Source organism: Dipodomys merriami, unplaced genomic scaffold (assembly GCF_024711535.1).
Source record: "Dipodomys merriami isolate MVZ:Mamm:240054 unplaced genomic scaffold, mDipMer1.0.p SCAF_9, whole genome shotgun sequence".
Classification (NCBI taxonomy): domain Eukaryota; kingdom Metazoa; phylum Chordata; class Mammalia; order Rodentia; family Heteromyidae; genus Dipodomys; species Dipodomys merriami.
This window is the reverse complement of record NW_027206512.1, coordinates 25,865,354-25,987,249: the sequence shown is the minus strand read 5'-3', so window position 1 is coordinate 25,987,249 and position 121,896 is coordinate 25,865,354. Positions and strand designations below refer to the sequence as shown.

Below are 121,896 nucleotides of genomic sequence, written 5' to 3'. Positions count from 1 at the left end.
ATTACATTTAATCATGGTTTGGCACAAAACCATGACAGTTCACATTTTTACCTTAGGTAAGTGATCTTTTAATAGTAAATAGAAAGATTTCAGAAATTGATGGTCAGGTGTTATAATTCTCTTACAATAACCTATAAAAATTCTAATGTATGAGTCTAAACATTTTGTGTTATTTTATCATTAAACTTTGATAATATTTGTGATACATACAACATCTTCAGTATTTTTGCAATGGAAAGGAAGCAATGACATGACAGGGGAGATTTTGGTGATTCTTAATTGACTGTAATATCATTAAAATTGTATTATCAATATTTGTATAAATGTAATATCATTTTAATAGTAACCTCATACTTCACCTGAAAAACATTCTTTCTGAACATACAAAGTTATCGTAACACTTACAAACCAGAAATACCTTTTGTACTATTTTGTCTTCTGTGCTTTTCAATTATCTGTGCTTTTCAATTATCTGAAATAGTTATCATAACAGGTTACTTTTCACACAGAAAATTCCTTTTTTAAAATATATATTTTTATTGTAAAGATACTGTACAGAGGGGTTACAGTTACATGAGCAAGGTAATGAGTCCATTTCCTATCGAGCATTGTTACCTCCTCCTTTGTTTTCCCCCTACCATCCCTTTCCTCCCCACCTCCCCAACACCTCCCCCCCAAAGTTGTAAAGTTCACTTTCAACAAAGTAATTTCCATCACTGCTGATTATAGTGAGTTATAGTGTCAAGTTTGAAATTTAGAACAATTGTCATCATTCAAATATTCCAAACACTAATTGAATTTATGATATACTTGTGAAGAAGCTGCTACTGTGTCTTGTTTTATAAAATGTGGGCATAGATGTGTATGCATTTATTTGGAGTGAGGAAATCTTGAACAATTGAGGCCAGGTATCTACTCTCAGAAGCTCACATAAGAATGGGAACAACCAATTCAACAGTTCTACATGTCTAAGAGAAAAAAAACCCCCCAAAACCAAAGAATTTTCAAAGTATTTTAATTTTATAGTGGAAAGTTGATAGAAAATAGAAAAAACTTGAATTCCATTAAGAATGACTTTATTTGTAGTGTGAGAAGCATCTTGTCAGGTGCTTAAGAAAGGAGGGATACTAAGGATGGAGATGCATGGAAACACAAAGAGTACTACTGATCCCAAATAGGAAAAGTGAGTCCTATGTGCACAAATTACACAATAGAGTGCTTTAGAAATAGTAAAAAAGTAAGATATTTTGCACAAATATGGAGTTAAAACAGAATGAACACTTGAAAATCCTATTGATACTGTGAATAGCTTTCCAATGATCTTGTATAAAACTTGGGAACTAAGTCAGATGCTGGTGGCTCATGCCTGTAATCCTAGCTACTCAGGAGGCTGAGATCTGAGGATTGTGGTTCTAAGCCAGCCCAGGCAGCAAAATCCATGAGACTCTTATCTCCAATAAACCACCAGAAAACCGGAAGTGGCACCTTGAGCTGAAGAGCTGAGGGACAGTGCCCAAGCCCAGAGTTCAAGCCCCATGACCACAAAAAAAAAAAAGAAAGCTGAGGGCTAAGAACCATGGTTCAAAGCCAGTCTGTGAGGCTCTTATCTATAATTAACTATCAAAAAGTCAAAAGTGGAGCTGTAGCCCATGTGATGCAGCACTAGCCTTGAGCGAAAAAGCTATGGGACAGCTTCTAGGCCCTAAGGTCAAGTCCCAAGTAATGGCACAAAAAGCAAAAATAAAATTGGGAACTTCATTGTACTTAAACTATCTTGTGATAATTCACTTAGGAGTTTCATCCACAAATTTTACAGTAAGTATATTTGGACTCATTTTGGTTTTCTTAGCACTTTTCACTTGGACTGAAATAGTCAGGTCTTAAACAAAAAGTGAATAATTGAAAGCAACAGTTGAGGTGGCAAAGGAAGTTGTAATCATCTAGAAAAGGCAACTTCTTCTTGCTGGCATTCACAGGACTTCTGGCTTCAGGAGTAGGCACAATTAGTCCTCTTTCTTCTTTCTTCCACTTTTAGTAAACTTCCGGCAACAAAAGAGGCAACATCTTGTGAAGATGAAGATGGCAGTTGCCACACAGGCCAGCAGGAAGCCAATCACATCCAGAGAGTGGTACTGGAACCAGTTGAGGTCATGGACAGCCGGGCGAAGGTGTTTGGCTCCTTTGTGGCGCATGACAAACTCAATCCAGAAGACAGCTAGATCCAGAGGCTTCACTGGCTGATCATGGTGAATTCTTGATAACTTCATTACATTCTGCTTATAGCTAAAAGAGAAACATAGATGCAATTGCATAAACATATTAAGCCAAGTAACACTTTCTAAAAGTACCATGCAAATCTTTTCAGTTAACTCTTATGGACATGCTACCCTAATGTTTTATTTTTGCTCACCAATATACAATGTTTGTTTCTTAACTGGATATTCTGACTGACTAATATTTGTGAAGTGAAGTGAAATGTCATGAAAGAAAGTTATTATTTTTTTCATGAAAGGAAATGATAAAGAGATTCTATGTCCAGAAAATGCAAGTAGAAATTCAACTGGAGATCTCTTGTTTTCAAGCTTTTGAAGAGGGATCACATCCTGATGAGGGGAAACCCTGATTACAATGCTCTCTTTTGCCCTTGATTTTCTACCTAGGCTCAAGAATATTTTACCAGCATTGCTCAAATTATATTACCTTTTCAGGTACTTATCCTATTTCTTCTTAGAAACAACTCTAGATACTCACACACAGTGAGATGAGGATAATCTTAGGAACACACAGGTGCAATGCCTATGTGCAGCTAATCATGTAAAATACGATTTATTGAAATGAACTCCAGGAAATGGAAACAAGAGGGTTTTTTTTTCATTGTTGTCTTTCTTTTCTTGGTCTTGTTTGTTTATTTGGAGGGTTATAGGGGGGCACAGAAATCGAAGGACAAAGGGCGAACAAATGCAGCAGTGGGCATGGGAGGGGAAAACCTGGGAAAGAGTGAGATAGGAGTGACATTGTCCAAATAGAAATGTAGTCATTATCTGACTTATATAACTGCAGCTTACCTCTATACCACCTCTACCCTAACAATAAAAGTTAAAAATACATTTAAAAAAAGAGCTAGCAAAGATTCCCAAGGGATTAGAATGCAGCAAAATGGAAGACACGAATCATTTACCTCAGATCTTTATGAACTACCACATTGTTACAAATTATGTGTATGGGTTTTTTTTTCCAGTCCTGGGGCTTGAACTTAGGGCCTGTGCACTGTCCCTGAGCTTCTTTTGCTCAAGGCTTGCACTCTACCATTTGAGCCACAGAACCATTTCAGACATTTTCTGTTTATATGATGCTGAGGAATCGAACCAAAGGCTCCATGCATGCTAGGCAAGCACTCTACCATTAAGCCACATTCCCAGCCCCTATAAATTTTTTTTTTTTTTTTTTGGGTCCGGTCGTGGGGCCTGAACTCTGGGCCTGGGCGCTGTCCCTCAGCTCTTCAGCTCAAGGCTAGCACTCTACCACTTGAGCCACAGCGCCACTTCCGGCTTTTTTCTTTTTGCTTATGTGGTGCTGAGGAATCGAACCCAGGGCCTTGAGCATGCAAGGCAAGCGCTCTACCACTGAGCCACCTTCCCAGCCCCCCTATAAATTTTTTTAAAGAAAAAAAGTCAACTTTCTTCTTGGATTTGATGAATCCAAATGGCTAGAATTGCTCATTTTCTCTTGTCACTCTATCTTTGCTCATGCATTTTTTTTTTTCTTTCCAGTTCTAGGGCTTGGACTCAGGGCCTGGGCACTGTCCCTGAGCTTCTTTTACTCAAGGCTAACACTCTACCACTTGAGTCATAATGCCACTTCTGGCCTTTTTTGTTTATGTGGTACTCCTGAGGAATTGAACCCAGGGCTTCATGCATGCTAGGCACTCTACCACTAAGCCGCATTCCTAGCCCTCTGCTCACTCTTTACTTCCATTACATGCATTTTCTAGCTGTACCTTGAGGTTAATAGTGTTTTTGAGACACCTTTATAAAAATTGAATGTCCTCTCCCTTTTTACTTACACATTATTCCCTACTGTACCACAAGGCTCGCTTATGTTTCATTATTGAGGTCTTAGTTTAAAGGTCATATGTCAGAAGGTATTTTCCAGACTGTATTAACATAGCAACCCAAGCATGTGGAATGATTAGAATATCATGTTGCATATTTTACTGGTGTGATAAAAAAATGCTTCAATTATATAATATAAAAGTTTCAGTGACGCTGTAGCTCAAGCGGTAGAGCGCTCGCCTTGAGCTGAAGAGCTGAGGGACAGCGCCCAAGCCCAGACTTCAAGTCCCATGATGGACAAAAAAAAAAAAAATCATGTTGATCTGGGAAGGTGGCTCAGTGGTAGAGTGCTTGCCTTTCATGCATGAGGCCCTGGGTTCAATTCCTCAGCACCATATAAGCAGAAAAAGTCAGAAGTGGTGCTACGGCTCAAGTGGTAGAGCACTAGCTTTGAGCTGAAGAGCTGAGGGACAGTGCTCAGGCCCAGAGTTCAGGCCCCACCACAGACAAAAAAAAAAAAAAGTTTCAGGAGCAGGGTTCTGATGGCTCATACTGTAATCCTAGCTAGTCAGGTTTATATCTGAGAATCACTGTTCAAAACCAGCCAGGACAAGAAAGTCCATGAGACTCATCTCCAATTAACCATCAGAAAACTGGAAGTGGCACTATGGGTCAAAGTAATAGAGTGCTAGCAGTGAGCAATAGAGCTCAGGGCCTAATCCAGGCCCCGAATTCAAGCTCCATGACTGACCAAAAAAAAGAAAGAAAGAAAGAAAAATGTTTCATGGGACTGCAATGTAGGTCCAGTGATAGAGTACTTGTCTATTAAGTGCAAGGCGGTGGTAGTTTAATCTCTGGCACTGCCAGAAAACGTCAAATCATACAATTGAAACAGCATTTCCATCAAGCTATAGAGCATTTGTCTAGTATTGACAAGGTTCAGAATTCAAATTCCAATATTGCTAAAAGAAGTTTCATGACTGTAAAAATAGTTTATACATTTGAATTTTATAAATTAACTACAGTTTGATATTTATGTAAATTTTATATGTATTATGTCATCAGTTAAATCTGTGAACAATGGAACTTAAAATTACACCAAAAGCTGAAGAGCTGAAGGACAGCGCCCAGGCCCAGAGTTCAAGCCCCACGACCGACAAAAAAAAAAAAAAAAAAAAAAAAAAAAAAATTACACCAAAAGTGACAATTTTGAGAAATTTCAGGTCTACAATTAAAAAAATTTGTACTTTACCTTCAATTTCATCATTTCTTTTTCTGTGTAGATTCAGTCATATTTTAAGAATTGTATTCTTATTAAAAATAGTTATATATAACCAATATTATTTGTGTATTTTGAAATTATTTCATTAACTTATTATAGAATGTCTAAAGAAGATCAAATGTAACTTTAACTTTCTTGTTCAATATAAAAACAGATTTATTTTGATTAAAAAATCATTTAGCTGGGTGCCAGTGTCTCATACCTGTTACTTTACCTACTTGGGAGGCTAAGATCTGAGTATTGTGGTTCAAAGCCAGCCTAGGAAGGAAAGTCTGTGACATACTTATCTCTGATTAATCACCAGAGAAATGTAGAGCTCAAGTGTCTCAAGTGGTAGCTTGCCATCCTTGAGCAACAAAGCTCAGGGATAGTACTCAGGCTCTGACTTCAAGCCAAGACCAGCAGACACACACACACACACACACACACACACACACACACACACACACACAGACACACACACACACACAACTTTTTTCAATAAAATCCTCCTACAAATAGGAATGAAATACATACTCATCTATAATACTATCTCATGAAAAAATAGTTATACTCACACAGGGTCATTAATGACTGTCTTCAAGGCATCAAGAAGATCTTTACTTGACAATGTGATAAAGTTCAATCCTATGGCTGCTCCCTTGGCTTTCATTTGATCAATGTTATGAGGTTGATCGGCAAACAAAGGGATGCCCACCATTGGGACTCCATGGTAGATGGCCTCATAGACACCATTGGTTCCACCATGAGTTATGAAAGCCTTGGTTTTGGGATGACCTGTAATTGGATGAATTTTCACAAAATTATCCATTTAAAATTTCAGGAACAAAATGAGGAAAGTATAACAGAATGTTTTAAAAGGGCTTTTTCTAGATAGTAGAGAGCATAGTAATGAAGCTCCACTGAATTGGTTTTGCTATTCAGAGCAACAGCCCTCTAGATATACTGGAGAGCCAATTCAAGGCTCCCTTAAAGAGGTAATGTGTGACTTCATATTGGAAAATGAAAACAGGATTGACAAGAGGAGCACCAAAGCAACATTTTTGTAAAAGGTGCAACATATGCCAAATAAAAATCTAGGTAATATATCGAACTTGTTCTCAGAAAGAAATAGCAAATTCAACAAATTTGCTATGTAGGGTAACATGAAGTGTGGTGGGTGTCATGCCAGAATCACAAGAAATATAGGCCACAGTTCATGGAGAAGTGTGTTACCACTTCATGAGAAAGTTTGTTGACTTAGCTTCATGGAATATGCAGAATCCCTGGTAATACCAGAGAGGATGTCATTGACAGTGACCTTCAAAATTCTTCTGCAGTAGGGAAATAAGGAAAGTGTCTGAAACAAACAATAAAGGGCCAGTCCACAAAGTGACTGAAAAAATGCTTGGAGAAGAAATTCTATCTGAAATAAAGACACTTTGTTTTTGCCCAGAAAGAAGTGAGTGTGTACACTAAAGTGACAATTTTACAATTGATTTATTTACTTTAATATTAGAAAAATGTGAAGACAAGTTAGTGGTATTTCTGAGGTTTGAAATAATAAATATTCAAGAAATGTGTTTTCTGTTGAGCCATTATGTTCACAACTGGCTATTTTTTGTGTTTTCACTGTTTACTCCTTTGAATTTTACCAAGAAGGTCATTCTGGGGGAGCCACTTATACAACCGAGTGTTGGATCCTAGGGTATCTGGTTTCTTGCCCTCATATCTCCATAGAACCTGTTAGGTAGAGAAAATATTATTCAATATCTCAAATGTCAACTTATAGCATGATTGAATTCTACAGAACTGATTTGTAAGTTAAATATTTTCCACATGAATAGATAAGGACTCTTGATAGGATATTTTAAAGTTATATGAACTACCAAAGGTCTGAAGGAAATAGAATACCTCTACATTTCTCATCATTTATTATCAACTAATGGTAATTGAGTTATGATATTCATAAAAGTGTATTAAGTGACAAATTCAATCATTTATGAAATTTTGGGACAGTCATTATGATTCTGACATAAAAAGTGTACTAAATTAGAAAGAATTGGCCATACATTAATTTTACTTTGAGTAGTTTAGCTTTTTAAAAATGTATGTATATATATACATTTTTAAAAATGAATATTGATGATGCCATATATATATATATATATATATATATATATATATATATATATATATATATATGGCATCATCAAGAATCTTGAAAGGAACAGCAGTGCAGAATTTGATGACTTTGGTGTATCTGTCTACAGTTCCACTCTAATCACTCTAAAATATCTACTACTTCTTATTGTATATTTGGTATTATCTTTCTGGTTACAGTGATGATGCTAAAATTACTATCAAGAAAAACATCTGGCATATATCTCTAAAAGCAATTTATAAGATGAATTAGAGATACTGTAACTCTTTTGTTGTTGTTGTATTAGCTATACAGGCATTTGAACTCATGGCCTTGTGCTTGCCAGGCAAGCACACTACTGTTTGAGGCATTCTCCCCCTCCAAATTTACTATTGACACAAGAAGTTTCTGGACTCAAATCTTTTTCAGAGTTTTTTTTTTCAGAGTTTTTTTTTAAGCTGCTATGTTTTGTTGTTGTTGTTGTTTTGTTATTTTACAATGGAGGAATAATTCAGAATGGTTAAAGAAGACATGGACTTTAATCTTACCTTTTGTGGAATCTGTGCAATAGCTGATGCAATTGTATTGGCTCTTTCTTCTGTCATGTTACTGACCATTGACCCCAGAGAAAACACCACCACACCATCCTCTCCAGAACTCTGGACAAAATCTTCCATTTCCTGTGAAGAAAGGTTTTCCCTTACAAAAGAGCAACAACACAGCAAACATACTAGAAAACATTGTTATAAAAATCTGAGGGAAATTCAAGTATTATTAGGTTTTATTAGAGTAATGGCTATTTTCAGTTACTCAATAGCTCATTTGTTTATTGCAAAGGTGATTCACAGAGGGGTTATAGTAACATCAGTAAGGTAATGAGTTCATTTCCTTTTTTATTTATTTATTTTTTGGTCAGTAGTGGGGCTTGAACTCTGGGCCTGGGCACTGTCCCTCTGCTCTCCAGCTCAAGGCGAGCACTCTACCACTTGAGCCACAGCGCTACTTCTGGTTTTCTGGTAGTTAATTGGAGATAAGAGTCTCTTGGACTTTCCTTCCCCGACTAGCTTTGAACCATGATCCTCACATCTCAGTCTCCTAAGTAGCTAGGAAAACAGGCATGAGCCACCAGTGCCTGGCTATGCATACATTTCTTTTTGAACTATGTTAATCTCTTCCTCATTTTCTCTCTCTCTCCCCACTCTCCTACTCCCCAAGTTGTAAAGTTCATTTCCAACCTAGTGACTACTATCTCTGTTGCATCAGTTCTCTTTGTCACATTTCTGTGATTCCCCTTCCCTTCCCCAAATCAGATAAACTTATATACAAGACAAAGGGTATAAATGTAAAAAACAGTAACAATGAGGAAACATCAAAGAAAAAAATAGAAAGAAAAAAGAAATAACCGCAAATAGTACAATAAAAAAAACACTTTTGCTTCCATTTCTTGGAATTCATGTTGATAAGCATAATTTTATATGGTCACATCCAGATTGCTATTGAGCTATTGTGATCCTCTCCTAAAAATATCCTAGACATATTCTAATTACTACAAATGGGGGAAACCATTCAGCCTATGTTTCTTTTGATCTGGTTTGCCTTGCTTAATATAGATTTTTCCAAGTCTTTCCATTTCCTTATGAATGGGACAATGCCATTCTTTTTGGTGGAGGCACAGAATTCCATTGTGTGTATAGACCACATTTTTTTGATCCATTCATCTACTGAGGCCATCTGGGTTGGTTCTATATCTTAGCTATGGTAAATAATGCTGCAAGGATCATAGTTGTGCTGGTAGCTTTATTGTGGACTTATTTGTGGTCATTTGGGTAAATGCCCAGGAATGGGATTTCTGGGTTATAGGGAAACTCTATGTTTAGCCTTTTGAGAAGCCTCCATATTGCTTTCTAGAGTGGTTGAACAAGTTTACATTCCTGCCTACAGTATAGTAGCATTCTCTTTTGGCCACATCCCTGTTATTATTTGTTATCTTGATAATGAGCTGGAATCTCAAAGTTGCTTTGATTTGCATTTCTTTCTTTCTTTCTTCTTTTTTTTTTTTTTTGAGTTCAAACACACTTTTTAGACAACCTACATAACTTTTTTTTTTCTTAAAAAACAATGTCTCCACTCCAAATAAACCATGGTCAAAAGAAATGAAGAGTTCCAAATGACATCAGTCCCATTTGTCTTACGTCCTGTTGTTGTGTGGATGACAAGCAGCAGCCAGTTATGGTTGCCCAATTTGTTAACATTTTTCCATTTCTAAACCATCCTCAAAGAAAATGAGAAATGGGGGTCACACCATCCTCACAGTAGTCCAGGAGAGCAACCATGTCATCTGGATTCATGTTTTCACCAATAAAAAACTAGTAGTTATTGAAATTAGCAAGGATGTGCTTGATTTGCTCTGCAGCTTTGGTCATAAAAGGCTTTATTTACTCTTTCAGGTTTCTGTTCTTCAAGTTCTCCTTAAGTGATTTCATATAATCTTTGATGTACTTTTTGTAGGCTTCCTTTGTGAAACTGGTCTCCTGCAAGTGATGGTTCATGATGATGTCCACACCAGTGACTACTGTGCATTTGGTACCTTCGCCCTCGGGGCCTTCGGCGGAGGCATTTCCACCAATGAGCGAATCATCAATGGTACCCTCTGTCCTACTGACCATCTTGCCCTCCACCCCCAGGCACAGCCCGTCCGCGATCTCCGGGATCTTGTAGATGTCAGAGAACAGCTCATCGTGGCTGATGAGGTCCCTGTAGATGATCATGATGGCGGCCAGGGGGAGCCGGCAGCGCTGGCTTCAGCAGGAGCTCCGAGCGGTGCTGGAGGGAGGGTGGAGCAGGCAGAAGAGCTGATTTGCATTTCTTTTGTGGCCAGAGCTGCTGAACTTTTCTTCATGCGTCTATTAACCTTTCTTTCTTTCTTTCTTTCTTTCTTTCTTTCTTTCCTTCTTTCCTTCTTTCCTTCTTTCCTTCTTTCCTTCTTTCTTTCTTTCTTTCTTTCTTTCTTTCTTTCTTTCTTTCTTTCTTTCTTTCTTTCTTTCTTTCTTTCTTTCTTTCTTTCTTTCTTTCTTTCTTTCTTTCTTTCTTTCTTTCTTTCTTTTTGGTCAGTCATGGGGCCTGAATTCTGGGCCTGGGCGCTGTCCCTCAGCTCTTCAGCTCAAGGCTAGTGCTCTACCACTCGAGCCACAGTGCCACTTCTTGCTTTTTCTGCTTATGTGGTGCTGAGGAATCGAACCCAGGGCCTCATGCATGCAAAACAAGCGCTCTACCACTGAACCACCTTCCCAGCCCCTATTATCCATTATTATTTTTTTCTTTGGAGAAGTCTGGCTTTTAAACTTTAGCACACTTATTGATGGGATTGCTTTTCTTGGAGGATTTGTTTTCGGGGGGCTTACTTTTTGGTGGGGAGTTTAATTTTTTGAATTCGAAGTATATTTTAGATATGAGGCCATTGTCTGACCTATAGCTAGTGATGAGCTTCCCACAATCTGTGTGTTTTCTATTTATCTTGCTATCTATGTCCTTTACCATGCAGAAACTCTTCATTTTGACATCAATCCTATTTGTCCAGTCTTTCTTTGATTTGTTGTGCTTCTGTATCTTTAGGAAGTTTCAACCTGTGCCAAGGAGCTCTAGTGTTTCCCCCATCCCTTCCTGTAATATTTTCAGGGTATCTGGTCTTATATTGAGGTCTTTGATCAGTTTGGACTTGATATTGGTGCAGGGTGACATATAAGGATCTAACTTCATCTTTCTACATGTTTATCTCCAATTCTGCTGGCCCCATTTCTTGAAGATGCTGTCTTTCTTCCATGCTGTTTTTTCAACTCCCTTATCAAAGATTAGTGACCATAAGTCAATTTTTCATTTCTGGGTCTTCTATTCCATTCCACTCAGACCTGTTCTTGTGCCATTACCAAGCTGTTTTTGTTACTACAGCTTTGTAGTAGACTTTGAAGTTTGGTATTGATATTCTTCCAGCACTGCTATGGATTGTTTTTGCTATTCTGGGTCTTCTATTGTTCCATATGAATTTTTACATTCCTTCTTCTATATTATTGAAGAATGTTGTTGCAATATTGTTGAGTATTACATTGAATTTGTAGATAGCTTTGACCAGTATTCCATTTTCAGGATGTTAATCCTCTCAACCCAGGAGCAAGGGAGGTTTTCCCACTTCCTTAAATATGCTTTAATTTCTTTTTTCAGGTTTTAAAATTTTTGATCATACAGCTCCTTCACATCTTGGGTTAAGTTAATTTCAAGGGTTTTTGGCTTGTGCTATTACAAAAGGAGTATTTTACTGATTTCAGCCTCACTCTTCTCATTGTTGGAGTATAGAAAAGGTTCAATAGCTCATTTTGTTTGGGAAGGAATACATACTATGACATAAATAGAGTCATATTATCATTTTGGGGGGTACCAGAATCTGAACTTGGGGCCTTTACTCATGCTTGACTTACTTGTTCCATTGGCATGTTAAGTTGCACATTATTAATGTGTTAGGATCATATGAAAACAGTACTATTAAAATGTTTGCTTTCTACTTATTTCTTAAAAGTAAGATGACAATTTAAAATACCAGATCTTATGTGCCACTTTATGAAATATCATGTTATTTGCTGACCAAATTCCTAAGTAATTGCAAATTAAAAAGTCTCTTTTCAGTAACCAAAGGTAAGAACATATATGTCTATACTACACATGCAGTATATATTTTCTCTGTGTTCCTTCTGTCAGGCTCCTATTATTCTGAAACCCAAATAACCCAAGGCAGTGTCAATGAGGCATTCTGAGTGATTAATATTTGGAAGAAATAGAAATATCATTCTGCTAAGGCAAAACAACCCTATCATGTTCTAAGCTGTACTAGTTTAGGATCCCAAGGCATAATTTAAATGCTGGAGTAAAAGCAAGGAAACAATGAGTTTGCCTGAAAATAATATGAATGTCATGTTTTATATTTCTGAGAAAGATTACATGTTAAGCTGACAAGGGTATAGAAAATTACAATAAAATGTTAGCATTTCTTTTCTTTTCTTTTTTTTTGGGGGGGGGTCCGGTCGTGGGACCTGAACTCTGGGCCTGGACACTGTCCCTCAGCTCTTCAGCTCAAGGCTAGCGCTCTACCACCTGAGCCACAGTGCCATTTCTGGCTTTTTTCTTTTTGCTTATGTGGTGCTGAGGAATCGAACCCAGGGCCTCATGCATGCAAGGCAAGCGCTCTGCCACTGAGCCACATTCCCAGCCCCAGCATTTCTTTTCTTGAATTCAGGCAAAACTCATATATTTTCTTGTAACTTAAGCTGCAGAATATCTATTTCTAGGATTTTCCTTGAGAATACATCCTTGATCAGTTGTATGAGTAGTTCCTATTAAAAGTGGAATCCTTGCTAAAATGTCTGGCCCAACATATTAGCAAATGAATCATCATTTGTAACAGAAGGCATTGCCCTGCCAGCTCTGGACTGCTGTGTCCCAAGATAAAATCATTGGTAGATTCTTTTCAGCGATATGACTTCCTCCTCTTCAAGCTCAAACATAATTCAAATTATTCTGCACAGGAATATTCAGTTGCCACAAAATGCTAAATAAGAAACTTAAGTTGACTTTTAAAACCCCACCTGTAAAGGGTATGGATAGACAATGTACATGGTAAAGTTTAGTCATTTATGAGATAATTTGCAAAGCAAACAAAAGCATAAAATGATTACAACAGCCCCATATCCCTAGATAATTCTAAACTGGATGTTTTATCTGTATTGATTATTTTCTACATAACACAGCATGAAGATGGACTATTAACCTATGAGTGGGCGTAATCATCTCTATGAACTTTCTGCTCTAGTTTCTATTACTTGCTGTCTTTATTCATGCAATTAAATGTTTTCCATTTTCATCATCTTCTGCCTCTGCAATCTAACATGGTAAATGCATTTTGAGGTATTCTTTTAAAAAAATCTCATATCTTTCCATGGTTAACATTTTTGTGTGCACTACGAGAGTTTGAACTCAAGTTCACGTTTCACTTGCTTGTTCTGTTGACACTCTGCCACTTGAGCCTTGCCTCTCCCCCTGCTTCCACACTCAACACTTTTCCCTCTTTCTTTCCTTCTTCCTTCCTTCCTTCCTCTCTCTCTCTCTCTTCCTCTCTCTCTCTCTTCCTCTCTCTTTCTTTCTTCTTTCTTTCTTTCTTTCTTTCTTTCTTTCTTTCTTTCTTTCTTTCTTTCTTTCTTTCTTCCTTCCTTCCTTCCTTTCTTTCTTTCTTTCTTTCTTTCTTTCTTTCTTTCTTTCTTTCTTTCTTTCTTTCTTTCTTTCTTTCTTTCTTTCTTTCTTTTCTTTCTTTTTGTGCTGGTGCTGGTGCTTGAACCCAAGGTCTGGGAGCCATCTTTGAGCTTTTCTGCTCAAGGCTAGTGCTCTAACACTTGAGCCACTGCTCCACTTTTGTCCTATTGGTGGTTAATCAGATATGAGTCTCACAGATTTTCCTGCCTAGGCTGGCTTTGAACTACAACCTCAGATTTTAGTCAACTGAGCAACTAGGATTACAGGTGTACCACCCTGCCTGCTTGCTCTAACGGCATTAATAAGTGTTTCAAACCAATACTCCTCTGGCTCCCACTTACCTCTCCAGAATCATCTACATTTTTTTTTTTTGGTCAGTCACGGGGCTTGAGCTCAGGGCCTGAGTTCTGTCCCTGAGCTCTTTTGCTCAAGGCTAGTGTTCTACCACTTTGAGCCACAGTGCCACTTCTGGTTTTTGAGTGGTTAATTGGAGATAAGAATCTCATGGGGACTTTTCTCCCTGGGTTGACTTTGAACCATGATTGTCATATCTCAGCCTTCTGAGTAGTTAGGATTATAAGCATGAGCCTGGCTCATTTGCATTTTTATTATCCTCCTCCTGCTAAACTAAGCTTGGAGCTCTTCAGTACTATCCTTATGATTCTGTTCTTCGCTCTTCCCTCCCCCCCATCCCTTCATCTATTTCAGCACATTATCCAGTTAAGCTTTAAATTTATGAACTACATCTAAGATGTTATCTGTAATGTCTTCTTTATGTTTCCTTAATATTGATGTGTTTCCCTAGAGTAACACTTTCATATAATTGCTTATTACTTTCCATAGGTCTTAAATGAAGTGAATATAAAATAGGTGTTTTTTCAGAATCGTGTATTTTTTCTGAATATATTCAGCATTTATTTGACATGTTGTAAACACTTTATAAATATTCCTTGAATGAATGATTTATTCTTTCTTAAGAATTCCATAGGTGCTGGGAAGGTGGCTCAGTGGTAGAGCACTTGCCTTGCATGCCTGAGGCCCTGGGTTTGATTCCTCAGCACCACATAAGCAAAAAAGAAAAAAGCCGCAAGTGGTGCTGTGGCTCAAGTGGTAGAGCGCTAGCCTTGAGCTGAAGAGCTGAGGGACAGCGCCCAGGCCCAGAGTTCAGGCCCCACGACCGCCCCCCCCCCCAAAAAAAAAGAATTCCATAATGAGAGCTTACACTGACTGACCATAGTCACAAATGAAACTGGTTCTCCTACTTTTGTTTCTTGGTGGTAATGAAACACAGTCAGCTGTGATGGGATAGAAATTCAAGTCCATATTCAACAGGATACTTTATCACAATTCTTATCTCTCTCCTTGAATAAGGAAGGCAGAGTCATTTCCAACAGATACCCAGTACAAACCAGTAATAAGGCAGGTTTAACAAACAGGTTTACCTTAGGCAGAGGTTTGGCAGGTTTGCAGTGGAATCCTCCAATAAATTCAAAATTTGGTAAGAGTGGGCGAGGAAATTCAATATCCCAATAGGTTCGAATGAGCCAGATGTCAGCTTTCCTCATTGCTTCAAATATTGTAGTGGGTCTGCCTGAATACAATAGAAAATACAACACGTGGGATAATCGGGAAATTTATGGTATATGATTCCCTGAAATGACTTAGAATTCTGCAGGCAAGATGTATATTCTGTTTTGCTAAAAGATAAATGTCTACATACATTATATTATATAAATGATACTATCTCAAAGCTATGAAAGTAGCAAATATGAATTTAAAGCCATTTTATCACTAGACTCACTTAGTAACACTATTACAGTGTCAGATGCAGCTTTTCAAGAAGACTACAATGTAGTTTTTATAGTTTGGCCAGGAATTTTCTTGATCCTGGGTTCTCCAAGTCAAGTCTGAGGTTTCAAAATGTACAACAGAATTCCTAGTGATGTCATTCCTACTAAGAGATTGATAAGATTAACTGACTACACACACATACACACGTACACATGTACATATGCACAAGTGTGTATATACATATATATATATATGTACTTGTTGAAAGTCATAACTTAGATACTGAAAAACAATTGCAAAAAATTTTTCCTCTTAGATAAATATTGTAATGGATAGTGAGACATTTGCTAAAGGTTTTCATTACAGTTCTCTAACATGAAAGAAAGGTATAGTAAAATGGGTAAGCAATTTCTCTGACCAAAAAATTAGTGGTATTCTGAACAGGGATGGCCACAAGCTTCTAACAGGCTTCCATAAAGCAATCCTTCCATAGTCCTCTGAGATGAATGGGCCGTTTTCCATTCTTACATCATCAGATTCTACTTTCAGTCCATCTTCTGATTTTATTACACTTCTCATTTTATTATACACAAACTCATAGACAAAGGGGCAGAAAAGTTCAGATTTCAAAGTAACAGTTGATGATGTAGCTTACCCAGAACTTCACTATAAAACTGATTCCACTTCTTCTCATTAAATATTTCTAATCCAAAGTCAAAAAATATCACCAATATCATGTTTTTTACTCTCTCCATGAATGTCATTTGATCAGTGAGTCCTGATATAGGAACGGGCACATAGGAAGGAGGGACTGGAATCCCTCCACAGTATTTCTCGTATGTGTAGCCAGGGAAGAAGTGGAGAGTGTACACAAAAGGAATATTGAGTAGCTCAGCCAGCAGTTCTCCACAGGGAACCACAGGGTCTGCCAGAAGGGCATCAAACTTTGATTCTTGTAGTTTTGTCATAAGTTTCTTGTTGAACACTACATCTTTGCAGAGCATTTCGTTAACATCTGAAAAATGCATGAATGTTTTTTGCATTTCTGAATAGGCTTTCCAAAATGAATATTTTGGAAGTTCATATGTCCATTCATTGATCCAATATTTAAAAACATTTTCATGGTCACTTTTATCCAAAGATGAAGAATAAACCTCAAATTTAAAAGCAGATGCCTTGCCAGAATCCACATGAATGGAAGCAGATGATGCTAGGACAGTCACCTCATGACCTCTCTGCACGATCTCTTCCAGGATTACTTTGACATTGATCCAATGGCTGTATTCCATAGGCAACATTAGCAGCTTCCCACAATTTCCAGGAGCAAGAAAACATATTAGTTGTATCAGAAGAACAAGTGAAGTCCATTTCAAAGACATCTTGGAGCAATGGGGTTTTATTTTTTCTGTTGTCATTTCTTATTCCTCTCTGGATTTTTTTTTATCACATATGAGTAAATCAAACAAGAAATTAAAGTACAACACTACAGTTCAAGGTGCACATATAGTGGGGATGATCTGCAAAAGAATAAACAGAACTTTGTGACTTCAAGATTGTAAAAGTTGAGATGTACAAGTCGTTATGTCAAAAACGAACTTTACAACTTTGGTGGGGGGGGGGAAGAGGGCAGGGAAGATGGGAAGGGATGGGAAGGGGAAACAAAGGAGGAGGCTACAATGCTTGATAAGAAATGTACTCATTATCTTGCCCATGTAATTGTAACCCCTCTGTACAGTATTTTTGCAATTAAAAAAAAGATTGTAAAAGTTATGTACTATCACTTTTATATTTATTTGTGCAATGATCTGTCTGAGACTGAATTACTGTGTATCTATATGTTAACGTGTTTGGTATTATATTATATTACTTTACCTGCTGCTTTAGGATGTAGTTAGAGGACTTGAAATAAGGTATTATATAAGATTTTAACTCATTTTTGGTTACTTATCGTTATAGTTTTACTAAGATTGTATTAAGTTCAGCTTGTTTGAAGATTTAAGTTTATCACTTCATTGATAAAGATGAGTTATTTATGGTTAAAATTACTTTATATCTCTGTCTTAATTCTGTATTCCTTTATGGCTTGTCTTAAACTTTGTCAGAATTTCCCAGTCTTTCTCCAAACACTCTTTTGAAAGCAATAGGTTAGACATGATGGTATTTGAGTTTAGACTTTCAGTAAACTATCCTTTGAGTCCTCTTTATAAACCATCAATTACTTACTCAATAAAGCTACGCCAAGTTCTCTTATCATTGTGACTTGTCCAGAAATTATTATTCTGTGATTGAAGTCAAGGACTCTAAGTGAAGAGTCTACATTTTTGAGGGAAACTTCACAAACCTTCACCTGCATCCGCTGACACTATCACCATTCTACCCTCTCCTACCGACCCTGACGCTTCCTGTTAATATGAATAACAAACTTTTTAAAGAATAGTTTCAGAATGTACATAAAGTTCACAAACCTTCCTTTCAGCCCTTGGTCCTTACGCAAGTCTTGATATTGTTTATGGGTGGTCTCAGAGATGAAAGATCGCAAGATTCCTGGAATGGCAAACAAGCAACTGAAGAACACATACGCAGAAGCAAGAATTTTAAGACGAAAAATGAAAGCTCAGAGCGCAGGGAAACAGTTGGCTCCAGCGCAAGCGCATTACAGCTTCAGCCTTCAAAGGCTCGAGTGTGGGAAGAGTCTTAACAACAGCCCCCTAACGACAGGGGGCTGGTTGTGGGGAAATGCAGGATTAAGTTTTCTGGACGGGATCTGCGCAGGTGCAAGGTTATCACCCCTGGGTCCCCAATCCCTTCAATAAGAATATGTATGAGTGCAACCCTCATAGACAAAGCCTTAAATTGGCGTTTTCCTGAGAAGGTAAAGCTAAGAACATACATATTTGCACCGCCTTTGTTCCTTCATCGAGTTAGAACTGGTCTGCAGCTTTTCTGTTCCTAGGAAGAAGTATTAACCCCAGATGGCACAGATTAACCACGGGGAGGAGCGGCCATGGGAGGTAATAGGAGGGGACAGACCTGTTTTCCAGGGCGTGACTAGAAAGTGCAGTATTTTCAGCTTTCTTTCCCGGTGGCGAAGCTTCCTCAATTAGACAAAGCCCCCGAATGGGCCATTCAATATAGATTTCATTACTGAGATAAGATCTCGGTTTTATATTATGTCCATCAAGGAGAGAAGAAAAGATGATCTTTTGTGGATTAAGAAATAAGTATCAAAAATTAATATATATTATAAAAATGCTTATCTTCTGTGTATTTAAAAAGTTGATATTAAGATATATTAGATCTATTTCGTAAGAAATAACATCCTATTTGCTGATGAAACTCTGGTTGTTATTAATGACAAATGAGGATTTTTTTTTAATTACAGTATTTTTTTTTCCTGGTTCTTGGGCTTGAACTCAGGGCCTGGGCCATTGTCCCTTGTAAGGTTCAGCCGAAAGGCGACTGCCACATCATTCAGGCAGAAAAGAGTTTATTGGGGGACAAATCCTGTCGACCTGCACAAGATGGAGGGGCATGCAGGGGAAGGGAGAGGGGAGGGAGCTGGAGAAAGGGGCAAGAGGCCAGGGAAAGGCTGCAAGGGTGCCAGGGGGTAAATGATGATGATGGACAGGACAGGAAGGAGGTGGGCTGGAAGGAAGACTGTAGAACCTAGGGACCTCCCACTGTCCCCAGGTGTGTCAGTTACCTGGAATAGGAATGCTGGGCTGGGGCTTCTAGGGAAGGGGCCACGTGGGCACTGAGGAAAGACAGCTGGGAAGGGGTCATTTTCTCAGGGTAGACTGAACATCCATGATCTTTTTTTACTCAAGACTAACACTCTTCCACTTGAGCCACAACTCTAGTTTCAGCTTTTTGATGGTTCATTGGAAAGAAGAGTCTTCTAGAACCGATCTTCCCTGGGCTGGCTTTGAACTATGATCTGAGCCTCCTCAGTAGCTAACATTACAGACATGAGCCACCAGCACCCAGCAGTTTTTAGGTTATTAAAATCAGTATTTTTTTTTAGGCAGAGGTGCTAGGAAATACTAGGTCTTTATTAAACACGCAGGACACATTCTATCAGGTGGCTGTGTTGTTGAGACTCATGTTGTCCAAGTTGTGTAGGTGTACTCAGAATTTTCCCTCACCCATAATTTTAGCTCTTATTAATTTCATTTGCCTTGATGATAGAACATTTCATTTCCTTGTATTAAAAATGAGTGGAATGTTTTTGACATCTTGCAAAATTCAATATTTTAAATCCTGTGGAAACACTCCTGCAACCCCTCTGTACATCACCTTTACAATAACAATAAATAAATATGTATCTTATATTAAAGATGATTCATTACCTTAATTTCTCCCTCTCTCCCTCCCTCCCTTCCTCCCTTGTTTCCTTCCTCCCTCCCTCCCTTCTTTCCTTCCTTCTCCCTCTTTCCACTCCCTCTCTTTTTCTTTGTTTCTCTTTCTCTCTTTCTTCTTATGTGTAGTTCCTGGGGCTTGAACTCCAGGCCTGGGCACTCTCCCTGAGCTTTTTGTTTTTTTGGGTCCGGTTGTGGGCCTGAACTCTGGGTCTGGGAGCTGTCCCTCAGCTCTTCAGCTCAAGGCTAGTGCTCTACCACTTGAGCCACAGCGCCACTTCTGGCTTTTTTTTTCTGCTTATGTGGTGCTGAGGAATCAAACCCAGGGCCTCATGCATGCAAGGCAAGCGCTCTACCACTGAGCCACCTTCCCAGCCCTCCCTGAGCCTTTTTTGCCCAAGGCTAACTCTTACCACTTGAGCCAAAGCTCTACTTCCACTGTGTGTGTGTGTGTGTGTGTGTGTGTGTGTGTTCAGATGTCAGCCTCCTAAGTAGTAAGAGCCACCAGCACCTCGCAGTTCACTTAATTTCTATTTATTATCTTTCTATATTTTATTTGTTTATATTTATTTAATGTAAATGTATATATTTATGAAATATACATTTATGAAATATATTTTTTGAATTTATTGTTCATGTATTTGATTCTAATACTTCCAAGTTTTACATGATTGATGAAAATTAGTAAGCATTACACAATAGGTTTGGAAAAATTTAATCCAGGCTTAAGTAATTTCTTTCTTTCTTTCTTTCTTTCTTTCTTTCTTTCTTTCTTTCTTTCTTTCTTTCTTTCTTTCTTTCTTTCTTTTCTTTCATTTTCTCTCTCTCTTTCTTTTTTTCTGGGGGGTGGCAATACTAGGGATTGAACTCAGGCTTTTTTCCAATTCAGTTATCTTGTTTCCTGGGCTATCAATATGACATTTTAATCAAGACTTCAACTCTGAATTTTGCTGGTAATTTTGGAGATTGAGTCTCATAGATTTTCTGCTTGCTTCAAACTGTGATCTTTTGAATATCAGTCCCTGAGTAATCAGGATGACAGTCATCCTGATGTGAGATACTTACATTTTTAAAAACCTGACAATTATTGCAAAATTAATTGAAGAATTCTATTGTCAATTTCCCAAGTTTTTGGCTTTTAACCAAATTTTCATTATGTCATTAAGCTACTTTAATTTTTCCTACTCCAGAGGAAAAGGGAACATGAGACATGAATTGGAAAATGAGTAAGTTTAGAACAATAAACAAACTCACTGAATCTTACAACACACTCTGCACAAAGTGGGACTATCTATGTGTGCGCATTCATCTGAAGAGGAAAAATTGAACAGTTGAGGCTGGATGTCTATCAGAAATTGAAATACTAATGCAAACATCCAGTTTAATGTTTATAAATGTCTATAAGGAAAAAGGAAAAAAAACCTATCAAAGGGATTCCAAAGTATTTTAATCTTATAGTGGAAAACAGGTAGATAAAAAATGTTTCTAATTCCATTGAGATATTGCCTTTTGTAGAGTAAGATAAATGTGGCTTGATGATGGACAGATGATGTGGAGCCTGGATATGCAGTAAGGAGAGCAGAAGCAAATGGAAAATATGACTCTTTTGTACAAACCTAGTTGTTGAACATTTTATTAGGAAATAATAAAATATACACATTCTACTCCAAAATAAGGCAAGGCAGGCTAAATATGTGCAAAATGCAATGTATCAGGAGGAGGCTTTTTGACAGTTTGTTTCTACTGAAAACTTAGGAAACTCAGTTAAGGTAAGAAAATTTTGTGTGAGTTTAAATTTAGCATGACTTTTGCCAATAGTTTTCAGAATCAATACATTTTGGAGTCATTATAATTTTTTCCCAAATGCTTTTTCCATGGAGCTGAAATATTTCATATCTAAATCAGGAAGTGAATCACTGCAAACAAACTTTGATTTAAAGTAAGTTGTTAAAGTTTTTTTTTTTTTTTTTTTTTTTTTTTTTGCCACACTAGGAAAGAATCTAACCCATGACAAACTCTTCTTGCTGGAATCATCAACGGCCCGAGCTTCAGAATAGATACAATTAGTCTCTTTTCTTTTTTTTTCTACTTTTAGTAAACTTCTGGACACAAAAAGGCAACATCTTGTGAAGATGAAGATGAGAGCTGCCACACAGGCCAGCAGGAAGCCAATCACATCCAGAGAGTGGTACTGGAACCAGTTGAAGTCATGGACAGCCGGCCAAGGTGTTTGGTTCCTTTGTGGAGCATGACAAACTCCACCCAGAAGACAGCTCGATCCAGAGGCTTCACTGGCTGATCATGGTGAATTTTTGATAACCTCATTGCATCCTCTTTATTGCTAAAAGAAAACACAGAGACACCTACCTTAAAGGGACTTAATGTTGCTGACTATAGAAATAACCCAAGTTAAACCAAATGGACATACTACCCTAGTGTTTTCATTTGCCCACATACAATGAATACTATAATTGAGCAATATTTATTTGAGATGTTAAGATGTTTTTGAAGATCTATCTTGTCATAGGAGAAGTGCTTTCTGATAAATCTCTCTTTCCAGTCTTCCCTTCTACTTTTTATTGTTTTTATGTTTAACTCAAAGCTAAAATAAGTTTTTAGATAACTGCTCAAATGATATTACTTTGCTCAAAGTATTTCCTATTCAAAAAAATCAAATTCTCTTCTTTAACTTGATAACTTAATTTAAACCTGTAAAACTATAAATTTTCTCTTGTCACTTTGCCTCTGTCCATACCATGTAGTCAATGGTTTTCTTTTCAACATTTAATTTTCTCTTCCTTTTCCCTTACAATTCTTCACTGCTATATCATAAAGCTTTTTATCTTCTTACTGAAGGGGTAGCTTTAAGATCAAGAGCCTTTAGTTATCCTATTAATATAGCAACCCTAAACACTGGAAATGAGTGTAAGGCCATGTCGCATTGTATATTAGAAAAAATTATGTGAATTATTTCATATAGAAGTTTCATAGAACTTGGAGCATGGCTTGAGTAATAAGGTGCTTACCTAACTAATTAGAGTATAAACCCTAGTACCACCCAAATTAAAAAAATTCAATTAGTTGAAATAGACTTTCCATTTGTGCTATGCTATGATTGGCCATTGTAATTGTGCTGTTCTGAGACTCAGGTGGTAGAGCATCTGTTAAGTAACTGTACTCCTGTCAGCTTAAAGCTCTTGAAAACCAAATAAGATTGAATACATAATAATATACATGTGTAATATATAACATATATTTGAATTTTCTAAATTAAATATATAACTTTTAGGGTATTTGTCTTATATATCATTAATTACATCTGTGAACATAATAAAATGAATTTTTTTGGCAAATGATCATTTGATTGAAGCCAAATTTCATTGGTTCACACTCATAACCCTATCTACTCAGGAGGCTGAGATCTGAGGATGTTAGTTCAAAACCAGCCCAGGTAAGAAAGACCCTGAGATTCTTTTCTCCAATCAATTACCAAAAACGCCAGAAGTAGAGTTGTGGTTCAAGTGATAGAATGATAGCTTAAGTAAAAAAGTTCAGCGACACTGTGCAGGCAACGAGTTTGAGCCCTAGGACTGGCAAAAACAGAAAAAAGAAAATTGAAAAACTAGATTAGAATGAAACATTTTAGATATTCAATTAAACAATTTCTTTATCTTCAAATTTACAAGTTTTCTGAAGATTAAGTCATATTTTGAAAGTAGAGTCATTGTAAATAGCTATGTATCTTCAGCATTATTTATATGTGTAGAAATTATTTCACTAATTGAATTAATATTTGATGTCAAGTGCAACTCTGACATTACCTTCTGTGAGATCAAGTGTAACTCTGAAATACTTTCTAGTTGAAAATAACAATGTATCACAAATCCAGGGGCTGGTTCAGGAGGCTGAGATATGAAGATCATGGTTGAAAGTCAATCCAGGCAGGAAATTAACCACCAGAAAACCAGAAGTGGCTCAAAGTGGTAGAGTGCTAGCTTTTCTTAGATGGGAGGTCTCTTATTACTGTTTCTAATTCAATGCTTTATATGACATGCCTGTTAAGATGGTTTAACTCATGTTGGTTTAGTTTCCGCATGTGGATATTTGCTAGGAAATTGTCCATTTCTTCCAGATTCTCAAACTTATTAGCATAAAGGTTTGAGAAGTATTCCCTTATAATGTTAGGACTCTTGGTTGTTTCTGTGGTGATGTTTTCATTCTCATCTCTGAGTTTGTTTATTTGGGTGTGTTCTCTTCTTTTTCTGATATTATTTGCTAAGGGTCTATCAATTTTGTTAATTTTTTTCAAAGAACAAACTTTTTGTTTTGTTGATTCTTTCTATTTTTTTTTGGATTCTAATTCATTTAATTCGGATTTAATTTTATTTCTTTCTTTCCACCAACTGGATTTGGGTTTAACTTGCTCCTCTTTTCAAGGAGGTTCAGATGTCTCATTATATTGTTGGTTTCAGATCTCTCCAATTTGTTGTTGTAGGAACTCAGAGCTATAAATTTGCCTCTGAGTACTGCCTTTGCTGTGTCCCAGAGGAGCTGGTAATTTGTGTGTTCATTTTTGTTGAATATCATGAACATTTGAATTTCCTTTCTAATCTCTTCCATGATCCACTGGTGATTCAACATTGTTCATTCTCCATGTTTTACAGAACTTTCTTTGGTGGCTCTTTGTGTTGAGTTCTAATTTTATTCCTTTGTGGTCTGAAAGAATGCAGGGCATAACTTCAAATGTTTCTGAATTTGTACAAGTTTGCTTTGTGACCTAAAATGTGTGCCCAGAGCCCTGATTTCAATCCCCAGTATTTGTAAAAGAAAAGCCAAAACAGAGCTTTTGGTAGTAGATGTAGACACCATACCTACACCAGTAGACTATATTCAAGGAGTCTATATTCAAGAATAGTTTGTTTAAGCTCCCTTTTGAATTTTGAAAACTTAAGGTTAAACCTAATCATGCACAATGCAGAGATTTTGCACTTGATAAGAAGCTTTAGCTATAAAAAACACTTGAACATTATGATTTTCAAATATTCATCCTTTTTAGTATTTTGAAACATTGAAATAGGTGATAAATTTACATCTTCTACAAGAAAAGGTATACTTTTGGAAATGTCAAAAAGGAATCAACATATAACCTGAAAATTAAGAAAAGTGAGGCACAGTGTGGTTTGGAAAGATGGATGAGATTGTTGAAAGGGATGACATAAACCAGAGGCACTGTATTCATAAACTTCTTTTTTGAAGACAACTCCTTTGTACTACTATTTAATGATAATAAATATACTCTGAAACAAAATAAGAAGAAAAATGGCAATAATGAGTATTAATTTAGATCACTTTTGCCATGGACATCTTAAATGTCTTATCGATACTATTTTTTTTCTGAATTAAAACACCATATGGAATTAATATTATACAAGCACAGTCATTTCCCCAGATCTGCTGGTCTATATTCATCTGTTCATCTGTTGCATGAACTCTGTACCTACTGTCTAAATATTTCCCCTTTTCATGGTTTTGTCCATTGCAGTTGAATACAGTAAATGCATTTTGAGTGTTTTCTTTTTAGTAAAACAGGAAATCTGATCCCCCCCCCCCCCCACACACACTCTCTTTCTTTCTCTTGTGTTTAACTCATTGTTGTCCCACAAACCCTGGGCTGATGCTTCAAACTCCTCCTAAATATCTAGGTCAAGCTTCCCTTTCCAGTTAGATTTTGCTGTTTACTAAGCCTAATCCTGTTTGGCCACACTTGGATTTTCTGGGAACTGTCCTTGTGACTGAGTGTCACTCGTTGTCTTTCTCTCATATTATTGTCTAATCATTGCATAGGTTGCAAATTGTGTTGCAAATTGTGGCAAGTTAATGAATGAAACTTGGGCAATTTCTATGGCTTGTCATTGTTCTATGCAGTAATACTTTTTGAAAAGTATTTATCATTTGTTATACCATTTCCTTTTAAGTAGACTTTTTTGTCCAATGTAAACAGAACTTTTAAAACTTTTTATTATCTTTAAGTAGTAGTATAAAAACAAGTTAATTAAGTGGATCACTTTCTGAGCACAATATATCTTTATCAATATTTTTATTACTTGCATCATTCTTTGTATCAACTTTTTTCTCTACACATTCAGCACTTAACTCCATTATATCATTGCCACTGAAATGTATTTTGAATAAATGACTGATTCTTTTTATATACCTGCTCAGAATGTCAAATGGTGCTAGATACTGCTTTCACATTTAACAGTAACAAAATTTAGACACTTGTGCGGCTATATGCGTCTTGAAATCTGTAATTGACAGGATGTTTTTCCCTAGTGTTCCTATCTCTCTTAAATTAGTGAAAGGTACAGGATCCTCTGCACACAAATGCAGAATAAATGAAACCAAGAAAGCAGGAATAGATTTCTCTTAGGCAGTGGGTCGGCAGATTTTTTTGTTTCATGAAGTCAACATTCTGGGAGAGGTGAAGGAATTCCAAATCTTTGTAGGTTTAAATAATCCATCTTTTGGCTTTTCTTGTTGTCTCAGTGTAGTGTGTGTCCTTGCATAGAGAAAACTATATAAAAGGCTGGGCAATAAGAAAACTGTATTTTGAGTATACTATGTACTTTCTGGTGATATGGTAGAATAATATAGGCAAGATGTTGTATTCAATAATCAGTAAAAATACACAGGTGCATATTTTTATATACAGTGACATTGATATTTTTACATATTATTCATAAACATAAGAATAAATTGAGTAGATAGACATTCAGCTCCTATATTTCTATCTTTGTATTTATAATCATAAGTAAATGAATGTGCATTTTTCCTCTAAAGTATACAAGTAAGTGATAAAAATTTAGAAACTTCATGGACTCTGTCATAGCTCAATTTTCTCATGTTACACAAATCCTTTTCCATGATTACTCAATCATGCCTACAATGTAGTAAACTATTGTGTTGACCTTGATACCCCAAGTAAACTTTGATTGTTTTGAGTTTTGTCCAAATCCTAGATCTACTGCTAACACATGTGCTTCATATTAGGATATAAATAATGCCAATTTAATTTTAAAAATCAACTCAATCATAATTTTAGGCCTTAACATATAAAGTTTGAGCCAGGTGTTGGCGGCTCATGCTTGTAATCCTAGCTACTCAGGAGGCTGAGATCTGAGGATTGCAGTTCAAACCCAGGAAACTCTGGGAAACTTTTATCTCCAATTAACTACAAAAAAGGAGAAGTGGCACTGTGGTTCAAAGTGGTCAAGCACCAGCCTTGAACAAAAGATCTCAGTGCCAGTGCCCAGGCTCTGAGTTCAAGCCCCACAACCAACAACAACAACAAAAAAGTGAAAGTTTGTGTATTATTCAAAGAATGTGGAAGCAAGAGAAATGTTAATTTACAACTATTTTTGTTCTGGCATGGAGTTGCTAGTGACTGAGATGTGATGGAATACTTTTGGTAATACAAGAAAATATTTTAATTTCCTAAAGTAGAATTAATCTATTCAAGGAGAAGTAATTTTCTCTTACTACAAAACTACATTTCTCCAATGCTTTTTGAGAACATAAGAATATTTTCTAAAGAAAATTGAAGTTTTGGGATAAGATTCTTTTGCCATTTTCTAGGTCTGTTTTATAAAGAAATCTTTCATAACATCACACAAAGATAAGAGAGTAAACCTCAAATTTAATAGTAGTTGCTTTGATGGAATGAATGAGAATAGATGATGATGACAGTCACCTCATGACTATTCCATACCAGTTCATCCAGAGTTGTGCTCATATTGGTGCAGGGACTATATTCTGATGGCCAAAGGAGTATTTTCCTAAAACTTGTAGAGTTAAAATAGTATATATGTTGCCTCAGTAGAAGATGATAATGCAGTGCATATACAATCTTACTACAACCTCATAGTTTATTTTGCTGGTCATGGTGTTTATGCTCAGGGCCTGGGTGCTGTCCTTGAGCTTTTTGGCTCAAGGTTAGTGTTTTGCTACTTCTGGTTTTCTAGTGCTTAATTTGAGATAAGAGCTAGCTAAAAGATAAGAGTCTCACCTTTCCTGCCCCAGCTTCCACCTATGATCCTTAGATCTCAGCTTCTTGAGTAGCTGAGATTACAAGCATGAGCTACTAACACCCAGCTCTAATGTTTATTTTCAGTTGCGGTTTCTAAGGATAAATCAACCTAGAGGTTAATGTGTCACTTGCAATCCAAAGTATAATCTGATCATGTATTTGGCAGAGGGACATAAAAACTTAGATGACCCTGATGTTGAAAGGTTTTGGAGCCTTTTATTTTTATATATCATACAACTCATTATAAATCGAAATGTATTTTATTTATTATCAGTTATGTATTATCTTTTAGAGTAGTGTGGAAATAAGTGGCAATCAAGGAGTCTCTTTTCCATAGGAAATGTAGATTCCGTAGAAATGTAGATGAAATAATTATGTGGTTGGAAAAATGTTTTGTAACTATTATGATTTAAGGGTTTTTTGTTTTGTTTTGTTTTTAACCAGAGGCATGTAGTGGAAATGGCACACATGCAAAGGAGGCCCAATAGGTAGAGTGATATTGGTTTATAACAACCTGTTCTTGCAGTTTTATCCTAATCCTGCCCGATGTAATTTCTACTGAAAGATATATATGAATCCTTTAAAAGGCCAAGTCACATCTCTAATACCTTTCACCACTGTTCAGATAAAGGGACAAGCCTTAACATAATCTTGGGAAGGGACAAGTCATAATTCAAACTCTAGTGTTAGTTTACTGCAAGCACAATGTGAGTAGTAGAGACAAATATGGCACTGGTCTTTAATAATGTTTACCTAATTGTCTTTAAGTGGTGGGTAAATACTTTTGGTCTTTCACATTATTGAAGAATAGTCAAGCCAAGACAATGTTTTACAAACCATTTCAGTGTAAACAAATGCTTTATTGTTTTAAATTCTTGAATGCAGACATTGCATTGGATCTTAACCCATGCTGAAAAGGATTGTATGTGGTTATTTGGAGAATTATTTTAGCTTATACATTATATTACATTTGAATGATTATGAGATCTTTGTTTCTTTTAGCTAGCTCTATATTCACTTATAGCTTATTTTAATGTTTGTCAGAATGTCAACATATCTCTTATGTTATTTCTTAATGTTAGGAAGTCAAGAAATGCTGATATTTTTTTCTAGTTTATGGTGCTGGAATTTAATATTTCAGTGAAACACTAGACCAAAGTGTCCTGTTTATAATCTAGATGTTTACATGTATATTTACATGCTTAAAGGATTCCATTGCATAAATCATTGACCATGCCATTTTTTCTTATACTAAATTAATGGCCCAGAAGAATATGCTGCGTATAACCGGCTGCAAGACAGCCTTGTTATGACCTTTCTGTGTCTTACAGGGGAATCTTATACCACAATGGGAAAAGCCCAACTGAAAGTATAAATGTGGACAACAGTATAGATGTGGACAAACTCTTGATTAAATTACATCATTTTTGAAAGCCGCCGGACAAAGTTAGCTTGCTTGGAATGGTTTGAGAACTACTCTCATTCTGGGTCCCCAATGCGTGCCACCTCCTATATATTGCTAGTTGTACAAGGATCGTCCTTTATTGCTCAATTAGTCCTCCCACTAGGTGTTAGTCAGTTTTCCATTATTGTAAATATAATTGAGGTAATTAGTTTATGTGTGGAAAAGATTTACTTGGTTCACCCTTTTGGAGGTTTCACTCCACAGTCATATGGCATGATTCTGGTGACATGGCATGACTCTTTTGTTTTATGATTCTGTTTTTTGGGTGGGGTAGGGGCTGTGGTGAGGGAGGATATCATATTGGGAATATGCACCATAGCCAGTCCCTCAGGTTAAGGCTGGAAACCCAAAGGCACACAGCATGGAGATAGGTTTCCAATATTCCCCTCAGGGCCACATTTCTTTTTCTTTCTTTCTTTCTTTTTTTTTTTTGTTGGTCATGGGGCTTGAACTCTAGGCCTGGACACTGTCCCTCAGCTCTTCAGCTTATAGGTGAGCGCTCTACCACTTGAGCTACAGTGCCACTTCCGGTTTTCTGATGGTTTATTGGAGATAAGGGTTTCACGGACTTTCCTGCCCAGGCTGGCTTTGAACCGCGATCCTCAGATCTCAGTCTCCTGAGTAGCTAGGATTACAGGCGTGAGTCACCAGCGCCCGGCTGTCAGGGCCACATTTCTTGTGTTATGACTACTTTGCTCTGTGCCTCTCTTCCTTCAAGTTATGCTACCAACCAATAATGCTAAAAGTTAGTGAGTGGGTGGGTTTTCAGCATACAGGTCTTTAAGGGGACATACAACATGCAAACTATAGTACTCTTCCCTCTAAAGAGAAATTTAGAGAAAGCAATTTTTTGGCATTCTGAAAGGTCCAATTATCAATTATCACATCTAATATTCATTTTTTATTCTTTTTTTCCTATGAAATCATGACCAAAGCTTTGAACATTAAATGTACACTTTATAATCCTAGCTAATTTTGTAAAGTTTATATTTGAAACTATTTTGTAAAAAAAAAATTGTAGGATAAAAATTTGAAACAGGGCTGGGAAGGTGGCTCAGTGGTAGAGCGCTTGCCTTGTATGCATGAGGTCCTGGGTTTGATTCCTCAACACCACATAAGCAGAAAAAGCCAGAAGTGGTGCTGTGACTCAAGTGTTAGAACCCTACCCTTGCTCTGAAGAGCTGAGGGACAGTGCCCAGGCCCAGAGTTCAGGCCCCACAACCAAAAAAAAAAAAAAATTGAAACAATGACCGGACAGACTATATTATTACTGTCTATAACATTCTTTGACATAGGATCTACCCTGATGATATTACTTTATAGAAAGATGCCTAAAGTCCTGTGACTCATGGAGCTGTGAGGTGAGCCTAGTGACCTGTATCACCATTGAAAGTAACTTGGGATGAATGTTTCATTTCATTACCAACTTGACTAAAACTGCTCCTCTATTGATGTTGCAGTTGGTAAATCTCTGCAGAGTGAAGTAATACAGCCTCTGTCCACATAGTGATCAATAATCAGGACATTTTTTCTTCTTCTGGGATAACCTTATGAATGTAAAAAAACAGTTTGAAAGAAAAATGCAATATACGTAAAAGGGTACTAGGTTCACCCATATGCATACTCAGAGATTTCACCACTTTAAATTTGTATTTTATTCTGGATTTTATTCTGTTCATAATATTAAGGCACATTAATGATATATAATTAGGAGGCTAGCATTCTTTTGAATATATCTTTTAATGTGAACTTGAAATATTTTATTTTTTCCTCAGGGTCCAACTAAACCCAGAGGAAGGCTGAATTAGCAAAATAATTTTTTAAAAGCTTAAAGATATCAATAAGAAAAGAACAGAAGGAAAAGAGAACGAGGAAGGGAGTAATACTGTTCAAAAGGAAATGTACTTTTTTCTCTCATATATTCTTGCCCCATGGTATAACCCATTTTTACTGTATTTGATGTTGGTGCCCTGCATCTTGTGTATACATTTTTCTAATTGGGGGAGGGGACGGGAAGTAACAAAACGCTGAAATAAGGATACAGGTTGACCCATTGTAACCATAAGAGGTACAAGACAGAATGTTGAAAACAAATTTTATAACTTGTGGGGAGGGAGGGAGGAATTGGAGAGGTAGGAAAGTAGGGAAAAACAAAATAGGAGGTAACAATGCTCAATAGGAAATGTACTCAGCACCTTACTCATGTAACTGTAACCCCTCTGTGGAATATTTTTACAATAAAAAATGAAATGTACTTATTACCTCAGTTATGTAACTGCAACCCCTCTGTATATCAGTTTTACAATAAAAATTTTTAAAAAATTAAAAATGCAATATGTTACTCTAAAATGAAATTAAAGGAGGTTGAATATTTTCAAAACCTATTCAAATTATGAGGGGATTTTTTTTGTCAGTCATGGGGCTTGAACTCTGGACCTGGGAGCTGTCCCTGTGCTCTTCAGCTCAAGGGGAGCACTCTACCACTTAAGCCACAGTACCACTTCCATGAGGGGACTTTTTTGGTTTTGTTTTGTTTTGTTTTGCTTTTTTTGGGTCCGGTCATGGGGCCTGAACTCTGGGCCTGGGCGCTGTCCCTCAGCTCTTCAGCTCAAGGCTAGCGCTCTACCACTTGAGCCACAGCACCACTTCCAGCTTTTTTCTTTTTTCTTATGTGGTGCTGAGGAGTGGAACTCAGGGCCTCATGCATGCAAGGCAAGCACTCTACCACTGAGCCACCTTCCCAGTCCCCATGAGGGGATTTTTTAATGGTCTTATGTACACATAAAACTTAGGAACTTAGTTAAGCTCAGAAAATTATGTGGGAGTTCACTTCTGACATTCAGCTACAAATTTCAAAATCTGATTGACTAGAACAAGTCAGTTAAAGTTTGTCTTGCCACAGGTAGGAAAGAACCTACTCTATTATAAATTTGTCTTGCTGGAATAATTAACATAACTACCAGCTTCAACTTAGACACAGCTAGTCTCTTTTCTTTTTTCCACTTTCAGTAAAATTCCAGTAACAAGAAAGACAACATCTTGTGAAGATGAAGATGACAGTTGCCACACAGGCCAGCAGGAAGCTAGTCACATCCAGAGAGTAGTACTGGAACCAGCTGAGCTCACGTAGAGCCAGGTGAAGGTGTTTGGCTCCTTTGTGACAAACTCCATCCAGAAGACAGCTCGATCCAGAGGCTTCACTGGCTAATTATGGTGAATTCTTGATAACCTCATTGCATTCTCTTTATAGCTAAAAGAAAACACAGAGACACCTACCTTAAAGGGACTTAATTTTCCTGAAAATATTAAGTCTAACCAAGTATATTAAAGTGAAATATAAATAATGCAAGTTAAAGCAAATGGACCTAGTATCCCAGTGTTTATTCTCATTTGCTCACATAAAATATTTTGTTTTTAAGTGGATACTCTAATTGAGCAATATTTGAGACGTTATGAAGGTTTTTAAAGATCTATCCTGTCCTAGTAAGTGAAAGGCATCCTGATGAATCTTTTTCTTCTCTTTTGCCTTTTATTGTTTTTATTTTTAAATGCAGAGATTTAGTTAGATTTTGCATAACTGTTCAAATGATAGTATTACTTTGTTCAAAATATCTCTTGCTCAAAACAATTTATTTCTCTTTTTGAACTTGAAAACTTTAAAAATGTAATATTGTCAGTGGTCTCTTGTCACTTCATCTGCCTAGGCCATATAGTCAGTCTTTCTTTTTTGACTATTAATTTTCACTCCCTTTTTAAAAATTATGATTCTTCTCTGTTAGATCATGAAGCTTGCTTTTATATTATTACTGAGGGAGTAACTTTAAGGTCAACAGTCAGAGATCTTTTAGTTGTCTTATCAGCTTCGCAAACCTTAAAATATGAAATGATTGTAAAGTCTGAGCTCTGAGGATGTTGGTTCCAAGCTGGCCCAGGAAGAAATGTCCCTAAAACTCTAATTTCTAATTACCACCAAAAACTGGTAGAAGTGGAGTTGTAGAGTGATAGCTTTAAGTAAAAATGCTCAGAGACATTGCAAAAGGCCCTGAGTTGAAGCCCCAGGTAAAGAAAGAAAAGAAAAAAAAGATTATTAGAATGAGACATTTTAGATAACAAATTAAACAATCTTTTTGTCTCCAAGTTTATCATTTTTCTGAAGATTATGTCATATTTTGATGATAGTCATTACAAATAGTTGTTTACCTTCAACAATATTTGAATATATAGAAATGATTTCACCAATTGCTTATCTAGTTAATTTGTGAGAACAAGTTCAACTTTCTATTTGGAAATAAAAGCATACCACAAAGCTGCGTGCTGATGGCTCATGGATGTAATTCTATTTATTAAGGTGGCTGAAATCTGAGGATCATGGTTCAAAGCCAATCTAGAAAGAAGAGTACCTGAAAATCTTACTCCAATAACCACCAGAAAACCAGAAGTTCAAAGTGGTAGAGCACTAGTCTTGCATGAAAAAGGTTAAGGGACAGCCATGAATTCAAGCGGCATGACAAAAAAAGCAACAAAACAAAACAAAACAAAAACCACAAAACAGAAACAAATAATAAGCTCATTTAAATTATTAAATAATAAGCCTCCTACAAAAGGGGAAGAGATGCATTGTGACTGATGAATGCTTCTCTAAATACTGTCTACTGGAAAAGTTATACTCAAGAAGGGTTGTTAATGACTGTCTTCAAGGCATTGAGAAGATCTTCAGTGGACAACATGCTAAAGTGCAGTCTCACAGCTGGTACCTTAGCCTTCATCGGAGCAATGTTATCAGGTTGATCTGCAAACAAAGGAATGCCCACTACTGGTACTCCATGGTAGATGGCCTCATAGACATGGTTGGTTTCACCATGAGTGATAAAGGCCTTGGATTTTTGATGACTTGCATTTGTGTGAATTTGTATGAAAACAAAGCATGTTTTAGGAATGAAATGAGAATGGTACAATACAATGAGTGCTCTCAACATAGCATGCACTTAGTCATGAAGCTCCACTGAATTTTAATCCTCAGAGCATCAAGCACCAAAGTTCACTGGAGAGACAAAGGATGACTCAGCGAATGCATTTTGTGTGGCTTTGAGACTTGAAAAATGAAAAGAACTGACAAAAGAAGAACAAAAGCCAAAAGTTTTCACAAAAATATTTGTATGAAAGATGTAGTACGTGGCAATTGAAGAAAAGTCTGGGAGACATGTTGTAGTATGTTCTCATGATGAACTAGTGAGGTCCTGGCATGTGATACAAGGGCATCCAAAGACTGCTGGAATGCAATGGCTGTGGTTGGTTCTGGTATGAAAGGAAATACTGGCCACGCTTCATCAAATAACGTGCTACCACCTCACAATAATGTTTGTGTGTTTATCACTATGAAAAGTTCAGGGCTTCTAGTACTTCAAGGAAAGGGGTCACTTGCCATGACATTTGAAATTCTGTTGCAGTTCAAAAATAAGGATAAGTGAACTGTGAGAAGGAGGGATATTCACAAATTGCCTCTCTACCCAGGAAGAATGCGATTATGTACCTTAGCATGACAATTTTGTTATTTATTTACTAAAAACATAGACATGTCCATGTTATTGTTAGAGGCTTGAGATAATAAATATTCAATACATTTGTTTCTTGTTGAACTTTTATCTTCATGATGTGATGTTTTTTCCATATTTTTACTGATTATTCCCCTGAGTTTTACCAAGGAGGTCATTCTGGGATATCCTAAGGTATCTGGTATCTTGCCTATATATTTCCATAAAACCTGTTACTTAGAGAAAATATTATTTGATGTCTCAAATATCAAGTCATAACATGCTTGATTCCTACAGAATTCAAAGACAGATGAGTCTTCTCCTTGATGTGGACTCTTTAGAAAAACTGAAGAGATTATCAAATTGAACATTTTCCAACTGGTTAGATAAGGAATCAAGAAAGGATATTTTAATATGAAAATATTGTCAAAGGTCTATGACAGGGAATATCTACATTTGATGGAGTTTATATTCTACTAATATAACTATTAATATTATTATAAAGTAAATCAGTCATTATGAATATATGGTGGAAATTACTCAATTACACATTTTTATATAGTTTATCTTAACTGTAAGTATAAGTGTTTAGTATTGTATTGTTATTTTTTCCTTAGGTCCTTTTGGAAGCAGATTAATTATGGCCATTTGTACCTAAAATCATCTTTTGTAACAGGCCTTATTTTATCTATCAAAAGGCAAATTTATAGTTAATTAAAAAAATAAGTTTAACTATTCCAAATGGTAAATGCTTTGAACTTCTTTTAAGTACAAATACTTACTACTCAAAAAAAAATTGAAATATCAGTTTTAACCTTTCATTTAGAAGGCTTGTAGATAGAGGTAGAATTTCCTGTGTGTGTGCCAGTCCTGGGGCTTGAACTCAGCCTGGATACCATCCCTGAACTCTTCATACCTCTTGAGCCACAGCTCCACTTCTGGCTTTTTGGTAGTTAATTAGAGATAAGAGTCTGAAGAACTTTCTTCCCTGGGCTAGCTTTGAAGCTCAATCCACAGTCTTATGCTCCTGAGTATCTAGGATTACAGGCATCAACCACCTGTACCCACCTTAGAATTAGAAATGTTTTAAGCATTAAGTAGAAGAGCATCGGGTGGAGTATGGTCAAGAGAACAGGGTGGACAAATGATGAGATGAGGTAGAAAATGCAGTCAAGAATCCAATGTATATCCTACAAAATTAAGAGTAAGGAAATGGTATGTAGGAGATAGATGGGTGAGAATGTTGAAACGAGTACATTGATCAAGATAGAATGTATTGGGGTTGGGAAGGTGGTTTGCCTTGCATGCATGAGGCCCTGGGTTTGATTCCTCAGCACCACATAAGCAGTAAAACCAGAAGTGGCATTGATGCTAAAGTGGTAGAGCATTAGCCTTGAGTGGAAGAGCTGAAGGACAGCACTCAGGCCCCACGACCAATTAAAAAAATACAATGTATTTATAAGCTGCTTTGTTAGCTCCTTTGTACAACTACTTGAAGATAACAATAATAAAAAAAGAAGAGCTTACTGGCATGTGGTTAGTAACACTGTGGCTACTTTAACCCATTGTGATGTTGGGATATTTTGTTCAACTGTTTGGCTAATACCTTGATGATAATGTTGATTTTAAAATATGCAGAGTTTGAGAGTTTTCTTCCTTCCTTTTTTTTTTTTTTTGAAAGTTGGGTGGTCTTGTCTGTGTATTGGCCACTAAGAGTGTTTTTTCTAAGATTTACCTGTTCACTTTTCTTTTTCTTTTTTTCTATTTTTCTTCCTTTTTTTTGGTTTGTTGTGGAGCTTGAACTCAGGGCTTGGGTGCTGTCCCTGAGCTCAAGGCTAGTGCTGCACCACTTGAGCCCCAGCACCACTTCCTTTGAGAGAGGTTTCTAGATTTTTTTTCATACATACGGTCAAAAATAATAAACTAATTTCTAATTCACAAACTATCATCATAAATATATATGCATTGTTATGTAATGGTCCATGTACAATGCAAATACTAATGTAACTGTGTTTTCAGAAAAACATAACTTATGTAATTAGAAGTGTCCTACATCAAACAGGAACAAAAATGTAGTCTATAAAAGTTCAAATGACACAAGGACGTTGACTAATTTCTATGTATTGGATAATAAGTTACTAATGTCCGTTTACTGTTTTAGAGGGTTATTTTTTTGCATTCTTTCCTGCACTATACATATACTATGTTGGTTCTTAAACTCTCCTTACTCAAATAGGACAAAGGCAGTCTGAGGTGTTTTAAGTAGAGTTCCTGAAGGATATAATTTATTTGTGTTTTATAAATTAAATTTCTTTTCACATAGCAAGTTTTGGCACTCAAATCCTTTTCTGTTTAACAAACTCATTATATAAATATCCACCAGCAGCTTTAGTTTACCTTTTGTGGAATCCGTGTAAGAGTTGATGCAATTGTGTTGGCTCTTTCTTCTATCATGTTACTGACCATTGACCGCAGAGAAAACACCACCACACCCTGGTCTACAGAGCTCTGGACAAACTTTTCCATTTCCTGTGAAGATAGAATATTCTTCATCACAAAAGAACAACTACAGAGAAAAATTTGTGAAATTGTTAAAATATCCAGATCTCAATTCACTCAATAGTGCATTTTATTTGTAAAATATGAAACAGTACATTTCTATTATGTGTATTTGTATAAGTGTACATACAAGTGTTCATGTATTTGACAGGAAGAGGAGAAACAGAAAATTCACACTTTGATTTGGGTAGATGGCCTGAGAAATTATTCTTAGTCTCTTAGTTTACAATTGTATTAATTGTTAATGTAGGTTCCTCCAGTTAGAATTAGAGTGAGTTTGTAACTGCACTCTATTTACAATGCTAATGATTATTTGTTAAAAATTAGGGAAGAAAGGCATGAATATAGATCACTCACAAAACCCCAGGAAAGAGCAATAGATTACCAGTACCAGTGTACACTTTAGTAATCAACCTAGATGTAAATGATCTTAATTTTCCAACTAAACAATAGAATCTGAATGACATAATATGACATACATAAACTAAAAATTATATACTGATTTTGATAGTACACGAAAATAGTACTCAAAAAGAATCAGGAATATCTAGTTGCTCATATTTGAGGAATAGCTTGCAAGTCCAAATCATTCAGAAGACAATAAGACTGCTATATAGAAGAAAGTATCCATCAGGTATATCTAATGATAAATACATCCCATAATGGAATACTGACTTCCTAAAATATATACAATTAAGTGCACAGGGAAAACTATGTTCTGATGGAATGGTAGGGATTTGGTTTCCATGCTCTACCCTCATGAATAGAAAAATCATTCAGAAAAATGCCAACAAAGATCAAATTTAATTAAATTAGAGGTCAAGTAGCCTTAATAGACATATTAGTGTATTCGAACCTGCAGCAGCAGAATGCACTTTTGTTTTACTGATTATCTAAAACATTTTACAAAGCCAATCACTTATTAAGCTAAAATGCAATGCTAAAAATATATACAATGTGGTAAAATAAAGTTCTTATCTTAGCAAATCATCAAGGAATAAAAGTGGTAATTAACCAGAAGAATAACTAAAGTTGCACAAACACATATGAACCAAGCAATATACATTAGGAAGAATAGTAAAACAATGAAAAAAATATTCACAGCACCAAATAAAATGAAGAACATCAAATACTCTATACATCTACATGGTTCTGGGTTGGCTCCTGTCCTTAAAGAGTATTCATATCAGAGTAGCTCTTGTCTCCAGATGGATAGAAATAACCACAGAAACACAAGAAACATGGCCAGTCAACTAATCCCAACTTTGACTCCATATAAATAGGCAATAGAGCCTTCAGGGAATGACCTAGAGGATAATGCTCAAAATAATTTAAAAGCATGGCTGGTAAATAAACCCAGCACAAGACTATACAAGAATATGATGAACAACTGCCCAATAAATAAGTGGGCTAAAGACTTAAAGAGAAACTTCTCTGAAGAGGCAAGAAGGATGGCCAGTAGACACATGAAGAAATGCTCAACCTCTCTAGCCATAAAAGAAATGCAAATCAATGTTTACAAACAAGACCACACTAAAGCTACCAGCACAACTATGTTTATTGCAGCATTATTTACCATAGCTAAGATATGGAACCAACCCAGATGCCCCTCAGTAGATGAATGGATCAAGAAAATGTGGTATATATACACAATGGAATTCTATGCCTCCATCAGAAAGAATGACATTGCCCCATTTGTTAGGAAATGGAAAAACTTGGAAAAAATTATATTAAGTGAAGTAAGCCAGGCCCAAAGAAACATAGGTCCCATGGTTTCCCTCATTTGTAATATCTAGTATATGTATGAGTCAAGCGGAAAAGGTCAGATAATGTGATGTCAGGAAAATGAACCCTTAGATGTGTATTTTAATGTTTTTTTCTTTCATGCATGTGTTTCTAACGCATTTATAAGATTATCTCTTTGTTGCTTTGTATATCCCTCCCCCACAGTATAACCCTTGCTTTCACTATATTTGATGTCAGTATAACTTGTGGAGGAGATGGGGAAAAACCAGTTGTTTAAGGATACAGGTGGACCTGTTGCAACAATGAGAAGTACAAGTTGTCATGTCCAAACCGAGCTTTACAATGTCGGTGGGGGGGGGGGGGTGGGGGAAGAAAGAGAAGGATTGGAGTGGGGGGGGAGGGGGGGAGGCTGGGAAGGGACGTGAAGGGTAAACAAAGGAGGAGGCTGCAATGCTTGGTAAGAAATGTACGCATTATCCTGCCCACGTAATTGTAACTTTTCTGTACAGTATGTTCACAAATAAAATAAAATGAAATAAAATAAAATAACAATATTGAGATACCACCTCACCCCAGTTAGAATGGCTAAAATCAAGAACTCCAATAACAACAGATGCTGGAGGGGATGTAGACAGAAGGGAACCTTACTGCATTGTTGGTGGGAGTATAAACTTGTTCAACCACTTTGAAAAGTTGTATGGAGATTCCTCAAAAGACTCCACATAGAGCTCCCCTATGACCCAGCAATCCCACTTTTGGGCATTTACCCAAATGTTCACAAACAAGACCACACTAAAGCTACCAGCACAACTATGTTTATTGCAGCCTTATTTACCATTGCCAAGATATGGAACCAACCCAGATGCCCTCAGTAGATGAATGGATCAAGAAAATGTGGTATATATACACAATGGAATTCTATGTCTCCATCAGAAAGAATGACATTGCTCCATTTGTTAGGAAATGGAAACACTTGGAACAAATGATATTAAGTGAAGTAAGCCAGGCCCAAAGAAACATAGGTCCCATGGTTTCCCTTATTTGCAATAACTAGTATATGTCTGAGTCAAGCAGAAAACGTCAGTTAAGTTGATGTTAGGGAAATGAACCCTAAGATATGTATTCAAATGTTTTTTTTCTTTCATGCGATTGTTTCTAACACATTTATAAAATTATTTCTTTGTTGCTTTGTATGTCCCTCCCCTGTGGCATAACCCCTGCTTTCACTGTATTTGATGTTGTTATAATTTGTGGAGGGGAAGGGAAAAAACAAATCGTTTAAATACGGATACAGGTGGACCCATTGCAACAATGAGATATATAAGTCGTTATGTCGAAAACAAACTTTACAACTTTGGTGGGGAGGGGGGAGGAGGGTTGGGTGGGGGGGGTTGGGGGAGAATGGGATGGGAAGGGGAAACAAAGGAGGAGGCTACCATGCTTGATAAGAAATGTACTCATTATCTTGCCCATGTAATTGTAACCCCTCTGTACAGTATTTTCACAATAATAAAAAAAGAATATGATGAGGCCAATCAAAAATTAATAAAAGAGCTGGGAAGGTGGCTCAGTGGTAGAGTGCTTGCCTCACATGTGTGAGGCCCTGGGTTTGATTCCTTAGCACCACATAAGCAGAAAAAAAAAAGCCAGAAGTCACACTTTAGGTCTAGTGGTGTAGCACTAGCCTTGAGCTGAAGAGCTGAGGGACAGCACCCAGGTCCAGAGTTCAGGCTCCATGACAGATCAAAGAAAAAATAAATAAGTTAGAGGAATTCATGGATTCCACAAATAAAAAAATGAAGGAACTCGGGCTGGGAAGGTGGCTCAGTGGTAGAGCACTTGCCTTGCATGCTCGAGGCCCTGGGTTCGATTCCTCAGCATCACATAAGCAAAAAGAAAAGAAGCCAGAAGTGGCACTGTGGCGCAAGTGGTAGAGTGCTACCCTTGAGCTGAAGAGCTGAGGGACAGTGCCCAGGCCCAGAGTTCAGGCTTCACGACCGGACTACCCGCCTCCACCACCCCCCCACCCCCCCACCCCCCCCCCCCCGCCAAAAAAATGAAGGGACTCCAATAGAAGGAGAAAGAGTCCAATGAAAACATGGCCACCCTTTTAAAGGAATTAAAAGAGAAGACTGAAAAGCAACCCCAGGAGGTAAAGCAGTCTATAAGAGACCTAAAAGAAAACCTTAATAAAGAGCTGGTAACTATCAAGATTGAATAACAGGAGGGAAGGGGGATAAATAGCAAAGTATAAAGTTTTGAAAGCAGAACAGAGAGAGGAGGCAGGACACAGAATCTCTGGAAGAAGATAGTTTAGACTGCATTAAAAAGAGAACACACAGATATTCAAACCATTCTTGTAGCAGTAACTATAATATACAATCAGAAAGCCTAATTTGAGGCTAATAGGTTTTGAGGAGGGCCTGGAGAGGGAGGCCAATGGATTAGGTACAATACTAGCAGAGAACTTCCCAAATATCCAGAAGGATAGGCCCATCCAGATACAAGAAGCCTTTAAAACCACAAATAGACCAGACCAGAATAGGACATCCCACCACAACACTATAATCTGTATAGGATCAATAGAAAAACATTCCATCCAACAACACCAGAATTTACATTCTTCTCGCAGCTCATGGATTATTCTCTAATGTAGACCAATTTTTAGAGCATAATGCAAATTTATGCAAATTCAGAAATATTGGAACTATTCTATACACCCTTTCAGACCGCAATGAAATAAAATTTGAGCTCAATGCCAAAAGCCACAATGGAAAATCCTGCAACACATGAAGACTCAACAACCCATTGTTGATTCAATAATGGGTCATAGAAGAGATCAGATTGTAAATTCAGACTTTTATGATATTTAAAAGGAGCACACAAAATACCAGCTCCTCTGGGAAATAGCAAATGCAATTCTCAGAGGAAAATTTATAGCTCTGAGTGCCTATGGCTCAAACACACAATTTAATGATACACCTTAAGCTCCTTGGAAAAAAGCAACAAGCCAAGCCCCAATCCAGTAGACAGAAGGAAATAATTAAAATTAAATAAGAGCTAAATTAATTAGAGACCAAAAAGCCATAGAAAGAATCAACACAAGACAAAGACTTGGTTCTTCAAAAAAAAATCAATAAAATTGACAGACCCTTAGCAAACCTCAGCAAAAAAAAGAAGATAACACATTTAAATAAGCAAAATCAGAGATGAGAACAGAAACATGACCACAGAAATACCAAGATTCAGAACATGATAAGGGAATACTTTGCAGACCTTTATGGTAATGAATTCAAGAATCTGGAAGAAATGGAAAAATTTCTAGCAAAAATTGATATTCCCCAACTAAATCAAGATTTAAACCAACTAAATAGACACATATGAAGTAACAAAATAGAAACAGCAATAAGAGACCTCCCATCAAAGAAAAGCCCAGGCCCAGAAGGATTCACAGCCAAATTCTATAAGCCTTCAAAGGAGAACTCACTCCTATGCTCCTCAAACTCATCAACGAAATTGGAAATGAAGGCTCATTCTAAGAAGCCACCATAACCCTCATTCCAAAACCAAACAGAGACTCATTAAAGAAAGAGAACTATAGACCCATTTCTCTGATGAGCATTGATGCAAAACTTCTCAATAATATTCTGGCCAATAGATTTCAATCACTAATAAAAAATTATACACTATGATCAAACAGGATTCATTTCAGGAATGCAAAGTTGGTTCAATATATTCAAATCAATTAATGTAATTCAACACATCAATAGAAGCAAGGACAAGAACCACATGATTATCCATAGATGCAGAAAAAGCATTTGACAAGATCCAACACACCTTATAATGAAGCTCTGGAGAAACTATGAATCTATGGAGTATTTCTCAATATTATCAAGGCTGTATATGACAAGCCTACAGCCAGTACAATACTCAATGGTGAAAAGTTAAAGCCAGGGGCTAGAAAGGTGGCTCAGTGGTAGAGTGTTTGCCTTACATGCATGAGGCCCTGGGTTCGATTCCTCAGCACCACATAAGCAAAAAAAAGAAAAGAAAAGAAAAGTTAAAGCCATTTCCTCTAAAATCAGGAGCAAGACAAGGCTGTTTGCTCTCTCCAGTCACCTTCAATATAGTATTAGAATTCCTAGCTAGAGCAATAAGGCAAGAGGTACACATAACGGGGAATCAAATAGGAAAAGACGAAGTAAAACTCTCCCTCTTTCAGATGATATGATCCTATATCTAGAGAATCCCATAAACTCCACTTCCAAGTTACTTGAGCTGATCCAAAACTTTGACAAAGTAGAAGGGTATAAAATCAATCCATAAAAATCAGTAGCTTTTTTCTATGCCAAGAATGAGATGAGAGAGACTGCAATAAGGAAAACAACTCCATTTGCAATTTCCTAAAAAAATACCTAGGAACCAAATTAACCAAAGAAATAAAAACTTCAAATATCTGAAAAAGGACATTAATGCAGACTTCATGAAGTGGAATAACCTTCCATGTTCCTGGATTGAAAAGATTAACATTATGAAAATGGTAATATTGCCAAAAATATACAAATTCAATGCAATACCCATCAATATCCCAACTTCTTTCTTCAATGAAATAGAACACACAGTCCAAAAATTCATATGGAACAACAAAAGATCCCAAATAGCAAAAACAATCCTTAGCAGGCAGAACAATGCTGGAGGAATTGCAATACCGAACCTCAAACTTTATTACCAAGCACTAAGACTCAAAACAGCTTGGTACTTGCACAAGAATGGGTCTGAGGACCTAGAATAGATTTGAAGACTCAGAAATGAACCTGCAGATGTATAGCCACCTAATCTTTGAAAAGGTAGCCAAAATATAGGATGGAAGAAAGACAGCCTCTTCAATAAATAGTGCTGGCCCTCTTCAGTAAATGGTAAAAGCAAAATTAGTTAAACACCTGTAGAAAACTAAAGTTAGGTCCTTATATATCACCCTGCACCAGAATCAACTCCAAATGCATCAAAGACCTCAAAGTCAAAGCAGACATCCTGAAAACATTACAGAAGGAGTAGGACAAACTATAGGGCTCCTTGGCATAGGCCGAATTTTTCTTCATAAAGACCCAGAAACACAACAAATCGAAGAAAGGTAGGACAAATGGGATTGCATGAAACTGCAGAGCTTCTGCATGGCAAAGGACCTAGCTAGCAAGATCAATAGAAAGCCCACGGACTGGGATCTTCACTAGCCATACAACTAGACAAGGGTCTCATATCTAAAATATACTTAGAATTCAAAAAATTAAATTCCCCTTGAACAAATCCTCAAAGAAATAAGTGCCCAATAATAAGTGGGCTAAAGACTTCAAAAGAAACTTCTCTGAAGAGGAAATAAGAATGGCCAATAGTCACACGAAGTAATGCTCAACTTCTCTAGCCATAAAAGAAATGTCAAATCAAATCAACATTGAGATTCCACCTCACCTCAGTTACAATGGCTAGAACCAAGAAATCTAATAACAACAGGTTCTGGAGGGGATGCACTATTGGTGGGAATGTAAACTTGTTCAACCACTTTGGAAAGCAGTATGGAGGTTCCTCAAAAGACTCCACCATAGAGCTCCCTTATGACCCAGAATCCCACTTTTGGGCATTTACCCAAATGATCCCAAACAAGACTATACTAAAACTACCAGCACAACTATGTTTGTTGCAGCACTATTTTCGATAACTAAGAGATGGAACCAACCCAGATGCCCCTCAGTAGATGAATGGATCAAGGAAATGTTGTATATCTCTAGAATGGAATTCTATGCCTCCATCAGAAAGAATGATATTGCCCCATTTGTTAGGAAATGGAAAGAGTTGGGAAAAAATTATATTAAGTGAAATAAGCCAGGCCCAAAGAAACATAAGTTTCATGGTTTCCTTTATATGTAATACCTAGTGTATGTTTAGGACAAGCAGAAAAGGTCAAAAGCTATAAGATGATGTTAAGTGAAATGAACCCTAAGATAGGGACACAAGTTTTTTTTCCTTCTTGATATTGTTTTTAACATATTTAAAATGTACTATGTGATTTTTTTTCTTCTGTATGTTCTTCTCCCATCATATAACCCTGTTTTCACTGTATTTGATTTGGTGCCCTGCATCTTGTTTATACATTTTTATAATTTGGGGAGGGGAAGGGAAATAACAAAACGCTGAAATAATGATACAGGTTGACCCATTGTAACAATGAGATGTACAAAACACTATGTTGAAAATGAACTTTACAACTGAGAGTGGGAAGATGGGGAGGGAAGGGATTTTGGGGGGAAAACAAACGAGGTAACAATGCTCAATAGGAAATGTACTCATTACCTTACTCATGTAACTCATGTAACAGTATTTCTACAATAAAAAACATGCAAAAATAAATAGTGCTGGAAGTATTGCTTAAATAGAAAACTAAAGTTAAATCCCTATATATCACCCTGCACCAGAATAACTCCAAATGGATCAAAGACCCTGAGGTAAAAGCAGATACCTTGAAAATATTACAAGAAGAAATAAGAGAAACACTAGGGCTCCTTGGCACAGGTCAACCCTTCTTAATAAAGGTCCAGAAACATAACAAATCAAAGAAAGGCTGGATAAATGTGATTGCATTAACTGCAGATCTGCTGCACAGCAAAGGATATAGCTAGCAAAATATATTGAAACCCACCAGGCTGAGAGAAGATCTTCACCACACATACAACATACAAGGGTCTCATATCTAAAATATACTAACAGCTCAAGAAATTCAATTCCCGCAAATCAAACCCCCAAAGAAACAGCCACCGTATTCAAAAATGGGCTAAAGACCTTAAGAAAAACCTCTCTGAAGAGGAAATGTAAGTGGCCAAGAGACATATCTCTGGCTAGAAAACAAATGTAAATCAAAACAACATTGAGATTCTACCTTACACCAATTAAAATGTCCCTAATCAAGAAATCTAACAACAGATGCTGGCAAGGATGTGACTGAAAGGGAATGTTACTACACTGTTGGAGGGAGTTCAACAACTCTGGAAAGCAGTGTGGAGATTCCTCAAAAAAACTACACATAGAGCTCCCCTATGGCCCAGAAATCCCACTTCTGGGAATCTACCCAAATAACCACAAACAAGGCCACACTAAACCCACCAGTATGACGATGTTCATCATAGCATTATTTACCATAGCCAAAACATGAAACCAACCCAAATGCCTCTCAGTAGATAAATGGATCAAGAATTCTATGCTTCAATCAGAAAGGATAACATTGTTCTACACATAAGGAAATGGAAATTGGAAAATTATATTAAATGAAGTAAGCCATACCAAAAGGAAATAAGGTTGCATGAGCTCCCTCATTAGTAAGAACTAGAGTATGTATGATATTCTTAACAGGGGATCTCAACAACCCAAGTGTGTAACCCAAGTGTGTAGTCCAAAGGACTATATATAAAACGGAGCATATTAACATGAATTCCAACTTATGGCAACAAGATGTTCCCATTAGACCATGCATATAGTTTGTTCTTTTTTCTCTATTTTTTTTCTTTCTTCATTTCTCTTGGTTTTTTGTTCTCTTGGTTTTTGTTGTATATTATGTGAAAGGGAAAGGGACTAACAGAAACAGCAGAACAATTATGAACCACAGTAACACTGATACTCAGTTGATACTATGTTGGGTATGGACATTACAACTTGAGTTGGGGGATAGGGAGAGGTAAATGGGAGATAAAGAAAGATGGTGTAACAATGATTAAAAATAAATGTACTTATTGTCTTACCTATGTAACCATCACATGCCTCCCCCGCTCATCTTATTTTCAATTTTACAAAATGTGGAAACAAGGGAAAACTTGAATTTACAACTTTTTTTGGGGTCTGCTATGGAGTTGCTATTGACAGAAATGTGATGGAATGCTCTTGGCAATATAGGAAAATATTTTAATTTCGTGAGGCAGACGTTAATCTACTCAAAGAGAAGTATTTTTTTTCAATTCTTTCACTACAGACTACACTTCTCAAGAGTTTTTGGAGAACATCAGAATATTTTCTAAAGAAAATTGAGTCTTTGGGATAAAATTTCCACAATGAATATTTGGGAAATTCTTTTGCCAATTTCTAGGTCTGTTTTACGAAGAATTCTTTCATAGCATCTCCACGTAAAGATAGAGAGTAAACCTCAAATTTAATAGTAGCTGCTTTAGTGGAATGGATGAGAATGGATATTGATGATGACGGTCACCTCATGACTATTCCATACCAGTTCATCCAGAGTTGTGTTCATATTGGTGCAGGGACTGTATTCTGATGTCCAAAAGAGTATTTTCCTAAAATTTGTAAAGTAACACATATGTTGCCTCAGTAGAAAATGGTAACGTGTTGCATATACAATCTTACTGCAACCTGATGGTTTATTTTGTTGGTCATAGAACTTAAACTCAGGACCTGGGTGCTGTCCCTGAGCTTTTTGGCTCAGGGTTAGTGCTCTACCACTTAAGCTACATGGCTGCTTCTGGTTTTCTAGTGCTTAATTTGGGTTAAGATTCTTACCTTTCCTGCCCAGGCTTCTACCCATGACCTTTAGATCTAGCTTCTTGAGTAGCTAGGATTACAGTCTTGAGCTAGGTTAGTGTGTTACTTGCACTCCAAATTATAATCTGATCACGTAATTGGCAGAAAGACATATAAAACCGTAGATGACCCTAATGTTTTAAAGTTTTTGAACTCTTATAAGTGAAACAACTAATTATAAATTATAAATACATTCCATTTATTATTAGTTATGTATTATCTTTTAGAGTAATGTGGAAATAAAAGACAATCAGGAAGCTTTTATATGGAATCTTCTTTCCATAGAAATGTAGATGAAGGAATTGTGCAGTTGAAACTGTGTTTCTTTTTTTTTGGCACAACACTTCTTTATGTCAACTTTCAAACCACATGAAGTTATGACGTCTGACGCCAAATCATGCAATGTTAAAAGAACAGTAAAAATATTAATAGAAAGAATATCATTTTTTAAAAAAAAAGTATTTCACATTTTACTGCAGTGCTTTGGCAGTATTGGCAAGTATTTCTGGCCAACTGCTTCCAATAGCAGGGATCTGAACAAGCCCCAGGGTCACAGCAGAAGTCCCTCATTCCACATCACTACACCACACTGCTCCACCCCAGTCTTTTGTCAATCTGACCTTAAAATGTGAGTAGATATTGTGCGTGATCACAATGAAAGCTACCTAAAAACCAAACAAAGTGGCAGGAAAGTAAACAATGTGTCTAGTAAGGCATCAGGAAGTCACTGCCAGTTGCCCTTCATTTCACTAACTTCAAAGACAGTAATTTTTCTCAGTAAATCCAATAATTCAGAAGCTTAATCAACAGGCTCGAGTTGAAGATATCTAAGACAGTCCTGTACTCTCTTGTTCGTTTTTATTTTTTGGTAAATGTTTCATATAAAACATGAAATCAAGTTCTACTGTATAAAAAAACTGAATATGTTAATAGTAAAAATATATATGTTTAAATTTCTTTTTAAAAAGACACATAACAACAATACTTCAGAAGACTGATTTAACTTCTCCCCACTTCCCACAACTGTCCGCCCTGGCAGGATACATTAAGGCAAAGGCTCCAGGAGAGAGACATCCACCTTGGCTGTGGCTGGAGAGACTGAAGGTGAGCACACAGCTCCTTAGAGGGTCAAGAGAACTGCTTTTCCCTCATGTTCACCGAGCCATCCTGCATCCCAAAGTACACTCTCTCAGCCATGTTGATGAACACACCTGTGTTTACCACACCTGGGATCATTTTAATAGCTGTATTCACTTCACTCCATTTGTGCACCCGGTCAAACTTCCAGTCCAGGATAAAGTTTCCGTTATCTGTCACCACAGGACCTGCCTTGTTGACAGCCATTCGAAGTTCAACTTCACCCCCAAATTTCCGGGGCACAGCTCGGCTTACTGGGACATAGGCCATTGGGATGACCTCAATAGGGATTCCCTTGTGCCACTGATCCCCAAGATTCACTGAATCTTTCCTGAAATCAGCAATCACAATGAACCGACTGGCATAGGCTAGCCACAATCTTCTCCTGAGTCAAGCAGCCTCCACCACCCTTGATGAGATTGAATTCAGCATCTACTTCATCAGCACCATCGATGGGCAAGGTCAATCTCTGGGTGTCGATCCAGGTCACTGAGGGTTAAGCCATATTGTAGGATGAGCTGCGGGGCCTGGAAGGAAGTGGGGATGCAGACGAGATTCAGATTCTCTTGCTTCACTCTTTCAGCTATTCGCTGCACAGCATGAACAATTGTGGAACCACTTCCAATTCCCAGCACTTGGTTATTCCTCACGTGGTTTTCCACGGCCTCGCGACCCGCCAGCTTCCTCGCCTCCTCGGCCTCAGACATCATGGATTGGGCCGGGCCGACCCTGTTGGAGTCCGGGCTGCTGGTGCTTAAGGCGCCCGTACCACTTCGGGTCCCGGACTGTTCACACCCCGGCAGCTGCACCGAAACTGTGTTTCTTAACTATCATGATTTATGGCGTATTTTGGGGAGAGGAGGAGCTGCAGGAAGTCAAGAAATGCTGATTTTGAATCAACTCCAAATGGATTAAAAACCTCAGATTCAAAGGAGACACTCTGAAAACATGACAGGATGGAATAGGAGAAACCCTAGGTCTCCTTGGCACAGGCCAAAATTTTCTTAATAGATTACCAGAAACACAACAAATCAAAGAAAGGTGGGACAAATGGGATTGCATGAAGTTGCAGAGCTTCTGCATGGCAAAGGACATAACTAGCAAGATCAATAGAAAGCCCACGGATTGGGAGAAGATCTTCACTAGCCACACAATGGACAAGGGACTCATATCTAAAATATACCTGGAACTCAAAAAATTAAATTCCCCAACAACAAATCCTCAAAGAAACAACTGCCCAATAAATAAGTGGGCTAAAGACTTAAAGAGAAACTTCTCTAAAGAGGAAAGAAGGATGGCCAATAGACACATGAAGAAATGCTCAACCTCCCTAGCTATAAAAGAAATGCAAATCAAAACAACATTGAGATACCACCTCACTCCAGTTAGAATGGCAAAAATCAAGAACTCTAATAACAACAGATGCTGGAGGGGATATGGACAGAAGGGAACCTTACTGCATTGTTGGTGGGAGTGTAAACTTGTTCAACCACTTTGGAAAGCAGTGTGGAGGTTCCTCAAAAGACTCCACATAGAGCTCCCCTATGATCCAGCAATCCCACTTTTGGGCATTTACCGAAATGCTTACAAACAAGACCACACTAAAGCTGCCAGCTTTATTGCAGCCTTATTTACCATAGCTAAGATCTGGAACCAACCCAGATGCCCCTCCGTAGATGAATGGATCAAGAAAATGTGGTATATATACACAATGGAATTCTATGCCTCCACCAGAAAGAATGACATTGCCCCATTTGTTAGGAAATGGAAAGACTTGGGAAAAAATTACATTAAGTGAAGTAAGCCAGGCCCAAAGAAACATAGGTCCCATGGTTTCCCTTATTTGCAATAACTAGTATATGTCTGAGTCAAGCAGAAAAGGTCAGATAAGTTGATATTAGGGAAATGAACCCTAAGATATGTATTCAAATGTTTTTTTCTTTCATGCGATTATTTCTAACATATTTAAAGATTATTTCTTTGTTGCTTTGTATGTCCCTTCCCCAGGGTATAACCCCTGCTTTCACTGTATTTGATGTTGGTATTATTTGTGGAGGGGAAGGGAAAAAACAAATCGTTTAACTAGGGATACAGGTGGACCCATTGCAACAATGAGATGTACAAGTCGGTATGTCGAAGCGAACTTTACAACTTTGGTGAGGGCGTGGGGAGGAGGATTAGGTGGGGGGAGGGCGGGGGAGAATGGGAAGGGATGGGAAGGGGAAACAAAGGAGGAGGCTACAATGCTTGATAAGAAATATACTCATTATCTTGCCCATGTAATTGTAACCCCTCTGTACAGTATTTTCACAATTAAAAAAAAAAAGAAATGCTGATATTTTTTCTGGTTTATGGTGCTAGAATTTAGTATTTCATTGAAATAGACCATAGTGTCCTGTTTTTAATCCAGATGTTTACATGTATATTTACATGCTTAGAGAATTCTATTTCTTAAATTATTGAACGTGCCAATTATCCTCATACAAGGTTAATGGTCCAGAAGAATATACTGTGTATAACTGGCTGGGAGGCCACCTTGTTACTTCCTTTCTGTGTATTACAGGGGATTCTTATACAACAATGGGAAAAGCTCAACAGACCTTTTACTAGTAGAGATGTGGTCAAACCCTTGATTAAATCACATCATTTTGAAAGCCCCTGGCCAAACGTGCTTGCTTGGAATGGTTTGAGAATTATTCTCATTCTGGGTCCTCAGTGCATACCACTTTGGATGTTGAGTTGCTAGTTTAACAATTAGTATTCTTTATTGCTCTATTACTCCTCCCATTATGTGTAAGTTTTCTGTTATTATAACAAAATACTTGAGGTAATTAGTTTATGTGTGGGGAAGATTTATTTGGTTCACAGTTTTGGAGGTTTCACTCCACAGTCATGTGGCATGGTTCTGTTGGCATGGCATGACTCTATTTTGCTTCATAATTCTGTTTTTTTGGGTGGGGTAGGGGCTGTAGTGCATATTGGGAATATGCACCATAGCCAGTCCCTCAGGAAACCTAAAAGAACATAGTGTTAAGGACATGGATTTTCAATAGCCCCCTCAGGGCCACATTTCTTGTGTTATAACTGTTTTTTTCTGTGCCTCTCTTCCTTCAAGTTAAGCTACAAACCAATAGTGCTATAAAGTCACTGAATTTTCAGCACAGAGGTCTTTAAGGGGACATACAAGATGCAAACTATAGTACTCTTCCACCTAAAGAGAAATTTAGGGGAGGCAAATTTTTTTTGGCATTTTGAAAGTTGCAATTATCAATTATTGAGACAATTACCATCACATTTGATATTAATTATTCTTCTTTTTCTATGAAATCATGACTAAACCTTTGAACCTTAAATATATACTTTATAATGCTAGTCAATGTTGTAAAGTTCATATTTGAAAGAATTTTGTAAAAAATTGTAGAGATAAAACTTCCAAACAAGACAGACTGTATATTACTGTCTATAACACTCTTCAAGTAGGATGTATTGTGATGGAATTAGTTTGTAAAAAGATTACTGTGTTACTGCTGTCTCCCAAAGCAATGTGATTCTTGAAGATGTTGAGCTAGACTAATGACCTGTACCAGCATTGAAAGTAACTTGTGATCAGTGTTTGCTTTTATCGCCTCACTGACTAAAACTATTCCTCTGTTGATGCTGCATTTGATATGTCTCTGCAGAGTAGAGTTCTACCACCTCTGCATACTGATCAATAATGTGGATAGGTTCTCCCCATCTGGTTTATCCTTATGAATAGAAAACAAACTAAGTTTAAGAAAAGTTAAATGTGTAAAAAATATATTAGGTTAACCTATATATACCTCTCAGAGATTTCACCATTCATTGTACAATTTTAATACTTTCATCCTGGAATTTATTATGTTCTTCAAAATTAACACACGTTTATGATATTTAGGAGACAAGAATTCAATTGAATATACTTTTGTGAAGGTATATTGTGAACTTGAAATACATTATTTTCTCAGTGTCTAAATACATTCAGAGGAAGGCTCAATTAAAGTAATGAAGTTCAACATATCAATAATTGGGACTGGGAAGGTGGCTCAGTGGGAGAGTGCTTGTCTAGCATGCATGAGGCCCTGGGTTCGATTCTTCAGCACCACATAAGCAGAAAAAGCTAGAAGTTGTCCTGTGGCTCAAGTGGTAGAGTGCTAGCCTTGAGCTGAAGAGTTGAAGGACAGCGCCCAGGCCTTGAGTTCAGGTCCCATGACTGACAAAAAAAATGTATCAATGATTATGATTATCTATTTTTTATTTTCTTGTTCCTGTTTGTTTCTTTCTTATCCTTTCATATCCTTCATCAATTTTCATATCAGATTGCCTCTAGGTTTGGTTGGTAATTTGCACTTGGGCTCAAGTGAAAAATAATCCATGTTTTAACAGATGTATCAAAAGAAGTTGAACTGAAAGTATTTCTCACTTCTATGCATGATTTAATGTTCTCGTTTTATTTTGCACTGTACTTATTCTATTTTTCTCTTAAGATGTGTCAATTATCTACATAAGTTTTTTTTTTGACATTTTCGTGGTGAACCAAACTTGTAGTTCTGCTAGAATCAGTGCTTTAATTTATTGTTTGAATAAATTCATGCTCAAGGCTGGAGAATAGTTTTAGGTTGCAGATCATGCCTTTCTTACTTGAAAAAGCAGTTAACTTTCCTTCAATCTGGACTGTGTTGATGGTGAAAAAATGCTTCCTAAACATGAAAGATTCAGGATGGCCTAGAGATTCCTGTGATTTTTTTAAAGCATATCCTACATGTCAGAAATTAGAAGTTTTACATGTGTCTTTTTTTCCTTTTTTTTGTTACTGATCACAGTCAGGCAGCCTGTGTTTAGATTAGGATAAAAATGACCTTATCTTTAAAAAATATTCTTGCCCAAAATTTTCTGTGTCTTCATTAGCAAAATTAGAAAGATGCCACCATAGTCTCTTCAAGAAAAGAACAAATAAGAAGAAAGAAAAGGGATGTTCACAATAAGAAGATCACAAATATAAAACATGCAATATAGAATATTATAAAATATAAGCTGATCTATTATAATTATTACAATAGAATTAAAAAATGACAATTGTGCTAAGTATAAGAAAAGTATAATAATAAACTCTTTGTAATTGTATAATACTTAAATTCCTCTGGATATGACACACCACACCCTTCTATGATATGTTAATCATATACATTATATATTATATATGTTAACCATATATTAAATATGTTAACCATATATGTTAATCATATATATCTTAGATGTAGAAGGAATGAAGAATTTATTGAGCTTCATAATTTCAGATAATTCAGTCCATGGTTACTTGGTCACATCCCTGTGAATTTGTGTGGAGTTAGAACCTCATGGTGAGCAAAAATACTAACACATGGCTGCTTCATTAATACTGAATACAAAACAGAGAGAAAGAAGAAGCTTGGAATGAGCAAGTAGGAAAGAACTTAATCTATTAAAATTTGTTGGAATAATTAACAGAGCTACCAGCTTCCAACTACTCTCTTTTCTTTTTTCCACTTTTAGGAAACTTCCGGCAACACAAAAGGCAACGTCTTGTGAAGATGAAGATGGCAGTTGCCACACAGAACAACAGGAAGCCAATGACATCCAGAGAGTGGTACTGGAACCAGTTAAGGTCATGGAGAGCTGGGCGAAGGTGTTTGGCTCCTTTGTGGCGCATGACAAACTCCACCCAGAAGACAGCTCGATCCAGAGGCTTCACTGGCTGATCATGGTGAATTCTTGATAACTTCATTGCATTCTCTTTATAGCTAAAAGGAAAACACATAGACAGCTACCTTAAAAGAATTTAATGTTGATGACTATATTAAGCTAAAAAGTTCTTCTAAACTGCCATAGAAATAATGCAAATTAAATCAAATGGACCTACTACCTTAGTGTTTTATTTTCATTTGCCTATACCCGGTATTCACGTTTGAAATGGATACTCTTAAATGAGCAATATTTATTTGAGAAGTTATGAAATTTTTAAAGAAATCTCTTACCCTAATAGGTGAAATGTGTGCTTTTGTATATCTCTTTCCCCTCTTCTGCCTTTTATTGTTTTAATTTTTAGCCTCAAAGCTACAATTAGTTTTACAGAAAGTCTCAAATAATATTATTATTTTGGTTACAATCTCTTGTATTCAAAAATATCTATTTCTCTTGTTGAACTTGATAACTTTAAGGCTGTGAAACTGTCAATTTTTTCTCGTCATTCACCTCTGCCCATACCATGTAGTCAATGGTTTTCTTTTTGACATTTAATTTTCTCTTTCTTTTTCCTTACAATTCTTCCCTTCTATATCATGACGTTTGCTTTTATCTTATTACTGAGGGAGTCAGAGAGCTTTTAGTTATCCTATTAGCATAGCAACCCTAAACATGGGAAATGAGTATAAGACCATATCCCATTGTTTATAGAAAATAATTATAAAAGCTTCATAGAACTTGGATAATAGGGTACTTACCTGACAACCTAGAGCTCAAACGCTAGTACCAACAAAATTATAATGTTCAATTAGTTGAACTGCCCTTTCAATTCCATGCTATGATTGGCCCTTCTAGCTGTTCTGTGTTATGACTCAAATGGTAGAGCACCTCTCTAGTGAGTGTACTGTGGTCAGTTTCAAGCTCTGGAAAACCAAATAAATTTCATGATAGTGAAGATAGAATATATATGTATAATATTATATATGTGCAAAATATATATCATATTTTCTAAATTAAACCTGTTACTTTTATGGTATCTATTATAGACAATTAAATCTGTAAACATAGCCACAATAAAATGAGTTTTTGGCAAATGATTATTTGATTGAAGCCAGATTTTCATAGCTCACATAGATAACCTCTGCTGCTCAGGAGGCTGAGATCTGAGGATGTTGGTTCAAAGCCAGCCCATTCAGGAAAGTCCCTAAAACACTTTCTCCAATTACCCACCAATAAAGCCAGAAGTGTAGTTGTAGCTCAAGTGGTAGAGTGATACCCTTACGTAAAAAAAGCTCAATGACAGTGCATAGGCCCTGAGTTTAAGCTCTAGAAAAGGCTAAAATTAAAATGATTAGAATGAGATATTTTAGATATTTGATTAAACAATTTCTTTTGTTTTCGAGTTTATCATTTTTATAAAGTTTGAGCATATTTTGAAAATAGAGTCATTGCAAATAGTTATATATCTTCAGCATTATTTGCATATGTAGAAATGTTTTCAGTAATTGCTTACCTAATTAATCTGTGAGTTAAAGTACAAGACTGAAATTACTTTGTTATTGAAAATAAAAAGCACACTAGCAAGCTGATTGCTCATGCCTGAAGTTCTAGCTATTCAGGAGGCTGAGATATGAGGATCACAGTTCAAAGCCAGTCTGGGAAGAAAAGTTCCTGAGACTTTTCTCCAATTAGCCAGAAAACCAAAAGTAGCTCAAAGTGGTAGAGTGCTAGCCTTGGGTGTAGAATTTCAGGGACAGCAACCAGGGCCTGAATTCATGCCCCAGGACAATACAAAAAAAAAAAGACATAGATCACAGAGAAGCTCACTTAAATATTAAGTAATAAGCCTCCTGAGAAAGCAGGTGAGATGCATTGTCATTGATGAGAAGAATCCTTCTCTAAATTGGGTCCAATGAAAGGGTAGTTAAACTCACAATGGTTTGTTAATGACTGTCTTCAAGGCATTGATAAGATCTTCACTTGAAAACCTGGTAAAGTCCAGTCTAACAGCTGCTCCCTTGGCCTTCATCCGGGCAATGTTATCAGGTTGATCCACAAACAAAGGAATGCCCACCATTGGGACTCCGTGGTAGATGGCCTCATAGACACCATTGGTTCCACCATGAGTGATGAAGGCCTTGGTTTTAGGATGACCTGCACTTGGGGAAATTTCCACAGTGATCAGGTATGCTTTAGGAATTAAATGAGATACAGTATGTTCAATGTGAGTGCTCTCCACATAGCATGCACCTTAGTCATGAAACTCCATTGAATTTTAAACCTCAGTGCAACACTGGAGAGACTAGTGATGACTCCGTGAGAGCATTTTGTTTGTCTTGAGATTTGAAAAATGAAAACAATATTGAGAAAAGGATAACAAAACCAAAATAATGTTACAAAAACATTTTTATGATAGATACAGTGGGTTTAAATGAAGGAAAGTCTGGAGACAAGTGCAGCATGGTCTACTGAAGACCTAGTAAGATCGTGGCATGTGATATGGAGGGCATGCTGGAATTCAGTGACTGTGGTGCTGGTATCCATAGAAATACAGGCTGCATCTCATTGAATGATATTTGCATTTTTATCACTATGAGAAATGCAGAGCCCCTACCAATACAAGGGAAGCAGTTATTCTCAATGACATTTGAAATCCATCTGCAGTTGGAAAATAAGAAAAGCTAACTTAGGAGAAGAAGGGCCATTCAGAGAGTGCCTCTCTACCCAGACGGAATGTGACTGTGTACCCTAACATGACAACTCTGTAATTTATTCATACTAAAAATATGAAGAAAAGTTAGTGTTCAAATTTGAGATCATTAATATTCAATACATTGTTACTTATTGGACTATTATCTTCACGGTGTGCTAGGTGTTTTTTTGTATTCACATTTTTACTCTTTAGTTTCCTCAGTTTTACCAAGCAGGTCATTCTGAGGGATCCACTTGTACAGCCGAGTGTTGGATCCTAAGGTTTCTGGTTTGGGGCCCTCATATCTCCATAAAACCTGTTAGGTAGAGAAAATGTTATTCAGTATCTCAAATGTCAAGTCATAGTATGCATGATTCCTAAGAATTTAGACACAGATAAGTCCTCTCTTTGAAGTAAACCTTTTAAAAGAATTGAAGCAATTATCAAGTTGAACATTTTCCACAGGCTAGATAAGGAACTGCAGTAGAATATTTTATTATAAACTATTGCCGAAGGTCTGTAACAACAATATCTACATTTCATGGACTTTATAATAAATGACATATAATTATTAATATTAATGAAAATTTATTATGTGATCATATTGTGAAGATTACTTAATTACACATTTTTAATAAAGTTTATGCTAACTCTGATTTTAAGAATTTATTATTGTATTTTTTCCCTCTGTGTTCATATTGGAAGCAGTTTCCTTGTGTCCATTTCTACCTTAAATTATTTATTGTAATTTGCCTCATCTTATCTCTTAAAAAGTCTAATATTACCTTTTATAAAAGAAAAAATTTTATTGAGGATCTTAAAAACAACTCATCAAAGATTTGACTTTAAAAAAAAAAAGATTTGCCTTTTCCCCCAAACAGTAGCTACACAGTGCTTTGCATCCATCATGTTAAACTTGAATTGGACACAAAATATAAAACACATGAAGCAATCCACCAATCTTCCTCCACTGAGCAGATGGAATGTGTAGGAATCTAGCAGGGTCTTGGGGAAGGGTCTATGCGTGAAGCACCATGATTCCAAACTGAACATCACGGGCATGGCACGAATCTACACACCATCAGAATTTTGGCACTGGGTCAGCTTGGTGACATGGCACTAACAGGGATGCATTATCAAAGAGAGTCATGTCTGAGGAAGAGATCACCAGCGTGGAAGTCGATTTGTCATCTAGGCAACAATGCGACAGCTGTCCCTTGTCTGTCACTGGGTCCACTAGTAGCGACTTGGAAATGAAGGAAAGAAGAAGAGGAAAAGCAGTGGTGACCCATTTTATTTTCTCTGCTTAAAATGAACGACACAATGTGCAATTCTGTAGCACGGCACCATCTTCAAAGTGCACCATCTGAACAAGAGGTAGAGGAGAACATGTCACGCGCTTCCCTCTCGTGTGCGCATTTTCAAGGATGTGTTCCACCACAGATCCCACGCGAGTGCTCACATGGCCTTCCAGTGGTCCTCGTAGTCTCTGGCACTAAATAGGATCCCAGAATTCGTGGCCAGGGCCTTGAGGAAATCGTGAAGAGAGGTCAGTAACAGGGCCAGGCGCTTCTTATCCAGCAGGGTGTCGCCCATCATCACCCCAAGGCGAGCCAACAGTCGCAGGAGTGGGGCGCAACCCACTGTGGGACATGGGCGTGTCGGGGTGGTCCCTGCAGTGAGAATCTGTGCTTACTGAGGCCTCTCAAACTTGTAGAGCAGTCAGGTGCCCACCATCACATCAAAGTCCTCTTTAATCCCGGCCACAACTTCATTCACAAGGTACTCCTTATCTGTGTTTTCTCCAGATTTCTTAATTTTGCATGACCTTCCAGAATGGAATCCACGTTCTAATTGGCAGGAAAATAAAAGAGCTGTTTCTGTCTGGTAATTACGTCGCAATGATCAAAAGCCATGATTTAAGCTCTTCCTCAATCTTCACTTTAACTTCCACTCTGTGCACAAACAGTTCATGGTTTTCAACAATAGGATCCACCCGGGGCCCTTTTCTCCCAAGGAGGCTGGAGTGTTTTGCGGGTACAGCCACCATTTCCATTGCCAGATGTTTTCTGCTTATTCCATTTTGGTTTTCACTTCAATGCTGCAGGCTGCACGTCTTCTTTCCAGTCCCCCTCTCATCTTTCCCTGCATATACTGCTCCTTTTGTAGTTCAAGTGGTTTCTGTAGATTGGTGTCCAGTACACCAGTACCCTGCTATCAGGAACTCACTCATCCAAATTCTTACTCCAACCACTGTAACGCATAAAGCGATTCACTTCCTTGCCCTTTATGGCAACCTTAACCCACTTTGTTCATAAATGAGAGGTCTATGAAATCAGGGCACTCGCTCACCCTGCTGGAACTTAGGCTTGGGGTCCTGCTTGGGTGCCATTTATAAGTGATTCCTACCCATTACTGCCCCCACTCTCCACTCCACCCAAACTCCCATCAAAGGCTTTCAGCCACCTGGGGCTCTGTACCCTGGGCCAAATTTCCCAGTGCTGGTTGACCTTACAGAGCCACCACCTGCTTACCACACAGTTCTACCCTCAATGGATACTTTTGAGAAATAAGTTTATTGCAACTATTCCAATTAAAAAGAACTTACAACTTCTTTTAAATACAAATAAGCATTATTCAAAAAATATTAAATGTCAGTTTTAACTGTTAATACAAAAGGTTTGAAGATAGAGTTAGAATTTCTTGTGTTTGCCAGTACGGGGGCTTTAAGTCAAAGCCTAGGCATTATCCCTCAGCAATTCATACTCAAGGATATTACTCTACCTCTTGAGCCACAGCTCCACTCCTGGCTTTTCTGGTGGTTAATTAGAGATCAGGGTCTGAAGTACTTTGTTACCTGGGCTGGCTTTGAACCTCAATCCTTAGTCCTTGGGCTCCTGAGTAGCTGGGATTACAGGCATCAGCCACCAGTGCCCAGCTTAGAATGAGAATTTTTTCTTTGTTTGTTTGTTTGTTTTGGGTCTGGTCGTGGGGCTTGAACTCTGGGCCTGGGCGCTGTCCTTCAGCTCTTCAGCTCAAGGCTAGCACTCTACCACTTGAGCCACAGCGCCACTTCTGGCTTTTTTTTTTTCTTTTTGCTTATGTGGTGCTGAGGAATCGAACCCAGAGCCTCAGGCATGCAAGGCAAGCGCTCTACCACTGAGCCACCTTCCCAGCCCAAGAATGAGAATTTTTTTAAAGTATTTTTAAAAGTGAACTTTACAATTTAGGGGGGAGGATGTGGTTGTGGAGATGGGGGATGTAGTTGTGGAGATGGGAGGGAGGGATGGGAGGGGAAAAACAAAGGCAACATTACTTGATATGTACTCATTACCTTGCTCATGTGATTGTAACCCTTCTGTACAGTATTTTCACAATAAAAAAAACTTATTAAAGAAAAGAAGAAAGGCTTGGGGTGGAGTGGGATCAAGGGCACAGGGGTAGACAAATGAAGAAGAGTAGAGATAGAAAATGCAGTAAAAAATCCAATGTATATCCTGCAAAATTAAGTAGAGTAAAGGAAGGGATATATAGGAGAGGGATGGCTGAGAATGTTGAAAGGAATGACATTGATCAAGATATATTGAATTCATTAGCTGCTTTGTTAGCTCTTTTGTAAAACTACTCAGAGATGATAATAATACTATAAAACAGAAGAGCTTATTGGCACTGGGTTAATAACAACTGTCATGTTGGGAAATTTTGTCCAGCCCTTTGGGAATGCCTTGATGATAAAATTGTTTTTACAATCTGCCAAGTTTGGGGCTGGGAAGGTCTCAGTGGTAGAGCACTTGCCTTTCATGCATGAGACCCTGGGTTCGAATCCTCAGCACCACATAAGCAGAAAATAGCCGGAAGTAGCACTGTGGCTCAAGTGGTAGAGCGCTGGCCTTGAGCTGAAGAGCTGAGGGACAGCGTTCAGGCCCAGAGTTCAAGCCCCACAACCAACAAAAAAACAAAACATAAAAACAATAAAATCTGCCAAGTTTGAGAGAGGTTTCTAAGAAAGTTAATTGTATATTAAAACTATTTTCCTACATACAATAAAAAATAATGAATTGATTTTCTAATTTGAGAGATTTCCTCATAAACAGGTTTGATAGTATTATATTCCATGATTCAAAAAATATGAGTGTAATTGTGCTTCTGGATGAACTTAATGTATTTATTGAGAAGCTTATTTATTTTGTATCTGACAGGTCCATAAAAACCCAAACTGCACAAGCATATTGCACTATTTTTTATGTATCAGAAAAGGAAGTTACTAATATTCTTTACTGTTCTGGATTAAAAAAAAAAATACTTTCTTTGCCACACTTTTAGTCTCTGGGCTCCTCAACTGTCCTTTCTTAAGTAGGACAAGGTAGACTGATGTGTTTTCAAAAGGGTTTTTGAAGAATATTATTTATTTGGAATTGGTAAATTGGTTTACTTTGTGTAATGGTGAGACATAGGACAAAGGGGGATCTAATGTAGCATTGATACTAACAAGAGAATATGTTGAAAATGATATGTATAACTTGGGGAGCAAGTGGGAGAGGAGGGGAAGAGGGAGAAAAAAATGAGGGAAGGGATAACAAGTTAGAGAAGAAATGTACTCACTAATTTATGTAACTGTAAACCCTATGTACATGAATTTGACATTAAAATTTTTAAAAAAGAAATAAAATACAAAAGAAAAAGTATTATTCTGTTAATGTCCACCAGAGAGCGTTAGTTTACCTTTTGTGGAATCTGTGCAAGAGCTGCTGCAATTGTGTTGGCTCTTTCTTCAGTCAAGTTACTGACTATTGACCCCAGAGAAAACACCACAACACCCTGGTTTCCAGAGCTCTGGACAAACGTTTCCATTTCCTGTGAAGAAAGAATATTCTCTATCACCAAAGAACAACTTCAGGAAAACAGGCTTAAATTTGTTATAATATCTGATCTCAGTTTACTCATTAGCTCCTTTTATTTGGAAGAAGATATATAATCTGTTTATGTTTTTGACAGGAAGAAGAGAAATAGAATCCTCATAGATCAATGGGGGTAGATGTTCTTAGAAATTATTCTATTTAGAGTCTTAGATGATAATTATCTTCATTACTAATATAATTAATTACATTACTAATGTAACCAGCTAGAAGTAGAGGAAGTTTATAATTGGTCTTATAATAGTTATGATTATTTTTGAAAAATTAAGAAGCATAGACACGAATATACTAGATCATTCACACAACCCCAGAAACCAGTTCAAGTGTATACTTTTGAATATTAACCCTAGATGTAAATGATCTTAATTTTCCAATTAACTGATGGGATCTGAATGATGAGATGTAACAATTGTCTTGTGGAAAGGGTCTCACCCCTCTGTCAAAGACATACACTGAAAGTGATATATTGACATTGACAATCTAAGCAAACAGTATTCAAAAAGACTCAGGAGTAGCTAATTGCTCATATTTCAGAAGTAAGTTTCAAACCTAATTCATTCAAAAGACACAGTCAGATCACTCACTATATTGAAGAAAGGATCCATCAGAAATATCTAATCATAAATAAATCCCATAATGGAACACAGATTTCTGAAAATATGTACTACTAAGTTTACAGGAAAAAAATAGATTCTGCTATAATGGTAGGGATCTGGTTTCCAAATTTTACAAGATTTTTATTCTATTATTCTGATTTATGTAACAGAAGTAGTAGAGATTGAACTCTACGTTCATGCTTTCCTTGTGTTTACTTAATATTACTCTATTCTTTATGAAAATGTTTTCAGACAATTTTTATTTTCTAGTTTTCCTATCCAAATGGAATCAAGCTAGGTGTTCAGAATCTGTTTCTGCTTCTTTCTCAGGATAGCCACCATTTTCTTCGGGTATATTGTAGTCACTTAGTAACTAATCTTTGCATGAATCATATATTCGTCCTTATGACGTCCAAAGAAAGCTCAATTTAACTGATCAGATCCTCCAAAGATTCTAGTTTTCCTACTTTTATCTTGACAGTCTTGAAGCATAGAGAGTTGAATGGAAATACACGAGTCCACAACTAACAGGACACTTCATCCCCTCTTTGAATCTATTTTGCTAATGGAGACCCCTGAGAGAGGATGCAAAGCCATTAAGAAGTGCAGAAAGAAGGAGAGGGAGAGGGAGAAGAAAAGCAAGAGGGAAAAGAAGAGAGAGAGAGGGAGCAACAAGCCAATAAGGACAGGTTTACCTCAGGCAGAGGTTTGACAGGTTTGCAGTGGAGTCCTCCCACAAATTCAAAATTTGGTAACAATGGGCGAGGGAAGTCCAAATCCCAGTAGGTCCTAATGAGCCATATATCAGCTTTGGCCATGAGCTCGAGTATTGTAGTGGGTCTTCCTGAGTGGAGAAAAGAACATAATAGCAAGTCTCATGAAAAAATTTGCTCTGAAACAAATCATGTGACTTTCTGAAATAAGTAGGAATAATGTAGGCAAGACACTTAGATATTGTGTTTTGAAAAAGGATATTTATAATGACACATGTAATACTCTGTATATAAAAATACATCCTTCCAAAGCTATGAAAGTACCAAATAAAATCTAGAAATGTTCTGATCTCCAGAATCAATTAATAATTTAAATACTCTAAAAAGTTATCTCAGGAGGTTTCTCCAATTTGATTTTCCAGTACAGTGGGTTTTTGAGAGTCTAACTAAATTCTGAGTGGTGGTACAGCATTTGGTTTATATTAAGAAGTTGAAAATATTATTCTCCTGCTCTCCAGGAACAGAGAGAGGGAAAGAGGGGGGGGGGGAGGGAGGAGACTTTCAGTCATTAAAGCATTTTCTCTGGGAGATAAACAATATTTAACAATTATGAAGGATCATGCCTGCAACTATGGGTAAATTTTTTCTTTGTGAGTAAGAAAACTAATCTGCAAAAGTTGGGAAAATGTCTTTTATGCTACATAGTTTTGGTAATTAATCATCAACTATAAGGACTAAATCTACATAGCTGTAAGGACTAAATCTACATAGCTATAGTCATTAATATATTAATGAGATTTATTCTTTGTGTTCTTTTTGTTTTTGTGCTGGTCATGGGGTTGAACGTAGGTCTGGGCAGTGCTCTTGAGCTTTGTAAAAGATTTGAATTTTAAGGTTACTGTAAGTGTGATATAAGGAGGGGTTACTGTTGCACAAATAAGGTAATAAGTACATTTCTTTTAACACTATGTCACCCCTTCTCTCCCTGAGCTATTTTGTTTTTTTTTGCTCAAGGTTAACACTCTATTACACTTGAGTCACAGCTCTATTTCTGGTCTTTTGGTGTTTCATTGGAGAAAAAAGTCTCACACACTTTCCTTCCTGGGCTAGCTTTGCACTGTCAGCCTCCCAAGTAGCTACATGACAAGTACGAGCTCCTGGTACCTGTTACATTATTCTTTAAGCTGAAATAAGACTATAGTAAAATGCATACATAATGCTTTCTAAAAATTGTGTGTGGTTCAAGTAGCAGAGTTATTGTTTTCTGGAAATGTTTCTGAAAAGGAGATGGCCAGAGTTTTAACTGCTTCTCTAATGTAAGCCTCTCATGTCATTGATCTGTATTTCCCTCAAGTGTGTAGGTTTGATATTTACTTCAGCTCATCTTCAAAGGAACAGAATAGTTAGGATTAAATCATAATAATTTAAGTGGTAGCTTACCTAGAACTTCACTGTAAAACTCATTCCACTTCTTCTCATTAAATGTTTGAAAGTAGAGGTCAAAAAAAAATCACATTCATCATATTCTTCACCCTCTCCATGAATGACATGCGATCACTGAGCTCAGACAGAGCAACAGGCACATAGGAAGGTGGAAATGGAAGTCCTCCACACTGTTTCTCATATTCATTGCCAGGGAAGAAGCGGAGAGTGTACACAAAAGGAATTTTCAGTAGCTCAGCCAGAAGTTCTCCACAGGGAACCAAAGGGTCTGCTAGCAGGACATCAAACTTTGATTCTTGTAGCGTTTTCATAAGTTTCTCATTGAAAATCATGTATTTGCATAAGCTTTCCAACACATCAGAATGTTCTTCAAACATGCTTTGCATTTTTGAATACAATTTCCAGATTGAGTATTTGGGGAACTCATATGTCCATATATTGACAGAATGTTTGAAATATCTTTCAAATTCCTTTGTAGTCAAAGGTGTAGGGAAGGTCTCAAATTTTAAAGGAGATGATTTTCCAGAATCCACATGAACAGCAGCAGAGGATGTCAGGACAGTGACCTCATGGCCTCTCTGCACGAGCTCATCCAGCATCATCTTCACATTGATCCAATGGCTGTACTCCATGGGCAACACAACCACCTTCCCACAACTTCCAGCATTAAAGCAATACATCACTTGTATCAGCAGAAAAAGGACATCCACTTCAAAGACATCTTGGTAAGAGTCAGCTGTCTTTTTGGTTTGGTCTTCCTCTCTAAATTTTTCTGATTTGTACTCATGGAAAAATCTATCCGTATGTTAAAGTATAACTACATCCTTTCATAGATCCATAAAGTATGCACAATGCAATCACAATTGCAAGAGAATAAACAGGATTTTGGTGAACTCAGGCTTATATGATATCTGTTTATTTTTTTCTTTTTTCATGGATATGTTAAGTGTTTTATTGATATTGTTGTGTGTTTTCAGAACTATGGTACCAAGTGGTATTAGTATTATACAAGCACAGTCATTACCATGAACCTGCTAGGCTAGATTCCTTCATCTGTTGCATGACCTCTGGTACCTACCTTCTGAATAATTTCCCTTTTCATGACCTTATTCATGGCATTTAAATATGCTAAATGCATTTTGAGAGGTGTTTTTTTTAATAAAACAAGAAATCTGATCCTTTTTCTCTTACATTTCACTCTTTGTTGCCGTCCAGTGCCCTGTGTTGATGCTTCAAACTCCTCATAAGTATCTGGCTCCAGCTTCCCTCTCCAATTGGATTTTGCTCTTTAATGAGCCTGATCTTGTTTAGCTGCCCTTGGAGTTTCTGGGAACTGTCCTAGTGACTAACTGCTTTTCATGCTGTGTCTTCCTCTCATTTTGTGATCTAATCATTGTGTAGGAGGCACATTGTGTAGATGGCAAGTCAATGAATGAAACTTGGATAATTTCTATAACTATGCTTGTCATCTTTACTTGCAATAACTTTTTAAACAATATTTATTACTTGTTGTAGTGTTTCCATTTAAGCAGAATTTTTTGACCAATGTAATATAGTACTTTATAAACTTATATTCTAATTTTCTTCAGTAGTTGTATAAAAATAATTCAATTAGGGGGAGGAAAGGGATAGTAGGAGAACAAAAAAGGAAGGGGTAACAATGCTTGACAAGAAATGTAGTCATTGCCTTACTCATGTAACTAACCCCTTTGAACAGCATCTTTACAATAAAATAAAATTAAAATATCAGTAATTTACTTAAACACTTTATTTTCTGAGTACAATGCATCTTTATCAGTGTTACTACTTGCAACATTCTTTGTATCAACTTTTTCTCTAAATATTCAGCACTTAATTCCATTATACTATTGCCACTGAAATGTATTTTGAATGAATGAATGATTATTTGTGATATGTTTGTTTACAAAGACCTTGATTTACCTGCTCATAATGAAAAATGGTGCTAGATACTGCTTTTGTCTATGACAATAACAAAATGCAGACACTTATGTGAATATATGTATCTATTTTGTGGGGGCTGTTCATGGGGCTTGAACTCTGGTCCTGGGGGCTGTCCCTCAGCTTTTCAGCTTAAGGCTAGCATGCTACCATTTGAGCCACAGTGCCACTTCTGGTTTTTTGGTGGTTTATTGGAGAAAATGTCTCAGGGATTTTCCTTCCCTGGCTGGTGTTGAACCAAGATCCTCAGATCCCATCCTCCTGTGTAGGTAAGATTATAGGCATGATCCATGGGTACCCAGCTGAATGAATGAATCTTTGAGTTGGTAACTGACAGGATGTTTTACTCTAGTACTCCTATCTCCCTTACCTTAAGTGAAAGGTGCAGAGTCATGTCCACACAAAAAATACAGAATAAATAAAACCAAGATAGCAGGAATAGATTTCTCTTAGGCAGAGTTTCAGCAGGTTTTCTGTTTCATGAAGTCAAAATTTTCCAGGAGTAAGATGTAGAAATTCCAAATCTTTGTAGTTCAAATAATCTATCTATTGGCCTTCCTCCTTGTCTCAGTGTAGTGAGTATCCTTTCATAGAGTAAACAAGATAAAAGACTGGGCAATAAAAAAACTATATTTTGAGCATACCATGTATTTTCCTTAATAAGATGGAATAATATAGGCAAGATGTTGTATTAAAGAGTCAGTTAGTAAACATACACATTTACATATTTATGTATGGTGACACTGATATTTTTATAAATTGTTCATAAACTTATAAATAAATAAATTTAGTAGATAGACATTTAAAATCCTTTATTGTATCTGTGTATTAATATTTACAAGCAAATGAATGTGTATTTTCAAAAGTACCAAAGTAAGAGATATACATTTAAAACCTTCGTGGAATCTACCATGGTTCAATTCTCCCATATTGCACAAATCCTTTCCCAGGATTACTCAATCATACCTACAATTTAGTAAACTATTCCTTTGACCTTTAACCCTCCAAGTAAACTCTGATGGTTTTGAGTTCATGTCCAAATTCCTAAAAGTACTGCTAATTCATTTGCTTCATATTAGGATATAAATCATGTTAGTTTAATAAAGAAACCAATTTGTTCAGGATTTTAGGCCTTAAAATGTATAATTTGAGTTAGGCACTGGTGTCTCATGCCTGTAATCCTAGCTACTCAGCAGGCTGAACTCTGAGGATCACAGCTCAAATCCAACTTGGGCAGGAAACGCCAAGAAACTTTTTCCTCCAATTAACTACCACAAAAGGAGAAGTGGCACTGTGGTTCAAAGTGGCCAAGCAGTAACCTTCAGCAAAAGATTTCAGAAACAGCTGCCAGGCTCTGATTCAATCCCCAGGACCAATAATAATAATAAAAATAATAGTAACAATAATAATAAAGTTTTGATATTATTCAAAGAATGTATAAACAAGAGAAATCTGAATTTATAACTTTTTTTGGTCTGCTATGGAGTTGCTGCTATTCACCGAAATGTGATGGAATGATTTTGGTTATATAGGAAAATATTTTAATTTCCTAAAGTAGAAGCTAATCTACTCAAGGACAAGTAATTTTCTCAAGATGTAATTCTTTTACTACCCACTACATCTCTTTAGAGCTTTAGAGAACATCAGAATGTTTTGTAAAGAAAATTGAGGCTTTGGGATAAGATTCCATAATGAATATTTGGGAAAGTCTTTTACCAATTTCTAGATGTATTTCATGAAGAAATCTTTCATAGCATCTTCACACAAAGATAGAGAGTAAACCTCAAATTTAACAGTAGCTGCTTTGGTGGAATGAATGAGAATGGATATTGATGATGACAGTCATTAATGACTATCATCATTGACTCATGACTTTTCCATACCAGTTTATCCAGAGTTGTGTTCATATTGGTGTAGGGACTATATTCTGATGTCCCAAAGTAACACATATGTTGCCTCAGTAGAATATGGTAGTGAGTTGCATATACAGTCTTACTGCAATCTCATGATTTCTTTTTATTGGTCATAGAGCTTAAACTCAGGGCCTGGGTACTGTCCTTGCATTTTTGCTTCAAGATTAGTGCTCTACCACTTAAGCTACATGGCTACTTCTGGTTTTCTAGTGTTTAATTTGCGATAAGAGGCTGACCTATCCTTCTCAGGCTTTCAGCCATGATCCTTAGATCTCACTTTTTTTTTTTTAATTGTGAAAATACCGTAAAGAGGGGTTACAATTACATGGGCAAGGTAATGTGTGCATTTCTTATCAAGCATTGCTGCCTCCTCCTTTGTTTCCCCTTCCCATCCCTTCCCATCTTCCCCCACTTACATCCCCCCTCCTCCCTCCTCCCTCCCCCCCCCTCCCCCCCCCCCCCCCCCCGCGCCAAAGATGTATAGTTCATTTTCGACATAACCATCTCATTATTGCAATACGTCCACCCGTATCCCTATTTAAACAATTTGTTTTTCCCTTCCCCTCCACAGAGTATACCAACATAAAATACAGTGAAAACAGGGGTTATACCTTCTTAAGTAGCTAGGATTACAGTCTTGAGCTACCAGTGCCCAGCCCTAATGTTTGTGTTCAGTTGCTGCTCCCAGTGAGAAGTCAACCGAGAAGTTAAGGTGTGAGTTGCACTCCAAATTACAATCTGACCATGTACTGGCAGAGGGACATATAAAACTTAGATGAATCGGGTAGGGGGGGGGGGCAGAGGTTGGGAAGGGATGGGGAAAAAATAAAACTTAGATCACCCTGATGTTAAAAGTTTAGAAATGTTTATTTTTATAAGTGATACAACACATTATAAATTATAAATGCACTCATTTATTATCAGTTACATATTATCTTTTGAAGTAGCATGGAAATAAATGACAATCAGAAAGCTATTATAGGGAGTCTCTTTTCCATAGAAATGTACATGAAATTTTATGTAGTTGAATCCATGTTTCTTAACTACCATAATTTATGTCTTTTTTTTCAGGAAGTCAAGAAATACTGATTTTTTTTCTGGTTTATGGTGCTGGAATTTTGTATTTCATTGAAATAGACCAAAGAGCCATATAATCCAGCTGTCTACATGTATATTTACGTGCTTAAAGGATTCTATGTCTTAAATGACTGAACATGTCATTTATTTTCATACTAAGTTAATTGTCCAGAAGAATATGTTGTATATAACTGGTTGTGAGGCACCCTCATTATTACCTTTCTGTATCTTAAAGGGGATTTTTACAGGAGAAAAGTCCAACCGAAATTTCACCAGTATAGATGTGGACAAACTCTCGATTAAATCACATCATTTTTGAAAGCCCCTGGATAGAGCATGGTTGCTTCGAATGTTTTGAGAACTCTTCTCTTTCTGGATCCTCAATGAATACCACTTTCGAAGTTGAATTGTCGATTATTGTCCTTTTTTTGCTCAAGTACTCCACCCATTATGTGTAAGTTTTCTGTTATAATAACAAACTAATTCAGATAATTAGTTCATGAGGGGAGAAGATTTACTTGGTTCACCCTTTTGGAGGTTTCACTCCACAGTCATATGGCATGATTCTGGTGACATGGCATGACTCTTTTGTTTTATGATTCTGTTTTTTGGGTGGAGTAGGGGCTGTGGTGAGGGAGGATATCATATTGGGAATATGCACCATAGCCAGTCCCTTAGGTTAAGGCTGGAAACCCAAAGGCACACAGCATGAAGGAAATAGGTTTCCAATACCCTCTTCAGGGCCACATTTCTTGTGTTATAACTGCTTTGCTCTGTGCCTCTCTTCCTTCAATATGTCACCAACCAATAGTGCTAAAAGTCAGGGAGTGAGCTTTCAGCACACAAGTCTTTAAGGGAACAGGTAAAATGCAAACTATAGTACTCTTCCCTCTAAAGAGAAATTTAGGGAAAACAATTTTTTGAAAGGTGCAATCATCAATTATTGCGACAATTATCACAGCTGATCCACTATTTATTCTTTTTTCCTATGAAATCATGACTAAACTTTTGAATATTAAATATACACTTTATAATCCTAGTCAATGTTAAAAGTTAATATTTAAAGTATTTTGTAAAAAAATATAGGATAAAAATTCCAAACGATGACCCCTCAGCCTGTATATTACTGTCTATAATAGTCTTCTACAGGGGATCTCACCTGAGGGTTTTATTTCATAGGAAGATACTTAAATTATTGTGACTCAAGGAAGCTGTCATGTGAGCCTAGTGATCTGTATCATCATTGAAAGTACCTTGGAATCAGTGTTTCATTTCATAGGCAAATTGACTAAAACTACTCCTCTAATTTTTTTTACCTTTTATAAAATCTTTTCTTTTTTCTCTCTTTTAATGTCTTTTATTGTGAAAATACTGTTCAGAGGGGTTACAGTTACATGAGCAAGGTAATGAGTACATTTCTTATCAAGCATTGTTGCCTCCTCCTTGGGAAGGGATGGTAGGAGAAAAAGTACTCCTCTGTTAATGCTACAGTTGGTAAGTCTCTGCAGAGTGAAGTAGTGTAACCTCTTTCTGCATAGTGATCAATAATGTGGATATCCTTATGAATGAAAACAAAAAGTTTGAGATAAAAACTTAGAATATATGGAAAGGTATTAGGTTCACCCATATCCATGCTCAGAGATTTCACCACTTTAAATTTGTAATACTTTTATTCTAGATTTTATTCTGTTCATAAAATTAATGCACATGAATGTTATATCATTGGGAGACTAGAATTCGTTTGAATGTATCTTTTAATGTGAACTTGAGATAATCTATTTTTTCCTCAGTTTCCAAATAAATCCAGAGGAAGGCTGATGTTTTAAAGGCTTAAAAGTATCATTTAATTCAACTGGGGTGAGGTGGAATCTCAATGTGGTTTTGATTTGCATTTCTTTTATGGTTAGAAAAGTTGAGCATTTCTTCATGTGTCTATTGGCCATTCTTATTTCCTCTTCAGAGAAGTCTCTCTTTAAATCTTTAGCCCACTTATTAATCAAACAGTTGTTTCTTTGAGGATTTGTTGTTGGGGCATTTACTTTTTTGAGTTCTAAGTATATTTTAGATATGAGACCCTTATCCATTGTACGACTAGTGAAGATCTTCTCCCAATTCATGGGCTTTCTATTGTTCTTGCTTGCTATGTCCTTTGCCATGCAGAAGCTCTGCAGTTTCATACAATCGCATTTGTCCAACCTTTCTTTGATTTGTTGTGTTTCTGGGTCTTTATTAATGGAACTCTATGCCTCCATCAGAAAGAATGACACTGCCCCATTTGTTAAGAAATGGGAAAATCTGGTAAAAAGTTGTATTAAGTGAAGTAAGCCAGACCCAAAGAAACATAGGTCCCTTGGTTTCCCTTATCTGCAATAATTAGTATATGTCTAGGACAAACAGAAGAGATCAAAAGCTATGTACATATGACCATATAACATGATGTTAAATGAAATGAACACCAACATAGGGACACAAGAGGTTTTATCTTTGTTGTTGTTCTTTTTAATGTACTATGTGATTTTTTTTGTTTCTTTGTATGTTTTCCCCCATGGTACAACCCCTGTTGTCACTGTATTTGATTCCAGTGTCCTACATCTTATTTTTGAGGGGGGAGGGCTGGTCATAGGGCCTGAACTCTGAGCCTGAGCACTGTCCCTCAGCTCTTCAGCTCAAGGCTAGTGCTCTACCACTTGAGCCACAGCACCACTTGCGGCTTTTTCTGCTTATATGGTGCTGAGGAATGGAACCTAAAGCTTTATATATGCAAGACAAGCACTCTACCACTGAGCCACCTTCACAGCCATGTGTACTGCATCTTGTATATACATTTTCCTAATTTGGGGAAGGAAAGGGGAAGGGAAATAACAAAATTCTAAAATAAGTATATAGGATGACCCATTGTAACAATGAGGTGTACAAGACAGAATGTTGAAAACAAACTGTACAGCTTTGCAGGGGGAGGGAAGAAGAGGGAGGAGTTGGGGAGGTGGGGAGTAAAGGGATGGTAGGGGAAAAATAAAGGAGGATGTAACAATGCTCGATAGGAAATGGACTCATTACCTTGCTCATGTAACTGTAACCTCTCGAAACAGTATCTTTACAATAAAATGTATATATATATATATATATATATATACATATATATTAAAATATCAGTTAAAAAAAGAACAGAAGGAAAAGAGAAGGAGAGAGTGTAATATTGTTCAAAAGGAAATGTACTTATTACCTGACTTAAGTAACTATAACCCTTCTGTACATCATCTTCACAATAAAAATTTTAAAAATTTAAAAATGCAATATGTTACTCCAAAGTGAATTAAAGGAGGTTAAATATTTACAAAACTTATTCAAATTAAGAGGGGATTTTTTAATGGTCTTATGTTCACAGAAAACACGAGGAACTTAGTTAAGCTCAGAAAATTATGTGGAAGTTCACTTTTGACATTCAGCTACAAATTTAAAAATCTGACTTGAGCAAGAAACTTCTTTTTTTTTTTAAATTTAATTTTATTTTATTTGAGAGCATACTGTACAGAGGGGTTACAATTACATTGGCAGGATAATGCATACATTTCTTACCAAGCATTGCAGCCTCCTCCTTTGTTTACCCTTCACCTCCCTTCCCAGCCTCCTCCCTCCCCCCCACCCAATCATACCCCCCTCCCCCCCTCCACACCGACATTGTAAAGCTTGCTTTGACATGACATTTTGTAATTCTCCTTGTTGCAACAGGTCCACCTGAATCCTTAAACGACTTATTTGTCCCCATCTCCTCCACATGTTATACTGACATCAAATAAAGTGAAAGCGGGGGTTACACTGTGGGGGAGGGACATACAAAGCAACAAAGAAATAATCTTATAAATGCGTTAGAAACACATGCATGAAAGAAATGAAAACATTAAAATACATATTTGAGGGTTCGTTTTCCTAACATCACATTATCTGACCTTTTCCGCTTGACTCATACCTATACTAGATATTGCAAATAAGGGAAACCATGGGACCTATGCTTCTTTGGGCCTGGCTTACTTCACTTAATATAATTTTTTCCAAGCCTTTCCATTTCCTAACAAATGGGGAAATGTCATTCTTTCTGATGGAGGCATAGAATTCCATTGTGTATATATACCACATTTTCTTGATCCATTCATCTACTGAGGGGCTTCTGGGTTGGTTCCATATCTTTGCTATGGTAAATAATGCTGCAATAAACATAGTTGTGCTGGTAGCTTTAGTGTGGTCTTGTTTGTATACATTTGGGTAAATGCCCAAAAGTGCGATTGCTGGATCATAGGGGAGATCTATGTGAAGTGTTTTGAGGAACCTCCATACTGCTTTCCAAAGTGGTTGAACAAGTTTACATTCCCACCAACAATGAAGTAAGGTTCCTTTCTGTCCACATCCCCTCCAGCATCTGTTGTTGTTAGAGTTCTTGATTTTTGCTGTTAGCAAGAAACTTCTTAAAGTTTGTCTTGTCACACTAGGAAAGATCCCAATCCATTACACAGTCATCTTGCTGGAGTAATTAACAGAACTACCAGCTGCCACTTGGATACAACTCTCTCTTTTCTTTTTTCCAGTTTTAGGAAACTTCCGGCAACACAAAAGGCAAGATCTTGTGAAGATGAAGATGACAGTTGCCACACAGGCCAGCAGGAAGCCAATAACATCCAGAGAGTGGTACTGGAACCAGCTGAGCTCATGAACAGCCCAGCGAAGGTGTTTGGCTCCTTTGTGGAGCATGACAAACTCCACCCAGAGACGACAGCTTGATCCAGAGGCTTCACTGGCTGATCATGGTGAATTCTTGATAAACTCATTGTATTCTCTTTATAGCTAAAAGGAAAACACAGAGACACATACCTTAAGGGAACTTAATTTTCCTGAATATATTAAGCCTAACCAAGTTTATTAAAGTGTCATATAAATAATGCAAGTTAAGGGAAATGGACCCAGTGCACCAGTGTTTGTTTTCAATTGTCCACCTACAATATTTGCTTTTTAAATGGACACTGTAATTGAGCAATATTTATTTGAGAAGTTAAAATTTTAAAAACCTACCTTGTCCTAGTAGGTAAAAGGCATCCCAATGAGTCTCTTTCCACTTTTCTCTTTTACCTTTTATTGTTTGTATTTTTAATTGCAAAGATTTAATTAGATTTTACAGACCTGCTCAAATGATATTACATTGCTCCAAATATTTCCTGATAAAAATATCTATTTCTCTTCTTGAACTTGATAACTTTAAAGCTTTAAAACTGTTAGTGTTCTCTTGTCACTTCACCTCGGCCCATACCATGTAGTCAATGTCTTTCTCTTTTGACTTTTAATTTTCACTTCCTTTTCTAAATTACAACTCTTCCTTGCTAGATCATGAAGCTTGCTTTTTATTATTGAGGGAATAGCTGGGTTTTTTTTTTTTAGCTTTAAGGTCAACAGCCCATTAGGGTGCTCACCTAACAAACTAAAATGTAAATCCTAGTACCACCAAAATTTAAAAGTTCAATTAGGTGAACTAGCCTTCACATTTGTGTTATGCTATGATTGCCCTTTCTACTGTGCTGATCTGTGACTCAAGTGGTCGAGCACCTGCCTACTAAATGTACTGTTGTCAGTTTAAAGGTCTGAAAACCACATAAATTTCATGATTATGAGGATAGAATATATATAATATATATCATATACTTGAATTTCCTAAATTAAAATGTAACTATTATGGTATTTGTATCATATGTCTTAATTATATCAGAAAGCATAATAATAAAATGAGTTTTTTGGTAAAAGATTATTGATTAAAGCCAAGTTTCACTGGCTAAAACCCATATCTCTAGCTACTCAAGAGCCTGAGCTCTGAAGAAGCTGGTTGCAAGCTGGCCCACCAGAAATGTCCCTAAGACCCTAATCTCTAATTACCACCAAAAAAAAGCCAGAAGTGGAGTTGTAGAGTGACACCTTTGAGTAAAAATGCTCAGAAATAGTGCACAGGCCATGAGTTCAAGCCCCAGAAAGGGTTAAACAAAGAAAAAAATAGGTAAACAGATTACTTGAATGAGTCATTTCAGATACCCAGTAAAACAACTTCTTTTATCTTCATTTATCATTTTTCTAAAGATTGTCACATTTTGAAGTCATTACAAATTGCTGTATACCTTTGGCACTGTTTATATATGTAGAAATGAGTTCACTAATTGCTTACATATTAATCTGTGAGATCAAGTTCAACTCTGGTATTATTTTGTTGTTAACACTAAAAGTTAACACTAAAGGTACAAAGCTGGGTACTGATAGCTCATGCCTGTAAGCCTAGCTATTCAGGAGGCTGAGATATGAGGAACTTGGTTCAAAGCCAATCTGGAAAGAAAGTCCCTGAGTCTCGTACTCCAATTAAACAACTGACAACCAGAAATAGCTCAAAGTGGTAGGGCACTAGTCTTGTATGGGGAAGATTAAGGGGCAGCTGTTTCAAGCTTCGTGATAAAAAGATAAAACCAAAACAAAACTAGAAACCATATCACATTAAACTCATTTAAATTATTAAAGAATAATCCTCCTGTGAAAGGTGATGACATAGATGCACTGTTACTGATGAATGTGTCTGTAAATACTGTCCAATGGAGAATTAGTTATACTCAAGAAGGGTTATTAATGACTGTCTTCAAACCATTGAGGAGAGCGTCACTTGAAAATGTGGTAAAGTCCAATCTAACAGCTGCTCCCTTGGCCTTCATCCAAGCAGTGTTATCAGGTTGATTCACGAACAAAGGAATGCCCACCATAGACACCATTTGTTCCGCCATGATTGTTCAAGGCCTTGGTTTGGGGATGACCTGCATTTGGGGGAATTTCCACAAAGTGATCAAGTATATTTTAGATGAAGTGAGAAAGGTACAATACAGTGTGTTCAATGTGAGTGCTCTCGACATAGCATGCACTTTAGTCATGAAACTCCCCTGAATTTTAAACCTAAGAGCATCAAGCACCAAAGTTCACTGAAGAGACTCAGTGAACACCTTTTGTGTGGCTTGAGATTTGAAAAATGAAAAGAATTAAAAGAAGAACAAAAGCCAAATGTTTTCACAAAAATATTTGTATGAAAGATGTAGTTTGTGGCAATTGAAGAAAAGTCTGGGAGACATGTTGTAGTATGTTCTCATGAGGAGCTAGTGAGGTCATGGCGTGTGATACAAGGGCATCCAAAGACTGCTGGAATGCAATTGCTGTGGTTGGTGCTGGTATGAAAGGAAATACTGGCCACGCTTCATCCAATAACATGCTACTACCTCACAATAATATTTGTGTGTTTATCACTATGAAAAGTTCAGGGCTTCTAGTACTTCAAGGAAAGGAGTCACTTGCCATGACATTTGAAATTCTGTTGCAGTTCAAAAATAAGCAACTGTGAGAAGGAGGGACAGTCATAACGTACCTCTCTACCCAGGAAGAATGGGATTATATACCCTAGCATGACAATTTTGTTATTTATTTACTACAAAAGGTCAATGTTATTTTTAGAGACTTGAGATAATAAAGGTTCAATACATTTGTTTCCTATTGAACTATTATCTTCATGATGTGACTTTTTTCATAGTTTTACTGACTATTCCCCTGAGTCTTACCAAGGAGGTCATTCTGGGAGATCTATTTGTACAGCCGAGTATTGGATCCTAAGGTATTTGGTATCTTGCCTATATATCTCCATAACATCTGTTATGTAGAGAAAATATTATTTGATATCTCAAATGTCAAGTCATAACATGCTTGATTCCTACAGAATTCAAAGGCAGACGAGTCTTCTCCTTGAAGTGGACCCTTTAGAAGAACAAAAGAGATTATCAAATTGAAAATTTTCCAATTGGCTAGATAATGAATTAAGAAAGAATATTTTAATATGAAAATATGGCCAAAGATCTATGACAGAGAATAGCTACATTTGATAGACTGTATAATCTAAAAGTATAATTATTAGTATTAATTTAAAGTAAATCATTCATTGTGAATATATGGTGGAAATTACTCAATTATTCATTTTTATATAGTTTATCTTAACTGTGAGTATAAGCATTTAGTATTATATTGTTATTTTCAGCTTGGGTTCTATTGGAAGCAGTTTAATTATGGACGTTTGTAGCTTAAGTTATCTATTGCAAGATACCTCATTTTATCTGTCAAAAAGCAAATTGATAATTAATTTTAAAAATATATTTAACTATTTCAAGTAGGAAATGCTTCAAACTTCTAGTAACCACAAATATGCACTACTCACAAGAACAAAAAATGAAATATAAGTTTTAACCCTTCATCCAGAAGGTTAGTAGATAAAGGTAGAATTTCTTGTGTGTGTGCCAGTCCTGGGACTTGAACTCAGCTCAGTCCCCGAGCTCCCCATACCACTTGAGCCACAGCTCCACTTCTGGCTTTTTGGTAGTTAATTAGAGATTAGAGTCTAAAGGACTCTCTTGCCCAGGCTGGCTTTGAACCTCAATTCTCAGACCATGGGATTCTGAATAGCTAGGTTTACAGTCATCAATCACCTGCACCCACCTTAGAATTAGTAAGGTTTTTTTTTGTTGTTGTTGTTGTTTTGTTTTGTTTTGTGTTTTTTTGGTCGGTCAAGGGGCTTGAACTCTGGGCCTGGGCACTGTCCCTGCGCTCTTCAGCTCAAGGTGAGCACTCTACCACTTGAGCCACAGAGCCACTTCCAGAATAAGTAATGTTTTAAGTATTAAATGGAAGAGCTTCAGGTGGAGTAGGGTCAAGAAGACAGAGGTAAATAAATGATGAAAAAAGGTTGAAAATGCAGTCAAGAATCCAATGTAAAATATGTGAAATTTATGTAATCACCTAGTCTCAATTGTAAAAAAAAAAAAAAGGGGAGAGAAGGGATAGGTTAGCAGCAATGGATGACAATGTTGTCAGACACCTTGTACATAGTTTGTAGAATGGGAAATTCTTTGTACAACTACTTAAAGATATAATAATAAAAAGTGCAAAAAAAGAATCCAATGTATACCCCCCAAATTACTAAGTCGAGTAAGGGAAGGGGTATGTAGGAGAGGGATGGGTAAGAATGTTGAGAGGAGTGACATTGATCAAGATATAATGTATTCAGAAACTGCTTTGTTAACTCCTTTGTAGAACTACTTAAAGATAACAATAATAAAGAGAAGAGCTTATTGCTTAATAACAATATGGCCACTTTAACCCATTGTGACGTTGGGAAATTTTGTTCAATTGTTTGCTAATACCTAGATGATTTTAAAATCTGCAAAGTTGCAAAGTTCCTTCCTTTTTTTTTTTGTTTGGAAAGTTGAGTGGTCTTGCCCTGTGTATTGGCCACTAAGAGTGGTTTTTCTAAGATTTATTTGTTCACTTGTCCTTCCTTCCTTCCTTCCTTCCTTCCTTCCTTCCTTCCTTCCTTCCTCATTTCCTTCCTTCCTTCCTTCCTTCCTTCCTTCCTTCCTTCCTTCCTTATTTCCTTCCTTCCTTCCTTCTTCCTTCCTTATTTCCTTCCTTCTTCCTTTCTTATTTCCTTCCTTCCTTCCTTCTTTCCTTCCTTCCTTCCTTCCTTCCTTCCTTCCTTCCTTCCTTCCTTCCTTCCTTCCTTCCTTCCTTCCTTCCTTCCTTCCTTCCTTATTTCCTTCTAGTCAGTTGTAGAGCTTGAACTCAGGGCCTAGGTGCTGTCCCTGAGCTCAAGGCTAGTGCTGCACCACTTGAGCCACAGAACCACTTCTTTTTTTTTTTTTTCATACACAGCACCACTTCTTTTGAGAGAGGTTTCTAAATTTTTTTCATACATATGGTCAAAAATAATAAACTGATTTCTAATTTATAAACTATCCTCATAAGTATATATGAATTGTTATATTGTGGTCCATGTGCAATGCAAATATTAATGTAACTGCTTTTTCAGAAAAACATAAGTTGTTTAATTAGAACTTTCCTACATCAAACAGGAACCTAAAATATAGTTTATAAAAGTTCAAACGACACGAGTACACTGACCTAATTTCTATGTATTGGATAATAAGTTACTAATGTCCGTTTACTGTTTTAGAGGATTTTTTTTGCATTCTTTCCTGCACTATACATATATTATGTTGGTTCTTCAACTCTCCTTACTCAAATAGGACAAAGGCAGTCTGAGGTGTTTTAAGTAGAGTTCCTGAAGGATAGAATTTATTTGTGTTTTATAAATTCATTTCCTTTTCATATAGCAAGTTTTGGCACTCAAATCCTTTTCTGTTTAACAAATTCATTATATAAATATCCACCAGCAGCTTTAGTTTACCTTTTGTGGAATCTGTGTAAGAGCTGATGCAATTGTGTTGGCTCTTTCTTCTATCATGTTACTGACCATTAACTGCAGAGAAAACACCACTACACCCTGGTCTACAGAGCTCTGGACAAACTTTCCCATTTCCTGTGAAGATAGAATATTCTTCATCACAAAAGAACAACTACAGAGAAAAATTTGTGAAATTGTTAAAATATCTGTATCTCAATTCACTCAATAGTGCATTTTATTTGGAAGATGTAAAATATGAAACATAAGCTTCTATTATGTATATTTATGTTAGTGTACATATAATTGTTCATGTATTTGACAGGAAGAAGAGAAACAGAAAATTCATACTTTGATTTGCATAGATGGCCTGAGAAATTATTCTACTTAGTCTCTTAGTTTATAATTGTATTATTTGTTAGTGTAGGTTCCTCCAGTTAGAATTAGATTGAGTTTGTAATTGCACTTTACTTACAATGCTAATGATTATTTTTTTTAATTAAGGAAGAAAGACATGAGTATAGATCACTCACAAAACCCCAGAAAAGAGCAATAGATTACCAGTAGCAGTGTACACTTTTAGTAATCAACCTAGATGTCAATAATCTTAATTTTCCAACTAAACAATAGAATCTGAATGACATATCATGACATACATAAACTGAAAATTATATACTGATATTGATAGTCCAAGAAAATAGTACTCAAAAAGAATCAGGAGTAGCTAATTGCTCATATTGAGGAATAGGTTGCAAGTCCAAATCATTCAGAAGACAGTAAGACTACTATATAGGAGAAAGAATCCATCAAGGATATCTAATGATAAATACATCCCATAACAGAACACTGACTTCCTAAAATATATACAACTACACTTACAGAGGAGACTATGTTCTGATAGAATGGTAGGGATTTGATTTCCATGCTCTACCCTCATTAATAGAAAAATCATTCAAAGTCCAACAAAGATCAGAGTTAACTAAACTAGAGATCAAGTAACCTTAATAGACATATTAGTGTATTCCAACCTGCAACAGCAGAATATACTTTTGTTTTGCTGATTACCTAAACCATTTTACAAGCCAATCACTTATTGAGCTAAAATGTAATGCTAAATAAATAAATATATATATATATATTGTGGTAAAAATAAAGTTCGTATCTTAGCAAATCATCAAGGAATAAAAGTGGTAATTAACCAGAAGAATAAGTAAGGTTGTACAAACACATATGGACGGAGCAATATACATTAGGAAGAATAGTAAAACAATGAAGGAATCAAATATGACATATAAAATATTCATGTCAACAAATAAAATGATCAACATCAAATACTTTTATCTGTCTGATACAGTAATATTCAATAGAATTTTATACATCTGAGTGCCTACCTTAATAACAGACCCAAACAAATAAATTACCAACTGAAGATTCTCAATTTTTTTTAGGTAAATAGGTACAAACAAAACACAAAATTAGTTGTAGAAAAGCTATGTTAGAAAGCAGGAAAAAAATGAACTAGAGGTAAAAACAGAATGGTTAGAATCATTAAAACAGAGTTGATGCTTTGAAAAAGTCAATTTAATAAGCCTTAGTTATATTAATGAAAACAGAAAACCCATAAATAAAAATGGAGATGAAATATTACATAATATATAAATGACAGCATTGTAATTGAGAAGACCACTAAGTTTTATTAGACACACACACACACACACACACACACACACACACACACACACTCACACACACACACGCAGGAAGACATAAACAATGGCATACACCTGTAGTCCTAAATGCACAGGAGGGTGAGATCTCAGTATCAAAGTTCAAAGCCAGTCATGACACACATTCTGACAAAATTTTTGGTTACCCAGCAAAAGTTGTAAATAGCGGTATGTCCCCAATAAAAGAGACTTAGCCTTACAGTGGAAAAGCCAAGTAAGAATGAAGTAATCCTGAGTTCAAGTTCCAGTACTGACAGACACCACACACACACACACACACACACACACACACACACACACACACACACACACACACACACACACACACACCCAACACACACATAGTTTTGAAACTGATCATATATAATCTAGAACACTTGGGAAAATTATGACATTCTTATGAAATTTAATCAAGAATTAATACAAACTTAATTATAAAAACAGCACACAATGAAATTGAAACAATAAAAATCCTCCCAATAAGCAAAATCCCAAGAACAAATAATAAATAGGAAAAATCTTCCCAAACAAAGCCCAGGAACAAACAAAATGCAACATTTATGCAAGATTGTTATTGTATTGCAGTGTATTATATTGAGTTGTATTGTGTTGTATTTGTGTATTGCCAGTAGTAGAGATGGAATCCTATGTTCATATTTCCTTTGTGTTTACTGAACACCATTGTATTCCTTATGATGACACTTTCAGACAATTTTTATTTTCTAACTTCCCTATCCAAATAGATGTGGGTTCAGGATCCGTTTCTACTTCCTTTCTCGTGATAGGCAGCATTTGCCTCTGGAATGTTGTAGTCACTTAGTAAACATTCTTTGAATGAATCAATTTTTCTTCCTTGTGACTTGAACAATGAACTCAATTTAACTGATGGTATTCTCCAAAGATTCCAGTTATCCTACACTTTTCCTTGACAGTCATGAAACTTAGATAATTGCAGTGGTCCATATTCAATAGGATACTTGGTTCCCCGTCTCATGTCTATTATGCTGATGCAGACCCCTGAGCAAGGAATGCAAAATTATTTCAAAAGAAGAACAGAAAAAAGGAGAGGGAGAGAGAGAGGAAAGTAAGAGTTAGGAAAGAGAGAAGGAGAGGGAGAAGGAGAAGGAGCACCAAGCCAACAACGACAGGTTCACCTCAGGCAGAGGTTTGGCAGGTTTTCAGTGGAGTCCTCCCATGAATTCAAAATTTGGTAACAGTAGTCATGGGCAGTGGAAATCCCAGTAGGTCCTAATGAGCCAGATATCAGTTTTGGCCAAGAGCTCACACATGTAGTGGGTATTCCTGAATGGAGAATAAACCATAATAGGAAGGATCATGAAGACATTTGATCTGAAACAAATCATGTGACTTTCTGAAAAAAGTTGGAATAAAGTAGGCAAGACATTTACATATTGTGTTTTGATCAAGAATATTTATTTATATTGACACATTATTCTGAAGATAAAATGCATTCTTTGAAATCTATTTGATACTTTTGTTTGATACTTCTAGTATCAAATAAAAATTCAGAAACCTTTTGATCTATAGACTCAATTGATAAAATCACATACTCTAAGAAAGCTATCTCAGGAGGTTTCTATATTTTAACAAATCCTTGATTTCCAGAACAGTGGGATTTTGAGAGCATAACTAAATTCTGAATGGTGCTACAGAATCTGTTTCTATATTTTAACAAATCCTTGATTTCCAGAACAGTGGGATTTTGAGAGCATAACTAAATTCTGAAGGGTGCTACAGAATCTGTTTGTGCTAAGGCTGGATGTATCTAACAGTAAATTTCACAATTTGCCTCCTAAATTTGTAAAAGGATGTGCTAGAGAACACTTTTTCTTTTCAAGTGCACATATATCATATAATTGCCCCGTGAGACAGTCACAGTTGATGTCTCAACAATTATTACCTCTTGGGCTAGAAATCTACCACTTCAGCCAAGGCACTAACCCTACTTTTTCCTGGTTAACGTGGAAATTGATTTTCTCCTGACTTTGAAGACTAATCTTGTGGAATTCACTCTCCTGTGTAACTTGGACATAGTGTTCTAGCATTTAAGGAAAATGGCTACTTCAAGTTATTTGAGTGATTTATTTATTTTTTCCTGTGAAGACTAAAATAGAAAGGAGAATATCATACTGGAATTTGAAAAGTGGGAAATTTAGAATACTCATTATTTAAAAATTCTTCTGTAGACACAGCCAGAAGCTGGTAATCAGGAAGCTGAGATTGGAGAATCATGGTTCAAAGCCAACCTGTCAGGAGAGTCCATGAGACTCTTTTCTCAAATTAACCAGAACAAAATAGGAAATGGCACTGTGGCAGTGGTAGAGCGCTAGCCATGAGCAAAAGTGCTCAGGACAGTGCCAAGGCTCTGAGTGAAAACAAAGGTCTACAATAAACTGTCTAAACCTTATAACATAGCTGTGATGGAACTAAGTGAAGCTGTATACTAAACTGCAAATCCTGCACCAATATGTGCATGAGTTTATTTGGAGAGAGGAACAATTGAACAATTGAGTGTGCATCTACTCTCAAAAGCTGAAATGAGAACCTTCACTTCAATATTTATAAATGTCTAAGACAAAAAGAAATGTGTTCATCAACGCAAAGTGTTTCCAAGCTATTCTAATTTTATAGTGAAGAACAGGGAGAAATCATTTCATTTCTAATTAAATTGAGAATGACTTTGTAGGGAAATAAACATCTCAGTGATGTATTATTGGTCACAAATTGAGAAGGTAAATATTGCTGCACAAACTTGACTACAGTACATCTTTCTTATAAATAAAAAAATATATGGCACTCCCATATGAAGCTAAAGGAGGGTAAATATTTTCAAAACTTATTTATACTACGAAAGGACTTTTAATGGTCTATGTCCACATAAAACTTAGGTAAGCTCAGAAAATGTTGTAGGAGTTCCCTTCTGACATTCAGCTAGAAATTTCAAAATCTGACTTGAGCAAGTAACTTGTTAAAGTTTTTCTTGCCACACTAGGAAAGATCCCAATCCATTACAAAGTCATCTTGCTGGAGTAATTAACAGAACTACCAGCTGCCACTTGGTTTTACAACTATTCTCTTTTCTTTTTTCCAGTTTTAGGAAACTTCCGGCAACAAAAAAGGCAACATTTTGTGAAGATGAAGATGAGAGCTGCCACACAGGCCAGCAGGAAGCCAATGACATCCAGAGAGTGGTACTGGAACCAGTTGAGGTCATGGAGAGCCGGGCGAAGGTGTTTGGCTCCTTTGTGGCGCATGACAAACTCCACCCAGAAGACAGCTCGATCCAGAGGCTTCACTGGCTGATCATGGTGAATTCTTGATAACCTCATTGCATTCTCTTTATAGCTAAAAGAAAAACACAGAGATACCTATCTTAAAGGGATTTAATGTTGCTGACTATATTATTCCTAACAAAGTTTAGTAAACTGCCATAGAAATAACCCAAGTTAAACCAAATGGACATACTACCTTAGTGTTTCATTTTCATTTGCTCACACACAGTATTTACATTTGAAATGGATACTCTTAAATGAGTAATATTTATTTGAGAAGTTATGAAGTTTTTAAAGAATTCACCCTTGTAGGTGAAATGTCTGCTGATCTCTCATTCCCCCTTTCTGCCTTTTGTTTTTATTTTTAGTCTCAAAGCTGCAATTTTTACAGAAAGACTCACATAATCATATTACTTTGATCAAAGTATAGTATCTCATATTCAAAGGCATCTATTTTGCTTCTTGAACTGGTTAACTTTAAAGGCATAGAAACTCTCAATATTTTCCTATCACTTCACGTTTTCCCATACCATGTAGTCAATTGTTTTCTTTTTGATGTTTAATTTTCTCTTTCTTTTTCCTTATAATTCTTCCCTTCTATGTCATGGATCTTGCTTTTATCTTATTACAGGGGGAGTTTCTTTAAGGTCAACAGTCAGGGAGCTTTTAGTTATGCTATTAACACAACAACTCTAAACATGGGAAATAAAAGGCCATATCACATTGTTTATTAGAAAAAACATTATGTGAATTATATAAATTTTCCTAGAACTTGAAGCATGACTTGAATAATAGGGTATTTACCTAACAAACCAGAGCTCAAACCCTAGTACCACCAAAATTAAAAAGTTCAATTAGCTGAACTAGCCTTTCCATTTGTGTTATGCTATGATTGGCCCTTCTTGCTGTGTTGTGCTGTTACACATGTCTCATAAGTGTACTGTTGTCTGTTGACAACTCTGGAAAACCAGGTAAATTTCATAATTATGAAGATAGAATATATATAATATTATACATGTGCAGAATATATGGTGTATATTTGAATTTTCCAAATTAAACATGCTATTTTATGATATGCATTATAGGTAATTAATTACATCTGTTAACACAATGACAATAAAATGAGTTTTCTGGCAAATGAATATTTGATTGAAGACAGGTTTTTGTGGTTCATACCCATAGCCCTAGCTGCTCAGGAGCCTGAGATCTGAAGATGTTTCAAAGCTAGCACAGTCATGAAAGTCCCTGAGACTCTTTCTCCAAATAGCTACCAAAAAAGCCAGAAGTGGAGCTGTAGCTCAAGTGGTAGAGTAATACCCTTAAGTGAAAAAGCTCAAAGACAGTGCACAGGTCCAGAGTTCAAGTCTCAGGAAATGCAAAAAAGAGACATTTTAGTTATTTGATTAAACCATTTCTTATTTGTTCTTATTTGTATATGTAGAAATGATTTCAATAATTGCTGACCTAATTAATCTGTGAGATCAAGTACAACTCTGAAATTACTTTGTAGTTGAATATAAAAACGTGCTAGAAAGCTGAGCACTGGTGGCTCATGCCTGGAATTCTAGCTATTCAGGAGGCTGAGATCTGAGGATCACCATTCAAAGCCAGTCTGGGAAGGAAAGTCCCTGAGACTCTTATCTCAATTAGCAACTAGAAAACCATAAGTGGCTCAAAGTGGTAGAGTGCTAGCCTTAGGTGAGAAGTTCAGGGATAGCAACTATGCCCTGAGTTCATGCCCCAGAACAATACAAAACAAAAACACAGATCAAGAGAATCTCAATTAAATTATTAAGTAATAAGCTCCCTTGAAGGGGTAAGATGCATTGTCACTGATGGGAAGAATCCTTCTCTAAATAGGATCTAATGGAAAGGTAGTTATACTCACGAAGGGTTGTAAATGACTGTCTTCAACGCATTGAGGAGATCTTCACTTGAAAACCTGGTAAAGTCCAGTCTAACAGCTGCTCCCTTGGCCTTCATCCGAGCAATGTTATCAGGTTGATCCACAAACATAGGAATGCCCACCATTGGGACTCCGTGGTAGATGGCCTCGTAGACACCATTGGTTCCACCATGAGTGATGAAGGCCTTGGTTTTGGGATGACCTGCATTTGGGGGAAATTCCACAAAGTGATCAGGTATGTTTTAGGAATGAAATGAGAAAGGTACAATACAGTGTGTTCAATGTGAGTGCTCTTTACACAGTCATGAAGCTCCATTGAATTTTAATACTCAGAGCGACAAGAACCAAAGTTCACTGGAGAGACAAGGGAAGACTCTGAACACATTTTGTGTGGCTTGAGACTTGAAAAATGCAAAGATGATTGACAAAGGAGAACAAACCCAAATGATTTTATAAAAACATTTTTATAAAATATCTATCATGTTTAACTGAAGAAAAGTCTGGAAACATGTGTAGCATGTCCATATGAAAACCTAGTGAGGTCATGGCATGTGATATGGAGGGCATGCTGGATTGGGATGGCTGCAGTACTGGTGTTAATAGAAATACAGGCCAGACTTCATTGAATAATGTGCTAGTGCATCACAATAACATTTGCGTATTTCACTGTGAAAAGTGCAGAGCCCCATGCAATACAAGAGAAGAGGTCATTCTCAATGACATTTGAAATCCATCTGCCATTGGAAAATAAGGAAAGCTAAAATAAAAGATGGAAGGCCAATCACGAAGCGCCTCTCTACCCTGGGAGAATGGCTGTGTACCCTAACATGACAACTTTGTAAGTTATTCATACTAAACTATGAACAAAGTTTAGTGTATGAGTTTGAGATAACATATTTGTTTCTTATTGAACTACTATATTCATCGTGTGCTATGTTTTTACTGTTTATTCTCCTGAGTTTTACCAAGGAGGTCGTTCTGAGGGATCCACTTGTAGAGCCGAGTGTTGGATCCTAAGGTTTTTGGTGTGATGCCTTCATATCTCCATAAAACCTGTTAGGTAGAGAAAAATATTATGCAATATCTCAGATGTCAAGTTATAGCATGCTTGATTCCTAAGAATTCTAAGAGAGAGGAGTCCTCTCCTTGAAGTGGACCTTTTAGAAGAATTGAACAGAGTATCAAGCTGAACATTTTCATAGCTTAAAGAATTAAAATGGAATATATTATAAAAAAACTATTGCCAAAAGTCTGTAACAGAGAATGTCTATATTTCATGGACATTCTAATGAAATAAGTATAACCATGAATATTAAAAATGTAAGTTAGTCATGTGATTATATTGTGGAAATTACTCAATAACCTATTTTTATGTAGTTTATCTTAACTCAGAGGTTAAGAATTTCATATTCCCTTGGGTCATATTAGAACCTGTTTACTTGTGTCCACTTATACTTTATATATTGTAATTTGCCTCTTTTTATCTGTTAAAAAATCTAAAAGTTATCTTTTTAAGTAAAATTATGATTGAAAGTCTGAAAAACAAGTGGTAAAAGAATCTGACATTTCCTGAAAACTGTAGCTACACAATGACTTGCATCTACCATGGTAAAGGTACATTCCACACAAAATACAAAACCAGTGAAGCAAGCCAGCAATCTTGACAAGGGAGGAGGTGGAATGTGTAGGGAGTGAGGAGGGCTGTGAGGATGGGGCTATGCGTGAAGCACCAGGAAAACCAAACGAAACACCCTAGGCAAGGTGCAGCTTTGCACACATCCTGGCCTTTGGGACTGGGTCAGCTGGGTGACACGGCGTTAACAGGGATGCATTATCAAAGAGAGTCATGTCAGAGGAAGAGATCACCAGCATGGAAGTCGATTTGTCTCCTGGGCAACAACGCGACAGCTGTCTCTTGTCTGTCACTGGGTCCACTGGTAGCGACTTGGAAATGAAGGAAAGAAGAAGAGGAAAAGCAGTGGTGACCCCTTTTATTTTCCCTGCTTAAAATGAACAACACAACGTGCAATTCTTTGGCAAGCCACCATCTTCAGAGTGCACCATCTGTCCAAGAGAGGGAGGAGGAACGTCGCGTCACACGCATCCACTCACGCGCGCACCTGCAAGCACGTGTTCCACAGACCCCACGCCAGGGCTCACTCGACCTTCCAGTGGTCCTCGTAATCGCTGGCACTAAGGTAGATCCCTCAAGGTAGATTCTTCAAGGCCAGTGCCTTGAGGAAATCGTGAAGAGAGGTCAGTAACAGCATCAGGCGCTTCTCATCCAGCAGGGTGTCGCCCATCATCGCCCCAAGGCGAGCCAACGGTCTCAGGAGTGGGGCGCAACCCACTGGTGGGACATGGGCGTGTCGGGGTGGTCCCTGCAGTGAGAATCTGTGCTTACTGAGGCCTCTCAAACTTGTAGAGCAGTCAGGTGCCCACCATCACATCAAAGTCCTCTTTAATCCTGGCCACAACTTCATTCAGTGTACTGGTCATTACCTGTGTTTTCTCCAGTTTGCTTTTAATTTCCATAATCGTCTAGAATGGAATCCACATTCTTCTCAGTAGGAAGATAAAAGAACTGTTTCTGTCTGGTAATTAAGTCGCAATCATCAAGAAGCCATGGCTTAAGCTCTTCCACCATCTTCACTTTAACTTCCACTCTGCGCATAAATAGTTCAGCATTTCCACAGTACGATCCACCGGGGGCCCTTTTCTCCCGAGGAGGCTGGTACAGGCACCATCTCCACTGCCAGATGTTTCCTGCTTATTCCTATTTGGATTTTTTGTCAAAGCTCATCTGCAGCTGGCTGCACGTCTTTTCTTGCCGCCCCTCTCATCTTCCCCTGTGCTCACTGCTCCTGATTGTCCTTTTGAAGTTCAAGTGGCTTCTGCGGATTAGTGTCCACGTCCATGAGTACCCTGATGTCTGGAACCCACTCATCCAATTTTTATTCAATCGCTGTAATGCATACAGCGAGTCACTTGCTTGCCTTTTTTGGCTGGCTTCTCACACTTTGTTCTTAAAGGAGAGGTCCATGAAAGCAGGGCACTCGCTCATCCTGCTGGAACTGAGGCTTTGGGTCCTGCTTGGGTGCCTTTTATAAGTGATTCTCCCTCACTCCTGCCCCCCCCCCCCCGCAATTTCCTCTCCACCCAAACTCACATCAAAGTCCCTCAGCCACCTGGTGCACTCCACCCCTGGCCCAATTTCCCAGAGCCCACTGACTTCACAGCTCCACTACTTGCTAGCACGCTAGGCCATCCCTAATAGTTACTTTTGAGAATAAGTTTAACTATTCCAACTAGAAAACCTTACAACTTCTTTTAAATACAAACAAGCACTACTCAAAACAAAAAATATGACTGTCAGTTTTTAGTCTTAATCCAGAAGGTGCAAATATAACTAGAGTTATATATTTTATGTGTATTCCAGCAATGAGGCTTCACTCAGAGGTTGGGCACTATCCCAGAGCCTACTCAAGAATTCTTATTCAAGGATATTACTCTATCAGAAGATCCACTTCTTCTTTTTTTTTTTTTTTGGTGGATAATTAGAGTTAAGAGTCTGAAGGACTTTCTGGCCAGGGCTTGGTTTGAACCTAAATCCTTAGACCTTGAGTTTCTGAGTAGTTAGGATTGCAGGTGTCAGCTACCAGCATCCGGCTTAGAATTAGAAATGTTTTTAAGTATTAAGAAGAAAGACTTGGTGTGGAGTGGGGTCAAAGGGAGCAGAGTAGACAAATGATGAAGAGAAGAGGTAGAAAATGCAGTCAGGAATCCAATGTATGTCCTGCACAATTAAGTAGAGCAAGGAAAAAGATATGTAGTAGAGGGGTGGGTGAGAATGTCCAAAGGAGTGACATTGATCAAGATATACTGCATTCATTAGCTGCTTTGTTAATTCTTTTCTACAACTACTTAAGATAATAATAATAATAATATAAAACAGAAGAATTTATTGTCACTTGGTTTATCATAGTATGGCCCCTTAATTGTGATGTTGGGAGAGTTTTCCAACTCTTTTCTAATACCTTGATGATAATGTTGATTTTTAAATCTGCCAAGCTGCAAACTCTCCTCATAAACATGATTTGATAGTATTATGTTCTAGGATTCATGCAAACATTACTGTAACTGTGCTTCCAGATGAATCTAACTTATTTAATTAGAAGTGACCTATGTCAGATGGGAAAAGAAAGTACAGTCCATAAAAGCCCAACTTGCACAAGCATACCAAATTGTTTTCTATGTATCATAAAAGGAAGTTACTAATAATGTTTACTGTTGTGGAAGTTTTTGAATTCTTTCTTATCCCATACCTATAGCCTCTTGGCTCTTCAACTCTCCTTTTTCAAATAGGCAGAGGTAGTCTGATATCAAGGACCTCATATCTAAAATATACTTAGAATTCAAAAAATTAAATCCCCCACAACAAATCCCCAAAGAAACAACTCTCCCATTAATATGTGGGCTAAAGAATTAAAGAGAAACTTCTCTGAAGAGGAAATAAGAATGGCCAATAAGCACATGGAAAAATGCTCAACTTCTCTAGCCATAAAAGAAATGCAAATCAAAACAACATTGAGATTCCACCTCACCCCAGTTAGAATGGTAAAAATCAAGAACTCTAACAACAGTTGCTGGAGGGGATGTGGACAGAAGGGAACCTTACTTCATTGTTGGTGGGAGACTTGGAGAAAATCATATAAAGTGAAATAAGCCAGACCCAAAGAAATACAGGTCCCATGGTTTCCCTTCTTTGTAATAACTAGTATATGTCTAGGGTAATCTTATCAAATTAGCAGAAAAGCTCAAAAGCTATGTACATATGGCCATATAAGATGATGCTAAGTAAAATGAACCCCAAGATATGGACATAAGAGATTTTTAATTGTTGCTGTTGTTTTAAATGTACTATGTGATTTTTTTTGTTTGCTTTGTATGTTCTACCCCCCTATGGTATATCCCCTGTTTTCACTGTACTTGATTTTGGTGCCCTGCATCTTGTATATACATTTATCTCATTTGGGGAAGGCAAGGAGAATAATAAGATGCTGAAACAAGGACACAGGATGACCCATTACAACAATGATACTCACAAGACACTATGTTGGAAATGATCTTTACAACTTCAGATGAGGGGGGAGGGAAAAGGGAGAAGGAAGGCATAGTAGGAAGAAAACAAGGGAGGGTGTAACAATGTTCAACAAGAAATGTACTCATTACCTTACTCATGTAACTGTAACCACTATACAACAGCATCTTTATAATAAAATAACATTAAATAAAAGATAGTATAAGGTTTTCAGTAGTGTTCTTGAAGCATATAATTTATTTGGGGTTTGTAAATTGGTTTTCTTTTCACATAGAAAAAGTATTATTCTATTGTGTATATATACCACATTTTCTTGCTCCATTCATCTACTGAGGGGCATCTAGGTTGGTTCCATATCTTAACGATGGTAAATAATGCTGCAATAAGCATAGTTGTGCTGGTAGCAATGGAATTCTGTGCCTCCATCAGAAAGAATGGCATTGCCCCATTTGTCAGGAAATGGAAAGGCTTGGAAAAAATTATATTAAGTGAAGTAAGCCAAGCCCAAAGAAACATAGGTCCCGTGGTTTCCCTTATTTGCAATATCTAGTATATGTATGAGTCAAGCAGAAAAGGTCAGATAATGTGATGTTAGGAAAATGAACCCTTACATATGTATTTAAATGTTTTTTTTTCTTTCATGCATTTGTTTCTTTGTTGCTTTATATGTCCCTCCCCACAGTCTAACCCCTGCTTTCACTGTATTTGATGTCGGCATAATTTGTGGGGAAGGGGAAAAACAAGTCGTTTAAGAATACAGGTGGACCTGTTGCAACAATGAGAAGTACAAGTTGTCATGTCGAAAACGAACTTTACAGCGTTGGCGGTGGGGGGGGGAAGGGGGAAGGGGAGCATGGGAAGGAATGTGAAGGGCAAACAAAGGATGAAGCTGATATGCTTGATAAGAAATGTACTCACTATCTTGCCCATGTAATTGTAACCCCTCTGTACAGTATGTTCACAATTTTTTTTAAAAGAGTATTATTCTGTCAGTATCCACCAGAGGGAGCTTTACTTTACCTTTTGTGGAATCTGTGCAAGAGCTGATGCAATTGTGTTGGCTCTTTCTTCTGTCATGTTACTGACTATTGACCCCATAGAAAACACCACCACACCCTGGTCTCCAGAGCTCTGGACAAACTTTTCCATTTCCTGTGAAGAAAGAATGTTCTCTATCACAAAAGAACAACTGCAGAAAAACACATTTGATGTTATTATAGTATCTGATCAGTTCACGCATTAGCAACTTTTATTTGGAAGGAGATATATAATATGGAATAATAAGATTGTAGTATGTCTGGTTATGCAAGTGTGGATACATTGCTTATGTGTTTGACAAGAAGAAGAGAAATAGAACCCTCATATACTGATTGGGGTAGACGGCCTTGGAAATTACTTAGATTCTTAGTTTATAATTGTATTGATTGCTAATGTAGTTGCCTTCAGTTAAAAGTACAGGGAGTTTGTAATTGGGCTTTACTTATAATAGCTATCATTAGTTTTCCAGTATTAAAGAAAATAGACATGAGTATATTATCTCATGCACAAAACCCCAGAAAACACTTTAAGTGCATAGTTTTTAGTATTATCCCTGGATTTATTGTTTTGTTTGTTGTTGTTGTTGTTGTTGTGTTGTTTTGTCGGTCATGGGGCTTGAATTCTGGGCCTGGGCACTGTCCCTCAGCTCTTCCCTCAGCTCAAGGTGAGAGCTCTATCACTTGAGTTACAGCGCCACTTCCTAGCCCTGGAGTTACATGATCTTAATTTTCTTTTCTTTTCTTTGTTTTTTTTTGTCGGTCGTGGGGCTTGAACTCTGGGCTTGGGCGTTGTCCCTTAGCTCTTCAGCTTAAGGCAAGCGCTCTACCACTTGAGCTACAGCGCCACTTCTGATGATCTTAATTTTCTAATTAAATGATAGAATCTGAATGATGAGATCTAACACTTGTCTTCTGGAAAAAATCTCACCCCATTATCAGACATACACAAAGGGAAAGCAATATATTGACATTGACAGTCTAAGCAAACAGTATTCAAAAAGAATCAGGAGAAGCTACTTGCTCATAATTAAAACATAGGTTTCAAGCCTCAGAAGAACACTATGAAGGAGAAAGTATCCATCAGGAATATCTAATAATAGATATACACCATAATGCAACATCGATTTCTGAAAATACGTATTACTAAACTTACAGGGAAAAATTGATTCTGATGTAATGATTGATTTCCATGCTCTACACTCATTAATAGGAAAATCACTGCAGCAAAGTCCAACAAAGAACAGATTTAACTAAACTATCGATCAAATAGACTTAATAGACATATTAGTATATCCCACCGCACAGCAGCAGAATATACTTTGTTTTATTCATTAGCAAAGTAAATCATACATCAAGCTAAAACACAAGACTAAAAAGCAAGTACAAAGTCTAGTAAAATAAACTTTTGTATTTTAGCAAATTATCATGAAATGAAAGTGATAATTACGGGATCAGGGAGAGTATAGTTGTGGAGATGGGAGAGAAGGAATGGTAGGGGAAAAACAAAGAAGGAGGCAACAATGCTTGATAAGAAATGTCCTCATTACTTTGCTCATATATTGTATCCCCTCTGTAAAGTATGTTCACAATAAAAAAACTTATTTTAAAAAGAGTGAAAATTAACCTCTAGTATAACTAAGTTTACTCAAACACATATGGACACATATGAACAAACAACAGACATTAGAAAGAAACAATGAGGGAACAAAATATGACATATTAAATATTACCAGCACCAAAGAAAATGATGAATCCCAAATACTTGTATCTGTGGGAAACAGCAATACTAAATTAAAATATACAACTTTGAGAGTCTGCATTAAAACAAAGACACATAAAAAAAATTACCAAATGATGACTCTCAACATATTAGGTAAATAGGTGCAAACAAAACACAAAATCAGGTGTAGAAAAATATGGTAGAGAGCAGGGACAAAAATGAAATGAGCTACAGATAAACAAAGAATACCAAGAATCAATGAAACCAAGAGATGGTATTTTGAAAAGGTCAAATTAACAATACTTAGTTATACTGATGAAAAGAGAGAAAACCCATGAGTAAAATTAGAGTTGAAAGATGATATAATGTATAAAAGATTCCATTGTAATGCAGAACATCCCTAGGTAATATTAATCACACATACAAACACACACACTAGTTGTCAATGGCTTATGCCTGTAGTCCTATGTGCTCAGGAGACTGAAAGCTGAGTATCAAAGTTCAAAGGTAGCCACAACACACAAATCTGACAGACTTTTTGATTAACCAGCAAAATGTTGAAATGGAGGTTTCTCTCAAGCTATAGAGCATGAGACTAGAATGGAAAAACCTAGGGAGAATGTAAGGTCCCCTAAGTTCAAGCTCCAACACTTTTACACACACACACACACACACACAAACACACACACACACACACACAGAGTTTTCAAACTGACATTTATAATCTAGAACAATTACTACAAAATTTAATCTGTAAGAAATAAAAATTACATTGTCAGCATGAAATTGAAACAATAGAAATCCTCCCAATAAACAAAAGCCTAAGAAAAAAACAAACTGTCCAAATTTACAAAATTTTATGGTATTGTTTTGTATTTATGTATCAGCAGTGATAGCAATTGAACTCTATGTTTATACTTCCCTTATGTACTCCTTTTGAAAACACTTTCAGACGGTTTTTATTTTCTACTTTCCCTACCCCAATGGAATGAAGATCTATGTTCAGAATGTGTTTCTGCTTCTTTCTCAGGATAGCCAACTTTTGCCTGGGGAATATTGTAGTCATGTAATAAACAATCTTTGCATGAATCTTGTATTCCTCCTCATGATTTCAACAATGAAGGCTCAATTTAACTGATTATGTTCTCCAAAGATACCAGTTATCTTAGCTTTTTCTGGATAGTCATAAAACATAGAGTGCTGAACGGAAATACACCAGTCCACAATCAACAGGATCACCTCTCTCACACCTATTTTTCTGATGGAGACTCGTAAGAGAGGATGTAAAGCCATTGCAAAGAGCAGAAGAAAGAGAAGGAGAGGAAAAGAGAAAGCGAAGAGAGGGAGAGGGAGAGGGAGAGAAAGAGGGAAAAGGAACACCAAGTCCACAGGGACAGGTTCACCTCAGGCAGAGGTTTGGCAGGTTTGCAGTGGAGTCCTCCCACAAATTCAAAATTTGGTAACAGTGGGCGAGGGAAGTCCAAATCCCAGTAGGTCCTAATGAGCCATATATCAGCTTTGGCCATGAGCTCAAGTATTGTAGTGGGTCTTCCTGAGTGGAGAAAAGAACATAATAGGAAGGATATGAAAAACTTTGCCCAGAAATAAAGCATGTGATTTGCTGAAATAAGTTGGAATAATGCAGGTAAGACATTTTCATGCTGTGTTTTGATAAAGGATATTTGTTTATAATGATGCATGTATTACTCTGTATAAAAAATATATTCTCTCAAAGTGATACAAGAATCAAATAAAATTAAGAAACATTTGGGATTCCAGAATCAATTAAGAATATCACATACTCTAAGGAAGCTATCTCAGAAGGGTTCCACAGTTTAACATGAATTTTGTTCATCCTTGATTTTCCAGAACAGTAGGTTTTTGAGAGTCTAACTAAATTCTGAGTGGTGCTACTGCATGCGGTTCATATTGAGAAGCTAATCATATTACTCTCCTGCTCTCTAGGAGGACAGAGAGACAGAGAGAGACAGAAGAAAAAGAGAGAATTATGCAGAGACAAATAGAGAGAGCTAGTTACATTAATTAAAGCATTTTCTGTGGGGGATAGACATTATTTAATAATTGTGAAAGATCATGCCTAGAACTATTGGTAAATGATTTCTTTGTAAGTGAGAAAACTAAGCTAAAAAGATGGAACAATTTTCTTGATGCTACATAGTTTTGGTGATAAATAAGAACTAAATCTACATAGCTGCAGACATTATGATATTAATGGGTTTTATACATCATGTTCTTTTTTTTTCTTTTTGCGTATGTGGTGCTGAGGAATCGAACCCAGGGCCCCATGAAAGCAAGGCAAGCGCTCTACCACTGAGCGAACTTCCCAGCCCACGTCATGTTCTTTGTTTTAGTTTTTGTGCAGGTCCTGGGGTTAAGATCAGGTCTGGGTACTGTCTTCAAGGTTTTTTAAAAATTTTTATTTTTTAATGTTATTATAGTAGTGATGTACAGCGTTTTACAATTGCACAAGTCAGGTAATGAGTAGAGTTCTTTTAAGACCATGTTACCCCTTCTATCCCTGAGTTTTTTTTGGCTCAAGGTTAGCACTGGACCACAATTGAATCAAAGCTCTGCTTCTGGTCTTTGGGGGTTTAATTGAAGATGAACTCTCAAGGACTTTTCTGCCTGAGCTAGCTTTGAACTGTCAGAATCCCAAGTAGCTTGGATAACACATGCGAGCTCTTGGTGTCTGGAATATTATTCTTTTTAGCTGAAATAAGACTATAGTAAAATGCATACATAATGCTTTCTAAAAATTGTCTTTGGTTGAAGTAGCAGAATTATTTTTTTCTGGAAATGTTTCTGAAAAGGAGATGGCCAGAGTTTTAACTGCTTCTCTAATGTAAGCCTCTCATGTCATTGATCGGTATTTCCCTCAGGTGTTTAGGTTTGATATTTATTTCAGCTCATCTTCAAAGGAACAGAATAGTTAGGATTAAATCATAATAATTTAAGTGGTAGCTTACCTAGAACTTCACTGTAAAACTGATTCCACTTCTTCTCATTAAATGTTTGAAAATAGAGGTCAAAAACAATCACATTCATCATATTCTTCACCCTCTCCATGAATGACATGCGATCACTGAGCTCAGACAGAGTAACAGGCACATAGGAAGGTGGAAATGGAAGTCCTCCACACTGTTTCTCATATTCATTGCCAGGGAAGAAGCGGAGAGTGTACACAAGAGGAATTTTCAGTAGCTCAGCCAGAAGTTCTCCACAGGGAACCACAGGGTCTGTTAGTAGGACATCAAACTTAGATTCTTGTAGTCTTTTCATAAGTTCCTTGTTTAAAATCATGTCTTTGCAGAGGATTTCAAAAGCATCAGAATATTCTTCAAATATGTTTTGCATTCTTGCATAAAATTTCCAGACTGAGTATTTTGGGAACTCATATGTCCACTCATTGATCCAATGTTTGAAAAGACTTGCAAACTCCTGTGTATTCAAAGATGTAGGGAAAATCTCAAATTTCAAAGGAGATGATTTTCCGGAATTCACAAGAATGGCAGCAGAGGATGTCAGGACAGTGACCTCATGGCCTCTCTGCAGGAGCTCATCCAGCATCATCTTCACATTGAGCCAATGACTGTACTCCATGGGCAACACGACCACCTTCCCACAACTTCCAGCATTAAAGCAATACATCACTTGTATCAGCAGAAGAAGGGACATCCATTTCAAAGACATGTTGGTAAGAGTCAGCTGTCTTTTTGGTTTGGTCTTCCTCGCTAAATTTTTCCTCACTTTATATTCATGGAAAATTCAATCAGGATGTTAAAGTATAACTACTAATTTTCATAGCTCCATAAAGTATGCACAATCCAATCACAATTGCAAGAGAATAAACAGGGCTTGGATACTCAGGCTTATGTGATAACTTTTTCCCTAAGACTCATTCTCCAATATTGCATTTATAAATCACCTGAGTAAAATATTATTTTAGAGTAGTATATGCTGCCTTAGGATTAACATGAGGACTTTCACTAGGTACCTGCACCACACCCTCTAGATTTCCTTATCATTAGGGTCATGAGCAAGAGGATCTTCTCTTCATGTACCACACCCCTTGCATGCTGGCCCAAGTCTGCAATGATCAAAATATTACAGCTGCTTATCTTTGCTAAGAATATGACTGCAAGTGGGACAAGTCTTATTTACACCATGGCTCTCCCCTCCTGAAGACAGGGGGTTCCAGTGGGTGACATACCTAGAGTGATCGTCTTCAGGAAACCCCAATTCTATGTCTTAGGGAGTTGAATAGTTTGGTGTTTTTTTTTTAAATTAACAGCAATAAAGTAGATATATGAAGAAAATACTTCACTCATCCATGCCACTTACAAAGCTATTATTTAAAATATCTCAACAGGAGACTTTCTATATGATTTGAATCCATGTTTATTTACTTGTGACTATGGTTTTCTTTTTCTGGGCAATTATTTTACGTTTGTAGCAGTTTGTTTCTTGGTTATGAAGTGCATACAGAGGAGTTGCATACTTATAAAATTAATGTGTATCTCTGTGCCTTAATTATTTTTCCTTTAGAGCTTATCTTAAATTTTGTCAAAAGTTCCCAGTGGCTTTACTGGTGATTTTTAAATTATAAAGTTGGAGTTTAGACTCTCAGTCAAATTTCATGTGAGTTGTATTTAGGCCCCAAATGTATGTATATCTAGTTCCTTGTTTGAAGGATTTATTGCTTTGTCATTGTTTATGCATGGTATCTTTTCACACATAACTAAATCTTAATACTGTTAAATCATAGTTCCAGTAAAATGTGTTGCATATAACTGAGTATGAATGGCCCTCAACATACTTTTCTGCGTCCAACATGCTAAGCTTGCAATATCATGGGGAAATGTGCATGTGATCTTTATTGGTGTAATCTAGTCAAACTTTTATTAATCATTTCACTCTTTAGTCAGCTGTTGGGATTATCTTTACAGAATATGTAAGAAGTGTTCTCACTTCACATCTCAAATCCATACTACTTTATTTTAAATAATATTTTCATTATCTTTCAGTAGTTATACCTAGAAAATTCATGATCAGCTTCACCCTTCTAGTAATCTTTTTCATCTTTAAAGTTTCCTTTTTTTCTGATATTCATCTTATAATTCAACTTCAAACCAATAAAATAATATCTTGTACTTGGTTTTTAAATCTATATTCTCTTGTTTTGTGTTGTGTTCCTGGGATTTGAACTCAGAATCTCCCTGAGCTTTCAGCACTCAAGCCACAGATCCTTTCCAGGTTTTTGGTGCTTAATTGGAGTTAAAAGTCTCAGGGATTTTCCTGCCCAGGCTGTCTTCAAACCATAATCCCCTAATCTCAGCCTCCTCAGGAGGTAGGATTACAAGTGTTATCCACAGGTGCCTTGCTGCTCTGCATTCTTAGACTATAGTTGAATACAAAAGAATAGGAAGAACCAATTCCTGTTAATTGTAGAATTATATCCAATCTTTCAGGTATTTATTATGGTTCAAAGTCAGAAAAGTTCATATCATTGTTCACATGGAGCAGAAAATTTCAGATCAGAGTTAACACAGGTCAGAAAAGATCACAAAGCCCCAAACCAACATCAGAAGCTGGATGTGAGTGTATTCACCTGTCATCCCCGTTCCCAGGGAACCATAGTGCAAGCCATCATAGTCCAGGCTGGATCAGAAAAAAAGGAAGAACCAATTTCATATCACTACTCTGTACTGTGAAGTGCACATGAAGGGCACTTAAGGACTGTTACCTGCTTACTTGGGTTTTGCCATCCATTAACATGTTCAGAACAAGGGTACATTCTAACTGTTAACCTTCAGTCTTTAAACAAGAGGTTGATTCATAGTAACTACAAAAAAAATCAATGATTTCTATTTACAAAAATTTTGCAACTCTAGGAAAAGTAAATTCAAGGTTATAAATTTCAAAACTTTTAATTTAAGGAAGTTTTTGTGCAGTTTTTAAATACCCAGAAGTTACATTAGAAACATCTTAATGACTGAACAAACACATTTTATTTTGTGAATTGCTTGTGCTTCTCAGTCTCCCTATTTGCCAACCCTTTATATGCCTGTAATTTTCATGCTTTTGGGCCTCATTTAAGTAACCCTCACAATGAATGGCAAGTGCTTTGTACAGCTACTTAAAGATACACAGTATTTTTTTAAAAAAGGAACATTTATATTCAAGTATGCATAATACCTGAAATTGATAATGCAGGAACTGGTGAAGCTGATGGAGGAAAATCTAGACTTTGAGGCCAGATCAAAGAAAATACATGAGACTTCCTTTAAAAATTAAAGAAAACCACAAGATCTGTGTATTATGTTCAATGAGTACTATGATGGCCTGGTAGGAAAGTAGACTGCATTCAATTACCATTACTGAAAAAGAAAGAAAGAAAATATAAACCTGGAACAGGCTAATTCAAAGTAATAAAGTGCTGATTAAACAAAACAAGTGAAAATAAATTTAACAAACAGATTTGAAACAAAAACAATAATCTTTTTGCCTGGCATTCCTTTGTGAACAGGAAAGTCTTTTTACTGCTCTGAAAGACATAAAAAATATAAACATTCATGGGCTTTCTATTGATCTTGCTAGCTATGTCCTTTGCCATGCAGAAGCTCTGCAATTTCATGTGTAATCCCATTTGTCCAAACTTGCTTTGTTTTGTTGTGTTTCTGGGTCTCTATTCAGAAAATTTCAGCTGGTGCCAAGGAGACCTAGTGTTTCTCCTATTCTGTCCTGTAACGTTTCAGAGTGTCTGCTTTGACTCTGAGGTCTTTGATCCATTTGGAGTTGATTCTGGTGCAGGGTGATATATAAGGATCTAGCTTTAGTTTTCTACAAGTGATTAACCAATTTTGCCAGCACCATATACTGAAGAGGCTGTCATTCTTCCATTCTATTTTTTTAGTTCCCTTGTTGAAGATTAGATGGCTATAGGTCTGTGGGTTCATTTCTGGGTTTTCAATTCTATTGCATTGATCCTGAGGTCTGTTCTTGTGTCAGTACCAAGCTGTTTTGATTACTATGGCTTCCATAAAAAGCTCATGGAATGGGAGATCTTCACTAGTCATACAATGGACAAGGGTCTCATATCTAAAATATACCTGAAACTCAAAAAATTAAATCCCCCAACAACAAATCCTCAAAGAAACAACTGCTCAATAAGTAAGTGGGCTAAAGACTTAAAGAGAAACTTCTCTGAAGAGGAAAGAAGGATGGCCAATAGACACATGAAGAAATGCTCAACCTCCCTAGCCATAAAAGAAATGCAAATCAAAACAATATTGAGATACCACCTCACCCCAGTTAGAATAGCCAAAATCAAGAACTCTAATAACAACAGATGCTGGAGGGGATGTGGACATAAAGGAACCCTACTGCATTGTTGGTGGGAGTATATGTTTGTTCAACCATTTTGGAAAGTAGTATGGAGGTTTCTCAAAAGACTTCACATAGAGCTACCCTGTGACCCAGCAATCCCACTTTTGGGCATTTACCCAAATGTTCAAAAATAAGACCACACTAAAGCTACCAGCACAACTATGTTTATTGCAGCATTATTTACCATAGCTAAGATATGGAACCAACCCAGATGCCCCTCAGTAGATGAATGGATCAAGAAAATGTGGTATATATACCCAATGGAATTCTATGCCTCCATCAGAAAGAATGACATTGCCCCATTTGTTAGGAAATGGAAAGACTTGGGAACAATTATATTAAGTGAAGTAAGCCAGGCCCAAAAAACATAGGTCCCATGGTTTCCCTTATTTGCAATAACTAGTAAATGTCTGAGTCAAGCAGAAAAGGTCAGATAAGTTGATGTTAGGGAAATGAACCCTAATGTTTTTTTCTTTCTTGTGATTGTTTCTAACATATTTATAGGATTATTTCTTTGTTGCTTTGTATGTCTCTCCGCCACGGTATAACCCCTGGTTTCACTGTATATGATGTTGGTATAATTTGTGGAGGGGAAGGGAAAAACAAATCTTTTAAATAGGGATACAGGTGGACCCATTGCAACAATGAGACGTACAAGTCGATATGTCGAAAACTAAGTTTACAACTTTGGTGTAGGGCGGGAGGAGGGTTGGAGGGGTATAGGGGGAGAATGGGATGGGAAGGGGAAACGAAGGAGGAGGCTACAATGCTTGATAAGAAATGTACTCATTATCTTGCCCATGTACTTTTAACCCCTCTGTACAGTATTTTAACAATTTAAAAAAGAAAAAAAAAAGAAAATTTTAGGGAAGGCAAATTTTTTTCATTTTCATTTTGTCAAAAACATGCAACAACAAACAATTTTGAGGCAATTTTCCTTGCCTCTGATATTTATGTATTTTTTCTTACTATGAAATCATGACCATTCTAATTATTTGTGTAAATTTTTTATTTAAAAGATTTAAAAAATCTGAAAACAGATAAATATCCAAATTTTTACCAGGGAAGCCATACATGTAATTTATATACATTGTTGCTATTGTTGGTACTAAGAACTCATACAAAGAGGATACAGTTTGATAAGTCAGGTTAGGTATGAGCACAACATTTCTTGGTCATTTTATCCTTTCATCACTCTCCCATTTTCTCCCTGTCGTGCTTACCCCCAAATTACATAGTTTGTTTTTTACACAATGTACATTGTATATAATGTCCCTTCTCCCTCCATTCCTGTGCTCTCCTTTACCCATTCCCAAAACACATGTTACTGCCTAGTGTTTGTTTTGATAAACAATACTTTAATTGTTCAGAGGAGTTATGACTCTGAATTCCTCCACTAAGTATATCTTCTGTTAGCCAGTTTTGTATGTGTGTGTGTGTGTGTGTGTGTGTGTGTGTGTGTGTGTAAATGCATTGAACCTTGTTTATGTTATATGCATAGTTGCCTTTTAGATCTAACCTCCACAAATTTAACATGCAGACTGTATATTGCTATCTTAAACATTCTTTCAAAGTTGCATTTAACCTGGTGACATTAGTTTATGGGAAGATTACTGCATTATCCCTATGACTCCTAAACACTGTGACTCATGGAGCTTTGAAGTGAGCCTAGAGACCTATATCACCATTGAAAGTAACTTGTGATCAGTGTTTGGTTTCCTTGCCATCTGGACAGAAACACCTCCTCTATTGATGCAGCAGATGATAAGCCTCTAAGGAGTAGAGTACTAGCTCTCCGTTGACATATTGATGAATAATATGGATATCTGGACTCATTCGGTGATGTTTTCTTGAATGTAAACAAAACTCAGTTTTAGAAAAATTTTAAATGTATTAAAAAGGTATTAGATTCACCCATATGGGTCATGCAGAGATATCCAGATTTTTTAAATTTTTATACTTTCATTCTGGGTTTTATTCTTTTAATAAAAGTTCATATAAATTTATGATATATAATTAGAAAAATATATGATATATAAATATGAATATAACAATATGACATAACTATAGAACTACAATATATAATTAGGAAACCATAATTCTATTGATTTATCACTTTTATTGTGAAATTGGAATTTTTTTCTAGGGGTAAAGTGAAATGAAAGGAAGGCTGAATTTGGGCCACTGAATTTTTTCAAAGGCCTTTTAAGAAGCAGATATGAGTGACTAAGATCATCTACTTTGATGTTATTGGCCATTTTTGCTTCTCATATCTTTCATCAATTTTCATATCAGATTGTCTGTTGTTCTGGTAAGTGTTTTACATTTGGATCCAAGTCTGATAGGTAACTCATATCATTTGTAACATATTTTGCAAAATAAGTTTGAATGAAAGTATTTTTCCTTTATATGCACAATTTAATGTTATTATCTTCTTTTTTTTTTTTTTTGGGTCCGGTTGTGGGGGCTAAACTCTGGGCATGGGCACTGTCCCTCAGCTCTTCAGCTCAAGGTTAGAGCTCTAACACTTGAGCCACGGCACCACTTCTGGCTTTTTTCTTTTTGCTTATGTGGTGCTGAGGAATCGAACCCAGGGCCTCAGGCATGCAAGGCAAGCACTCTACCACTGAGCCACCTTCCCAGCCCCTTAATGTTATTATCTGCTATTGCACTGTACTTCCTCTGTTTTCATCTCAAGCTGTGTCAAGTATCTACATAGATTTTTGTTGAAAGCTCTGTGGTAAACCATCCTTGCAGTTCTCCTAGCATCAATGCTTTAATTTATGCCTTGAATAAATTCATGCCTTCTGGTAGAAATATCATTTCTAGTCTCAGATGATAGTCTTCCTTTTACCTATAAAAATAATTTTAAGGCTCAGATGATGGTCTTTACCTGAAAAGACAACTCTTTTTTTATTCAATCTGGATTATTTTCAGGAGGATAAATATACAGCACTTAGGAGAATGCTGTGATTTTATTTACTCGTATTGGGAATGGGCAAAGAGGAGCACAGGATGGAGGGAGAATGGGGCATTACATACAATGTACTTTGTGTAAAAAAACAAACTATGTAATTTGAGGGTAAGCATGGGAGAGAGTGATGAAAGGGATTAAATGACCAAGAAATGCTGTGCTCATACCTAACCTGACTTATCAAACTGTATCCTCTTTCCTCTTTGTATGTCTTCTTAGTACTAACAATAACAATAATGTATATAAATTACAGGGATGGCCTCCCTGGTAAACTAAAATGTTCAAATCTATTTACTATCTTTCATTTTACTAAGTTTGGTTAGACAGACTTCAGTTATCAGTAGAAAAGAAGTTAATGAAAGTCAAGCCTTGCCCTCATTCTCAATAATATAAGTAGATAACAGCGGCAGTATTTCTAATTCAATGTTCTTCCTACTGGTGGTGATTTAACTGAAAGAGGCAAGTTGGTGGTAAGGCTGGGTGTATCTTCCAGTCAGACAAAGTTGTCTCCTAAAGCTGTAGAGCACTATGTGAGAGAATATGTATTCTCTTCAAGTGTACATTTCCTATCATTTCCCTGTGGGAAGGTCACAGATCAAATCTCAGCAAGTCTTAGCATGTTTATATGACATAAATTAGATTACAGAGAAAGGAAATCAAGGGAGTGATGTAAAGAAGGGTGGGATATACCGCCTGTTCCCAGTCCCTGCATTGTTGAGTTCCGTGAAATGCAATGGACTAAGGTGATCAGTGTTAACTGTTTCCTACTACTTCTGCTCCAAACATAAACACATTCTAAAGAGGAAGCAACGTAGAAGGACATATCCAGAAAATACATGTAAACACACACACACACACACACACACACACACACACACACACACACGAAAATAGAAGCGATTTTAAGAATAGATCAGTGGAGAATCTTAGTGAATTTTCTGTCTTCTTAGGAAAATTTGTATCCAACAGTGACTAATAGAAATCACCTAATGTGCTACACATTACCAATAAAGTGGATTATAAGTGTCATTGTGAACAGTTGACATTAGTCAACTCTTCATTCCCTAAGTTTGATTTTCAAAAGCCTCTATTGTTTCCATTTACTTCTTCAGCCATAATCAACTAATTTATATATTACATACATATTTCTGAACAGAATCAATTTTTATCTAAATATTGATTTTATTTTGCCATAACTCTTGCAATGTGCATGTACTCGTTATGATAAATAAATCATGTCCAAATATCACTTCCTTTGGCGTAGAAATTCTGGTTAATCATTACAATTTCATCTAATATTGCATGGCATTATTTCTTTGAAATGACCTTCTTTCTTCATGATTAGCAATCTACCTGATTTAGCAATAGCAAAATATGTTGCAAGTGATTCTCAATTTGAGCAAGCCAAAGAAAAATTCAAGGCCTGATGGATGGATGATCATGCTTTGTTCAAAGCTGTCAGTTTTCAGACTTATCATCATCATCATTAGTAGCAGCATATGACATAACAGGACACTATTCAAGGCCCATCTCAGCACAGACCCAGAAACTCTGCACAACAGCATTCACCTCGTTGTGTTCACAGGTTCATCTCTGTCCACTAGCACCACTGCATTCTGCCCCTCACCCTGTCACACTCTCTCTTTCAGGAGTTTCTGTTTATTTCTTCTTTGACAAAATGGCAATGGCCATCTATCACTGCATCAGGATGCACTTGTATGCCTAATCTCAAGGTTACATTCAGGGTTACCTAATGTAGTGTACACATACCCGACTGTACATTACAGGAAATGTTGAAAGAATGGAATCATGGTTCTTGGGACCTGCAAGCTCAAAGCTTTGAGGAAGCCATGTTGGGAAAGCCTGAATACTATTAGGAAGAATACTGTCAGCACAAAGCTTTTGACGCCTATATATATATATATATATATGTTTGTGATCAAAAGAAGCCAGCCCAACAGAACCAAACAATATAGGGGAATACTCAGGAGTGAGCATAACTTTCCAGTTAGAGGAGCTCAAGGACTACAGAACATGAAATCTGCAATTCGAAGAATGGCCCATCTCACTTCTAGGCTGTTTGAAGATGGGTGAAAAGCACCCATCTTTATAGCTGCATTTCTTAAGTATCAGTAGAGGTGTATCTGTCATTTTATGTGATTTTTGCTTACTTTAGTGATGGTTAATCTGGTGAAGGATTGTCCATTTGTTGTGTGCAGTATTTTATGCATAAACTCAGCTGCAATTCACAGACATTTCCACATTGTTGGCTACAGTGTCCAAAGACACAGGGTTCATATGATAACTCTGTCCATGCCATACATTTCTTTTCTATTCTAGAAACCCTCAGTTTTCCATTGAGGAAGAGATTCCACACCCAGACTATGGGAAGGCAACCAGCTACCCCACTTGATGCCAGTGTGATGTGGAAATTGTTTTTTAAACTAAATTCACTAAGGAGTGATTCTGTGGATGGTCACTACAAAAAGGCAAATATACTTTGCTTTGTTTTGTTAACTTTTCATTTCCAGTGGAAAAGATTCTTTTGTCTTCTATGTATAACTCCATCAAAGCAGTACTGCAGTGGTTACTTTATTGGGGCCCTATCTTTGGTGGATATTTGTTTTACCCATTACATAGAACCAGAAAATGTATCATTAATTAGCGTATCATTAGTTAGTTTGGCAAATCACAATTTATTAATATGATTGACTATCTTTTGAAGGTTATCATCTACCTGTCATTCAAGGGCCTGAACTCAGGGCCTAGACATTTGTCCCTAAGATTTTTTTTTCTCTTCTTATTTTCTTCAAGGCTAGATCTTTAGCACTTGAGCCAGAGATCCACTTCTAGTTTTAGTGTAATTGGAGAGAAGAGTCTTCTCTTGTCTGGGCTGGCTTTGAACCAGGATTACAGGCATGAGCTCTCAATTTCACTTTTACAAAATCTCCACTTTCTCAGAGACAAGAAAGAAAAGTAAATTTGTTTTTGTGAAAGAGTTAGACAGCTGAGTCTTAATGACAGTGGCCCAGAGTGACTGGCAAAGATGAGATTAAGGTTAGAAAAATGGCAGTAATTTACAAGTAATTCCAGCCAAATAAGGTTAGATTTGGAAACATTTGTCCATTAGAATTGTTAAAGGCAAATGGCAAGAGTTAAGACAAAATCAATGCAAAATGAAAATAATCTGAATCAGTTCCATAATGCAACAAATGAGTAATTATATCTCACTAAATAGTAGGAACTAAGAGTACGTTAAGGAAAGAGAGGACTAATGTAAGATATTAAAAATACAGCGTTTTGCCTGTTAACTGCTACTCACTAAATAGTAGGAACTAAGAGTATGTTAAGGAAAGAGAGGACTAATATAAGATATTAAAAACACAGCGTTTTGCCTGTTAACTGCTACTCTGGAGCACTCAGGTCATTTTCATTGTGGGCTCTTCTACTCAATTTGCTCCAAAATCTAGAATCTCTCCTCTTCTGGTTATGCTAGTTATTTATTTTTCATTCATTCATTCTGTACCATTTCATCTCACGTAATGAGACATATAATTTCAATGTATAATTGAAATGGATGTATCCTTTCAATAATTTGTATTTGTGTGTATTATTTCATCATGTAATCACTCATCCACATACTACTGTAGTGCATGTTCATTAAATTAAGCCCCTCTATTACTTCAATTTTTCTTGCTTCTTATTTCCCCCGACCCTTGTATTTGAAAATCTTTCAATAGGTTCTATGTGCCACTTCCAAGCATAGACAATATAGTTTAATATTGTTTATCCCAACTCATTCTCTTTTGTTTTCACCTTCTTTCCCTCAAACTGTCCAATAATTACAACCACATTATATATTTATATATAGGTAATATACACATAAACAAATATACATACATAGTGATAAAACAATGACATATATATGGCATATATAATTATAGATATACCCATACTATATATGGTATTATGTATACAAATATTCTACGATGTATGCAAATATACTATACATATTATATATATGCACTCTGTTTACTCTGTATGTAAGAGAAACAATATAATCTTTGTTATTCTGAACCTTATGTTGTTTGACATACTAATGTCCAGTTGTACCCATTTTTCTTACAAATGATATATTTTTATCGCTGTTTAATACTCTAATATATATGCATTTCCATGTACTTATTTTTGTCATCCATTGAAAAGGAAAAGACAGCTATACTGACTTCATAGTTTGGCTATTAGCAAATAATCCTGCAATAAACATCTGACTGGGGAATTACATTACTTTAGACATCTTTGAGTGATATTACTAGATCATTTCATAGTTCTATTTCCAGGTTGTTAAAAAACTTCCATGCTCCTTTCCAAAAGAGATGCACTGATTTGCATTTCTACCAACAGTATATAACATTTCCTTTCCCCTATTAGCTGATCAGGATCTGTCGTTGTGTTCTTTTCTAAAATTTTACTTTTAAGTTACCATTTCTTTCTACTATGAGGGGCTTTTGTTGTGATAATTCCATATAAACATGTTGTGTACTTTGAATGTAGTTTCCTCTTCCACTCTGTGCTCATTCCTCTCAATTCTCTCTCCTCCTTTCTTTTTTTTGGGGGGGGTCCGGTCGTGGGGCCTGTACTCTGGGCCTGGGCACTGTCCCTCAGCTCTTCAACACAAGGCTAGTGCTCTACCACTTGAGCCACAGCGCCACTTCCGGCTTTTTGCTTATGTGTTGCTGAGGAATCGAACCCAGGGCCTCGAGCATGCAAGGCAAGCGCTCTACCACTGAGCCACCTTCCCAGCCCTCTCCTCCTTTCTTAAAAAGCATTTGTTTCATCTTATCATGGCACTGTCATAGATGTGTGTGTTTAATGTCCTTTTATCCTCTGTGCTCCACAGAAGCCCATTATTTTTCTCTTCCTCATTTTGCTGATCCCCTCCTAAAAAGTCCTGCATTTGCATTCATGAACCAGATCTCAGTCTCTGTGTACCTAGGATTACAGGCATCAGCCACTATGGTCTGGAGTCTAATTTTCTTTATTCACAGTGCCATAAAATCTGTCCATAGATCAAGAGCAATAATCATGTCTCACCAACTATGTACAATGCATACCCTCTAACTCTTCCACCCAGGGCTGACCATTTTCAATGTTTTTCCACTTCTTTTGGAATTAGCTATCTTCAGATAAATCTCTCATCCCCTCTAATTATCCCTTCATTTCCTCTCATTCATTTTCTTTTTGTTAGTCATGGGGCCTGAACTCTTGGCCAGGGGGGCTGTCCCTCAGACTTTCAGCTCAAGGCTAGTGCTCTACCACTTGAACAACAGCGCCACTTCAAGCCTTTTCTACTTATGTGGTGTTGAGGAATCGAACCCAGAGCCTCATGCATGTGAGGCAAACAATCTACCACTGAGCCAACATCCCAGCCCCGTCATTCACTTTTTATGTTTATGAAAATCTAGATGACTTTGACTCACCAGAAGTTCATTTCAGTTAATTGTCAACTCTCTCCCATATTTCAGTAGTCAGAATAAAACCTGTCACCCTTTTTAACCTCTCTCTCTCCTTTTCATTGGACAAACAAGCAAATACTTCATTTGATTGCAGTTTACCAAAATATTCCCATTCTGGAAATGCACAACGAAATTTTGGATTTTATGCTTCTCTCAACTTAACATGCTCAAATTTCCATGGGTCTTGGTTAATTCACTTATAATAACTGCATAAACCAGTCAAGTACCTTTTGGGGAAATTCTGAAATTAAAATTGTACATTACTTCATGTTTAGTCAGGAGTAAGATCCATTTGAAAATACCTAAGACATAGGTAAAATGTGGGGACGAATCTCCCAGTTAGACTGAGCTCAAAATCATTAGGATGGTCTTGCTTAGTATGGTCTTAGTCCATTCCCTGAGGTGTTGAAAGCTTTACTCCTTCTTTTTCTTCCTTCCCATCTTAAGAAACTTTTGGTAAACAAGCAAGCAACATTCTGAGACAAGGAAAGTAGTAATAGCCCCACAGTAGGAATCCAATGACATCCAGAGTGGTACTGGTACCAGGTGAGGTTGTGGGAAAGTGGCCTCAGATGCTTGGCTCCTTTGTGGCGCATGACAAATTTGATCCAGAACCCAGCTCAATCCAGTGGCTTCATAGGCTGATCATGTTGAATGGTTGACAACCACATAGCATTTTTTTTATAACTAAATGTAAACCAAATTGACATAGATATGTGGAATGAACTAGAAAAGATAGATACTGTACTATTCTGTAGTTGATAAAAGTGATTCTATGAAATTTGGAAAGAAAAGATAATACTTTTCTTCTGCTGTATTTATGGACTTGTTAGTATAAAAGGCAAGCCCTTCTAAATGACACTGGATTTAATCATTTGAAAAAAACCTTGTTAAAAACAAGAATTTCTGAAGTAGAAAGTGGGAAATTTGGGCTGGGAAGGTGGCTCAGTGGTAGGGTGCTTGCCTTGCATGCATGAGGCCTGGGTTCGATTCCGCAGCACCACATAAGCAAAAAGAAAAGCCAGAAGTGGTGCTGTGGCTCAAGTGGTAGAGCGCTAGCCTTGAGCTGAAGAGCTGACGGACAATGCCCAGGCCCAGAGCTCAGGCCCCATGATCGGACCCCCCCCCCAAAAAAAAAGAAAGTGGGAAATTTCTAAGAAGCGAAGCTCAGCTTATTCAGTAAGTTGTTCAAAGTTCAGAATTGTGTTGTAATTTAGTGACAAAAAAATAATTTGATGAAACAGCTTTCCCCCCAAGGATTTGTATTTATCTTTTATCATTGATTAACTTTTATATGACTATAAAATTTCTCTACCTCCCTTTTTTTTTTTTTTGTGGCCTGGTTTTCAGGGTTGAACTAAGGGCTTTGGCACTGTCCTTGAACTTTCTTTGCGCAAGGGAAGAACTCCACTATTGGGGCCACAGTTCCATTCTGACTTTCTGGATGTTAATTAGAGTCTTGTGGACTTTGGTACCTGGCCTGACCACAAACCACCATCCTCAGATGGCAGACTCTCAAGTAGCTAGAATCACAGGCATCAGCCACTGGCACCCACCTCTCCTTTTATTTCTTGACCCTATCACTTACTTGTTCCACTATTACCCTATGGCTTGCCTTTTCCTTTTATGAACCGCTTTTGAAACTTCTCCGTTTTCCTGCTTACTATGACACAACCAAAGGTTAGGAAATGGAAAAGTAGAAATGATTGAGTTCCTCTTGCCTTGTGAGAAGTAATGTACTGAAATTTGAATAGTTTTAATTATTCACATTTTCAAATAGAATCTCAAAGGTGTTTGCCAATATTGTTTTATCTCTGTTTGCATTCAGGCATTGCAGGCACATGTGATTTGTGTTGAAATGATTATGTCCAATAGGTAATGTGCACGTGTGCATACCTAGGCAATTAAGTGTAAATTCCAAAGTGCTAAAGGAGGAGCCTATATGGTTTCCCTTATTTGCAATAACTAGTACATGTCTGAGTCAAGCAGAAAAGGTCAGATAAGTTGATGTTAGGGGAATGAACCCCAAGTTAAGTATTCAAATGTTTTTTTTTGTTTTTTTTTCCTTTCATGCAATTGTTTCTAACACATTTATAAGATTATTTCTATGTTGCTTTGTATGTCCCTCCCCCACAGTATAACCCCTGCTTTCACTGTATTTGATGTTGATATAATTTGTGGAGGGAAAGGAAATAAACAAATCGTTTAACTAGGGATACAGGTGGATCCATTGCAACAATGAAATGTACAAGTAGTTATGTTGAAAAAGGAACTTTACAACTTTGGTGGGGGGCGGGGTGGGGGGAGAGGATCGAGTGGGAGGAGAGGGTGAGTATGGGAAGAAATGGGATGGGGAATCAAAGAGGAGGCAACAATGCTTGATAAGAAATGTACTCGTTATCTTGCCCATGTACTTGTAACTCCTCTGTATGGTATTCTCACAATCAAAAAAAAAGGAGCTTGTAGCAATTGCAATTGAAGTGACTTTTCTCTTTATGATTTAAAAACCTCAATTACATGGCTGTTTTCAGACCTAGTGATACAAATCTTAGTATTCTTTTGTAATACACCAGGTAAAAATACAATGAAGTGCATCAAAAACTAGGGAAATGTATGTTACATCATAAGACTTAGCATACATTATCTAATTAAGACATCCCCTGCATTTCTCAGAATCAACATTGTATATGTTTAAAACTTAATAAGAACAGGGGCTGAGAAGGTGACTCAGTGGTAGAGCGCTTGCCTTGCATGCCTGAGGCCCTGGGTTCAATTCCTCAGCACCACATAGGAAAAACGAAAAAAGCCAGAAGTGGAACTGTGGCTGAAGTGGTAGAGCACTAGACTTGAGCTAAAGAGCTGAGCGACAGTGCCCAGACCCAGAGTTCAGGCCCCACGACTGGACCCCCTCCCAAAAAAAGGTGTATTTTTGATAGTCTTCTTGGATATGAGACTAAATCTATCACATATTTTTCTTATTAAGTTTTTTTTTTTTGGGGGGGGGTCCGGTCGTGGGGCCTGAACTCTGGGCCTGGGTGCTGTCCCTCAGCTCCAGCTCAAGGCTAGTGCTATACAACTTGAGCCATAGCGCCACTTCCAGCTTTTTCAGCTTCTATGGTGCTGAGGAATTGAACCCAGGGCCACATGCATGCAAGGCAAGCACTTTACCACTCAGCCAATTTCTCAGCCCAATACACTGATTTTCAAACTCTGGAAGAGAAAATACAGCTCACGAAATACTGATTAGTTTGCTCAATGTTTGTAGGAAAATCAATAAGAGTTAGATGTTGGTGGCTCTTCCTATAAACTTGTCTACCCCAGGAGCCTGAGCTAGACATGACAGAAAAGTCCCAAGATTTTTGCTTTAAAATAACCTGAAAAAAGTAGGATGGGAGTCATAGCTCAAGTGGTAGAATGCCCGTTGAAAAAGCAAACCAGCTGAATATTAAATTCTGAGTTCAAACCCAGTGCCTCCAAAACATATCAAAGTAACATGCTCTTCACAATGTGTCCGCTATACTCATATACAGTACAGTTAAAAAAATACAGTGTTTTATTTATGCAAGCATGATAAAGGGGGAGAAATACATACCAATGTTACAGATCATAAGACAAAATTGATAATAGTATAAATGAAATAAATATCTTTATTGAAATAATTCAAGTAACAAATCTTTCTTGTTCCAGATAGTTTGGATAATAAATAGCTATATTTCACTGGTAATTTTGAAGGTGATTGCTTTTTTATGATTGTTCTGAATAAGATAATCAAAGCCCTTAGTATCTAAGAATATGTATACATTTCAAAATAAAGTTCTCTTGTTCTAACAGGATTAGTCAGGAAAATTTAAAAGTCTTAGTTACCAGTGATAGAACCAAAGTATTAATATGCATAAATATAACAGGAATTGGAGATTTGATTGTTGTTTTGCCATTTAACACACTAAACAATTTAGAATTTTTTTGAAGTAAAGCAAACCGCAAACTGAAAGGACAGACATGTTCATGCAGTTCACAAGAGTAAGATTTCAACCATCTTAACTTAATGCTCTATTTTTTCAAACACACTGATTTTTTATTTTATTAAGAGTAATTAGTGAGATCTTAGGTTGAAAGAAAGTTATGCTGAGCTGGAGTAGTGTCATTTATGGAGGGAGCGTTCATGTGTCCCTAATTCATTGCTTTCCTCATCTTCCTAGTGATCATCTGTTTTCATCCTTAGAGATTCCTTTTAGTCCATGTTTGCCCTGTTTCAGGCTTTCATACTATTCTCAAGGTTCTGATCATTCTTTTGCACTGAAATCAAAATAACTTATGGTTGGGAATGAAAGTGGATTCTTGAAATCTCAGCATTCCAAATGCTGAAGGATGATGATCATGAATTTGAGGCCATCTTGGCTTCCTATAGAATGACAATGTTACAACACAGACACTGACACAGACACACAGTTGGACAGAAACACACACACATAAACACACAAAACACATGCAGACCAGCATACAAAAATATTATTCTGACTTGTAAATTGAAGTCTTCCAGAATTAAGGAAGTCTAAACTGAGGGTAACTTTCATGGTCAGATTCATGTGAGAAATTATCTGTAACCAGTATTTAATAAAACAACAATCAGACTAACAAACAGCTAGAGCAGAATTGTTACCAATTATGAGTTACTCCCCTGGGTTTAATGCCCAAAAAAGGACAGAGAGACAGACATTCACACATTTTGCTGATGCAATTGTGTTGGCTCTTTCTTCTATCATGTTACTGACCATTCAGCGCAGAGAAAACACCACCACACCCTGGTCTACAGAGCTCTGGACAAACTTTTCCATTTTCTGTGAAGATAGAATATTCTTCATCACAAAAGGACAACTGCAGAGAAAAATTTGTGAAATTGTTAAAATATCTGTATCTCAATTCACTCAATAATGTATTTTATTTGTAAAATATGAAACAGTACAATTCTATTATGTGTATTTGTGTAAGTGTAATACAAGTGTTCATGTATTTGACAGGAAGAGGAGAAACAGAAAATTCACACTTTGATTTGGGTAGATGGCCTGAGAAATTATTCTTAGTCTCTTAGTTTACAATTGTATTAATTGTTAATGTAGGTTCTCCAGTTAGAATTAGAGTGAGTTTGTAACTGCATTCTATTTACAATGCTAATGATTATTTTTTAAAAATTAAGCAAGAAAGGCATGAATTTAGATCACTCACAAACCCCAAAAAAGGGCAATAGATTACCAGTAAAAGTGTACACTTTTAGTAATAACCCTAGATGTAAATGATCTTAATTTTCCAACTAACAATAGAATCTGAATGACATAACATGACATACATAAACTAAAAATTATATACTTGTTTTGAAAGTCCAAGAAAATAGTACTCAAAAAGTATCAGGAATATCTAGTTGCTCATATTTGAGGAATAGCTTGCAAGTCCAAATCATTCAGAAGACAATAAGACTGCTATATAGAAGAAAGTATCCATCAGGTATATCTAATGATAAATACATCCCATAATGGAATACTGACTTCCTAAAATATATACAACTAAGTGTACGGGGAAAACTATGTTCTGATGGAATGGTAGGGATTTGATTTCCATGCTCTACCTTCATTAATAGAAAAATCATTCAGACAAAGTCCAACAAAGATCAGATTTAACTAAACTAGAGATCAAGTAGCCTTAATAGACATATTAGTGTATTCGAACCTGCAAAAGCAGAATGCACTTTTGTTTTACTGATTATCTAAAACATTTTACAAAGCCAATCACTTATTGAGCTAAAATGCAATGATAAAAATATATATAATGTGGTAAAATAAAGTTCTTATCTTAGCAAATCATCAAGGAATAAAAGTGGTAAAAAACCAGAAGGCTAATTAAGGTTGCACAAACATATATGAACCGAGCAATATACATTAGGAAGAATAGTAAAGCAATGAAGAAAAATATTCACAAAACCAAATAAAATTATGAACGTCAAATACTCTATACATCTACATGGTTCTGGGTTGTCCTTAAAGAGTCATCATATCAGAGTATCTCTTGTCTCCAGATGGATAGAAATAACCACAGAAACACAAGAAACATGGCCAGTCAACTAATCCCAACTTTGACTCCACATAAATAGGCAATAGAGTCGTCAGGGAATGACCTAGAGGATAATGCTCAAAATAATTTAAAAGCATGGCTGGTAAATAAACCCAGCACAAGACTATACAAGAATATGATGAACAACTGCCCAATAAATAAGTGGGCTAAAGACTTAAAGAGAAACTTCTCTGAAGAGGCAAGAAGGATGGCCAGTAGACACATGAAGAAATACACAACCTCTCTAGCCATAAAAGAAATGCAAATCAAAACAACATTGAGATACCACCTCACCCCAGTTAGAATGGCTAAAATCAAGAACTCCAATGACAACAGATTCTGGAGGGGATATGGACAGAAGGGAACCTTACTGCATTGTTGGTGGGAGTGTAAACTTGTTCAACCACTTCGGAAAGTAGTATGGAAGTTCCTCAAAAGACTCCACATAGAGCTCCCATATGACCCAGCAATCCCACTTTTGGGCATTTACCCAAATGATCACAAACAAGACCACACTAAAGCTACCAGCATTACTATGTTTATTGCAGCCTTATTTACCATAGCTAAGATATGGAACCAACCCAGATGCCCCTCAGTAGATGAATGGATCAAGAAAATGTGGTATATATACACAATGGAATTCTATGCCTCCATCAGAAAGATTGACATTGCCCCATTTGTTAGGATTTGGAAAGACTTGGAACAAATTAAATTAAGTGAAGTAAGCCAGGCCCAAAGAAACATAGGTCCCATGGTTTCCCTTATTTGCAATAACTAGTATATGTCTGAGTCAAGAAGAAAAGGTCAGTTAAATTGGTGTTAGGGAAATGAACCCTAAGATATGTATTCAAATGTTTATTTTTTCTTTCATGCAATTGTTTCAAACACATTTATAAGATTATTTCTTTGTTGCTTTGTATGTCCCTCCCCCATGGCATAACCCCTGATTTCACTGTATTTGATGTTGTTATACTTTGTGGAGGGGAAGGGGAAAAACAAATCGTTTAAATATGGATACAGGTGGACCCATTGTAACAATGAGATGTATAAGTCGTTTTGTTGAAACTGAACTTTACAACTTTGGTCGGGATGGGGGGAGGAGGGTTGGGTGAGGGGGTTGGGGAAGGATGGAATGGGGAGGAGAAACAAAGGAGGAGGCTACAATGCTTGATAAGAAATGTACTCAGTATATTGCCCATGTAATTGTAACCCCTCTGTACAGTATTTTCACAATAATAAAAAAAGAATATGATGAGGCCAATCAAAAATTAATAAAAGAGCTGGTAAGGTGGCTCAGTGGTAGAATGCTTGCCTTGCATGAGTGAGGCCCTGGGTTTGATTCCTTAGCACCACATAAGCAGAAAAAAAAAAGCCAGAAGTAACACGGTGGCTCTAGTGCTAAAGTGCTAGCCTTGAGCTAAAAAGCCGAAGGACAGCACCCAGGCCCAGAGTTCAGGCCTCATGACTGACCAAAAAAACAAAAAATAAAAAATAGAGGAATTCATGGATTCCACAAATGAAAAAATGAAGGAACTGGGGCTGGGAAGGTGGCTCAGTGGTAGAATGCTTGCCTTGCATGCATGAGGCCCTGGGTTCGATTCCTCAGCACCACATAAGCAAAAAGAAAAGAAGCCAGAAGTGGCACTGTGGCTCAAGTGGTAGTTTGCTACCCTTGAGCTGAAGAGCTGAGGGACAGTGCCCAGGCCCAGAGTTCAGACCTCACGACCAGACTTCTACCCCTCCCCCCCCCAAAAAAATGAAGGAACGCCAATAGAAGGAGAAAGAGTCCAATGAAAACATGGCCACCCAGTTAAAGGAATGAAAAGAGAAGACTGAAAAGCAACCCCAGGAGGTAAAGCAGTCCATAAGAGACCTAAAAGAAAAGCTTAATAAAAAGCTGGTAACCATCAAGATTGAATAACAGGAGGGAAGGGGGATAAATAGCAAAGTATAAAGTTTTGAAAGCAGAACAGAGAGAGGAGGCAGGACACAGAATCTCTGAAAGAAGATAGTTTAGACTGCATAAAAAACACACACAGATATTCAAACCATTCTTGTAGCAGGAAAGCCTATTTTATCAGAAAGCCTAATTTGAGGCTAATAGGTATGGAGGAAGGCCTGGAGAGGAAGGCCAAAGGATTAGGTACAATACTAGCAGAGAACTTCCCAAGTATCTGAAGGATAGGCCCATCCAGATACAAGAAGCCTTTCAAACCACAAATAGACCAGACCAGAATAGGACATCCCACCACAACACTATAATCTGTATAGGATCAATAGAAAAACATTCCATCCAACAACACCAGAATTTACATTCTTCTCAGCAGCTCATGGATTATTCTCTAAAATAGACCAATTTTTAGAGCATAATGCAAATTTATGCAAATTCAGAAATATTGGAACTATTCTATACATCTTTTCAGACCACAATGAAATAAAATTCAAGCTCAATGCCAAAAGCCACAATAGAAAATCCTGCAACACATGAAGACTCAATAACACATTGTTGATTCAACAATGGGTCATAGAAGAGATCAGATTGTAAATTCAGACTTTTACGATATTTAACAAAAAGGAGCACACAAAATACCAGCTCCTTTGGGAAATAGCAAAGGCAATTCTCAGAGAAAAATTTATAGCTCTGAGTACCTATGCCTCAAACACACAATTTAATTATACACCTTAAGCTCCTTGGAAAAAAGCAACAAGCCAAGCCCCAATCCAGTAGACAGAAGGAAATAATTAAAATTAAATAAGAGTTAAATTAATTAGAGACCAAAAAGCCATAGAAAAATTAACACAAGACAAAGACTTGGTTCTTCAAAAAAAAATCAACAAAATTGACAGACCCTTAGCAAACCTCAGCAAGAAAAAAAAGATACATTCAAATAAGCAAAATCAGAGATGAGAACAGAAACATGACCACAGAACCTACCAAGATTCAGAACATGATAAGGGAATACTTTGCAGAACTTTATGGTAATGAATTAAAGAATCTGGAAGAAATGGAAAATTTTCTAGCAAAAATTGATATTCCCCAACTAAATCAAGATTTAAACCAACTAACTAGACACATATAAAGTAACAAAATAGAAACATCAATAAGAGACCTCCCATCCAAGAAAAGCCCAGGCCCAGAAGGATTCACAGCCAAATTCTATAAGCCTTCATAACCCTCATTCCAAAACCAGACAGAGACTCATTAAAGAAAGAGAACTATAGACACATTTCTCTGATGAACATTGATGCAAAACTTCTCAATAAAATTCTGGCCAATAGATTTCAATCACTAATCAAAACAATTATACACTATGATCAAACAGGATTCATTTCAGGGATGCAAAGTTGGTTCAATATGTGCAAATCAATTAATATATTTCACATATCAATAGAACCAAGGACAAGAACCACATGATTATCCATAGATGCAGAAAAAGCATTTGACAAGATCCAACAAACCTTATGATGACACTCTGGAGAAACTAGGAATCTATGGAGTATTCCTCAATATTATCAAGGCTGTATATGACAAGCCTACAGCCAGGACAATACTCAATGGTGAAAAGTTAAAGCCATTTCCTCTAAAATCAGGAACAAGACAAGGCTGTTTGCTCTCTCCAGTCAACTTCAATATAGTATTAGAATTCCTACTAGAGAAATAAGGCAAGAGGTACACATAAAGGGGATTCAAAGAGGAAAAGACCAAGTAAAACTCTCCCTCTTTCCAGATGATATGATCCTATATCTAGAGAATCCCATAAACTCCACTTCCAAGTTACTTGAGCTGATTCAAAACTTTGACAAAGTAGAAGGGTATAAAATCAATCCATAAGAGTTCCGGGAAGATGGCGGAGGAGAAGCTGGAATCTGACCAAGCTCTCGCATAGAAAGCAGTTTTAGAGTTCCAGTGAACAGTCCTAAGCCAGAGAATCACACCAAGTGTGCCATCACAGGACAGAGAGTTAGACAAGAGAGGGGAAGCCAAGACAAGGAGACACATCTGAGCGCCTGCCAGCAGCCGCTGCGGCGGCAGCAGGGTCACAGTGGCGACCGCAGCCTCGGCCATACCTGAGCGCTCACACAGAGAGTCCAGGACGAAGGAGCCAGACGCAGCGGGCGAGAGGATTCTACTCAACACCAGCAAGAACCAACAAGGAGCGGACATCTTCATCCTGCAGTTTGCAGAACAGAGACGACCCAGGATCCAAGACTCGGCGTGAGTACAAGCCCGACGTCCTCACTCCTTCTCAGGGAGCAGAGGAGGGAATGCCACCCCTCCCCCCCCCAGCACCGGTGATCTCCATCTTGGATACCGACAAAGCTCGGAGGAGCTGCCAGCTCCAACTCAGGCCTTGGAATAAAACAAGTCATTAAGCAGGTCACAAGAACTTAACGGCGAAGTGACCTGCCAGACTCGGCTCCATCCAGGGAAAAGTCACCCAGCTCAGGCACCAGCCATTGGAGTGGCTTTCCTCACTGGGTAACCAGAGCTAGAGGCTGCCGTCCCTCTAGCAGCCTCCACAATCAATTGAAAAACAGAAACATTGAGAACGGCTCCAGGCTGGGCTCTGTGTTAGCCCCAGGAAAAAGCTACTGATTGTTGAAAGGCCTCAACCCTACCCAGAACCTAGCCTCACCACTGCATCCCCCTCTTTTGTGATTCTCAAAGCAGATCACCCTCCCAGTAAACTAATCTGGGAGGGGGATCTCAAAATCTTGGGTAAAGCAGAGCATTTTTCTGCCTGTTCGAACAAACTGACTCAAGAAACCAATCAAGCCACAGGACCTC

At 36.9% G+C, this 121,896-nt stretch overlaps 2 protein-coding genes and 7 pseudogenes across 3 annotated transcripts; all 9 read right to left on the bottom strand.

The window, feature by feature from the left end:
• Positions 1-696: 696 nt before the first annotated feature.
• LOC138821006 (UDP-glucuronosyltransferase 2B31-like) lies at positions 697-18,450 on the bottom strand. The gene is made up of 8 exons (XM_070013059.1): positions 18,429-18,450; positions 18,004-18,082; positions 16,194-17,055; positions 15,190-15,338; positions 8,005-8,136; positions 6,969-7,056; positions 5,892-6,111; positions 697-2,283 (listed from the first exon to the last, which is right to left on the bottom strand). The coding sequence occupies exons 3-8, from the start codon at positions 16,951-16,953 to the stop codon at positions 2,004-2,006; spliced, it is 1,629 nt and encodes a 542-aa protein (XP_069869160.1). The 5' UTR covers positions 16,954-17,055; positions 18,004-18,082; positions 18,429-18,450; the 3' UTR covers positions 697-2,003.
• On the bottom strand, positions 9,696-10,227 carry LOC138821069 (translationally-controlled tumor protein pseudogene; annotated as a pseudogene). The gene has a single exon (XR_011370041.1). The product of XR_011370041.1 is annotated as a translationally-controlled tumor protein pseudogene (transcript).
• On the bottom strand, positions 18,417-47,570 carry LOC138820641 (UDP-glucuronosyltransferase 2A1-like; annotated as a pseudogene).
• Positions 47,571-48,860: 1,290 nt separating this feature from the next.
• Positions 48,861-51,098, bottom strand: LOC138820640 (ribose-5-phosphate isomerase pseudogene; annotated as a pseudogene).
• Positions 51,099-54,515: 3,417 nt separating this feature from the next.
• Positions 54,516-65,814, bottom strand: LOC138821007 (UDP-glucuronosyltransferase 2B31-like; annotated as a pseudogene).
• On the bottom strand, positions 58,884-59,817 carry LOC138820924 (mortality factor 4-like protein 1 pseudogene; annotated as a pseudogene).
• Positions 65,815-74,542: 8,728 nt separating the features above from the next.
• Positions 74,543-83,415, bottom strand: LOC138820639 (UDP-glucuronosyltransferase 2B31-like; annotated as a pseudogene).
• Positions 83,416-83,463: 48 nt separating this feature from the next.
• LOC138820816 (UDP-glucuronosyltransferase 2B31-like) lies at positions 83,464-98,866 on the bottom strand. The gene is made up of 6 exons (XM_070012695.1): positions 98,096-98,866; positions 96,512-96,660; positions 93,372-93,503; positions 88,216-88,303; positions 87,233-87,452; positions 83,464-85,417 (listed from the first exon to the last, which is right to left on the bottom strand). The coding sequence occupies exons 1-6, from the start codon at positions 98,817-98,819 to the stop codon at positions 85,141-85,143; spliced, it is 1,590 nt and encodes a 529-aa protein (XP_069868796.1). The 5' UTR covers positions 98,820-98,866; the 3' UTR covers positions 83,464-85,140.
• LOC138820923 (mortality factor 4-like protein 1) lies at positions 89,458-91,344 on the bottom strand (annotated as a pseudogene).
• Positions 98,867-121,896: the final 23,030 nt, after the last annotated feature.

Bases quoted from the DNA above. Each gene is read 5' to 3' on its own strand.
- LOC138821006 (XM_070013059.1), bottom strand. From the start codon at position 16,953: ATGACAACAGAAAAAATAAAACCCCATTGCTCCAAGATGTCTTTGAAA. The intron at 7,057-8,004 runs GTAAGATTAAAG...TCTACCTAACAG, and splicing joins TTGCACAGATTCCACAAAAG to GTTCTATGGAGATATGAGGG. The intron at 2,284-5,891 runs GTGAGTATAACT...TTTCTCTTTTAG, and splicing joins ACAGTCATTAATGACCCTGT to CTATAAGCAGAATGTAATGA.
- LOC138820816 (XM_070012695.1), bottom strand. From the start codon at position 98,819: ATGTCTTTGAAATGGATGTCCCTTCTTCTGCTGATACAAGTGATGTAT. The intron at 88,304-93,371 runs GTAAAGTAAAGC...TCTACCTAACAG, and splicing joins TTGCACAGATTCCACAAAAG to GTTTTATGGAGATATGAAGG. The intron at 85,418-87,232 runs GTGAGTATAACT...TTTTTCTTTTAG, and splicing joins ACAGTCATTTACAACCCTTC to CTATAAAGAGAATGCAATGA.